Source organism: Oryctolagus cuniculus, chromosome 10 (assembly GCF_051225735.1).
Source record: "Oryctolagus cuniculus isolate XC-2025 breed Fujian yellow rabbit chromosome 10, ASM5122573v1, whole genome shotgun sequence".
Taxonomy (NCBI): domain Eukaryota; kingdom Metazoa; phylum Chordata; class Mammalia; order Lagomorpha; family Leporidae; genus Oryctolagus; species Oryctolagus cuniculus.
The window spans coordinates 58,133,994-58,278,172 of record NC_142876.1 but is presented as its reverse complement, the minus strand read 5'-3'; the positions used below and the strand labels follow the sequence as shown (position 1 = coordinate 58,278,172).

The 144,179-nt window shown below is 37.7% G+C and overlaps 1 long non-coding RNA gene and 1 pseudogene across 6 annotated transcripts; both read left to right on the top strand.

Annotated features, from left to right (window-relative positions):
- Positions 1–33,407: 33,407 nt before the first annotated feature.
- LOC149123779 (uncharacterized) lies at positions 33,408–140,804 on the top strand. Of its 6 annotated transcripts, none has more exons than XR_016214123.1 (3): positions 33,408–33,620; positions 75,525–75,563; positions 118,827–118,847. It is a non-coding gene; the product is annotated as an uncharacterized LOC149123779 (long non-coding RNA). The 6 variants fall into 6 exon arrangements; XR_016214120.1 differs by lacking the exon at positions 118,827–118,847 and adding an exon at positions 82,954–84,166; XR_016214122.1 differs by lacking the exon at positions 118,827–118,847 and adding an exon at positions 76,066–77,029.
- LOC103349367 (suppressor of cytokine signaling 6-like) lies at positions 134,678–137,888 on the top strand (annotated as a pseudogene).
- Positions 140,805–144,179: the final 3,375 nt, after the last annotated feature.

The window sequence follows — 144,179 nt, the reverse complement described above, 5'->3', positions numbered from 1 at the left end:
TTGTAAATAACATCATGCAATGTTATAGTTAGTCTGCTTTTTGTTAAAGATTTATTTTATTTATTTGAAAGACAGAGTTACAGAGAGAAGTAGAGACAGAGAAAGAGGTCTTCCATCCGCTGGTTCACTTCCCAGATGGCTGCAATGGCCAGAGCTGTGCCAATCCAACGCCAGGAGCCAGGAGCTTCCTCCAGATCTCCCACGTGGGTGCAGGGGCCTAAGCACTTGGACCATCTTCTACTGTTATCCCAGGCCATAGCAGAGAGCTGGATCAGAAGAGAAATAGCCAGGACTAGAACCGGTGCCCATATGGGATGCTGGCGCTTCAGGCCAGGGATTTAACCCACTGTGCCACAGTGCCGGCCCCTATAGTTAGTCTTCAATATGTGTTTAACTTCTCCCTCTGATTCCTACCAGGTCACCATATGAGCAAGCTTCAGGTAGCCTGCTTGATTATGAAAGACAAATGTTCCTAGAACACCAGCTGCCCTAATTAAACTCAGAGATCTGCCCAGTATAAATATAATTTATTCTGGACAAATCAAACTCCAGTTGTGCACCAGACAACCATAGAGGCATGTGTGAAACCAGTTTTTACTGAGTGTGACCTACATCAGCAGAACTTTCCATATGACTGACAGACTCATGAGCAATGATAAATTGTTGCTAGTTTGTCACTAATGTGGGAGAAGTTTATTACATATAAACTTGTCACAACACAAAATGAAATGACCTATAAACTTTCTTCAGTCAGCAGATCATGCAATTTTATATCTAACCTCATTGATTTCCTTTATATCAGGGACTTACAGATCACTCAATTTTATTTAGGTAATATATTTTAGTCACAAATAAGACTGTGACTTAAAGATGAGGATATAATAAAACTGAGAAATTAATACAGTTATTGATGGAACTCTGTGATCCTTTCACTTTGTGTTCATTATGGACATTATTTTTTCAATAAGTAGAATGTTTACAACTAATATGCAGAGAAGAGCATGTTTGCATGCTATATAATCAAGGGCAAATTTTGCCAGATACTTCCTGTTAGTACTTAGGACCATTCTGTTCCCCATCTTTCATGTGCCAGAAGACTAAAAACTTAGCAAATTTCCAATGTAGGATATGCCAATGAGGCATTTGCAAAATTAGAAGGGAGATAGATGCTATAAATCACTTTTTAAAAATCTAGCAAGAATCTAATGTGCGCTTTTGTCAGACATGTGGTAATAAGCCAAAAGTGTGAGCCAACTGTTGCTAAAAGATAAACATGGGCTGGTTTGCACTGTGTAGCAATAGAGGGACTATGAAAACTGGCTCCTAAGAGCATAGGAAACAGCTTCATATCAGTACTTGAGCTTCCAGTAATACTATCTTCCTCCCATACATCCCTCCAGAACTTCTAACAAGTTTTTGCCCTCATCATCTATATTAAATATATTGTGGCAAAATATCTACAATATTTGTTTGATTCCTGTTTGCTTACTGAATCCTGACTGCTATGGTATATTCTCAATGCATGAAGAATTACTAAATAAATGAATTAATTAGCAGTGAAAGAATGGGATATAAGAGTTCGGAAGAATAGGAAGTATTATAAAGAAGGTTGAGGAAAAGAAGGAAGAACAAATTTGTCTCATATCATTGATTTTTTAGGATTTTTTGCAAAATATCTAATAATGCCTATTTTTGTATTGATTGGCACAGCAAGGCTTTCAAAATTTTATAATTATTTGAATTTTTCTCTTATATTTTAAAATTATTGGTTTCTTAATATTTGTTTTCTTATTACTGAATTCAAGTTAGTTCTCTGTTGTTTCAAAGTTATCTCCAGTAACTTACACAAAATATCACATGTATCAAAAATTACATCAAAAACATTTTTATTTCTATTTAAATTTGCTATTTTTTTTTTTTGACAGGCAGAGTTAGACAGTGAGACACAGAGAGAGACAGAGAGAAAGGTCTTCCTTCCTTTGGTTTACCCCCCAAATGGCTACTACGGCCAGTACGCTGCGCTGATCCAAAGCCAGCAGCCAGGTGCTTCCTCCTGGTCTCCCATGCGGGTGCAGGGCCCAAGCACTTGGGCCATCCTCCACTGCATTCCTGGGCCAGAGCAGAGAGCTGGACTGGAAGAGGAGTAACCGGGACAGAATCTAGCGCTCCGACCGGGACTAGAACCCAGGATGCCGGCGCCACAAGCAAAAGATTAGCCAAGTGAGCTGCAGCACTGGCCCTAAATTTGCTATTTATTCACGTAAATGCAAAGATTATCTGTGATGATCATAAATGTTAAATACAGCCAGAGGATTCTACATTCTTTCCTGCTGGTATATGATATTCTACGCTTACACCATTGGCCTTTACATGTCACAGATTTCATGTAATTACAAAGGGTTGTGATTTTTACACTTTTTCTCTCATGATTGAATGAGCTAATAATCAAGAATGTACATGTACAGATGTAATTAAAGGTAAGGTTTCAGTACTATCTACCACCTCTTTACCCAGCATGGCCTGGCCTCTTTGCCAAGGACACTTATAATTTAAAACTGAGATTGTCATTTGAGATAAAAAAAATGATCTGCTCCTCTGCTCACTTCCCCTCCCCAATGTCCCCCTTAAATTACTTTGCTTTACAATCTTGAAGATAAATAGAAATATGCACATTGCCTCTCTACCCTTATTTGCCTCTCTCCTGCTAGTGGAGACTGTATTGTGCAACAAAGTCCTATTTCAAGACTGATACACTTGGCCGGCGCCATGGCTCACTAGGCTAATCCTCCACCTTGCGGCGCTGGCACACCCGGTTCTAGTCCTGGTCAGGGCACCGGATTCTGTCCCAGTTGCCCCTCTTCCAGGCCAGCTCTCTGCTATGGCCCGGGAGTGCAGTGGAGGATGGCCCAAGTGCTTGGGCCCTGCACCGGCATGGGAGACCAGGAGAGCTCCTGGCTCCTGGCTTCGGATCAGTGTGGTGCACCAGCTGCAGCGCGCCGGCCATGGCGGCCATTGGAGGGTGAACCAACGGCAAAAAGGAAGACCTTTCTCTCTCTCTCTCTCTCTCTCTCTCTCTCACTGTCCACTCTGCCTGTCAAAAAATTTTAAAAAAAGAATATATTTCTTTAAAAAAAAAGACTGATACACTCATTTCCCCCAGCTTCTGGGAATGTTGAGCATCACAACTCAGAACCCAATAAATCAGCAGCAAGCAAATTTTCATTTGTTCCTTAATGAACTGAAATTATAAGGTTAGTGAAACAAAAGTGGTGTACAGGAGCATCTCTTAATTTTGGAATTTTGGAACTAGATCGTTCATTAGCTGGCAATGAGTACACCATCACTCATGGAAGATAGAGTCCTAATACTACCTGGCTTCCTGGAACAGATCACTGAACAGGAATAGCCTCTAGCAGGACCTCTAAACCAGTGGTGAACTGAGTGGTGTTGCCATTACAATGACGTGCATCTGGAGGAGGGCACAGTAACTACAGGTTCTATGAAATTGGAAGCCTGCCTCTGGGAGATTTTGAAACATTGGACTAATCATAAATTTAAACAAAGTGTGAGAGCCAAAGGATCTCCTAGGCAGCATCTAAAGTCTCTCAGATTCTGTAAACTAAGGGTAGAAAAAGATGAGAATCAAAAATTACTTATTCAGAAGGTTGGAAGAAAAGATTGAATTTTCAACTGCTATAAATCTGCTACTCCAAATAGGAGCCCTGATGTGGATCAGGATGGTGTGGATATTCTGCAGAACATCTAATTGGTCTATTACACCAATGACATCATGTTAATTACAACAGTTGAGTAAAAACAGGCAAGTAAGAAATAGCAGGAGATAAACCATCTGTGGTGCCCAATATCTCCCTCCATGAAGTTTTCAGGAGTCCTGGAGCATGCAAAGATGTTCCCTATAACAAAAAGGACACAAAGTACCTTGCACATCTCACCACTAAAATGGAGGCACAAGTACCAGTAGGCTTTTTTAGATGCAGTAAACAACATATTCCACACTTGGGAACACTTTTTGACCCATTCAATAGTGATAAGGAAAGTGGTCATATTTGAGTGGAACCTAACACAGGAAAGGCCCCAGATGTGATACAAGCAATCTTGTCACTTAGGCCACATAATCTGACAGACTGGAAAAGATGCCATGTAAAAATTGTGGCCAAGTACCAGTCAGTGCAGCATAATATGCAACTTAAGCATAGATTCACTGCAATAAACTCTACATTTTTATATACTTAACAATACAAGAAAATATTGACTTGAAGGCTGGACCCTATTACTTGAACCGTCACCTGCTGCTTCCGAGGTATGCAGCAGTGGAGACAGAATTTGAACCCAAGCACCCTAATATAGTATCCAGGCATTCTATGGCATGTCTTAACTGCCATGCCAAACATCCACCCCTCCAACCCCTTTTTAAATTATCACTTAGCTGAGTATGAGATTCTAGGCTGTTATTTTTTCTCAAGACTTTGAAGAGATTGCTCCACTCTTGGGACTCCTATCGTTGTTTTTTGAATTTCATTAATTTTTAAGATTTATTTATTTATTTATTTGCATGCATTGCCTTGTTTAGAGGTCATGGATTTTCCTAGTTGTTTCTTCTCTAGCTTCTGTACATCCTCTCTTTTGCTTCGGCATTCCAAAGTTTTACTGCAATGCATTTAAATGTATTTTTTTTTTTATTTTTCTGCTTGGGTTTCATCAGGTTTAGATTTGCCTTTCGTCAGCTTCCAAGAATTCTCTGCTATTACTTTGTCAAATATTCCTCTTCCCTTATTCTTTAAACCCTTTGCTTCTGAAACACTGGTAGAGGGAACGTTAGATCTTCTCATTCTAGTCTCTTTGTTGCTTAGACTCTCATATCATATATTCCCTTTTCTCTCCTGTCCTTTGTGTAATTATTCTTAAATCTATGCTTCAGTTTATAAATCTGTTTAATATTGTTGAATCTGTTATTAAGAATTTTGGGGGGCCGGCGCCGCGGCTCAGTAGGCTAATCCTCCGCCTTGCGGCGCCGACACACTGGGTTCTAATCCTGGTCAGGGTGCCGGATTCTGTCCCGGTTGCCCCTCTTCCAGGCCAGCTCTCTGCTGTGGCCAGGGAGTGCAGTGGAGGTTGGCTCAAGTCCTTGGGCCCTGCACCCCATGGGAGACCAGGATAAGTACCTGGCTCCTGCCATCGGATCAGCGCGGTGCGCCGGCTGCAGCGCGCCGGCCGCGGCGGCCATTGGAGGGTGAACCAACGGCAAAAGGAAGACCTTTCTCTCTGTTTCTCTCTCTCACTGTCCACTCTGCCTGTCAAAAAAAAAAAAAAAAAAGAATCTTGGGCATTTATAGCAATGCATTTGTTGTTTTTATCTAGAAACTAAAAATTCATTTTCAAGTTTTCCTACAAAAACAACTATATCATTTTGTATTCACGTTTTTGCTTCTTTCTTCTGTCTTTAAATATATTAAAACCTACTCAGTTGTCTTTATTTGTAAGTCCTATATCGGTATGCTTTGGGGTCTAATTCTGCCTTTTTAAATTTCTGCTATCACATGTCGTAGCTTATCTTGTCATTCTAGATTACAAGGTCAAGTATACATGGACTTTATATGGGGAAAATGTTTTGTTGTCTTATATGAGAGAGATTTTCCTCTACTACAGCCATGCATCCTAAGACACTACAAGCAGAGGTCACTTGAAGTTAAATTCTTAGATTGAGATTTTTCTGGATAACATGAGTACTGCAAACTTAGATTCCAAAACTGTGTCACAGTAGACTTGTCAACACAAGATCTTGGAGGCATTTTGCTGTTTTGTTTAGTTTTCTTTAAAAGTCCAGGACAAGATTGCCAAGGCTCCTTGCCTTCTCTTTTTGCTATTATGTGGAATTTTTCAAGTCCACCCTTTCATCAACTCCATAGATTGTCTAGGGCCCCAGTTTATACAGGAGTCTCACGCCCTCTCCCCTCCTGACAAAGACACAAAGCCCAGCTATGGTTCTTCTCATGATCATTGAGACCCAAGTTCTAGGACATTGTGACTAGAAGACTCATTGGAAACATGTAGATTGGAGCATTCTTTCTGCTCCCTCTTCATCTTCGGTGCCTGAGCATTTGCATTTCAGTCTTTTCATGCAAGCTTTTCATTTTCAAGAATATTTGTTAGAGTTTTCCCCAGAATTTAGAAAACTAAAATGTTTTCAGGAGTCATAATGTACCCTATTCATGAATAGATCTATGAGTATAAATTTTAAATTTGAGGAAATGAGAATTTGTTTTCCATGTGATTGCACCTAGTTATGATCTTCTACCAAAATGTGAGTTTGCTTTGCTTGGCATCATTAAGTTTTTTGTTTCAGTGAATCTATAGGGAAAACAATGCACCCTGAGATATCATTGTGTATTCCTTTAATTATAAGGAAGTTAAGGACATTTTCACAGGTTTATTAGAAATTTAAGGGTATTTTTCCTATTAATTACCTATTCAGAATCCTTTGCTGAGTTATTTATAGGCATGAATTTTCCTTTGGTTTAATACAAGAGGAGATTAGGTTTTTGAACATTCTGTGTTATGTTTAACAGTTTTATTGAGGGAAATTGGCATATCAGACACTTTTCAAGTTTGAAATGTATAATAGTGCATTTTGGCACTTAAACTATTGGTGCACTCAAGATCATGAACATTCTAATTACCTTCATAATTTAAATTTTTTGCAAATATTTTCTGTTTGTATCCTTTAGTATTACTTATTTTTTTTACTTACATCATCATCATGTTTACTACACAAATTTCCAATTTCTCAGTAGCAAAATTTGCCAATCATTTACTGTAGGGCATTTTCTATTTCTTTTGTCATAGCCTTCTCAGATGACTGTGCTTCAAGTTTATGTGTAATGTCTCCTAACTTTCTTCTTCCTTTCTTAGTTTTTTCATTTTTGTATATTTACATTTTTGAAATTACTTCTTTTTTGGCAGGAGCCCAGAACATTCTATACAAAGACAGCCAGAATCGTTATTGTTTTATTTGAAAGGCAGACAAAGGGAGAGGCATAGAGATAGACAGGAAGAGTTCCTTTCCACTGCTTCACTCTCCAAATACCAACAATGACCCAGGCCAAGCTGGAGCTGTAGCCAACAGCCAGGAACTCAATCCAGGTCTCCCATGTGTGGGTGGCAGAAAATCAATTGCCTGAGACATTAGCATTGCCTCCCAGGCTCTACTTCGGCAGGAAGTTGGAATCAGGCTCTATACAAAAAAAAGAATTCAAGCATTCCAATGTGGGACACAGGTGTCATAACTCCCAGGCCAACTAATCCCTTGATAACCCGGATTTTTAAGTCAGTCAGACAACAGAGTGAACAGTGTAATTTATTAAAAATAGCTGAATTAATTCCAAATGGAATGAGTTGCCATTTCCATGGTGTTGGCTGCCAAACTGATGGAGGGCCCCCTTTCTCTTAGCAACTCTGTGAGAAACATATTACTTCAGACATGACTTGAGATCTGTGTTTGCAAACCTTTCTTTTTAGTATAACCATTCAAATAGCTTGATATGACATTTTATTAATTACCTAGTTAATTGCTATTTTATTTCTTAACTGACAGCTAAGTTCATTCAAGACAACAGAAAAACGCAAGCAAGTGATAAAAGAATTGAAGTCCTTTTTATTAAAAAAAATAAAGCTCATTACTATTTAAAGTATATCAACTTCCAGATCCCTGCCAATGTGCCTGGGAAAGCAGTAAAAGATGGCCCAAGTGCTTGAGCCCCTGCACCAATATGGAAGACCAGGAGGAAGCTCCTGGCTCCTAGAATTGGCCTGGCTCAGCTCCAGCTGTTGCAGCCATTTGGGCAGTGAACCAGTAGATGGAAAATCTCTCTCTCTTTCTCAATCCCCACCCCCACCCCACACCTCTGCCTCTCTCTCTCTGTAAATTAATAAATAAATGTTTGGGGAAAAAAGTACAGCAACTAATCTGTCATGTATAGGAAAATAAGCTTCTTGTTTTTTAGCTTCTGACTTAAAAGTTATACTTCCAAAATTACTTCTTTAAAGCATTTCCTTTACATTTCTTCTAAGCCCTGAGTTTTACCTTCAATTGCATAAACATGGACTTTGCCCCCTGAGTATGTCTCATTTTCACAGAAGTAGTCATTTTAAGCACATGTTAGGTCTATCCAGTTAAATGTTCCCATCTTTAGTTCAATGAGACTGTTGGTAAATCCAAATTACTTACTACACTTAGACACATTCATGAGTTTTATGGGGAGATACCAGGGTGTTCGTATAAAGCAAATTTTGAGGGCTCCTGAAAGTTATAATTTGGGAAAAGATAGCATGTGAACAGCTGCCAGCCTCAACTGCACTAGAGCAGAGGGTTCAAGTCAATTAAATCATGAACACAGATACCTCTCCTCTACCTAGTTGGACCAGAAGGCAAGAGCATCATGTGAAGGCAAGTAGCAAAGGGAGAACTGTAGATAATAGATAAGTATGAATTCAAATACAAATGAAATTTAAGGTGATATTTTAATACAAGAATAAATAATAATAGTTAATGTGTGGGAGATGAAAAGGAATGAGGAATTAAAAGGACTTGGAAAGCATGAAGATCAACCAGTAGAGATAGAAAAACAACAGGAATCAGGAAAGAAAAGAAAAAGAAATGTAAGAGACATAAATATTGAGGAAACACATGTGTGGGTAAGAGAATTGGAAGCTGAAAATAGGGAAAGAGAATGTGTGTGTTTAAGGACAAGTGTCATTAATATTTGCACATATGTATAGCTTAGTTAGGTGACTCAAGTCTACAAATTTCACCTGCATTCACAAGTAAATATAAACATAGAAGTGGCTAAGTTAATAGAACATCTATTTCCAGCATCTTTTAAAAATTTTATAAGATAATCCTCATAGAGCATCTTTTTAATTATAGCAAATAAATATGTATTCTTTTGGTTCCTCCCTGGCCTTAAAAACTCTATTTTATATTAAAAGGAATAATTCATTGCCTCTATATTATATAGCTGTTTGCTTTACAAAATAGGTGCATACTATCAAAATAACTATAAATTAAAATCACTAAAATAAGCAATATTCCTTCATAGAGTTCATAAAAGATACCAGAAATGTGTTCTTTTCCAGGAGGGATTAAAAATCTAGCTTCTAATTTTAAGTAGCACATAGACATAGGGATATTTTGTCTCATTGCCTGCATTACTGAGTTTTAAGCCATATGCCTCTGACTTTAGTTCTCAATATTTACACCACTGGTGAGATGATAAAATTTGAGCACAGTGTGTCCTATTCAGACTTTATCCAGTAACTCATTTTTATTTCAGAATGTATTCATCACACTAAGTCCTGTGATTTAAGGAAACTTTTTTTTAAAACCAGGCACAGATACCATCCCGAGCTAAGATTGCCAAAACAAGGTTTCCTCTGCTATTTGTGTGGAAAAATGAATTAAAATGGTAGTATCAAGAATAGAAGCAACATTTATGTATTAGTATAATTTTATCTTTCCTAAAGTGTAGGATTTGAATACATTTTCTATTCTAGGTTCTTGCATCTGAATTTTTCCTCTCCTACATGTTTCCATATCCCACACACATCCTCTCACCCTCATGTTCCACTTATTTGAAGAGGAGATTGCATGGAAACCAGACAACATTCTTGTATCGGCATACTCCTCTGCTACCAACTTGAGAAAGAGACACAGATGCCCCAACAGTAGCTTGGCTTAGAATCTTCTCCATTCATCCACTGCAATGTGGTAGATGAGCAATTGCTCTGTTTTCGATCATAGACACTGAATGGTCTTTGAAATTAACAAGTAGCATTGCCTCTCCACCACTACTTTATCACTTATCTCCTACCTTGAAAATTTCTGAAGATGTAAACCTACAGATCAAGTTAATAACAGTTTGAATTCTACCATTTCAATCTCTTCATTATACAGTCTGCCTTTTAGTAACCTAAATTCATGTCATGCATACTCAAAAAGATTCTCTGCTTGTCCAAACTTTAGCCAGCCTCCTCAGTCTTCTCTGAGACACATTTGTGTACTTTGTAAACCCCAGATTTAACAATTATCTTGCTAAACTAGTTTAACAAGAACTATCCAGTTTTTGATACCTGCTCACTCTCAGTATCTCACATCTTCCACCATCCCCTGAGGTGATGCCTGATCATTGTAGCCTGTCTTCAGTAAGAATCCTACTAAGTTGGCTTAGCTACAATCCCCCATACCCCTGATATGTCCTCAGTAGCTTTCCTTCCACTGACCCCACCACCACGTCTGCTCCTTGGTCATAAATTCCCATGTGCTCAGAGTAAAGCCCAGTCTCTCTCTCTCTGCAAAATCCCACGTGATGATCTTGAATAAAATCTTCCTTACTGTGCTTTCACAAGTATCATTAAATAGTTCTTTCCTTAACAATAGCTTTAATTTGATGTTTTAAATATTATCATAAACTCTATATGAAATCACACTGGCTTATATGGGAAGCTCTAAATGAACTTTCAGTACTCTCAAGTCCAGGAATTTTAGAGTGGAGAAAGAAGAGGCCTCACTACCTTTAAAAATCAAGTTTCAAGAGACAAACTTGCTTGTCTGATTGGGTGGCAGCTCAGATGAATTAAAATACAAGACTCCTGATTCTTCTTCCAATGTCCTTTCTGTTCAACCACATGGCCTTTTTTAAGAACACCTAGAAGGCAAACTGCTTTGAATATGAATGATTATTTCCTGTTGATGTTATTTGATTCAGTATTAGTGAGATAAAATTTTATTTTAATGATTTAATAAATCATTATAACTCATGAATTAGCTGGTAACTGTATAATCTATGTCATTTTAGAGCCATCAATTAATTCACCAGAGCTCTGACCAAGAAGTTCTCATCATTATTCTAGTATTTGCAAATAAATTACATGAACAGAAAAGAAAAAGAAAGCAGTAAGAATAAAAGATGGAAAGTTGAGAGTAATTGAGGAGACCACGTAACAGAGTTAATTATCAAAACACAACATGAGACATATGGAATCTGTGATCTACTCCCGGGTCCCCTACTTGTGGTAGCATTAATTTAGCCATATTATCAAAATCTCTGAAACTCAAGTTCTCCTCTGTGGCTGGGGAAATAATAGCACTTATCTCGTAAAGTTCCTGTTAGAAAAATATACAATATTTTATAAAGTACCTGGCACATAAGAATGTTCAAGAAAAGCTGGCCAAATCTCAATATATCTATGGGACATTTAAAAAATTGATCACATCTGGGAACTATTATGCATTCCCCTCACCTAGGAATATTATAAAAACAAGTCTTTTGCAGAACAGCCAGAAGGAGACTGATAGGGAGTCTCCATCAGTCACCCATCCCAGGGCCATAAGCTCCAAGTGAGTGAATCACCTCACTGCTGGGTTCACAGGAGAAGAACCTTGGAAAAAAGAATTGTCTTCACCACTGCAAGTCTGGGAGCAGATTGAGATATATCCCACAGCTAGAGAAAGAAGCCAAGATGGGAAAGTGCTCAATTTAGTTAAGCTTATTTACTGACTCATCCCTGAACAGTTGTGCTTATATTAAAATTATAATATATACGAAATGCACATATAAATACACTCAGATGGGATGAACATATGCACACACGTGCACACACACACATACACAATAGCAACCATTTTTCAATGACAATGGGGAAAATTTATTGAAGCCTGGAGGAAACCAAAGTGCCCTTTTCTCTTTGGAATTCACTTTCAGATTTTGGAGAGAAATATTTACTTTCCAAATTATGATTTGCTTTGGCAAATATTAGCTTTGCTCAGGCACACATCGAATAGCAACACAGTAAAATCATGCTGGACAACAGACAGAAGACAATTTGTATTGAACATTTAGGACTGGCTCTCAGTCCTAGGAAGGCAGAAACAACTGCTGTCCCTGTTCTGTCTCTCCCCTACACTAGAAGAGCACATGCACAAAGCAGGACATCAGTAAACATTTGCTTTGCAAATTATTAAAGAAAAGTCCCTATGTGTGCAATGCCATATATATATATGCACACACACACATACATATATATATATGCACATTTTGAAGAAGAAAAGAAGAAAATGGTTTCCAAAGTTTTATAAACTTTGAGAAAACAGCTCAATTCATCTAACAAGCCCTTATGAAGTCATTACTAAATTTCAGTTCTGTGCTGGTCGCTAGATACATAGAAACCTAGAAGACATCATTTTTCCTCCCAAGCATTCACAAACTATGATAAGAATGAAAGCTGTTCAGATTAATGAAGCACAGTATGGATATAATGATAAGACAGAGTAGACATGAGATTCAATCAGGAACAAGGCTGTCCTTGCAATCCCTCTCTACTCTCAGGTCATCTAATCCCATTTCCCCAGCTGCCATGTTCCAGAGGCTGGAGGGACTGCATCACAATCTCCATCGATCTTGGATTCCCAGTTTCATCTCATGAATAGTTGGCACCAGTAGGAGATCAGAGGGCAGGAGGTTAGTGAAGCTGGAGTATTTACTAGCATGATTTCTTCCCTTTGGTGTTTGTGCAGGTTGCCTGCAGGCCTCTGCTAAATTCTACTGCTCCTCTCAGGTGGCCCCTCCCACATCTACCCTCCCTATGCTCCTGTCCCTTGTTTCATTCCTAGGGATGGTAATTACCTGCCCACACCTATGTAAATTTTGTCTTAATAGCTCTCCTCTAGGCCAGATACTGAGACTAGCGGTTCAGACACCAGTAAGGATCCCCACATCCCATGTTGAAATGCCTGGATTTGATACCCTAGATCTGTCCCCTGGCTTGGGATTCTGCTAGTGCTGACTCTGGTGGAAAGCAAAGATTGGGTCCCTGTCACCCATGTGGGAGACCTGGATTCTGTTCTCCGCCTTTGACTATGGCCCAGCCTTGTACCCAACTGTTACAGGCATTTGGAAAGTGATCTGGCATGTGGGAGCTCTCTGCCCCTCTGTTTGCCTTTCTTTCTCTGTCTCTCTGCCTCTTGAATAAATAATTACCTTCCTCTGATTATCCATTTTGAATGTACCATCTGTTTCTTCTCAGGAACCTAGTATAGTGTCTGAAATAGATAAAGGTCATAAAAAAGTAAACTTGGGTAGTATGGCGGCAAGTTGATGAAGAAACGCCATGATGTCATCAGATCTCAGAACTTTCCCACTTTCTCCTCTACTGCTCTTATCACATAATCCTTAATGTTGGTTCTCTTACTCACATTTAGAAGATTCATCTCCTGCTAGGAAGAGAATACATTTAAGATAAAGAGAATACATTTAGAAATAAAGAAATACTAGCAAGGTATTGCCCTCTCCTTCAGGAAAAGAATGTTGAATAAAGGTAGTTTTGCCAGAATTTTATCTTATAGATACTCCTACAATTTCTTGAGAGTCGTGAGATGGTGAGGGAGAAGGGAGAAGACATTGCTACAAAGATTTGGATCCTCCCATCCATAACACTTGTCACAATATTCTTCTTAAAAATCTTTTTCTCCAATCACTCTAAAGTTCAACTCAAGTTCAGACCAATCCATTACTGAGATATCATGTTTAGTTTTTAAAATCACTGTATTCCTGGGTTAAGCCTACCATTTCTTGCATCTTTTTGTTTATAGTTTTTGTATTCCTTTATTATTTTGTTGCAATACATATTCAAGAACCTTATTGAGGAAGGTGGATTGGAGATAAACTTTCGGAGTTCTGTAGTGTTTAATAATATTTGATTATTACTCTCACACTTGATTAACATTTTACTTATTTAACATTTTCTAGAATATTTTATCTATTTAGCATTTTGAGAAAGAAATGTTTGCCTCATAGAAAATTAAAGTTATTATTTCATGTCTTCTAGCATAGAGTTTTCCTTTTTTTGTTTGTGTTTGCATTTTTATGTATATGAAGAGAACAAATTTCATGTATTTCATGTATAAAATTTAAGCATATAATGATACTTCTCACCTTCTCTCCTTTTCATTTTTGATAACATACTTTCAATTTACTTTATAATCATAGGCTTGATTCTCCACCAAATAAAAAATTGAATAAATAGAAAGACCACTATTCTTCAGGAGTAGATACAAGGGCCATCAGCAATAATTGCATCTCAATATGTCAATTTCACTCATATACATTATATTTTTGGTGCTCTATTTGTTAGCTTTCTAAATGAAAAATCTGAAGCCAATCAAATTCTCATTCTTTTTTTTTCTTAAAGTCTCATTCCCCCCTCTCTTCTAGAAATATTAAGAAACTTTCCTTATGCTTCTCATTCTTACACTTCAATAGGTTACATCCAGATATAATTATTCAACAATTACCTATCAAGCACTCTGAAGATTAACTGGAGATTTGGGAGAAAATAATATAGAACTAGTCCATGTTGTCATTGTTTTTGAGCTACAGAAAGGAAGTTTGTACTAATCATTAATAATCATGGAAAAAAATCAGTTCATTTCAAATAGTGATAATGCTATGAAGATTCTAAACAATATTAACAGAGACAGACAAGGTTCACGTGAAGGAACTATTGTGACTAAAGTGACCAGGGAAGGCTTTCCTGGGGATGGATATTTGATTAATATTTGGTTGATAATTAATATTTGATAAAGAATATCAAAGTCAGGACAAGGCCAGTACTGTGAAGGCTAGCGTATGGTGAATAAGGGGAAAATGATAAAAGAATTATGGAACATGATAGTGCCTTTGGGATTTACTCAAGTTATGTGAGGAAATTATTAAAGGATTTAAGGGGGAGTTCAATAATTTGAATTATGTCCCTTAAGACTTTTCAAATCCACTTCTGAAATGCAAAAACACAAGATCATACTAGTATGTTCATTTAAAATTCATGTCCATAAACTCTAAATTAAAGTGAGCCTGAATTCTGCCAACTAATTATATAATATTCCCCTGATCCATTCTCCCACTCCTCCCCTGTGTCCTTCCTCTTTTCTTCTCAAGTCTGCTATTCCACCTCATTTTCACTCTCAGGTGATGACCTTTCTACTTCACCCAGAAACTTCAACATCAGAAGAAAACATCCACAGGTTTTTTTTTGAAGTATTTTTATTATATTTTTATTATCAAACAATGTATGCATTTATGGGCTATACTATTACATTTCAAATGTATGCATGTTCACTCAGTGTAATCAACATTTCCCCTTTGATACTTCTCTATAATTGGAGGCTTGGAGCCCCTTTATTCTGTGTGTTCGTAAAATATATGCCAGGTAAACTATAGTCACCCAAAAAAGCTGTATAACAGCAGGAACTTTCTCCTTCTATCTAACTTCTATCTAACTCTAATTAGGTACTTGACATGCAAATGCTACCCCCTTCCACTATTACCAATAATTACTACTCTGCATTCAGGTGGACAGTTTTGGCTTTCACAAGAGGGAGAATGTGACATATTCATTTTTCTGTGCCTGATTTATTTCTTCTAACATGATGTCCCCCAGTTTCATGAGTTTCACTGCATAGGCTAATTTTTTTCTTATTTTTTATGGCTGAATAATATTCCATTGTGCATATACACCACATTTTCTTTATCCATTCACCTATTTATTAACATCTTGGTTGATTACATATTTTGAGTAGTATGAATAGTGCTGCTGTTAATGTGATGGAGCAGGTATTTGACTCAGTGTGCTCATGTCTTTTGGATGTACACCCATTAGTAGAATTACTGGATCAGATGGCAGGTCTATTCCTAGTTTTCTATGGAATTTCCTACTGTTTTCCATAATAGATATACTAATTTACATTCCCACAAACACTGTATAAGAGTCTCCTTTCTCTAAATCTCAGCAAAGATTTATTATATTCTGTCTTTTTGATAATAGCCATTGTAACAGGGCAAATAGTTCTCAAAATAAGAAATGCAAATGGCCAACATATACATTTAAAAAAGCTCAATATCACTAGCATGGATATGCAAATCAAATCCACAATGAATTATTACTCCACAGATTTTCTTTTTAAAAAAATTTATTTATTTATTTGAAAGGCAGAGTTACAGAGAGGCAGAGGCAGAGAGAGAAACAGAGAGAGGTTTTCTATCCAATGGTTCACTCCCCAGATGGCCGCAACAGCCAGAGCTAGACTGATCTGAAGCCAGGAGCTGGGAGCTTCCTCCAGGTCTATCCCCTGGGTGCAAGAGTCCAAGGACTTGGGTCATCTTCCATTGCTTTCCCAGGCCATAGCAGAGAGCTGGATTGGAAGTGGAACAGCTAGGACATAAATCAACACCCATATGGGATGCTGGCACTACAGGCAGCAGCTTTACCAGCGACACCACCGCTCTGGCCCCTCCACAGATTTTCTTATTCAGCTTACTACTCTGAAAACATTATCTATACCTTACATATAGTCTTCTTTCCCACTTTCTTAGAGTCATTACTTATATACTTTCCTGAAACTAATTCTTCACTTGAATGCTAGATTTCATTTCTGCTCATCTGTGCATGGATATCACTTAAGGAAATCTGCTTTTTTATATTTTCAATTATTTCTCACTCTTCTTGAACATTACTATCAGTATACAATGTGCTGTTAACTTTCCCACCTTAAAAAGCTCACTCTTGTCTTCACATCCCCCACTATTTGCCACATCATTTCTCTGTGTCTCTTTGCTGCAAAGGAGCAAAAGAGTTATCTTATATAGACTTTCTCCATCATACCCTTTTCAGTCACTCCTAAATCCATTCTAATTAGGTCCTCACCTCCCCACACCACTACTTTGGATCCACCCCATTTAAAATAATATGTAATGTCTAAATTACTAAGTACAATGCCAGTTCTCATTTTTATCTCAATTTTATTTTATCTCAATTTTATCTCATTCTTATCAACTTTATCTCATTTGGCCAATTAGTTGCTGCCAATACACTTAATTATTTTCTCCTTCTTAGTACCCTTTCTTTCCTCAGCTAAAAAACACTCTTGTTTTTCTTCCTAACTCAATGGTCTATCCCTGTTCCCCTTTGTAGTTTCTTTACTTCCTTCTGAACTCTTAACACTGGACTACCCCATGGTTCAGTATTTGGCTACCATTTTTTTCTCTTCATGGTAATATCACCCAGTCTCATAATCTTAGATACCACATTTATCTATGTCTATTTACACAAATTAGCATCTTCAAGTGAGACCTCTCTCCTAAATTCCAGATTGCAATATCATTTCCAGCTTTTCAATGAGATTTCCACTTGGCTATCTAAGGGACATCTCAAATTTAAATGTCCAAAATGGATTTCCAATTTCCCTGGTGCGCCACAAAAATCCACAGCCTTCTCAATTATCCCCATCTCAGCTGTTAACTCTGTCCTCCAAGTTGCTCAGGCCAAAATCGTTTACTTCATCTTTAACTTCTCTCTCACCTAGTGTTCAGTCTGTTACTAAAATAAACACATGCTTATCTTTTCTTTTTTTTTATTTTTTTTTATTTTTTGACAGGCAGAGTGGACAGTGAGAGAGAGAGACAGAGCGAAAGGTCTTCCTTTTGCCGTTGGTTCACCCTCCAATGGCCGCCGCGGCCGGCGCGCTGCGGCCGGCGCACCGCGCTGATCCGATGGCAGGAGCCAGGAGCCAGGTGCTTTTCCTGGTCTCCCATGGGGTGCAGGGCCCAAGCACCTGGGCCATCCTCCACTGCACTCCCGGGCCACAGCAGAGAGCTGGCCTGGAAGAGGGGCAACCGGGACAGAATCCGGCGCCCCAACCGGGACTAGAACCTGGTGTGCCGGCGCCGCTAGGCGGAGGATTAGCCTAGTGAGCCGCGGCGCCGGCCCTATCTTTTCTTACCATCTCCAGTTATCACCCTACACTGGCCAACATTACTTTGGGGAAATTTAGCTGTAATACTTTCCAAACTAGATTTTTGTGATGTTTGGGTTGTGTTTCTTTGCTTGTTTATTTCCACACTTGCCTGACTGAGGCAGTAAAGCAAACAAATTGATGATTTTTAAGTGGTAAATCAAATCGCATCTCTCCTTTGAGCATCACATTAGAATGGTTCCCAACGGCCCTTCGAAAATAAAAGTTGCATACCTTACACTTGTCTAGAAGACTCACTTATCTGTCCTCATTGCCTTTCTGACTTCATCTTTTACTATCTTCCACCTTCTACTTCTCTTTTATTACATTGGCTTCCTTTCTGCTCTTCAAACATACCAAACGTGAGAACATCAAGGCTTTTGTACCAGCTGTTCTCTTTCAGATGATATTCCCAAGTTATTCTTGTCCCCTATTCTGTCATCTATGTATATATCAATTCTTGACTTGCAAAATTACCTATCTATATACTTATTTATTATAGTCTCCTACTTTAATGTAAGTTCAATGAGGATTAGTGTTTTTGTCAGTTTATTCACTGTCAATTCTCACCATCTGCAAACAAGTATGACATATAGTACATTCCATAAGTATTTTTGAGTGATTGTATAAAAATGAAACTGAATCCATCAACATATCCTAAAACCTGAGTAGTGTATTCTAAAAACAAATTAAAAGAATACCTACACCATGATTGTATTTATGCAAGGATTGAAACATAAAAATTTAAAATATGTATAGAAAATACTTGTGATCAAGGATCCAAAACCAATCACTGGAGTAAGGACAGTCTATTCAATAAATGGTGCTGGGAAAATTGAATTTCCACATGCAGAATCATGAAGCAAGACCCCTACCTTACACCTTACACAAAAATTCACTCAAAATGGATTAAAGACTTAAATCTACGACCTGAAACCATCAAATTATTAGAGAGCATTGGAAAAACCCTGCAAGATATAGGTACTGGCAATGACTTCTTGGAAAAGACCCCAGAAGCACAGGCAGTCAAAGCCAAAATTAACATTTGGGATTGCATCAAATTGAGAAGATTCTGTACTGCAAAAGAAACAGTCAGGAAAGAGAAGAGGCAACCAACAGAATGGGAAAATATATTTGCAAACCATGTAACTGATAAAGGGTTGATAACCAGAATATACGAAGAAATCAAGAAACTCCACAAGATCAAAACAAACAACCCACTTAAGAGATGGGCCAAGGACCTCAATAGACATTTTTCAAAAGAGGAAATCCAAATGGCCAACAGACACATGAAAAAATGTTCAAGATCACTAGCAATCAGGGAAATGCAAATCAAAACCACAATGAGGTTTCACCTCACCCCGGTTAGAATGGCTCACATTCAGAAATCTACCAACAATAGATGCTGGAGAGGATGTGGGGAAAAGGGACACTAACCCACTGTTGGTGGGAATGCAAATTGGTTAATCCACTATGGAAGTCAGTCTGGAGATTCCTCAGAAACCTGAAGATAACCCTACCATTCAACCCAGCCATCCCACTCCTTGGAATTTACCCAAAGGAAATGAAATTGGCAAACAAAAAAGCTGTGTGCACATTAATGTTTATTGCAGCTCAATTCACAATTGCTAAGACCTGGAACCAACCCAAATGCCCATCAACAGTAGACTGGATAAAGAAATTATGGGACCTGTACTCTATAGAATACTATACAGCAGTCAAAAACAATGAAACCCAGTCATTTGCAACAAGATGGAGGAATTTGGAAAACATCATGCTGAGTGAATTAAGCCAGTCCCAAAGGGACAAATATCATATGTTCTCCCTGATCAGCGACAACTAACTGAGCACCAAAGGAGAAACTTGTTGAAGTGAAATGGACACTGTGAGAAACAGTGACTTGATCAGCTCTTGTCCTGACCGTTGATGTACAATGTAATACTTTATCCATTTTAGTACTTTTTTTTTGTTCTAGTACCATTTGTTGAACTCTGTAATTAACAAACAATTATTCTTAGGTGTTTAAATTTTAACTGAAAAGTGATCCCTGTTAGGAATTTGGAAAACATTATGCTAAGTGAAATAAGCCAATCCCAAAGGGACAAATACCACTTGTTCTCCCTGATAGGTGATAACTAACTGAGCACCAAAAAGGAAACCTGTTAAAGTGAAATGAACACTATGAGAAACGGTGACTTGATCAGCCCTCACCCTGACTGTTGATGAGCAAATTAATATGTTATCCCTCTTAGTATTTTTTTTGTTTGTTCTACTTAATACTTTTGGTTGAATACTGTAATCAATACACAATTCTTCTTAAGTGCTGAAACTTAACTGAAAAGTGATCACTGTTAAATATAAGAGTGGGATTAAGAGAGGGAAGAGATGTGCAATTCGGGACATGCTCAGCTGACTTACCTCAAACGGTAGAGTTAGAAACATACCAGTGGTTTCGAATTCAATCCCATCGAGGTGGCATGTACCAATGCCATCTCACTAGTCCCAGTGATCAATTTCTGTTCACAATTGATCATAATGATAGGACTAAGAACCAAAGGGATCACACAAACAAGAATAGTGTCTGCAAATACTAGCTGATAGAATCAAAAAGGGAGAGAACAATCCAACATGGGAAGTGAGATACACAGCAGACCCATAGAATGGCAGATGTCCTAAACAGCACTCTGGCCTCAGAATCAGCCCTTAAGGCATGCGGATCCACTGAAAAGCCCATGAGAGTATTTCAGGCATGGAAAGCCAAGATACTCTGGCAAAAAAAAAAAAAAAAAAATCTAAATGAAAGATCTCCGTGAGTGAGATCCCAGGAGAAAGAACAGGTCATCAAAGAAGGAGGTACCTTTCTCTGAAGGGAGGAAAGAACTTCCACTTTGACTATGGCCTTGTCTAAATTTGATCAGAGTCAGTGAACTCAGGGGGCTTGCATAGCCTTGGCAGCTCATGACAAGAGCCTAGGGTGATTACTGATGCCATAAACAAGAGTGTCAATTTGTTAAGTCAACAACAGGAGTCACTGTGCACTTACTCTTCATGTAGGATCTCTGTCCTTAGTGTGCCGTACATTGAGATTTAATGCTATAACTAGTACTCAAACAGTATTTTTCACTTTATGTTTCTGTGTGGGAGCAAACTGTTGAAATCTTTACTTAATGTATGCTAAACTGATCTTCTGTATATAAAGAGAAACGAAAATGAATCTTGATGTGAATGGAAGTGGAGACGGAGTGGGAAAGGGGAGGGTTGCGTGTTGGAGGGACGTTTTGGGGGGAAATCATTGTAATCCATAAGCTGTACTTTGGAAATTTATATTCATTAAATAAAAGTTTAAAAAAAAAGAAAATACTTGTGATAAAGCTGATTTTATTTATTTTAAAGATTTATTCATTTATATGAATAGAGATCTGTTTCAGAGATAGAGATCTTCCATTTGCTGGTTCACTCTCCAAATAACCACAGTGACTGGGGCTAAACTAGGCTGAAGCCAAGAGCCAGGAGCCAGGAACCAGGAACTTCTTCCAGGTCTCCCACATGGGTATCAGGGGCCCAGGGATTTGGGCCATCTTCCACTGCTTTTCCCATGTGCATTAACAGAGAGCTGGATCAGAAGTAAAGCAGCTGGCACTCAAACTGGCACCCATAGGGGATGCCAGCACTGCGGGGAGCAACTTACCTTGCTGTACCACAACACGCACTCCAGCAAAACTGCTTTTTATCTGGAAGTGAGCAAGGAGAATCCATTTGGAGACCTAAAACTACCACTTCTTTAGACTGGTTCTGAGTACATGAGTGATTGCTTTATTAACATTCATTAAATAATGGATAACTATAATACATTCTTTTGGTATATACAAGATATATAAGAACAAGACATATCAAAAACAAATAAAACAAACTTTACTTGTTTTACCCTTGAATTTCTAGCATTAGCTTATGTCTATGTACTGTTTTTTTTTTTGACAAACAAATGCTGGTTTTGTAATTTCATTTGATCCTCAAAACCTCTTATTCTCACTTGATAGATGAGGAAGCTGAAACTCAAAAATGAAGTGACAATCAAGGTTTAAAACTAATCACAGGGACAGCCAAGAATAGAACTTAAATCTTCTGATTTCAGAGATTTGAACTGAAAAGCACAGAAAAATATGGTGATATTAATATTGAGTTTGCACAGAGTATAAAACTTATTTAGTAGTTTTGAGAATGTTCAGAGAAATGACATTAATTTATGTCATTAATAAATCATGTGGGTTTCTCATCCTCTTGCATAAAATACGGGCTTTCACGTTATACTGACCTAACTTTCAACTCAAGATTTCTGTCTTGGCATTTGAGGGCCTCCACATCTGACTACACGTTCCCTATGACATGTTTTACAGTTATCCTGAAGTATTTCCCAAGCATGAAATGGTCTTTAATATTACATTTCCTTTATTATGCTCAATCTTATCCTGATGCAATGCTTCTTTCTCTGCTTATTGACAATTCTTCTCCCTCAAAGACAGCTGGTATGTTTCCCTCTCCAAATAAGCCAGCTCCAAATTTCCCATTTGGAATGAATTGCCCCCTTCTCGGTACAACAAATATTGAATGTTGGGACTTTTCTTGGAACAACTTTTATTCTATCTGGTACTTTAATTCTATCAGGTATGCTCCATACTAAATTAGAAGATGCTTGATAAAATAGTTTATCCTATGTGTACTTTCATTTACCACCAAACAACAAACAATGTATTCTCTCAATCACTGTTGAAATGAATCTATTAATAGATTGAAAAAATAGCAAATATGTAATATTTTCCATGAAATTTTCCTAATCAGTTTTTTAAGTTATTTAAGTTAAATTTAAAATGATAATCTATTTGTGTGCTCTTTCCTATTTGAAGCTATAATCACATCAATGGCATGGCATTTGATTCTACCATAATAATAATAATAATAATAGTAATAATAATAATATTCATAAACAATGATGATCGTTAAGATTTATTTTTGAAGCTACAAGATACAAATAAGGATGTTGGCTAATGGTAGGAGAAATCAAAATCTCATCTACAAGCGTTTGTTGCTCTAGATTAGGCACAAATGAGAGTGTCACGTCCAGCCAATTGTACCCTCATTTAATTCTTCATTTTTTAGGCAGTCTTCCAGGTGTACTGCTGTTTCTGAGACAGTCAAGAGGTTGTGAATCAAGTCTGGTAATTTTATTCGTTGCATGTACAGGCACGATTCCAGTAGCAGAGCAAGAGACAGTGTAACTGAATCTATTGATCCTTTTCAAAATTCAACTATAAACCAATTGAGAATCAGATTTATTAGATGTCAAGTGCAACAGTTGTAGCAAGATCAGTGACATAATTAAGGGTTCTATTGAGTATTAGGAAGAAAATGAGAGAGTACTTATTTTCCTTTTAAGGAGTAAGAAACAATAGTTGAATACCAATAATTTTGTTGCCCATTAAAGCACAGATCACATTGATATTTAAGTCTCTTAATAGTCACTAAATTTTGCCTATTTGACACTGAGACTGGCAAGTTACATAATGAAGTACTACCAAAGAAGCCTTCCTTAAAAACTTTTGATTTAGAGATGGCATTCACACTCTCTTCGATAATATATCACACTGATTTTTCACTACTTTTCTAAATAAAGTCTCATGTTAACATTTCCTCTGGGAGAACATACAAGCTAGAAGAGAACTAAATCCTACCAAGTTGAAATCTATGAAACTACCTCATTAGGAAAAAAATATTTATATGAACAAATTATACAGAAATACATGGTACCTACTCTTGTTTTCCTTCTCTGTACTGTAGTTCAATTTTGCAATTATAAATAGATCTTTTGCCATTAATTCTACCTTAATAATTTCAACATCTAAAATATTTTCTTTAAATTTGATACACAAAAGTCAGAATGGATACTCAGTGATTCATTCACTATTTTAGCTTATTACAGCGCACTCCACATTACCATAAATTTCAAAAGACCTCCATAGAAACTGCATTCAAGTGTATTTGAATATCTCTGCTTTTACATAACAGTTTCTGTTTTTTCTAAACATTTTGCTCTTTCTGTATATATATTACAACAAAGACTGCCATCCCAGCACCTATAATAAAAATCCCTTAGTCTTATGTGTTATCCAAATTCCTAATTCACTTGTTAGCCAGACTTAAGGGTAGAATAATCCATGATTGCTGCCTTATCTATCTCCTCACTTCCCTTTAATCCCTTTCTTATTTCTTCTTTAAAACTGCTGTGAGATTAGTCAACATTTCATTTGAATTATTGCAAAGGATACTTAGAAGCTATGATGAACTGAATCTGCAGTGTAAATGCTGTTGAACTCTCCTTTCTTAAAGATTCCGCTTCCTGGATTATGGTAGGTCTCTATTCAGATTTCTGAGGTATCTCCATACTTTCTTCTACAGCAGTTGCATGAGTTTACATTCCCGCCAACAGTGAATCTGGTTACCTTTTCCCCAGCATCCTCGCCAGCATTTGTTTATTGATTACTGTATGGGAGCCATTTTTACCGGAGCGAGGTGAAACCTCCTTGTGATTTTGATTTGCATTTCCCTGATGACTAATGATCCTGAACATTTTCTCTTTTGACCAGTTGAATTTCCTCTCTTAAAAAATGCCTGTTTGGCCGGCGCCGCGGCTCACTAGGCTAATTCTCCGCCTTGCGGTCAGGGCGCTGGATTCTTTCCCGGTTGCCCCTCTTCCAGGCCAGCTCTCTGCTGTGGCCAGGGAGTGCAGTGGAGGATGGCCCAAGTACTTGGGCTCTGCACCCCATGGGAGCCCAGGAGAAGTACCTGGCTCCTGCCATCGGATCAGCGCGGTGCACCGGGCCACAACGTGCAGGCCGCGGCGGCCATTGGAGGGTGAACCAACGGCAAAAGGAAGACCTTTCTCTCTGTCTCTCTCTCTCTCACTGTCCACTCTGCCTGTCATAAAATAAAAAATAAAAAAATAAATGCCTGTTTAAGTCCTTTGCCCATTTCTTTACTGGATTGTTTGTTTTGTTGTTGTTGAATTTCTTGAACTCTTTATATATTCTGGATGCTAATCTTTTATCAGTTGTGCATTTTGCAAATATATTCTCCTATTCTGTCAGTTGCCTCTTCATTTTGCTGAATGTTTCGTTTGCAGTGAAGATGTTTCTCACCTTGATGTAATCCCATTTGTCAATTCTGGCATTGATTGCCCATGCTTTTGGGGTCTTTTCTAAGAATTCTTTGCTTGTGCCAATATCTTGTAGAGTTTCCCCCATGTTCTCTAATAATTTGATTGTACCAGGTCATATATTTAGGTCTTTGATCTGTCTTGAGTGGATCTTTGTGTAAGGTGTAAGGTAGGGGTCTAGTTTCATACTTCTGCACAGAAGATCCAGTTTTTCCTGAGAATTTACCCAAAGCAAAAGAAATCAGTATATGAAAGAGTTATCTGTAGCCCCATGTGTATTCCAGCACTATTCACAATAGCTACAATATGGAGTCAACCCAAATGTCCATCAAAAATTGGTTGAATACAGCAGACCCATAGAATGGCAGATGTCCTAAACAGTACTCTGGCCTCAGAATCAGCCCTTAAGGCATGCAGACCTGGCTGAAATGTCCATGAGAGTATTTCAGGTATGGAAAGCCAAGACACTCTGCGGGGAAAAAAAAAAAAACCTAAATGAAAGATCTCTGCGAGTGAGATCCCAGTGGAAAAAATGGGTCATCAAAGAAGGAGGTACCTTTCTCTGAAGGGAGGAGAGAACCTCCACTTTGACCATGGCCTTGTCTAAATATGATCAGAGTTGGTGAACTCAAAAGGCTTCCATAGCCTTGGCAGCTCATGACAAGAGCCTAGGGTGATTACTGAGGCCATAAACAAGAGTGTCAATTTGTTAAGTCAACAACAGGAGTCACTGTGCACTTACTCCTCATGTAGGATCTTTGTCCTTAGTGTGCTGTACATTGAGATTTAATGCTATAACTAGTACTCAAACAGTATTTTTCACTTTATGTTTCTGTGTGGGAGCAAACTGTTGAAATCTTTACTTAATATATGCTAAACTGATCTTCTGTATATAAAGAGAATCGAAAATGAATCTTGATGTGAATGGAAGGGGAGAGGGAGTGGGAAAGGGGAGGGTTGCGTGTTGGAGGGACGTTATGGAGAGGAAGCCATTGTAATCCATAAGCTGTACTTTGGAAATTTATATTCATTAAATAAAAGTTAAAAAAAAGAGAAAAAAAATTGTTTGGATAAAGAAATTATGGTATATATACTATGGAGTACTACTCAGTTGTAAAAAAAAAAAAAGATAAAAGAAAAGAAAAAAAGGAAAAGAAATCCTGTCTTTTGCAAAATATGATTTCAACTAGAAATCATTACACTCAGTGAAATAAGCCAATCCCAAAAAACAAATATCATGTTTTCCCTGATCTGATGTAATTAATAGAATACCTGAAATATATTGTAATGTATCTGAGAGGGAGGGTGGGGGAAGAGTTGAAATATGGATAGGAGGGAGGGGAAGTTCCACAATGTCCCTAAATTTGTATATATGAAATATATGAAATTTGTATAACTTAATGAAAATTTTTTAAAAAAGACAAAAAAGTTTATACTTCCTCACTCCCTTATCTTAGATCTTCTAAGTTAATTCTTCTTGCCTTTTTTGAAAGTCAGAATTACACAGAGAGGAGAGGCAGAGAGAGGAGGTGGGGGGAGAGAGAGAGAGAGAGAAAGAGATGTTTTCCATCCACTGGTTTACTCCCCAACTGGCTGCAATGACTGGAGCTGTGCCGATCCAAAGTCCAAAGCCAGGAACCAGGAGCTTCTTCTGGGTCTACCATCTTGGTGCAGGGGCCCAAGGACTTAGGCCATCTCCCACAGCTTTCCCAGGCCATGACACAGAGCTGAATCAGAAGTGGAGCAGCAGGGACTTGGACCGGCGCCCATATGGGATGTCAGCACTGCAGGCAGTTGCTTTACCTGCTATGCCATAGTGCCAGCCCCCTTCTTGCCTTATTTCACAAACTCTTTCTCAGACATCCAGTCATGGGATGTAAAGCTACTGCTTTATGATACTTCAGGTATATCCTTAAATGAAGAGGATGTGTTTGTCCCCACCTCGTCCCACGAAATAGGATATAAATTTGATATCTGAAAGTTAAGGGCTACCCTGGCCCTAGAGGTTGATTCAAGTGCCAATGATGAAAGATGAACACAATGAAAGTCACCATTGATAACAATGTAACTGTTCTACCAGTCTCTTTTTAGTCATATGTTTTATTACATCCAGGGGTTGAGGTGGGTGACTTGGTGACCAGGAAGAGACTGCTTTTGCCAGAGCCAGGTAATTCCTAGAGATAATAAATAACTTGCCTGTTAGCATGCCTATCATCTGCAAAGCAACCAATCCCAAATAAAACTCTTGAACACACCCTTTATCTCTTACATACTAAATCAAGATTTGCCTTCCAGTAAATCAACCCAGGACTCATTATGAGCAAACTGGAGGGACAGCCCTTAGTCCTGAAGACCAACTGGAATTATCCAAACTAGCCAATCCTAAACTGCCATGCCTTACCTTTACATGGAAACTCCAGCACAATTTCTCCTCCATCCTGCTTCTGCCTCCCCCCGGAGTCGGGTGCTTCCTGCCTGTCCCTGCAGGGCATGCCATGCCTCTCCTTCTTAGAAGAACCATAACAACAGTGACATTGACCTCTTCATGTTGTCACTCAGGAACCTTTATATATTAGGATCTGGGCACAAATCAGTCCTGGAATCTTTTATCTCTGAATTTCATTGAAATGGGAAAGACATAAACCACTCTCTTATGTAAATCATTGTTATTTTCATTTTATTATCATTTATAATCAAATACTTTAATAAAAATAAACATCACTGGGATATTCTACAACATTTAAAAACAGCATTTCAAATAGCCCTCAATATTTTATCCCTCCTCAAATATACCCTTACTCTTATTTATTTTTTTTCTTTTCAGATAATATTAACTTGATGTGCAGATAGTAACCCAAACCAGAAACACAAGGCTCATTGTAGAATCCATACCCATCTTCATGTTCCACATCCAGCAAACCTTTGGAATGTTTTCATTTTACTCTACCCCTTAAACATTGCTCATACATATCTTTCTACTTTTTGTATATTGGTTATCTCTGCCTTGGACTTATTTTCTGTATTAATAAATAGCACTTAAAATAAAATATAAATTATCAATTATACCCTGAGAGCCCATTATGCTATTGGGTCCCTACCTTTGTCTCCCAATCCTGCTCCATGAGGTTATCCTTTGAGGAGAGAAATTAGGCAAAAGAGTATGACTCAAATGGCTCCTTGATTGACGGTGCAGGAAATTTTTATACATTAGGTAGGAGAAAGCAGGTATACGGAAATGCCTTTGCAAAGCCAAATTTTCATTGGAGAAGTTTGGAATCAGATCAGCATAAGATGGACTTTTAATTTCCTCTTCCGTTTTTAAGGGACGTCTTTCTTCTGAAAGGGCTGTGGTGTACTCAGGTTCCGGTGTTCCCGTATTGCTCTGGTTTCTTTGGTACTGCCAGTTAGATTTTAGCATTTTGTGTTTGCCTAATTAGCAGGACATGTAGTTCTCTACCCTGAGTTCCCTCCATGCATTCACAGTCATTTCCTAAAATGCAGGAACATATATATATATATATATATATATATATATATATATATATAAAATCACACTCATTGTTGAAATGTAAAGTAGGAAAACTTTCAGAAAAAGAATAAGGAAGCATACTAAGGGTTATTTTGCTTGGGAAACCAAGGGGAACAGGGCATAAGCACAGTCTGGTGGCAATTACATGATCTTATCCTTCTGTTTTTGCAAGCATACTTTTTTTTGCATATTTCTTTGTTTCTCCACTTCCCATTCATTCATTGCCATTCATTTTGTATCATGAAGATACTGATTTTCCTCCCACTTGAGAGTCTTTACAGCAGCTGCTCACTCTGTTTGTAGGACTAATCCTTTCCCCAGGCCCTTCATGTGGCTGGTTAACCCTTCTGCAAGTCTGGTAAATGTCAGTTCCTCAAAGCGCATTTTCCTGAAGGGGCTATATAAATCACCACCAACTCACAGACACATACACCTATTCTTGATCATATTATACACTTATTTATTTGTAGCAATTATCAAATCCAGAATTCTCTTGTTTTCATATTGTTTACTTGTTTATTATCTAGCTCCCTCATGAGATGACAAAGAGATAAATATATTTGCAGAATAAATGAATGGATATTCTGTCTCTTTCTATTCTTCCCCATCTTTGGGCCTGTTCTATATTATGATGCCATAATGATCTAGACTCAATATAACTATAAAATAATGCTAATAAAATCTTCAAAGCTGAACTAGGGATTCCCAAGTTTTAGTGTCCAAAGAAACTCCTTTAGAATGTTCAAAAACATACATTTTCCTATCCACTTTGTGAGGTTGTGATTTAATACATCTGGTTTAGTATCTGAAAATTTATTAAACTTGTTTTTAGCAAACTCTCTAGGGAATTCTGAGGATGTTCACTTCAACATGCAGAATAAAATTTATGCTGTTTAACCTGGCCTCCAAAGTGAATCACACTAAGTATTTAACCAGCTTGTCTGGTTAAATCCCATCATGTCTCACATGAACTTTTCATTAAAATTATCAAAGATTCAGTAGTTGTTCAAACACACTTCATTACTCCTTTTTTTCAAAAAGATTTATTTATTAATTTGAAAGGCACAGTTTTCAGAGAAAGGGAGAGAATCATACAGAAAGAGAGAGAAATCTTCCATCCACTTGTCCACTCCCCAAATGTCCTCAATGGCCCGAGCTGAGCCAGTCCAAAGCCAGAAGCTTCCTCCAGGTCTTCCACATGGGTTCAGGACCCAAAAACTTGAACCATCTTCTGCTGCTCTCCCAGGTACATTAGCAGGGAAGTGGATTAGAAGTAGAACAGCCAGGTCTCAAACCAGCACCTATGTGGTTTGCAAGCATCACAGGCAGCGGCTTAATCCACTATGCCACAACACCAGCCCCTCCATTATTTCTTGCCTCTAACTTTTGTTCCTGTTATTACTAACCCAGCTGCCTCTACCAGTCTAGAACATCCACATTTTCCAGAAATATTCATTAAAATCCCAAGAGAGATTCGGTACTCCTAGATAGACAATGGTGTCTTCTTTGTTTTTTTTTTTTTTTTTCATTATACATAGTAATGTAGAATAAGATTTCAACATCAAGTATTTGTAGTTTTATCAACTGTAAGTTCCATTTTTCCCCCCAAATAATGGTAGAAACTCTCTATCATGCTGATTTGGAAGGTTGAGCTTGCGCATTAAAGACAATCACTAAATTAACTCAGGAGTGAAACTCTATCTTTTCCTGGGTTCCCCTGAAAACAGACTGAGATGAAAACTTATTTGCTAATACTTTATGGAAGGTGTACAGCACAGAGAAGCAGAAGTGAGGGATAGACAATGATCCAGAAAAGAATGAGAGAAAATGCAATGGGGTACTTTATGAGGTTTTATTACATATTCATAACTGATGTAATCAATTACTCAATCTCATGAGGCATCTTCAGTAACTATCAGATGTCTCAATCTTGGAATATTCCACCTGTGGAGAAGGAAGGAGTTTTCTTCTGTTATCACTATTCTGTACCAACTCCTATGAAGGGAAGGAATCTGCAGCTCACCTAGAATCAGGGTCTGTTAACTAAGATCTGAAAACAGAATGAAAGACCACAATTTCCATTACAATTACTGACATCAAACTTCTACTTGTTAGCCTCTTTAAAAATCATATAAGTAGCAGGGGGGAAAGCCACAACAATGCAAAAGTTGCACTTTGTAAATTCACATTTATTAAATAAAAAAAGAAAATAAAACATAATTAATGCTTGGGGTGTAGTTTATAAAATATCTTAAAATACCTTTCATGATTAAGCAATAATGACAAAGAAAACAACTGACTTCCAGTTTAACTGATCAAGAAAAAGGAAATGCACAAATAAAGTATAATAGTATGTCGGGCTGAAAGGCCTGCAAGAGCATCTCAGGCATGGAAAGACAAGACTCTGTGGAAAAAAAAATCCTACAGGGAGGATCTCTGCGAAACCTCAGAGGAAAGAAAGGGTCATCAATGAAGGAGACACTCTTCTCTGAAGGGAGGAGAGAACATCCACTTTGCTTATGGCCGTGTCCAAATACCGACAGAGTCTATGGTCACAAAAAGCCTCCATAGCCCTGGCAGCCCACGACAAGAGCCTTGGATGATCACTGACATCACAAAAAAGTGTTAATTGTTAAAAGAACAACAGTAGTCACTGTGCACTTGCTTCCCAGGTAGGACCTCTGTCCCTATTGAATTGCAATATGAGAATTGACTGCAAATTCTCTCCCCAAACTGTACTCTATATGTTGCCAATTCAAACTGTACTCTATATGTTGTGTGTGGCATTGTTGAAATCTATGATTAGCATAGAGTTGGTCCTCTATATATAAAGTCATACTAAAAATGATCCATAATGAAGAAGGAGATGGGAGAGGGAATGGGAGGTGGGATGGGAGTGGGGTGGGAGGCATAGGGGAAAGAACCACTGTATTCCTAAAGTTGTATCTATGTAAAAATGCATTCATTAAATAAAAAAGAATAATAGTATGAAAAAAATCATATAAGTAGATAAACATCTTAGTTTAGCTTCTCACATCTCACTGATCATAACAACATCATAATTCATTTGTTGTCATCATAGCTCTTTGTAGTTCAAAGCACTCTTATCCCAGCCTTGTTGCCTATTATAGCTGTTATGTTAACCTTTCCCCTGACAGCTAGATACCTTCACCCGGCTTCTGCAGTGACATGAACTGGAGGGAAAGGGATAGTGGTTAATGGGTACAGGGTTTCAGTCTGGGGTGAGAGAAATAGTTCTGGAGATGAATTGAGGAGATGGTTGCACTACAATGCGAATGTCCTTAATGTCACAGCACTGTAAACTTAAATAGCAAAAGTAATAAACTTTGCATCATGTGTATTTTGTTACAGTGAAAAACAGATATCCAAAATTATTATCTTTATAATTTTTATTATCCTCATACCAATTAAATACAGCAGCCACATACTTTCAAGTGTTCTTTGCTTTACTTCATGGAGCCTATTTATAAGAGCTGCTTTAAAATCACTTCCTGTGGGTGGATATTTGGTTCAGACTGAGACACTTATTAGGACACTTGCAGCCTGGACCCAAGTGCCTGGCTTTGAGTCTTTGCTCCTTGCCAATTCCTGCTCCAGAATATGAGCACCTGTGGAGACAATGGGTGAAGACTCAAGTAGTTGGATCCCTGCCACCAAGTGGGAGACCTAGACTGAGTTCTTGGTCCTGGCTTCACCCTGGCCCAGCTCCAATGGTCATGGGCACTTGGACTTGGAAAGTATACCAACAGATGAGAGATCCATTCTCTCCCTCCCTTTTCTCCCCACCCCATCTCTGTTTCAAGTAAATAAATAAATTCAATTTAAAACACACAAAATCACTGCCTAATAGTTGCCACATGGTGCTATTTCCTTGCTGGTGTGTGTGTGTGTGTGTGTGTGTGTTCTTATTTCCCCTTGAGAACTGGTCACATTGTCCTGATTCTTGCGTTTTCAGTAATTTTGGATTGTATTTTAGAAATTCTGAGCATTATGCTGGGTAGACTCTGGGTCCTGTTATAAGCCTATAGAGAATATTGTTTCTGTTTTAAGAGGCATACAACCTGATGTGATTCATACCATATGTTTGTCCTATTTCCTTTGGTAGGGGTGGTTTTCAATTTTTATTTAGTACCTTAAACCTCTGCCATATTGGTTTGAGTCTTACCCATGCATGTGTTATTCAGGAGACTTGCAAAAGTTGTCCTTGTGCAATTGCTTACTTGTTTGCTTAAAAATATCAACAAGGTCCAATCAGGAAGTAATGAAACCACTTTAGTTTTTTCAAGTGCAAGGACTTTAATCATAAATGAATTAGCTTCACAGGTGATGGAAGGTCTGAGAAGCTAAAAAGTGATGGCCAATCAACACAGAGATTGACAACAGCTGGAAGTTGCAATTAATTTATTGTTAAAAGAACAGGAAGATGTTATCAGAGGCCAGATGTTAGGGTTCTTTGGTGGAAGCCAGAACATCAGAAGTTGCCCTGAGGAAATCATTGTTGGATGAGCTCTAGAGAAGATCACCCATATCCAGAAACGGTACAAGAGGCAGAGCGATTTGGAGTGGGACATCCTGGCTCCTCTCATTGTTTCTGCCTTCCAATCTTTGCCTCATACCTTCTATTGACCAAACCTAGGAATGCAAACCTATTGACCAAACCTATGAACGCAAAGTGAAAGAGAGCCAGGGGAAAGCAGTTTCCTAACATAGAAAGTAAAGCAGAGAGGGTGGGTTCTGTGGTTCAGATGCGTGCCCCTCCCCAAATTCAGGTGTTGCCAATTCAGACGTCACCAATTTAAGAGGTAGGGCCTTTAACAGGTGAAGGGCCATGAAAACTCTTCCCCTTCCTTAATGGGCTTTAGACCCTTAAAAAGGGGGCTCCAAGGAACTTTCTGCACTTTTGGCCGTCCATCTTCTACCCGACAGGCTGTCTTCTAAGGATGCAGCCATCTTGGAAGCAGACCCTTAGTACTCTGATCTTGGACTTCCCCACTTCCAGAATGGTGAGGTATTTTTCTGTTTTTCAATAAATTACCCAATCTGTGGTACTCTGTTACAGCATCAGTTAAAAGCCGAGGCAGTTAGGTAACTGGGATTAAATCAGACAAGCATTTTACAGGCACACTGGAATTTTTACATTTATTTAAGGTGTACAAATGCCATGCATTTCATGTATACAGATTCAGGAATATAATGATACTTCCACCCTACCCTCCCTCCCTCCTGCCCATGCTCCCACCCTTTTTCCTCCACCCTCTCCTATTCTCATTCTAATTTTTTACAAAGATCTATTTTCAGTTAACTTTATACTCAAAAGATTAACCCTATAGTAAGTAAAGAGTTCAACAAATAGTATGAAGAGAGGAAAAAAAAAAAAAAAAAAAACTGTTCCTCAACACCAAACCCATATGTTTGTTATTTTGCCGATAAATACTAGTTCTTCAAATTTTTAAGGTGAGCTTATAAGAACAAAACTGAAGTAAAAGGCCAGGTATTTAGGTATATCAGTGGGCCTCTGGCCTTATAGTTATGTCATTTGAGATACCTGAATCCTGTGAATGCCTGGGTTCCAGTCCCAGGTACTACCCCCAATTCCAACTTTCTACTAATGTGTACTCCAGAAGGCATTAAATGACTGCTTAAGCATTTGTATCACTGCTATCCATGTAGGACATGGATTAGGTTCCTAGCCCTGCTTTAGTCTGTCCCAGCCTCACTGCTGCCAACATTTGGGGCCTGAACCAGTAGATGGGAGCTTTTTTCCCTTCCTGCCCTAGCTCACCCCCTACTCCCTTCACCTTCTACCCACCATCTCCCTCCTCACCCCATGTCTAGCTCTCCCTTCCTCCCTCCCTTTCCCCTCTACCTGCCTCCCTATCTCTCTCTGAAGTAAATTTAAAAATAAAAATAACCTAAGGAAAACAACAAATCACACCGTTTTCCTAGAAATTTGATATCTGCCGGAAACTTAAGAATGAATGATTGGCCTTTGGGATGATTTTGTAAGACATCACAATTCATGCCCTATATTTCCCATTCTTGATATGAGAAAGTAAACGCCCAGCCATTGTTCTGTCCATGTCTTGATTGCTAATTGAGATTAAGAAAAAAAAAGACACAGATGAGAGCCAGAAACCAGGAGTCAAGAGTGAAGGAAACCCAATTCAGACACAGAAGTAACAGATAAACGCCGGTGCCATGGCTCAATAGGCTAATCCTCCGCCTTGCAGCGCCGGCACACCGGGTTCTAGTCCCAGTTGGGGCACCAGTTTCTGTCCCGGTTGCCCCTCTTCCAGGCCAGCTCTCTGCTGTGGCCCGGGAGTGCAGTGGAGGATGGCCCAAGTCCTTGGGCTCTGCACCCCATGGGAGACCAGGATAAGCACCTGGCTCCTGCCTTTGGATCAGCGCAGTGTGCCAGCTGCAGCACGCCGGCCACGGCAGCCATTGGAGGGTGAACCAACAGCAAAGGAAGACCTTTCTCTTTCTCTCTCTCTCTCTCTCTCACTGTCCACTCTGCCTGTTTAAAAAAAAAAAAGTAACAGATAAGATGGAAATAAGGGGTTCATATTCCTAACAGAAAATTTCTGAAAATCTAGGAGTTGTGGCTCACAGGGAAATGAACTGTATGTGTCCCATATTTTTGCAGGTTCTGGCAGATGGATTTTCAACCTCTAGAGAGATTTAAAAGAGAAACAGTTTAGGAGAGCTCTCCCTGTGTTCCCTCTAGCACGTCTCAGATCTCTCCAAGGGAGAATATACCTGAGTTCCTAGAAACAAAGATTTATACTGGAATTTTTGATATAAAAAAAGCTTTGATACTTTCTTTAATGTCATACTCAAAATATTTTGTGGTTCTATTTTCATAAGATGATGAAATTCTATTCAAAGTTTATAATGCAACCAGTCTGCATATAAGCAATAATGGAAATCATATTTTAAATATCAGTTTTTGTATACTCCTAATTTGAACTAAAACTCAATTTTTCTCAAAGAAATGAAAATGGAAAAATGTCATGAGTTTCTGTTTTCTTTGCATCTCTTCATATCTTTCAATGTAAGTTTTATAAATCAGCCTATAAACAAGAGCCAATTTCCAAGCTAGTATTTCTTAGAGCTAAGACAAGTACTTGAACTCATTTACCCATAGAAGTGTTTTAAACACATAGTAAAATAAACACAAGGGGAGATACAAAGAAGAGCTTGACTCAGTGAAGAATGTATTTCTCTTGAAATAGAATTAATCTCTGCAATATTTAGGCAGGTTAACTGCTGCATAATTAGTTTCCAAATATGCCAGTAGTTCTCAAATCTCCAGCAAAGGTGACATAGCTTTACCTATAGGACAACTCTATGGTGAGTCACTGAGTAGGAGGCAGGACTGCAACATAATGACAACTAGTTCTCCAATAACTAGCTCTGACTTGGATCTTGATCACAGCTGAGCTCACCAGGATCTGCAGAACCACCTTGGTGAGAACTATTTGATAGTTTCTCCTTAAAGGATGTAGTTTCCCTATGTACAAAAATAGTCATAATGGTCAAACTGAAAACAACACATGCATCCCCTCTCACAACTTTTTGTGACAGAGATACTTGGGTAAGCATAAATTGTGTAGAAAACACAGCTGACATTTTAACCTTTTTAAGAAAATGTGAACTCACCTTGATGCCTTGACAGAAATAGTGTGGCCAATACAGTGCTTTGCACTGGAGCCATTTGTCAGTTTTATAACATACAGGAATGCCATTGTCTACTGAACAATAAAATTAACTGAAAACAAGTTAAACACAGTAAAGTGTCAGCTCAATAGATAAATCAGTCCAACAGATTTTCACGAAGAGAGAGAGAGAGTGTCTTACTTTGATGCTTCCCACAGTTAATAATTTCTCCTTGATTTCATGCAGACAATGTGAAAGGAGGAAACGGGATGAGTTGATGAAGGAATCATGAAGTATGGTGGTTCAGTATCCAGTGAGGGGATTGGTTCCTGAAGCCCCACGGATGCCAAAATCTGTAGGTGCTCAAGCCCTTACTTAAAATAGCATAGTATTAGGCATAAAACATGTGCATCTTTTTTTTTTTTTTTTTTTTTTTTTTGGACAGGCAGAGTGGACAGTGAGAAGAGAAAGGTCTTCCTTTTTCTGTAGGTTCACCTCCCAATGTATGCTGCGGCCAGCGCACTGCACTGATCTGAAGCCAGGAGCCAGGTGCTTCTCCTGGTCTCCCATGAGGTTGCAGGGCCCAAGGACCTGGGCCACCCTCCACTGCACTCCCGGGCCAAAGCAGAGAGCTGGCCTGGAATTGGGGCAACCGGGACAGAATCCGGTGCCCCGACCGGGACTAGAACCCAGTGTGCCGGCGCCACAGGTGGAGGATTAGCCTACTGAGCCCTGGCGTTGGCAATGTGCATCCTTTCAAATGCATCAAAACATATCCACACGGGCTGGCCTTGTGGCTTAGCGGATTAAGCTAATGCCTGCAAAGCTGGCATTCCATATGGGCACCGGTTCATGACCTGGCTGCTCTAATTCCAATCCAGCTCCCTGCTAATGTTCCTGGTAAAGCAGAAGAGGATGGCCCAAGTGTTTATGTCTGTGACACCCATATGGGAGACCTGGAAGAAACTCCTGGCTTATGCCTGGCCCAACCCTGGCTGTTTCGGCCATTTGGAGACTGAACCAGCAGATGGAAGATCGATCTCTGTCTCTCTCATCACTCTGCCTTTCAAATAAATAAATAAATCCATAGAAATAATCTAGATTACCTATAATTCCCAATACATTGCAAATGATATGTAAATATTTGTTAGGCTGTATTGTTTAGGGGATAATGACAAGAAAATCCTCCACATAATAAGACATTTTTTTTCTGAGTATTTTTGATCCATGATTGGATACAGAACTCGGAGATTGATAAGTGACTGTATGCTTTGTAATGGCTACAGTAGGTAAATGTGACTTTATAAAAAATAGTATCTAATCATCTCCATAACATCTCCATAACAATTTAAATTTAAGTATCTTTTATCAGCAACAGTAAAATTTTATAAGCTCCTACTTGAATGACAGTAGTTCATACTTATGTTGGATTTATGTCACTTTTTTTCCAGATGAAATTTGCTTTTAATGATTTGATGTTGATATAGTATTGCTTTAAAAGTAATATAAATCGGCCAGCACCGCGGCTCAATAGGCTAATCCTCCACCTGCAGTGCCGGTTGGGGCGCCAGATTCTGTCCCGGTTGCTCCTCTTCCAGGCCAGCTCTCTGCTATGGCCCAGGAGTGCAGATGAGGATGGCCCAAGTGCTTGGGCCCTGCACCCACATGGGAGACCAGGAGAAGCACCTGGCTCCTGGTTTCGGATCTGCGCAGCGCTAGCCATAGTGGCCATTGAGGGGTGAACCAATGGTAAAGGAAGACCTTTCTCTCTGTCTCTCTCTCTCACTGTCCACTCTGCCTGCCAAAAAAAAAGTAATACAAATCCTTTTATGCCCTCTGAGGCATCATTTTAAGCCACAGGCCTGTATTTCCCATTTAAAGAATAATTTTAAAAAATGCACAAGTAAGGACAAGCCAAAAAGCTTAGGTCCTTTTCCCCAAGGGCAGCCCATTGTTGGTTCTTATTTGTCACTCTTTAGAGAAGCTCACTGCCATATTGAAAGAATACAAAAGACTGCTTAAATGTAGGCAAATCAAGCCAAACCTTGCTCATCCCATTGTTTGTTATCCACTAAATATTCGAGTGGATATTTCTCAAAAGATAGGGGTGGCTAATAATCATGTGAAGAATATACTCAGCATCATTAGTCATTGGGGAAATAAAATTAATAACATAATGAGATTCTACTCCATATTCACTAGAATAGCAGAAACTGACAAGACTGGCAGGCGTGAGAAGCACAGGGACCTCCCTTACACGGACGGTAGCAGTGCAATGTGATAGAAACACTGTGCAAGAAACAGTTGGGTCATTTCTTACAAAGTAAAATACACATTTACTACATTACCTAGAAATTCTATTCCTTGGTCTTTGAAAAAGGAAAACATGCTTACAAAAAAAAGAGAAATAGCTAGTTTGCTCATCAACATTTAATTGGGTCAAAGGGGATAGAGGAAATATACTACTCTGCACTAAAGGCTAACAAGCAAGTGATACACAACATAGTTGAACTATAAAAATATTGTGCAGAGTAAAATAAGCCAGACACTGGAGAGTAAATAGTATATAAGTATTGTACATGAAACTCTGAAAGGGGCAAATATAAACCACAGTGTCAGAAAATCAGCAGTTGCCAAGAGCAGGGAGGGATTACAAAAGATAAGAGGGAAATTTGAGGGTGGATGGAAATCTGTATCTTGATTGGATTAGTTTGTCAAAATTCATGGAAGCTATGGGTTTATCTTATTGCATAGAAACTATGCTAGCCTCAAAATATTGTATCTTTAGAATCATTAGTAATTTACTTATTTGCTGTCCTTATTATCTCCCTAAATATAAAATTATTCCACATAAGTCTCATTAAAGACACCAGAATCAGTATGATTATTACTATCAATTCAAAGAAGAGACAATGGGGCTTAGAAATGTTAAGTGATAAATTAGAATGAGAAGGCATAGCCAGAGTTGCTGCACTATGATTACACTGAATTCTCTTACAAATACCATTCTACATTCTTTCCACAACCCCTTAGGCTTCATTTTAACTAAGATGTACAACGTAGCACTAGTATATATCTTCAGTACTCTGTTGATATTTTACTTGATAAATTGAAAGGGTTCCCATCTGTCACTTCCTTTTGAAATAGAAAAAAAAAATTAGTCCAATTATCTTTGCTCTGGTTTTTTACTTCTGTGTAATCTGCTAATCATTGTCTATAGACTAAGTATTTTTAACCAATAACTTTACAGGATAGGTAAAATTACATTAATTCTCAATCAACTATCTAAAGATAAAATGCTTTGAACTTCATGCAACCTTAATTACCTGTGTTCTCCAAATAACATTTGGCCCCACTGGTCACATCATTTAGTGACTAGTCAGAAATTTCTTCTAGTCTCTCTGTGACTCTTATTTATACTCCTACCACTGAGGATGGCTTTTCACAGACACAAAGACTCATTTGTTTCGGACTAGACTCTATTGTCAGCTCTGCACAAAGATCCTATTTAACCTTATGTTTAGATCCTGCTCTGGCTTATCTGAAACTTTTTAGCTCACTCTACTTAGTGGCAGATAATTGCTGATATCCTTGAACTTCTCAAGGTACTAAAAGATAGCCATGTTCTATTACCTTTTCTTTTGTAAGTACAATGTACATATTTACTTTTTTTGAAATCCTATCAAGAAATCCTTTGAAATATCATATTATTCCAGTAAGTTTTATTACCTTTAAAGGGGTACACAGTCATATGTCACATAATGACATTTTGGTTTAGGATTGACTACAAACATACGATGTCCCCTTATGATTATAATGGAACTGAAACAGGAATGTATAGCTGAAAAAAAGACACTAAGGAAAGTGCAGGAGAAGGGAGAGTTTAAAAAAAAAAAAGAAAATTGACACTGAAGGGTTTAGCAGAAGCTTTGTCAGACCTCATCAAGTTCTTTAGAACGTTTGAGACATGGACTCCAAACCAAAAATTTTCATTAATGTAGAGGAATATTCGGGGTGTATTACCTGCTTATAAGCAAATCAATGATGAAAAAGAAACCAAGCAAATTCTCATGAACACATTGCTGAAACGAGTGATGGGTCCTCAAGAGGCTCAGGTAGATCCTTCAAGGGTTGCTCCCGAAGATAGTGTTATTACAATGGGATATGACAGCTCCACATATGTCATTGTCTTAATGGACTTACAGTGGGACAAGATGTTGTAGGGAGTGATATTGATAACCCTGATCCCGTGTGGGACTGGGCTAGTGTGTGTGTGTGTGTGTGTGTGTGTACGCGTGCATCATTTTTAACTTGTGCTTCTGTCTTGTCATAAATCAGAGGTTCCCACAATTCACATCTCAGGCTTGATAATTTGCTAGACTGTCTTGTAGAACTCAGGACAACAGTTTACTTGGTTACACGTTTTTTACATGTTGCGGATGAAAAGGGTGCATAGGGTAAGGTATGAGATTGGGGGAGGGAGGATGATAGAGCTGGTATGCTACCCATCAGCCCCTCACATGTGCACCATCCTGGAACCTCTCTGAACCCTGTCCTTTCAGTGTTTCTTTCATAATTGGCAGATAAAAACTATATTGTTGACCTGTGAATGATGCAGGTGTTGGCACAACAATATCCCTCACATGAAAAAATGTGTGTATGACTTTTCTTGAAGACCTTTACTTAAAGCTTCTTGTATTTTGTTGACTTTTGAGAAAAAAAACAACTTGGAAAATTCTATTACAAGCTAAGAATGAATTTCCTGAGAATATCAACTTGACCATATATGAAACCACTTTAAAATCTCAAAAAGTATATTGAAGCAAAACAATGCAGACTTAAAATACACACACACACACACACACTGTTGACATTTCTACAGAAAGACATCTTCAGGTAAAAATAATATCCCCATCCTGCATAGATCATACAGATAACTCTAATCATCTGGCCAAGAAGCCAAATGCAAATACTTCAGTTCTTCAGCTCCAATCTTTCATTCTTAGCGCTGGAATCTCCTGTCCAAGTCATCTTGTTAGATGACACAAGAGATGGTAAGTTGACATTTACTCAGCTCTGCCCTGTTAAGCCTCAGCAGTGATGAATTAGCTTAGTGGATCTGCTGCTTTGGTTTCTTTTCCATCTTCTGCTTAGTGTTTTCTGGGCATAGGCATCAGTTGCTGTAATTATGATGGTACTCCTGTTGAGATAGCTGCTGATACTGGTCTCATCTCCTCGATATTCCTTATCCTCCTCACTGCCATCCCCTCAAGGGTGTTTCTTTGGCAAGCAGGGCCCTGAAGAACCATGTTCTGTAACCCTGCTATGTATTCTGTCTCACTGATACACCTTGCTTTCTTGCACCCTGGTATTAGCACCCTCCATCACTTCTCCCAGCAAATGAGGCTTGGTCCTCTTTGGAAATACCCCAGGAGGTCTCCGCATGTGGCCTGGACTTCAAGAACAGTCTCTCATGAATCCATCTGTCCACTCTCACTATTCTGGTAATTGTTTGGAGGAATCCTATGATTTGTATAGTGTCTCCAGTTGTTGTGTTTTGCTGCATATTTATAGCCTTGAACAGTAACTCTACCAGGTCTTGCAACATTTGCTGCTTGCTTATCCTTTTCCCTTTCAATAACATCAAATCCCACCACCCCTCCATTTCCTAGACTATGAAGGTCCTTGCTTGAGTGACTTTTCTTTATGGAAAACTGGTGTATAAATACTTCTATGCTGTTTCATTCCTATTGATGATGTAATTTCCATTTCCTGTATTAAGTTATCTTAAAGACCTCAAATATTTTGTTGCTCATCTGTAGGTGCCAATGATGTGAGACCACCCCAAACATAACTCCCTGTGTCATTGTCTATGGTTCTGGGTATGGTGTTCTCAGTGCAGACGGCAAGAGAGCCTCAGTGCTCAGGGTTGGTGGTGGGGGCTAGGGCCTGCTGCTCTCTGTGTAGGAGTGTGTAGGCTGGAGAGGGTAGGGCTGCTCAGGGTTCTCTGGGGTCTTACTCTGCTCTACTACCACCAACTCAGTATAATATTTAACTTCACAAAAACAGTCTTCTGTTGACTTGAAGTCTTATTGATGTTAAAAGTAAACACATGTTCTGTTACCTGCATTATACATGATGCAAAGCATTCAGGAACCACTAAAGATCATCTTATAGCCATACACAATTTACTTGGAGAAGAGCTGCTCACCTTGAGGTGGTCAGAATCACACAGCTTTTAAGAGGATCCCCACAACACTATGTTCATCTTGATAGTGACAGGAAGTGACTACAAAATTTTTACAGTAGCATAGCTTATACAAGTCAGTTTTATAGTTTTAAGTTGAAACTGACACTTTCTTTACATTTCTCACCACTGCAAATAGTGTCATGCATGTTTTGTGCTTGCAATGAATTTTGATAAATTTTAACTTTTAAACTAGTGTTTTCACTGAGAATTATTGACATAAATTACCACATGGTATCCCATAAATATAATTTTTAATACATGTATATGGTGTCTCATGTACAGTCAGGGTAAATACATCTATTTCATCAACCATCATAGTTCCTGATATTGAAAATATTCAAAATCCTATCTAGGTTTTTTCTTTTGTATAGAAATATACATTAACATCAGCTTTAGTCACCCTACTGTGCAATAGAAAAACAGAGCTTCTTACTCCTGTGTGGTTATGTTAGTACTCTTCTCAACCCTTCCTTCCCCATTCCTTTCTCAGTATCTGGTAACCACTATTATACTTTTAAATAAGATGTCTTTTATTTATAACATTTTAATTTTTAAATAGTTTTTAACATATAATGTGATTTGTTGATACAGTTCCAAAAACATAATGATATTCTCTTTCTTCATCGCTCCTTGCACTCTCTCCCTCTCATTTGTTTCTCCCATTGTTCCTATCTTTTTTAAAAAATTTTTGTGATAACATGTTTTAAAACTACACTACAGTAAAAAGGTTTAATTCTTCACTGAACAAGAAGTTTAACAAGAAAAAAGCAAAAAGACCCTAGTTTAGTGGGAATATAGACAATGGCTATAAGCAATCATTGAATGGAAAAATGACCATTTAACTCATATGCAGTAAATTTTAAAGTAATCACAGATCATTAACACTATAGTAATATAACATTCTTAACCACTGGTTTCACAAAAGAATAAAACAGTTTTGCAAAACTATATTTGCATCAATACTGACACATACACACTTTACATTTAATATTAGCTGCTGCATATTAGGGAGAACATTTATCTTTCCAGTTCTGGCTTATTTCAATCAACATGGTGTCCTCCTGCATACATTTTGCTACAAATGGTACAATTTCATTCTTTTTTATAGCTGAATAATATTCCATTGTGTATATGTACCACATTTTATTTATTCATCTGATGATGGACACCTTGGTTGATGACAAATTTGACTATCGTGAACAGTGCTGCTATATACATGGTGGTGCAGGAGCCTCTTTGATACAGTATGTTCATCTCTTTTTGGGTACATATGCAGTACTGGGATTGCTGGATCATATGGCAAGTCTATTTTCTAATTTTTTTAAGAAATCTCCACACTTGGCAGGTGCCGCAGCTCAATAGACTAATCCTCTGCCTGCGGCGCCAACACACCAGTTTCTAGTCCCGGTCGGGGAGCCGGATTCTGTCCTGGTTGCTCCTTTTCCAGTGTAGCTCTCTGCTGTGGCCCGGGAAGGCAGTGGAGGATGGCCTAGGTGCTTGGGCCCTGCACCCCATGGGAGACCAGGAGAAACACCTGGCTCCTGGCTTCAGATCAGTGTGGTGTGCTGGCTACAGCGGCCATTTGAGGGTGAACCAACAGCAAAGGGAGACCTTTCTCTCTCTCTCTCTCTCTCTCTCTCTCTCTCTGTCCACTCTGCCTGTCAATAAATAAATAAATAAATAAATAAATAAAAATTAAAAAGAAATCTCCACACTGTTTCCCACAATGGGTGCACTAATTTACATTCCGCTTTGTCCACATCCTCACCAGTATCTGTTACTCTGTTTTGGATTTTAGCCATTCTGACAGGAGTGAGGTGATCTCATTGTACTTTTGGCTTGCACTTTCCTGATGGCAGTTTTTCATATATTTGTTGGCCACTGGTATTTCTTTTGATAACTGTTTCTCAACTGGACTAGTTTTTTTGTTGTTGTTGAGTTTTTTAAATTTATGTTCGGGATATAAATCCTTTGTTGGATAGGTGGTTAACAAATATTTGCCCATCCTGTCAAATGTCTCTTAATTCTAGTCATCATTTCCTTTGCTAGGCAAAAGCTTCTGAGATTGATATAGTCCCATTTGTTTAGTTTTGCTTTTGTTACCTATACTTTAGAGGTCTTGTCCAAGAAGTCCCCTCCATCAGCAACGTCATAGTCTTGGGTCCTAAATTTAGATGTTTGATACATCTTGAGTTGATTTTTGTGTATGGTGAGATGTTCAGATCCAATTTCATTCTTCTACATACATGCATCCTGTTTTGCCATCATCATTTGTGATGGCACTCCACTATCTGGTATGAATATTTCTGTCAAATCAGTTTGCTGATGTAAATTAATTTTTGGTCTCTATATTCTGTTTTGATATATGTATCAGTTTTTATGCCAGTACCAAAATGTGTTGCTGACTATTGCTTCATATTATGATTTGAAGTCAGGTATTGTGATGCCTCTAGCTTGGTTTTTCTTGCTCAGGATCCCTTTGGCTATTCAGGTTTTAGATTTTAGAATTTTTTTTCTAATTTTGTAAAGAACACCATTGGTATTTTGATAGGGATTGAATTGAATCTGTAAATGCTTTAGGTAATATAGACATTGCAGTGATATTCATTCTTCCAATCCATGAGAAAGGGATTCCTTTCCATTTTTTTTTCTGTTCCTTTTGATTTCTTTCACCAATACTTAATAATTTTCAATGTAGAGATCTTTCAGTTCCTTGGTTAAGTTTATTCCTAAATTTTTTTTATGGCTATTGTGAGTTGGATTTCTTTCTTGGTTTCCTTCAGTTGAGTTCATTAACATTCAAAATTTACTCTTTTTGTATGCTAATTTTGTAACCTGAAACTTTACTGAATTGGTTTGCAATTCTAACAGCTTCTTGGTGGAATGTTAGGTTTTTCCATGTCCAACATCATGTCATTGATAAACATGAGTAATTTGACTTCCTCTTTTCCAATTTTGATGACTTTTATTTCTTTCTCTTCCCTTAATAAAACTTCTAGTACTATACTGAATACAAGATGAAAGTAGACATTCTTGTCTTTTTCCAGATATGAGAGGGAATTCTTTGAGGTTTTCCCCTGTTCAGTATGATTTTGGCTGTTGATTTGTGATATACAGCCTTTGAGATTCCATATTTGAATGCTATCATGTGATACTTCATGCTTAACTTATTTCACTTAACATATGGGACTGAAGATCATTATGTTATCAATTCAAAACTTAATTCTGTTTAAAACTGAGTGTTCCATCATGTGTGTGACATTTTCTTCATTCCTTCAACAGTAGGTGGCCACTTACGTTGTTTCCATTTCTGACTTACTGTGAACAGTGCTTCAGTAAGCATGAGGACACAGATGTCTCTTCAGTCTGATTTCATTATCCTTAGATATATGTACAAGAATGTAATAGGTGGATTTTGTGGAAGTCAACTTCTAGGTTATTTTTTTTTTTTTGAAGAACCTCTATGCTGTTTTCCAAAATGGCTGTACTAATACACATTCATACCAACAAGGTGCCTATCCTCATCAACACTTCATATCTCTTGTCCATTTGAAATAAGCAATTGAATGTAGTGAGGAGATATCTCATTGTAGCTGTGATTTTCACTTCCCTGATGTTAAGCATTTTTATGTACCTATTGGCCATTTGTATGTCATCTTTGAGGAATATCTATATCTACTGCCTACTTAAAAATGTTTTAACTATTTAATTTCCTTGTCAATGCTATAGAGACAAAATAATTACAATATGGGTCCCCAGAAAATAGAAAGAGATGGCCTTTTAAAAATCACAACTTGGTTCTGTTCCTGAACAATGTGGTAGGAGGAGAGGGTGTGGAATTAGTATTCTTGAGGCTTCCTAGCAGATTCCAACATGCAGCAAGGATTGAGGATCGACATGTTTAAGAAAGTCTACCTGAAATGATTTGAGTGTTTAAAGAGCTGGTCTTAAGTTTTACACATTTCCTCCCAGTTTCAATTTTCCCCTAACACTTAAATTTTAACCCACCACACTTATAATTTAAGTAATTAAGCCAACATATTATGCTCAATGAAGAATCTGCTCGTTTTTTTTCTGCTACTGAGTTGGGTTCCTATATATCCTGGGTATTAACCTCTTGCCAGTAATACAGATTTCAAATATTTTCTCCCATTCTCTAGGTAGGTTCTCTTCACTCTATTGTTTCCTTTGCTGTATAGAAACGAAACACTTTAGTTTGGTGAAATCCCATTGTATGTGTTTTGTTTTTGTTTTTTGTTTTGTTTTTGTTTTTGTTTTGTTTTATTTTTGCTGTACTTTTGCAATTTAATAAAGAAAAAACCTTACCCATTCCAATGTCCTGAAATGTCCCACTGTTTTCTTGTAGTTCAAAGTTTTAGGTCTTACTTTAAGTTACATAATCCAGTTTGAGTTAACTTTTATACATGGTGAGAGATAGAGGTCTAGTGTAACTTTTCTACATGTGGGTATTCAATTTTTCCAGCCCAATTTGCTAAAAAGTCTACTTTTTTCCAGTGAATGTTTCTAGAACCTTTGTCAAAGTTCATTTGGATGTAGAGTTGTGAGTCTACTTCTAGACTAATCTGTTGCATTGCAGTATCCTTTCTTAAGTAAATGTCATGCTATATTAATTACAGCTTTGTTACGTTTTTTAAAGTCAAGTATTAAAATGCCTTCTGCTTTGACTATTAAAGGTCTTTCATTGTTCCATACAAATCTAGTAGTGTCTTTTCTAGTTCTTTGGAAAATGTCACTGGAGTTTTGTTAGGTATTGCATTGAAGCAATAAAATGCTTTTGGCAGGATGTCAGTTTTAATAATCCTGATTCATCTAATCCATGAACATGGATGCATAGTCATTTCTTTGTATCTTCAGTTTCTTTCATCACTGATTTGTAGTTTTCATCATAGTCCTTTCTCCTTTTCATGAAGTTTATTCCTAGAATTTTTTTTTTTTTATTTTTTAGTTAGAAATGGTTTTGCTTGATTTATTTTGCAGATAATTTTGTATTGGTATAAAACAACACTGCTGATTGTTGTACATTAAGTTTGCTGTAATTTTTCTGAAACTTGTTCTAATATTTTTGGAGAATTCTGGGGTTTTCTATATTTAAGATCATATCATCTGCAAACAATCTTTTAACTTCTTTCTTTCCAAGTTTGATATCCTTTATTTCTCTTTTGCAATTGCACTGGCTAGGAATTCCAGTGATGCCATGAATACAAGTAGTTAAGTAGGCATCCTTGACTTGTTCCAGGTCTTAGGGAGAAGGCCTTCAGCTTTTCCAAATTCAGGTCATGTTAGCTGTTGGCTTGTCATTATGGCCTTTATTAAGTTGAGGTATACTTCTTCTATACATACTTGGTTCAGCGTCTTTATCAGGAAGGAATATTGAATGTTACCACGTGCCTTTTCTGAATCTATTGAGGTAGAATTTTTGCCCATTTGTTGATGTGTATCCAGTTAATTTGTACTAATTACTTTAATCCATTATGTTGATCCATCCTTGCAACTCTGGCATGAATTCCACTTGATTATGGTGAAAATCTTTTAAAGTGCTGTTAGATATGATTTACTGAGAACTTTGACATCTATGCGTATCAAGGATATTAACCTTTAGCTTTCTTTTGCAGTTTCTGTTTTTGTTGGGTTTTGGTATCAAGGTAATACTGGTTTCATATATTGAGTTCTAAAACATTCTTCTATTTATTGAAGTAATTTAAGAAGTATTAGTCTTGAGCTTTTATTTGATAGTTTTTTTTCTTTCTTTTTTTTTTTTTTTTTTTTTTTTTTACAGGCAGAGTGGACAGTGGCCGCTGCGGCCGGTGCGCTGCGGCCAGTGCACCACGCTGATCCGAAGGCAGGAGCCAGGTGCTTCCCCTGGTCTCCCATGGGGTGCAGGGCCCAAGCACTTGGGCCATCCTCCACTGCATTCCCAGGCCACAGCAGAGAGCTGGCCTGGAAGAGGAGCAACCGGGACAGAATCCGGCGCCCCAACCGGGACTAGAACCAGGTGTGCCGGTGCCACAGGCGGAGGATTAGCATATTGAGTCACGGCGCCAGCCATTGATAGTTTTTAAATACTGCTTGAACATTGTTGCTGATTATTGGTCTGTTTAGTCATTCTATTGTTTCATGATTCACTTTGGTAAGGCAAACATGTCCACTAATCTGTCCATTGTTTACAGATTCTCAAATCTGTTGCTATAATTTTCAGAATAATCTTTATCCTTTGTATTTCTGTGGTGTCAGTCATAATGCCTCCATTTTTATCTTATTTTATGTATTTAGATCTTTTTTAAGGATTTATCAAATTTGCCCATCTTTTCAAAGGACCAGCTTTTCACTTCATTGATGCTGTTGTTGTTCATGTTGTTTGGTGGCAGTGGCAGTGGTATTGTCTTTTCATTCTGTCATTTATTTGTGCTTGGAGTTTCATTTCTTACCCCTACTAATTTTGTACTTTCTCATTTTTCTGGTTCCTCGAAGTGCAGAGGTAGTTTTTCTATGTGATATTTTTCTGCTTTTTTGATGTAAGCACTGAATGCTATAAACTTGCCTTTCAGTACTGCCTTTGTTGTATCAGATTTCTCACTTGTTTTTAAGAATTTTTAAATTTCCTCAATTTATTTTTGATCCATTGGTACACAATTATTTAAATTCCATATATTTCGGAAATTTATTGTCTTCTAGTTTTATTGCACTGTTAAAAGATTCTTGATATTTTATTTTTTAAATGCTGTGAGATTTGGTTTCTGCTTTCCATATAATACTTTCTACATAGTGTTTAATGTGCTGTTGAAGAATATGTACCATGCAGCTACTGGATGGAATGTCCTATCAATGCCTGTTTCATCCAGTTGGTATAGTGTATGATATAAGTCCGCTATTTTTTTGTTGCTTTTCTGTCTGGATACACTTTCCATTTATGCAAGTAGATTTTAAAGTCCCCTACTATTATTTTGGCATTATATCCACATTTAGACCTGATATTGAGTGCATCTTTATTTACAACTGTTTCTTCTTGCTAGATTGGAACATTTATCATTATATAATGACCTTTCTTGTCTTTTTTTTTTTTTTTAAACTATATCCGGATGAAAAGCCCATGAGAGTATTTCAGGCATGGAAAGCCAAGACACTCTTTTTTTTTTTTTTTTTAAACACCTAAATGAAAGATCTCTGCGAGTGAGATCCCAGTGGAAAGAACGGGTCATCAAAGGAGGTACCTTTCTCTGAAGGGAGGAAAGAACTTCCACTTTGACCATATCCTTGTCTAAAAATTATCAGAGTCGGTGAACTCAGGGGGCTTCCATAGCCTTGGCAGCTCATGACAAGAGCCTAGGGTGATTACTGATGCCATAAACAAGAGTGTCAATTTGTTAAGTCAACAACACGAGTCACTGTGCACTTACTCCTCATGTAGGATTTCTGTCCTTACTGTGCTGTACATTGAGATTTAACGCTATAACTAGTACTCACAGTATTTTTCACTTTATGTTTCTGTGTGGGAGCAAACTGTTAATCTTTACTTAATGTATGCTAAACTGATCTTCTGTATATAAAGAGAAACGAAAATGAATCTTGATGTGAATGGAAGGGGAGAGGGAGTGGATAAGGGGAGGGTTGCGGGTGGGAGGGATGTTATGGGGGGGAAGCCATTGTAACCTATAAGCTGTACTTTGGAAATTTATATTCATTAAATAAAAGTTTAAAAAAAATAAAATAAAATAAAACTATTTTCAGTTTAAAATCTATTTCATTTAATGTAAGTATAGATATTCCATTGTTCTTTCAGGTTCCATTGCATGGAATACCTTCTTCTGTTATTTAAGTCTTTTTGTGTCCTCAGATGCAAAGTGAGTTTCTTGTAGGTAGCATGTAGTTGGGTCTTGTTTTTGTTTTATCTACTAGATGACTCTATGTGTCTTCACCAGATGATTTAATCAATTCACGCTTAAGAATTATTGACTAGTAAGATCTTATGTGATTTTGATACTTGTTGAATAGTTTGATTATAATTATTTCTTTCCTTCTCGCGCTGACATAATCTTCAACAGTGACTAAGTCATTTTTTTCAAGTAGTATACTGATTCCTTGCTTAATTTTTCAATAAGTCTATTACAAATTGTTTTTGGTTTGAAATGAACACTATGAGAAACAGTGACTTGATCAGCGCTTGTCCTGACCGTTGATGTACAATGTAATACTTTATCCATTTTAGTATTTTTTTGTTCTGTATCATTGGTTGAACTCTGTAATTAACACACAATTATTCTTAGGTGTTTAAATTTTAACTGAAAAGTGATCCCTGTTAGGAATTTGGAAAACATTATGCTGAGTGAAATAAGCCAATCCCAAAGGGACAAATACCACTTGTTCTCCCTGATAGGTGACAACTAACTGAGCACCAAAAAGGAAACCTGTTAAAGTGAAATGAACACTATGAGAAATGGTGACTTGATCAACCCTCACCCTGACTGTTGATGAACAACTTAATATGTTGTCCCTCTTAGTATTTTTTTTGTTTTGTTTTTGGTTTTGATTACAATGACATTTACAGAAAACTGTTTCAATTTATAGCATGCTATTTTAAAATGATCATAACTTAACACTGATTATAAAATAAGGAAAAATCAAACGAATAAGACATACTATTTTTGGCCGGTGCCACGGCTCAATAGGCTAATCCTCCACCTGCGGTGCCGGTACTCCGGATTCTGTCCCGGTTGCTCCTCTTCAAGTTCAGCTCTCTGCTGTGGCCCGGGAAGGCAGTGGAGGATGGCCCAAGTACTTGGGTCCTGCACCCACATGGGAGACCAGGAAGAAGCACCTGGCTCCTGGCTTTGGATTGACGCAGCACTGGCCATAGCGGCCAGTTGGGGGTGAACCAACGGAAGGAAGACCTTTTTCTCTTTCTCTCACGTCTAACTCTGCCTGTCAAAAAAAATACAAGACATACTGTTTTTGTTTTGTTTTTTTTTAAGATTTTATTTATTTGACAAGCAGAGTTATAGACAGAGAGAGAGAAAAGTCTTCCTTCCATTGGTTCACCCTCCAAATGGGCACAACGGCTAGTCCTGTGCTGATCCAAGGCCAGGAGCCAGGTGCTTCTTCCTGGTCTCCCATGCAAGTGCAGGGGCTCAAGCACTTGGGCCATTCTCCACTGCTATCCCAGGCCACAACAGAGGAGCTGGACTGGAAGAGGAGCAACTGGGACTAGAACCAGCACCCATATGGGATGCTGGTGCCTCAGGCTGAGGATTAACCTACTGTGCCATGGCACCAGTTCCAAGACACTATTAAAGAACTCTATACCTATACTCAGTTACTTTTCATATTTCAATGCTTGTTTTCACCAACTTGAAAAGCAGAGCAAGTGTGAAAATGAGAGAGGTAGTCTGTCTTCCCATTCACTTTTCAAATGTTCAATACAATTGGGCATATTTTGAATTTACAATGTCTATTTTACTTTCTATATTGCCTATCTCTTGAAGATTTAGTGTTATTGTTTAGTCTTCATTTTAAAGACATGAATGGTTTATGTACCATGTTTACAGTATTGGCCTGAATTCATTTCTAAATTTATACTTTACAAATGAGTTAATTTTCTACCTTCTGATAGAAAGTGCTGTACCTTGTGATAGAAAATCTGTGAGTTTCCTGCCTTCTGTTATTCTTACTCACTGTCTCTGTTTCAGTGTAAAAAACTCCATTTAGTATTTCTTGGAAAACAAGTCTGGTGGTGACAAATTCCCTCAGCTTTTGTTGCCTAGGAATGTCCTTCTCTGTCCCCCATATCTGTAGGGTAGCTTTGCTGGGTAGAGTATTCTGGGCTGGTAATTTTTTTTTCATTTAGTACTGTGAAGGTTTTATCCCACTCCCTCTTGACCTGTAAGATACCTGGTGAGAACTCTGATCAAGTGAGTTGGAGCTATTTTTTTTTCCTTTCTGTTGCAGTTCTGAGACTCCCTTTATCTTTTTCAAATAAATAAAATAAATCTTTACCTATCACTGTAGCTGTCCTTTTTTTTTTTTTTTTTTTTTTTTTTTTTGAGACAGAGAGAGAGTCTTCCATCCAATGGTTCACTCCCCTGATGGTCACAAAGGCTGGAGCTGCACCAATCCAAAGCCAGGAGACAGGAGCCTCCTCCAGGTCTCCCACGTGGGTATAGGGGCCCAAGGAATTGGGCCATCCTCCACTGCTTTCCCAGGCCATAGCAGAGAGCTGGATCAGAAGAGGAGCAGCCAGGACTAGAACCAGCACCCATATGGAATGCCAACACCTCAGGCTAGGGCTTTAACTTGCTGTGCCATAGCGCCGGCCCCTCCCTTTATCTTTAAATTAGAGATATTCATTATATCTTTTAACTTTCATCAGATTCAATATGATTTATACATAAGTCTAAGAATCTTCTGCCCTTCTCACATCCTTTTTTTTGAGATAACAATTTTTAAATTTGCATTACAGTAAAAAAGCTTAATACTTTACCGAATAAATAACAAGTAAAAGGAAAAAGCCCCAAGTTTGGTGGGAATATAGACAATGGGTGCAAACCATAATTGAATGGAAAAATGACCATTTTACCTACAGTTTTTTGTCAATTAGTCATTCATAATTTCTTGTGATGAAATAAAACCAATGATAGTGCAACATCTAAATATTTCCTGTGTGTTCATAATAATTAAGTTCACTTAGACAATAAGCCATTTCCTCAACAGTTTATGAACAGGAATAATTTTATGCAATGAAAACATTACACATTATATTTTGTGCTCTATTAGTTACCACAGATCAGGGAAAATATATGGTATTTGTCTTTTGGGGACTGGCTTATTTCACTAAGTATAATGGCTTACAGTTGCATCCATTTTGTTGCAAAAGATGGGATTTCATTAATTTTCGCAGCTGAGTAATATTACATAGTATATAGTTAACATAGTTTCTTTACCAAATCATCAGTTGAATGTCATCTCTGTGGATTCCATATCTTAGCTATTGTGAATTTAAGATAAGTATAGATATTCCATATCTTAGCTAGGGGGTACATATAATCCTTTTATATACTAATTTCATTTCCTTTGGGTAAATTCGCAAGAGTGGGATGGCTGGATCATATGGCAGATCTCTTTTCAGATTTCTGAGGAATCTCCAGGCTGTCTTCCACAATGATGGTGCTAATTTACATTACCATCAACTGTGTATTAAGGTACCCTTTTCTCCACATCCTCACCAGCAATTGTTGCTTTTTGGATTTTTGGATGATAGCGATTCTAACCAGGGGGAGGGAGGACATCATTGTGGTTTTTATTTGCATTTCCCTGATGGCTAGTGACCCTGAGCATTTTTCATGTGTCTGTTGGCCATTTGGATTTCCTCTTCTGAAAAATGCCTGTCCAAGTTCTTTGCATATTTCTTAACTGGATGTTGCTGAGTTTCTTGAAGTTGTTATAGATTCTGGATATTAATCCTTTATCAGTTGCTTTGTTTGCAAATACTTTCTCCAATTCTTTTGGTTGTCTCTTAACTTTGCCGAGTATTTTCCAGTGCAGAGCTTGTATATAATCACCTTTGTCTATTTAGGTTTTGATTGCCTGTGCCTCTGGGGTTCTTTCCAAAAAGTCTTTGCCTATGACAATGCCTTGCAGAGTTTCTTTAATGTTCTCCAGTAATTTGATGGTATCATGTCATAGATTTAGATCCTTTTTTATTTATTTTTTTTAATCTTTTTTTAAAATTTTATTTAATGAATATAAATTTCCAAAGTACAAAATATTGATTACAATGGCTTCATCCCATAACGTCCCTCCAACCCGCAACCCTCCCCCTTATCCACTCCCTCTCCCCTTCCATTCATATCAAGATTCATTTTCGATTCTCTTTATATACAGAAGATCAGTTTAGCATACATTAAATATTTCAACAGTTTGCTCCCACACAGAAACATAAAGTGAAAAATACTGTTTGAGTACTAGTTATAGCATTAGATCTCAATGTACAGCACACTAAGGACAAAGATCCTTGATCCACCTTGAGTTGATTTTTGTATAAAGTGTAAGGTAGGGGTCTTGTTTCATGCTTCTTCACATGGAGATCCAACTTTACCAGCACCATTTGTTGAAGAGACTGTCCTTGCTCCAGGGATTGGTTTTAGCTCCTTTATCAAAACTGATTTGCTTGTAGTTGCATGGGTTGATTTTTTTTTTTTTTTAACACTTATGTCTTTGAGAGGCAACGTTACAGGCAGAGAAGGAAAGGCAGAGAGAAGTCTTCTATCTGCTGGTTTGTTCCCCAAATGGCAGTATCTGCTGGAGCTGGGCCAATCCAAAGCCAGGAGTCAGGAGCTGTTTCTGGGTCTCCCATGAGGGTGCAGGGGTCCAAGCCCTGCTCTGTTTCCCCAGGCTATCAGCAGGGAGCTCTATAGGAAGTGGAGCAGCTGGGACTCAAACTGGCACCCATATGGGAGGCTGGGACCACAGGCAGATGCTTAACCTACTACCCAACAGAGATGGCCCCTTAGGTTGATTTCTGAAGGTTCTATTCTGTTTCATTGTTCTACATGTCTCTTTTTCTTTTTTTTTTTTAGTGTACTTTTTGTATTGGAGGTACAATAATGAATAAGAAACATTTATTGCCATTTCACATTTTCACACAGTGAATGTTGGAAAAAAGAGCTTCAAAAAATGTTTGCTCGTTAGTTACTTAAACCCAGGTGTAAATTATTGTTTTATATTCCATTCTTTTTTATATCCCATATCTTTCTTTTTTCTTGGGTAACTTTTTAATAAAGACTTTGAATTTTATTTGAATTTCAGACAGGGAGAGAAAGGAGGGAGAGAGAGAGATAGAAAGAGAGATCTTCCATCAGCTTGTTCACTCCCCAAATGGCCACAATGGCCGGAGCTGGATTAGATTCAAGCTAGGAGCCAGGAACTCTATCCCTCTGTCTGAGTCTCTCTCTCATAGGTGCAGGGACCTAAGCATTTCAGCCATCTTCGACTGCCTTCCCAGGCACATTACCGGCAGCTGGATCAGAAGCACAAATGAGCACTCTAATATGGGATGGCAATGTCACAAGAGGTAGCTTAAACTGCTGCACCCAACACCAAGCCCAGATAGCTTTTTTATTGTCTTTTAATAAGATTATTATTTTTTCACAGACATTCTGTGTGTCTGATATTTTCTTTTTTTTTTAACTTTTATTTAATGAATATAAATTTCCAAAGTACGATTTATGGATTACAATGGCTTCCCCCACATACCGTCCCTCCCACCCACAACCCTCCCCTTTCCCACTCCCTCTCCCCTTCCATTCACATCAAGATTCATTTTCGATTATCTTAATATACAGAAGATCAGCTTAGTATACATTAAGGATTTCAACAGTTTGCTCCCACACAGAAACATAAAGTGAAAAATAATAGATTTTTTTAAATGATGATGAAATCAGATCAGACCTATTGTCATGTTTAATCCCAGTGAGAGTCAAGTTGGGAGTTGATAATTTCTTTTCTTTTTTTTTTTTTTTTTTTTTTTTTTTTTTTTTTACAGAGGATCAGTTTAGTATACATTAAGTAAAGATTTCAACAGTTTGCACCCCCATAGAAACACAAAGTGAAATATATTGTTTGAGTACTCGTTATAGCATTAAATCTCAATGCACAGCACATTAAGGACAGAGATCCTACATGAGGAGTAAGTGCACAGTGACTCCTGTTGTTGACTTTACAGATTGACACTCCTGTTTATGGCATCAGTAATCTCCCTATGCTCCAGTCATGAGTTTCCAAGGCTATGGAAGCCCTCTGAGTTCTCCGATTCTTATCTTGTTTAGACAAGGTCATAGTCAAAGTGGAGGTTCTCTCCTCCCTTCAGAGAAAGGTAACTCCTTCTTTGAAGACCTGTTCTTTCCACTGGGATCTCACTCGCAGAGATCTTTTGCCAGAGGGTCTTGGCTTTCCATGCCTGAAATACTCTCATGGGCTTTTCAGCCAGATCCGAATGACTTTAGGGCTGATTCTGAGGCCAGGGTGCTATTTAGGACATCTGCCATTCTATGAGTCTGCTGAGAATCTCACTTCCCATGTTGGATCACTCTCCCCTTTATTTATTCCATCGGTTAGTGTTAGCAGGTACTAAACTTGTTTATGTGCTCCCTTTGATTCTTAGTCCTTTCATTATGATCACTTGTGAACTGAAATTGATCACTTGGAATAGTGAGATGGCATTGGTACATGCCACCTTGATGGGATTGAATTGGAATCCCCTGGTATGTTTCTAACTCTACCATTTGGGGCAAGTCAGCTTGAGCATGTCCCAAATTATACATCTCTTCCCTCTCTGTCGCTCCCCCTCTTCGTGGAGGAGCAACACAGGACCCTGCGCTGTTCTTTCTGTCTGCTCGGCCCTCCCCGGGTTTGCTGCTGGTTCTTCCCGGGTTGGCTACTATCCCTTCCACCTCCGTGGAAGGGCAGTTCCCCCTGGCCGCATTCCCCACTTCCGCAGGGGAGCGGCACACCGCCGGCCAGCTTTCTCGGGGGCTGCACGGGTTCCCTTAGATGTTCCCCATAGATGTTCCTGGTGCATGCCGTCTCTCTCCTCCTTTATAGTCCTCCTCCGCCAATCCCAACTCGGCTGAGTACGCTGCTCTCCAATCAGGAGCAAGTCCTACAGTTAATTGGTTGAACTGGAGGCAGCTGTGCGGAAGCTGTTTACTTCTCTCCCAGCGCCATATTGTGGGAGAGCAGATGCATAGAATAAGTCCTAATTCGAGTAACTTAGTCTAGTCCGGATTGCTCCCCACAGATCCCCCTTTCTTTTTATTTTTTAGCGTTGATACGCGCCTGTCTTCGGTGTCCCGCGGCACACACTCTGCTCTCCTTGCTAGAGTTGCCACAGGCTCTTACAAGTCCTATCAATCAGGAAAACCGAATCCGGGTCCTCTCTTCGCCATTGTGAGGAGGTTTTTAGGCGCTGATGCATGCCTGTGTTCGGTGCCCTGCAGCGCATGCTCTGCTGTGCCCGCAGGGGCTTACAAAACCTATCAGGCAAACCGAATCCAAGCCTTCTCATTGCCTTATTGTGGGGGAGACTTATTAGTGTTGGTTCGTGCCTATCTTCGGTGACCTGCAGCTCATACTCTGGTCGAGCTTTGCTGGCGCTTACCGCCTTAAATCAGGCAGACCGAATCCAAGCCTCCTAATTGTTGCATTGTGGGGAAGCTTTACTGATGTTAATTCGTGCCTGTCTTCGGTGACCTGCGGCTAGCCGCCCAGGTGCTCAATGTTGAGGGGAGGCCTTATTTTTCTCTATTTCTCTATCTCCGGGCATTCCTACCTCTCCCATTTCACTTCTATCTTCCAGCATTCCCATTTCTCTTTTACTTCACTTCCAAACTTCTGTTTCTCTTATCCCCGCAGCTTCCCGGCACCTCGCCCCGCCGGCGGGTTCCCGGCTCTGCGCCGCTTCAGCCCGCGCGCCTCTCTCATCTGCGCAGCTTCCCGGCTTTGTGCGGCTCGGCTTCGCGCGCTCCGCGGTCTCCACGCTTAACCCTTTCGCGTCTGAACCACGGCCTACGCCAGCCCCGGCGTTCCCCATCTATTCACGCCCGTGCTCTCTCTGCACGCGGCGGCTTCCGCGAATGTTTCCGCCACCACCGGCATTCAGTCCAAGTTCCCCGGACTAACCTGGCGAATTCCAACCTGGCGGCCCACGTCTCTGGTTCCAGATCTTCGCCTCTTGCTCCCCGGGGTGACTTGAAGAATTCCAAGGTGGCTTATATCTCCGCCTCGGCCTGCACTCGCGGCTTCATCCTCCCTAACATTTTTCTCTACCCGGTATGTTTCCCTAAGTTTTCTTCCAACAATATTCCTCCCTCATTTCTCCTGGCCTCTCCCCACAGTCCGTATCCAAGTCTAAGTTTCTTATAGGTTTCACTTTCACTTTCAACCTGCAGTCCGTATCTGAGTCTAAGTTTCTTCTTGCTTTCACTTTAAATCCTAACTTCTTTCCCACAGTCCATATCCAAGTCTATGCCTAGGCTTTCAATAGCTTCTTCCGGCACCTTTCTCGTCCGGCTTTCCCCTAGGCTCTTCGCTAGTCTCTCTCTCCGGTATTTTCCCATTTCTTCCCGTTTCTTCCCTCCTAAGTTTGCTATCCGTCCTAAGTTTCCTATCCGAGTCAGGTTTCCTATCCGAGTCACGGCACCATTATGTCGCTCCCCGTCTTCGTGGAGGAACGACACTAAACCCTGCCTAGGCTTCATATCCGAGTCACGGCACCATTATGTCGCTCCCCCTCTTCGTGGAGGAGCAACACAGGACCCTGCGCTGTTCTTTCTGTCTGCTCGGCCCTCCCCGGGTTTGCTGCTGGTTCTTCCCGGGTTGGCTACTATCCCTTCCACCTCCGTGGAAGGGCAGTTCCCCCTGGCCGCATTCCCCACTTCCGCAGGGGAGCGGCACACCGCCGGCCAGCTTTCTCGGGGGCTGCACGGGTTCCCTTAGATGTTCCCCATAGATGTTCCTGGTGCATGCCGTCTCTCTCCTCCTTTATAGTCCTCCTCCGCCAATCCCAACTCGGCTGAGTACGCTGCTCTCCAATCAGGAGCAAGTCCTACAGTTAATTGGTTGAACTGGAGGCAGCTGTGCGGAAGCTGTTTACTTCTCTCCCAGCGCCATATTGTGGGAGAGCAGATGCATAGAATAAGTCCTAATTCGAGTAACTTAGTCTAGTCCGGATTGCTCCCCACACCTCTCTTATTCCCACTCTTATGTTTAACAGGGATCACATTTCAGTTAATTTTCAACACTTAAGAATAACTGTGTATTAATTACAGAATTAAACCAGTCATATTATGTAAAACAGACAAAAAACTACTAAGAGGGATAATGTATTAAGTTGTTCATTAACAGTCAGGGCTATGCTGATCAAGTCACCGTTTCCCATAGTGTCCATTTCACTTCAACAGGTTTCCTTTTTGGTGTTCAGTCAGTTGTCACCAATCAGGGAGAACATATGGTATTTGTCCCTTTGGGATTGGCTTATTTCACTCAGCATGATGTGTTCCAGATTCCTCCATTTTGTTGCAAATGACTGGATTTCATTGTTTCTTACTGCGGTATAGTATTCTAAAGAGTACATATCCCATAATTTCAATATCCAGTCTACCGTTGATGGGCATTTAGGTCGGTTCCAGGTCTTAGCTATTGTGAATTGAGCTGCAATAAACATTAGGCTGCAGACCGCTTTTTTGTTTGGAATTTACCCAAAGGAATTTAAATTGACAAGGAGTGGGATGGCTGGGTCGAACGGTAGGGTTATCTTCAGGTTTCTGAGGGATCTCCAGACTGACTTCCATAGTGGCTTGACCAGTTTGTATTCCCACCAACAGTGGGTTAGTGTCCCTTTTTCCCCACATCCTCGCCAGCATCTGTTGTTGGTAGATTTCTGCATGTGAGCCATTCTAACCGGGGTGAGGTGGAACCTCATTGTGGTTTTGATTTGCATTTCCCTGATTGCTAATGACCTTGAACATTTTTTCATGTGCCTGTTGGCCATTTGGATTTCCTCTTTTGAAAAGTGTCTATTGAGGTCCTTGGCCCATCTCTTAAGTGGGTTGTTGGTTTTGTTTTTGTGGAGTTTCTTGATCTCTTTGTAGATTCTGGTAATTAACCCTTTATCTGTTGCATAGTTTGCAAATATTTTTTCCCATTCTGTCGGTTGTCTCTTCACTCTCCTGACTGTTTCTTTTGCAGTACAGAAACTTCTCAATTTCATGCAATCCCAATAGTTGATTTTGGCTTTGACTGCCTGTGCCTCCCTGGTCTTTTCCAGAAACGCTTTGCCTGTGCCAATATCTTGAAGGGTTTCTCCAATGTTCTCTAGTAACTTGATGGTGTCAAGTCATAGATTTAGGTCTTTAATCCATGTTGAGTGGATTTTTGTGTAAGGTGTAAGGTAGGGGTCTTGCTTCATGATTCTGCACGTGGAAATCCAATTTTCCCAGCACCATTTATTGAATAGACTGTCCTTGCTCCAGGAATTAGTTTTAGATCCTTGATCAAATATAAGTTGGCTGTAGATGTTTGGGTTGATTTCTGGTATTTCAATTCTGTTCCATTGGTCTATCCATCTGTTTCTGTACCAGTACCATGCTGTTTTGATTACAACTGCCCTGTAGTATGTCCTGAAATCTGGTATTGTGATGCCTCCGGCTTTGTTTTTGTTGTACAAGATTGCTTTAGCTATTCGAGGTCTCTTGTGCCTCCATATAAATTTCAGCACCATTTTTTCCAGATCTGAGAAGAAGGTCTTCGGTATCTTGATTGGTATTGCATTGAATTTATAAATTGCATTTGGGAGAATGGACATTTTGATGATATTGATTCTTCCAATCCATGAGCATGGAAGATTTTTCCATTTCTTGATATCTTCTTCTATTTCTTTCTTTAAGGTTTTGTAATTTTCATCGTAGAGATCTTTAACGTCCTTGGTTAAGTTTATTCCAAGGTATTTGATTGTTTTTGTAGCTATTGTGAATGGGATTGATCTTAGAAGTTCTTCCTCAGCCATGGCATTGTCTGTGTATACAAAGGCTGTTGATTTTTGTGCATTGATTTTATACCCTGCTACTTTGCCAAAATCTTCTATGAGTTCTAATAGTCTCTTAGTAGAGTTCTTTGGGTCCCCTAAATACAGAATCATGTCATCTGCAAAGAGGGATAGTTTGAGTTCTTCCTTCCCAATTTGTATCCCTTTCATTTCTTTTTCTTGCCTAATAGCTCTGGCTAGAACCTCCAGAACTATATTGAATAGCAGTGGTGAGAGTGGACATCCCTGTCTGGTACCAGATCTCAGTGGAAATGCTTCCAACTTTTCCCCATTCAATAGGATGTTGGCTGTGGGTTTTTCATAGATTGCTTTGATTGTATTGAGGAATGTTCCTTCCATACCCAGTTTGCTTAGAGTTTTCATCATGAAAGGGTGTTGTATTTTATCAAATGCTTTCTTGGCATCTATTGAGATAATCATATGGTTTTTCTTCTGCAGTCTGTTAATGTGGTGTATCACATTGATTGTCTTGTGCACATTAAACCCTCCCTGCATACCAGGGATAAATCCCACTTGGTCTGGGTGGATGATCTTTCTGATGTGTTGTTGCATTCTATTGGCGAGAATTTTATTGAGGATTTTTGCATCTATGTTCATCAGGGATATTGGTCTGTAATTCTTTCAGTGCTGCATCTTTTTCCGGCTTAGGAATTAAGGTGATGCTGGCTTCATAGAAAGAATTTGGGAGGATTCCCTCTTCTTCGAGTGTTCTGAATAGTTTGAGAAGAATTGGAGTTAGTTCTTCTTTAAATGTCTGGTAGAATTCAGCAGTGAATCCATCTGGTCCTGGGCTTTTCTTTGTTGGGAGGGCCTTTATTACTGTTTCAATTTCTGTCTCAGTTTTGGGTCTGTTTAGGTTTTCGATGTCTTCCTGGTTCAATTTAGGTAGGTTGCATGTGTCCAGGAATCTATCCATTTCTGATAGGTTTCCCTGTTTGCTGGCATACAAGTCCTTGTAGTAATTTCTGATGATTCTTTTTATTTCTGTGGTGTCTGTTGTTACGTTTCCTTTTTCATCTCTGATTTTATTGATTTGGGTCTTTTCTCTTCTTTTTTTAGTTAGTTGGGCCAATGGGGTGTCAATTTTGTTTATTTTTTCAAAAAACCAGCTCCTCGTTTGGCTGATTTTTTGTAATGTTTTTCTTGATTCAATCCTGTTGATTTCTTCTCTGATTTTAATTATTTCTCTTCTCCTACTAGATTTGGGTCTGGTTTGCTGCAGATTTTCTAGATCCTTGAAATGCAGTGAAAGCTCATTTATTTGGTGCCTTTCCAATTTCTTGATATAGGCACCTATTGATATAAACTTTCCTCTTAACACTGCTTTTGCTGTGTCCCATAAGTTTTGGTATGTTGTGCTGTTATCCTCATTTACTTCCAGAAAGTTTTTGATTTCTCTTTTGATTTCTTCTATGACCCATTGTTCATTCAGGAGCATGTTGTTCAATCTCCATGTGTTTGCATATGCTCTAGGGAATTCCTGAATTGCTAATTTCCAACTTCATTCCTTTATGGTCTGAGAAGCTGCATGGTATGATTCTAATTATTTTGAATTTGCTGAGACTTGCTTTATGGCCTAGTATGTGGTCAATCCTAGAGAAGGTTCCATGTACTGCTGAGAAGAATGTAAAATCTTTAGCTGTAGGATTGAAAGTTCTGTATATATCTGTTAGATCCATTTGGGCTATAGTGTCGTTTAAATCTACTGTATCCTTGTTGATCTTCTGTCCTATTGATCTGTCTATTTCTGAGAGTGGAGTATTGAAGTCCCCCAGTACTATTGTATTGGGGTCTAAGTCTCCCTTTAAGTCCATTAACAAATCTTTTAGATAAACCGGTGCCCTGTAGTTCAGTGCATATACATTGATAATTGTTATATCTTCCTGTTGAATTGATCCCTTAATCATTATGTAGTGTCCCTCTTTGTCTCTCTTAACCTTTTTTGTGGTAAAGTTTATGTTGTCTGATATTAAGATGGCTACGCCCGCTCTTTTTTCATTTCTGTTGGCATGGTATATCTTTTTCCAGCCTTTCACTTTCAGTCTGTATGGATCTTTGTTGGAAAGATGTGTTTCTTGTAAGCAGCAAATAGATGGGTTTTGTTCCTTAACCGAATCAGCCAATCGGTGTCTTTTAACTGGACAGTTCAGGCCATTCACGTTCAATGTGACTAATGATAAGTGGTAACTTTGCCCTGCCATTTGCCAAAGATAACTTCTAATATATGCTTTGAATTCCCTGTGATCTTTTGCTGTCAGATTTCCTTCCTTGGTTTCCTTCCTTTACCTTCTTTCATATTGATGACCGTGTTTCTGTGTTTCTGTGTGTAACACGTCTTTAAGCATCTTTTGCAGGGCTGGACGAGTGGCAACAAATTCTTTCAATTTCTGTTTGCTATGAAAAGTCTTTATTTCACCTTCATTCACAAATGATAGCTTTGCAGGATATAATATTCTGGGCTGGCAGTTGTTCTCTCTCAGTACCTGGGCTATATCTCGCCATTCCCTCCTAGCTTGTAGAGTTTCTGATGAGAAGTCAGCTGTGAGTCTGATTGGAGATCCTCTGAGAGTAATCTGATGTTTCTCTCTTGCACATTTGAGGATCTTTTCTTTACGTTTCACTGTGGAGAGTTTAATTACAACGTGTCGTGGTGAGGATCTCTTTTGGTCGTGTTTGTTAGGGGTTCTGTGAGCTTCCTGTACTAGGATTTCTCTGTCCTTCTCCAAACCTGGGAAATTTTCTGCTAATATCTCACTAAAAAGGCCTTCTAATCCTTTCTCCCTCTCCATGCCTTCAGGAACTCCTAGAACCCGAATGTTGGGTTTTTTAATAGTATCCTGAAGATTCCTGACAATATGTTTTAGATTTCTAATTTCCTCTTCTTTTCTTTGGTCTGACTGTATCCTTTCCTGTTCTCTGTCTTCTAAGTCCGATATTCTCTCTTCTGCTTCACCCATTCTGTTTGTAAGGCTCTCTATTGTGTTTTTCATTTGATGTATTGAATTCTTCACTTCAGTCACTATCACAGTTTCCTGTTGTACTAGTTGTTTCGTTTCATTTTGATTCCTCCTTAATATTTCATTTTCACGAGAGAGATTTTCTATCTTGTCCATTAAGGATTTCTGTAGTTCAAGAATTTGTTTTTGAGAACTTCTTAAAGTTCTTATCAATTTTTTGAGATCTGCTTCTTGCATTTCTTCTATGTCATCATCTTCATAATCTTGAATTAGGGTGTCTTTTTCATTTGAGGGCATCATGGTGACTTCCTTGTTTTTATTACCTCAGTTTTTGCGTTTGTTATTTGGCATATTGGAGATATTTGGTTTCTTCACTGTGGTGCTTTTTCTTGTTATACTATGACTCTAGATTAAGTGGACTATCTGTTTTTGATGGAGCCTTAGGGCTTGATATGGGTGTGGCCTGAGAGCTCTGTTTGGTGTGCCTAAGGTGACACTCCCAGGTTAGGCGTGGTAAACCTCTCTCTCTCTTTCTTTTTTTTTTTTTTTTTTTTTTTTTTTTTTTTGATTCAAAAGGGAAGTTATTCTGCACAGCTGAACAAAGTTGGAGGTAGTTAGCAGGCAAATGATATGCCCACAGGAACCAGAGATCGGAAGCTCTTTCCCAAGGACCACACAGGGAATCTGTTCGGCCCTCAGAGTGGGCTCAAATTCTCCTTCAGTCTCCCACTGGGTTGCCAAAGTTACGGAATTGTAGCGTCTCTGGAGAGTGCTCACGTGAATTCCGTGAGTTCTCTCTCCCACCGTCTTTTTTCACAGTCTCAGTTCAGTAGCACCACAAATTTACTAGGTCCTAATCTCCTGTTAATTCGCCCCGCCCAGAGTCAGGTTTTTCTGCTAGGCTCAGGGCCGGTGCAGACCTGAGGTCGCTCTGCTTATGACGTATGTCCAAGATGGCGCCTGCTCTTTGTCTTGCTCGCCCTTGAGAGGTGAGCGGAGAGAGAGAAACCCGTGTCCGTACCAGTCACCTTTTTTTTTTTTCTCTCTCTTCCAGCTAGCCTGGTGAACTCCCCCCCCCCCCAGGGGTCGTTCCCTCTCTTCTCCTCTCTCCACTTGCCTGCCGGTGTCTCGGGCTATTGAGTTTCGGCTCACCTCGCGTTCCAGCGCTGGTGTGTTGAGTCTGCCGCTGGTGTCCCGAACTGTGGGCTCCCACGCTCTCCACGCAGGTCCGCTCCCCTTCCAGCGCCGATGTGTGGACTCGGAGCCCTGGACTTCCCAAGCCTCCCCGCTGTTGTCTGTGTGGCATGCACTCCCCTTCAAGCACTGGCGCACAGACCCTGCGGCTTCCGGCTTCCGCGGCTCGGTCCCGCGGCCTTTTTTTTTTTTTTTTTTTTTTTTTTTTTTTTTTTTTTACAGGCAGAGTGGACAGTGAGAAAGAGAGACAGAGAGAAAGGTCTTTCTTTTGCCGTTTGGTTCACCCTCCAATGGCCACCGCGGCCGGCGCACCGCGCTGATCCGATGGCAGGAGCCAGGTACTTATCCTGGTCTTCCATGGGGTGCAGGGCCCAAGGACTTGGGCCATCCTCCACTGCCTTCCCAGGCCACAGCAGAGAGCTGGCCTGGAAGAGGGGCAACCAGGACAGAATCCGGTGCCCCGACCGGGATTAGAACCTGGTGTGCCGTCGCCGCAAGGTGGAGGATTAGCCTAGTGAGCCGCAGCGCCGGCTCTACATGTCTATTTCTATGACAGTGACTAGCTGTTTTGATGATTAAAACTGCCCTGTTATATGTCTTAAAATCTAGAGTTATGATGCCTCCAGCTTTGCTTTGATTGTTTGATTGCCCTAGCCATTCTGGGTGTTTCCATATGAATTTTGGCATCATTTTTTCTAGATCTGAAAAGAATGTCATTGGTGTTTTCATTGATATTGCATTGAATCAATAAATTGCTTTCAGGTTACACATTTTTATATTCTTCAGTCCACGAACATGGAAATTTTTTAACCATTTTGTCTTTTATTTCCCTCTTGGATGTTTTGTAATTTTCATCATAGAGATCTTTGACATCTTTGGTTAAATTTATTCTAAGATATTTAAATCTTTTGTAGCTATGTGAATGGGACTGATCTTAGAAGTTTTTTTCTCAGCCATAGAATTGTCTGTGCACGCAAATGCAATTGATTTTTGTGTTAATTTTTTATCCTGCCATTTTTTCCAAACTGTTTCATGAGTTATATATAGAATCATGTCATCTACAAACAGGCATAATTCGACTTCATCCTTTCTAATTTGTATCCCTTTGATTTCCTTTTCTTGCCTATTGGTTCTGGCTAAAATGTCCAGGACTATATTGAATACCAATGGTGAAAGTGGATATCGTTGTCTGGTTCTATATCTTCATGCAAATGCTTCCAACTTTTCTTCATTCAACATTATGCTTGCTGTGGCTCTGTCATATATATCATATTGAGGTAGACATAGTTGAATTGAACCTAACTGGTGATCTTCTAAAACATAGTCGTATCTTTCTTGACTTTGAGAAAGCTTTCTGTTACATCTTTGAATATGCTTTGCAGTCTACTGGTGCATTCTGAAGTACCCGCTGAACTCCAATATATCAGATATGTGCTCTTTTCCTGTTAGCCCATAGTTACTTTAAGCTTTCTCCAATCTGATTTTTTTCCTTTTTCTCTGGTTTTATGTTCTCAAATAGCCTGTCTTTATCTACATGATTCTTTCCTCTATCAGCTTATTCTGCTATTTTAATTTCATTTAGTGATCTCATTAGGTTAAGTATTTATTTTTGTTAGTGTTTAGTTATTTCTCTCTACCAACTTTCTCAGAATATTAAGTCATTTCTCTAGCTTCTCTTGAAGTTCATTTTTTCCTTAAAAGAGCCATTTTAAAATCTTCATCTGATCATTTGAAAATTTCAACTCCTAGATAGTTGGTTTCTGGTACTTTACTATTTCCATGAGGTCACGATTTACTGCATGTTCTTTTTTTATTGTATTATAGGAAGGGCCAGAGTGAGCAAGACAGATTTTTTCTATCCACTCATTTTCCCAAAATGCATGCAATAGTCATGGTTGGTCCAGGCCAAAGTGAGGAGCCACTCTATTTGGGTCTCCCACAGTGGTAACAGGAACACAAGTATTTGAACCATTGTCTGATGCCTCCCAGTATGCGCTTTAGTAAGAAGCTAGATTGAAAGCAGAGGTGGATCTCAATCCCAGGCATTTTGATATGGGATACAAGCATTAGAAGTGGCAGTTTAACACACTATGACACAACACCTTTTCCCTTCCCCTGGAGGTTCTTGATGCTCATTTGTATATAATGTGTTCTATACATTGAATGATTAGTTATTATAATGTAGCTTCTCTTGTGCCTATACTTCTAGAAATTCTAAGTCGTCTGTTTCCTTTTAGCTTATGAACACTGCTGCTATTTAGCCCTTCTGGGTTAGATTCAGGCTTTTTTCCCGGTGTCTACCAATGCCATAGTTATAGATCATATCCAGAGCCCACAGTCCACCAAGAGGCGTGCCATTTGGGTTTGGTTCTGAACACTCTGCTTTGGTGTTATCTGTTGATGAAGTGGACTTGCTGCCTAATGCCACACCTGCCATCCACTGGTGATGCTGGATCGGGTATAAGACTCATCATCTAGGGCCATAGAACTCCACATGGCTCTGGAGATGACCTAAAATCTCTATAAACAGAATCTGGGAGCTGTAACCTCTGGGATCTGCTTAATGTTGGGTTTTACCAGCCTGGTACTGAGTGCCAAATCAGTTCTTCAGTTCTTTACTCTCTGCCCAAGATAGTAAAATGGGTTATAGGATGCACTCAGCGAGGCACTAGGTGGGTCACACATTCATTTCACAGGCATGAGGTCCTATGAAATTATGGAGTTGTATAACAGTCCCGGAGAGGTGAGAAGTGATACACACCAAAATAAGTTCTTCCCACCAGGGTGCAGGTCTCTGCATGATACTGGGGCAGGCCTACAGATTATCTTCAGGCACTGGCCTTGGGACAGGGATAATTAGGATCTGTCTACCAGCCCAGCACTGAGTCACAAGATAGTAATATGCGTCCTTGATGTCTGCCCAAGTTTGGAGGAGGGTGATAGTGACAAGCTTGTGGATTCCTATTTTGGTAGTAGGCGGTGTCACACCTAGGTCTTATAGCCACGGGGTCCTATAAGTTTCAGGGGTGCCTTACAGGCCTGTGTGAATCTAGCAGTGATCCAGCAGGAATAAATTCATCCTACCAGATTTTCAGTCTCTGCCTGATGCTGGGAAAGTCTAGATGCTCATCTCCACTGGAACTGCACAGTTGAAATATGTGCTATAGGCTCCTTAGTTGCTGGGTCTCAGGGCAGGTCTGGCAATAAGCTTCAAGGCCAAGTTCTAATCCACCTTCTCCCACCACCTTCTCCCCAACAGTGGGGGAGAGGTGGCAGAGTCCATCTGACTATGGAGGATCCAAATCTCAATGGGCCTGGCACTGGAATCCAATTTCCTCTCCCTCTCCCCGAGCAGAAGACATCTCTTTGCCTGCTATATTCATTGGGGTTGGGGGAGGTATGATGCAGGCAACTCTTTCCTCCTTTGTTCTATGTCACTAATTATACTCTAGCCAGCAACTTTGGTTGCTCACTTGACTTCTTTAGCATTTATGGTGATGACTTTGGTACATGAATACCTGTTAAAATTGGTGTCTCCATGGGGAGGGGGATACTGAAGTGTTTACTCAATCACCATCTTACCTCTATTTTTATAAAATATACTTGTTTACAAAACTAGACTGTTTTAGGATTCATGACATAACGTTTGAATTTTTTTTTTGCTATTTCTAGGCTTTGCATTTTGTCAGTTTTTCAAAGCATTGAAATCTCCAAAAAGTAATCAAAGTATAAGTGGGCCCATATATTTCAATCCTATGCTGTTCAAGGGTCAATTGTATGTTTATCATGAATGACATATTTAAGAACTAGACAGCTTGATTGTGCCATTCAACAATATAATCAAGGCAGATGTTGGTCAAAGGTTACAAGATTTCAGTTAAATAGAATGTTCAACAGACCTATTGTTCATGGTGACCATAATTAGTAGCAATGTATTGTTTTTGAACAATGCTAAAAGAATAGATTGAGTCCTATTTGGGCTTTTATGGAAGCTTCAAGCAGGCAAGATTAATTCATTAGCTATTGGTAATTAAGTCGATCTTCAGTCCTTTCTGCCCTTGAGGTTGGAGAATAGATCTGAAATTTCCAACCCTCTAATCATATGGTTTGTTCCCCTGGTAACCAGCCTGCCCTCCTTAAGGGCTTCCCAAAAGTCACCTCATTAACTAAACTCTGGTGTGGTTGAAATGGGGCTTGCTATGATCACAAAAGATGTCCCTTTCACCTTTATGGTATTTATTACTTCAAAAATTACAAGACATTTAAGAGATCTGCTGGAAACTGGGAATAAAAACTAAATATATATCTTTTATATCAATTTCCTACTAGCTCTAAATAAATATCAAAACATAGATGAATCACTGGAGTTAGCTTTTTTCAGCAGATAAATTTGAAGCCTGCATTTCAAGCACTGGTAATACCAATTATTATGTCAGGTATAGAATGTTTCCTGCGTTGTTGAATTTGTGAATGTTACTTTTGTGCTTTTCCTGACATTGGTCAGCAATCAGCATTGTAACACATTCTCCTGGCATTATGTTCTCAGGGAAAGCAGGTTCCTTCTACAGAGGGTTTCGTCTCTGGTGTCAAAATACAAGGAAGCTGGAGGAGACCTTCTGGAGTCCTAGCTAAGCCACTGCAGCTCAGTTATAATTGTGATGATACACAAACAGCCCTATTGATTCATACCTTTCTATCCAATTTTCTGGAGCATTTGAGTGGCCCTGCCTTTTAAAAACTTTTTTTAAATTTATGTAAGGTGAATAAATCTCATGTATCTCATACATACAGATTTAGGGGCATAGTGAGTTCCCACCCACTTCTTCCTTCCTGGCCATGCTCCCACCCCCCCTTTTAATTTTTACAGTCAGACACTTTCAGTTTATTTTATAATCGTAAGATTTAACCTCCACTAATCAAAGAATTTAACAAATAAGAAGAAGAAAAAACTGTTTCTCAACAATGGAGACAAGGACACAATACACTACAGAATTACTAGGATGGTGACAACCGCAGCCCAGATAAACCTGTTAGAATACTTCAAACATCTGTTCTGTACTTGCACACTCATTTCCAAGCTGGAGAATCCACAAATGTGTTCAGTAATCAGCAGCATATCTGGATCAATCAACATTATGGTGTATCTCTCTCATCCTTTACACTTTTTGGAAGCAGCATCCCGCAGAACATTGGCACACCCTACTTGGTTTGAAATCCCATTTTAGAAGCTTCTATTGGAACCAGGGAAGAATTGGAAAAAATATCCATCATTGACAGAGGAAGCAAAATAAAGTTGTATGCACCTGAGACACATGTTGTCAGTGAACATGCTGCTGTAAAAGTGTTCAAATACTTTGAAAACCTAAACTTACAAAGTCCCTGTATGGATGGGCAAGTGAAAATGGGAACCTCCTCATAGTCAAATTAATTACAATGTCTTCTTAACCCAATGGAGAATCTATTAAATATAGTTTCAACAGTGGATGATTGACCTGCACGTAGCATTCCACTAAACCCAGATATACAACAGCAAGTTGTGTCATGGAGCAATCTGAAACTTGCCACACTAATTGGAACTTCCTGAAGTTATATTGACAACTACAAAAGATCCTCAAGAAGTTGATAATGATGTATATTATGCACAGATTTTCTTTAAAAAAATTGCACCAGGGAGCCGGTGCTGTGGCTCAGTGGGTTAATGGCCTGGCCTGAAGCACAGGCATCCCAAGTGGGCACGAGTTCTAGTCCCGGCTGCTCCACTTCTGATCCAGCTGCTATGGCCTGGGAAAGCAGTAGAGGATGGCCCAAGTCCTTGGGCCCCTGCACCTGAATGGGAGAACCAGAAGAAGCTCATGGTTCCTGGCTTCGGGTCAGCACAGCTCCAGCTGTTGCAGCCAATTGGGGAGTGAACCAGCAGATGGAAGACCTCTCTCACCCTCTGCCTCTCCTCTCTCTGTAACTCTGACTTTCAAATAAATAAAAATATATCTTAAAAAAACTGCACCAGACCAAATTTTCATTTTCCATGAACTTTTTATTGTCTCTTCATACATTCTTCCAGAGTGTCAGAGGTCAGCTTGAAGGAGCAGTGGAGCAAGCTCCGGGGCCCTGAAAGTGATAGTTGAGTGGGCCACAGGGCACCCCTTCACTGGCTGCAGGTGCTATGTATCAAGGCAGCCCAGGAAGAAGCTTATTTTTTATATATTTGACAGGTAGATTTATAGACAGAGACAGAAGTCTATTTTTCCAAAGATACGCACTGCCAGGTACTTTCTTCTGTCAAAACTATGATCACTTTTATTTTGCTTATGGTAGCATTTTCACTGTAGAGTGGTTGCTTACATTTGGTTTGTGCTGAGTACATGGAAATTGGTACATCAGCCTTAAGCTACCAGAATTCACTCCTCTCTGCAACCTAACCCTGTGCTTCCAGCCCTGGTTCCTCTCTTCTGTTGCCCATGAGTAATCAGTGTCTAACCCTAACCTCATCATAGAATCTTTCCCACATTACTGCTTCTCTGCTTCTTGATCTTTCTCACTGGAGTCCAGATGCACAAGTCCTCCTATCACTGTCTTATCTCTGTTAACCCCTAATTTCACCCTGCTTTTCCCTGTCCCACAACCATTTCCTTTGTATGTACCCCCTCTCTGTACCCCAACTGCAAGCTGCTTGAGAGCAAGGGCCTTGCCCTCGTGCTGATACCAAGGAAACTGATAAATTAATACGTGAAGATGAGCTATGAGGGAACTGACTATCTATGATCTTTAAACAAAATCATGTAAACAAACTTTAAAATAAGAAAGAATTCATTGTTGTATAATAACTAGATATTTTGGTTGTCCCCTTTCTACTAACTGAGTCTGAAACCAAGCATAATCCTGACCTGTGAGAATTGATAGCATAGACAAGAACACAGCATATATTTCATCATTACACTGATGTTCTTACCTCCTTTACATGCCAGTTTAAATATTTAAGACCACCACTGAATGAAGTCCCTCTTCATCCATAGTCATCCTATTCAGCCCAGCTCCTTGCTGTAAGTTTTGCAGCAAAATGGATGCAACTGAAAACTATTATACTTAATGAAATAAGCCAGTCCAAAAAAGACAAATATGATACGTTCTCCCTGATCAGTGATAACTAATACAGTACCTAAAAGGTAATCTGAGAAAGTGAAATTGACACCTGGAGATGCAATGATTTTCAGTAGCCCTTGTCTCAACTCTTGAGGAATGGTGTTTTGTTTTGTTTATACTATTTGTTGAACTCTTTACTTAGTTATGGGTTAATCTTAGGAGTATAAAGTTGGCTGAAAATAGATCTTTGCAAAAAATAAGAATGGGAATAGTAGAGGGGAGAGAGGGAAGAAGGTGGGATTGTTGGTGGGAGGGAGGATACATGGGAAAAATCGCTGTGTTCCTAAATTTGTATTTATGGAATGCATGAAGTTTGCATACCTTAAATAAAAGATTTCTGGGTTTAAAAATTAAAAAACACAATTTTCTAATGTCCCCACCCATCTACTGAAGCTCTTCTAAACCTTTGTGATAGTCTATCCAGCTACATCTCCCCAAATTGGTTTTTCTCCTTTCAGTCTGTTAATCCCAGAATTTTCTGATTGTGTCAGTAATATGTAGATGTATAGAAAATATAGTCAGGAGCTTAAAACAACATGGTTTTGTGATTTGATTGGGCTCAGGATGTTTTTCTACTGGTCTCACCTGAGTAACTTGCAAATCTTTAATCTGTCTTGTCTGTGACCACAGGGTTTTCTTTTTTATTTTTACTTTTTGGACAGGCAGAGTAGACAGACAGAAAGGTCTTCCTTTTCCACTGGTTCACCCCCAGTGGCTGCTGCAGCCAGCGCACTGTGCTGATCCAAAACCAGGAGCCAGGTGCTTCTCCTGGTCCCCCATGCGGCTGCAGGGCCCAAGGACCTGAGCCATCCTCCACTGCACTCCCAGGCCACAGCAGACAGCTGGACTGGAAGAGGAGCAACCTGGACAGAATCCAGCGCCCCAATTGGGACTAGAACCTGGTGTGCTGGCACCGCAGGCGGAGGATTAGCCTATTGAGCTGTGGCACAGACCCCACAAGGTTTTCAATACCCTCACTTGCATGCCCTTCTTCTACGTATGAAAAGGAAAGGACATAGAGATAATAGATGTCATCTTAAAACTGCCCTATACCATTTCTCATATGTTCATTTCACTTTAACAGGTTTCCTTTTTGGTGCTCAGTTAGTTGTCACCGATCAGGGAGAACAAATGGTATTTGTCCCTTTGGGACTGGCTTATTTCACTCAGCATAATGCTTTCCAAATTCCTACCAGGGATCACTTTTCAGTTAAAATTTAATGGTGACTTGATCAGCCCTCGCACTGACTGTTGATGAGCAACTTAATATGTTATCCCTCTTAGTATTTTTTTTGTTTGTTCTACTTAATACTCTTGGTTGAATACTGTAATCAATACACAATTCTTCTTAAGTGCTGAAACTTAACTGAAAAGTGATCCCTGTTAAATATAAGAGTGGGAATAAGAGAGGGAAGAGATGTGCAATTCGGGACATGTTCAAGCTGACTTACCTCAAACGGTAGAGTTAGAAACATACCAGGGGATTCCAATTCAATCCCATCAAGGTGGCATGTACCAATGCCATCTCACTAGTCCCAGTGATCAATTTCTGTTCACAATTGATCATAATGATAGGACTAAGAACCAAAGGGATCACACAAACAAGAATAGTGTCTGCAAATACTAGCTGATAGAATCAAAAAGGGAGAGAATGATCCAACATGGGAAGTGAGATACACAGCAGACCCATAGAATGGCAGATGTCCTAAACAGCACTCTGGCCTCAGAATCAGCCCTTAAGGCATGCAGATCCAGCTGAAAAGCCCATGAGAGTATTACAGGCATGGAAAGCCAAAACACTCTGGGAAAAAAAAAAGACCTCAATGAAAGATCTCTGTGAGTGAGATCCCAGTGAAAAGAACAGGTCATCAAAGAAGGAGGTACCTTACTCTGAAGGGAGGAGAGAACTTCAACTTTGACTATGACCTTGTCTAAATATGATCAGAGTTGGTGAACTCAAAAGGCTTCCATAGCCTTGGCAACTCATGACTAGAGCCTAGGGTGATTACTGAGGCCATAAACAAGAGTGTCAATTTGTTAAGTCAACAACAGGAGTCACTGTGCACTTACTCCTCATGTAGGATCTTTGTCCTTAGTGTGCCGTACATTGAGATTTAATGCTATAACTAGTACTCAAACAGTATTTTTCACTTTGTGTTTCTATGTGGGTACAAACTGTTGAAATCTTTACTTAATGTATGCTAAACTGATCTTCTGTATATAAAGAGAATCGAAAATGAATCTTGATGTGAATGGAAGGGGCGAGGGAGAGGGAAAGAGGAGGGTTGCAGGTGGGAGGGGAGTTATGGGGGGGGGCATTGTAATCCATAAGCTGTACTTTGGAAATTTATATTCATTAAATAAAAGTTAAAAAAATTTAAAAAAACTGCCCTATACCAAACAGCATTATTTTATGATCACATTTTGTTATCCCCATTTATTTAGGTCTTTCCCCTCTCAAGGTTTAGTGAATTGCCACCGTCTGGTTCATTATGTTTGATTAGTGTGGGTCACCAGGGCCAAAAAGACAACTGGAGTTTGGAAATAAGTCCTGTCATTGAAATAATATGTGGCCAGTAAACCCCATAACTGGAATCTTTCAGGAAAGTGGCATGGTAGGCAAGGTGCACCAGGTCAGTCAGGAAACTACAAAATATGGCTTATTCAAGAGAACTGATCACAATTAAAGGTCAGAGAACTCTTATTTTTCAGGTTTGTGCATTCATACATGTAAAATGTTCTGTAGTATATCATGAAACTCATTCTAGCTAGCCCCTTTCCCGTTTCTATGATCTAATTATTAACATATTAAACTCCCTCTCGTGACCTCTGCACTTATAACTAATACCTTTTTATGCAGTCCATAACTCTCCCTAGATATTAGCTATTTTAAAGAGAAATTTAGTCATCCTAATAGCATAGTTTCCAAAGTTTATGATTTGCTAAAGCAAGGGAATCATTATAAATGAGTCCATTTTCCTTCTCTAATATCTCTCCAGGGTTTGAATGAGTTTACATACTAATGTGTATTAAAAGTATATTTTCAGAAACATTTTCAGGTCTGGTGTCTGACTCACAAATTGACATTTTCTTTCAGGAAGGAAGACTGCAAAGATGTAAAATACACTCTTCTAAGGTAAGTCTCAGCAAATTAGTACATTAAACATGAATGCTGCTCAAGTAGTCTATATAACCATATTTACATTAGCTGGAACATACAGGAAACAAACAAGATTGCTTTACTGTCATCTTTATGTTGAGCTTCATGAGAACACAGAATCTGAGGAGATTGAGTACATGAATAGCAAACATAAAAGTATAATTTCAGAAAAATTGAAGTGTAATACATTCTACATGGATTAAGAAAATGGAGCTATCTTTAGAACTTTGCTTTGGGAATGGTAGACATACATATTTAGTAAAACTTTCTCAAACTTGACAATTGGAATAAAATGAAACAGAGGATACTGAAGATATAATCACTTGTATTTCATTTTTCCCCTTTAGGCAAAAGTGGTGGTGGGAGGAATGGTCTAATAGTTGTCCAAGGCTTGTTTCCTTCAAGTTTTAAAACATACCTGTGCTGTGAGTGAGTGCATTACTGCATAAATGTCTGGGCCTTTATGCAAGTTCTACAGGTAATTCCAGCTTCACGTGGACCTTGGACTGAATGATGCAGATTGTGCACAGTCACTGTCATGAATTCAAGAAAGGCCTGGATAAAAAATCAGAGCCCTCTCAAGAATGTTCTCAACAGTCAAAAAACAATTTTATTCACATTTGCTGTAAAATCTAAATATCTACAGTCTTTAGAGCAAATTTCAGGATTTCAAAGCCAACTGTTATATACAGACAAATATCCCATTATCTTGGTATCCTTGATTATTATAGTCTTTTTCCTTTAAATTCTTGATTAATATAATACATATACATTTTGTGGAATACTATACAATATTTCAAAAACCATATTGAGCATAAACTGATCAAGTTGGACAATAAGAATTGCCATTCTCTTGTCTTTTATGTTGGGAGCCATACTAGCTCATTTCTTCCACTTTGCTGTATGTAACACATTATTTTTGTAAACTATACCTGCTCCTTTGTGCTGCAGAACACTAGAGTCAGTTACTTCTATTTTACTGTATTTTTGCATCCATTATTCAACTTTCCTCTATTCTCTGCCCCCACCATTCCCAGGCTCTAGTAATCACTATTCAAATTCTTATTTACTCTTTAAACTTACATACATTAGACAGGACATGTGGAATTTTCTTCTGTATCTGGCTTATTTCACATGAAATAATGGCTTTTAGTTCTATCGATTTTGCTGCAAATGTGAGAATTTCATTCAATTTTGTAGCTAAATAATATTCCATTCTGTTATATACCACCTTTTATTTATCCATTCATCCATCAAGAGATGCTTAGATGAATTCTGTATCCTGGCTATTGTGGATGATGTTGCAATGAACATAGGAGTTCGGTTGTCTCTTTGATAGGTTGATTTCATTTCCTCCAGATAGTTAATGAGAAGTAAATTAACTGGTTATATTGCAGGTCTACTTCTAGGTTTTTGAGGGATCTCCATGCTGTTCTACATAGCAGCTAAACTAATACACATTTTTCGTGGGAATGCAAGTCTTTTTGCTGTTTTTTTATATTAGTTTCTTTATTTTAACTTTTATTTAATGAATATAAATTTCCAAAGTACAGCTTATGGATTACAATGGCTTCCCCCCCATAACGTCCCTCCAACACGCAACCCTCCCCTTTCCCACTCCCTCTCCCCTTCCATTCACATCAAGATTCATTTTCGATTCTCTTTATATACAGAAGATCACTTTAGCATACATTAAGTAAAGATTTCAACAGTTTGCTCCCACACAGAAACATAAAGTGAAAAATACTGTTTGAGTACTAGTTATAGCATTAAATCTCAATGTACAGCACAGTAAGGACAGAGATCCTACATGAAGAGTAAGTGCACAGTGACTCCTGTTGTTGACTTAACAAATTGACACTCTTGTTTATGGCATCAGTAATCACCCTAGGCTCTTGTCATGAGCTGCCAAGGCTATGAAAGCCCCCTGAGTTCACTGACTCTGATCATATTTAGACAAGGCCATGGTCAAAGTGGAAGTTCTCTCCTCCCTTCAGAGAAAGGTACCTCCTTCTTTGATGACCCGTTCTTTCCACTGGGATCTCACTCACAGAGATCTTTCATTTAGGGTTTGTTTTGTTTTGTTTTGTTTTGTTTTCCCCATGCCTGGCTTTCCATGCCTGAAATACTTTGATGGGCTTTTCAGCCAGATCCACATGCCTTAAGGGCTGATTCTGAGGCCAGAGTGCTGTTTAGGACATCTGCCATTCTATGGGTCTGCTGTGTATCTCACTTCCCATGTTGGATCATTCTCTCCCTTTTTGATTCTATCAGCTAGTATTTGCAGACACTATTCTTGTTTGTGTGATCCCTTTGGTTCTTAGTCCTATCATTATGATCAATTGTGAACAGAAATTGATCACTGGGACTAGTGAGATGGCATTGGTACATGCCACCTTGATGGGATTGAATTGGAATCCCCTGGTATGTTTCTAACTCTACCGTTTGAGGTAAGTCAGCTTGAACATGTCCCGAATTGCACATCTCTTCCCTCTCTTATTCCCACTCTTATATTTAACAGGGATCACTTTTCAGTTAAGTTTCAGCACTTAAGAAGAATTGTGTATTGATTACAGTATTCAACCAAAAGTATTAAGGAGAACAAACAAAAAAAATACTAAGAGGGATAACATATTAAGTTGCTCATCAACAGTCAGGGTGAGGGCTGATCAAGTCACCGTTTCTCATAGTGTTCATTTCACTTTAATAGGTTTCCTTTTTGATGCTCAGTTGTCACCTATCAGGGATATCATATGGTATTTGTCCCTTTGGGATTGGCTTATTTCACTCAGCATAATGCTTTCCAAATTCCTAACAGGGATCACTTTTCAGTTAAAATTTAAACACCTAAGAATAATTGTGTGTTAATTACAGAGTTCAACCAATGGTACTAGAACAAAAAAAATACTAAAATGGATAAAGTATTTGCATCCTTACCCTCTGCTGCTTCCTAGGTATATTAGTAAGGGGTTGGATCAGAAACAGAATGGCCAGGACTTGAATTGGGACTCCAATTTGGGATGCTGGCATCCTGATGGATGGCTTAACCCACTGTGCCACAACACTAGCCCTTGCTTGGCTTTTTGCTCTTGGTTGTTTATTTTACTTACTAATGGAATACATCACTAGGTTATTTGAAATGTTTAATGTGTACATTTATTTCTATAAGCTTCCCTCTTAATACTATTTATATGTATCCCATACATTTTAGTCTTTTTTGTTTATATTTTCATTTGTTTCAAGGAATTTTGCTTTATTTTTAATAAAAGTAAATATTAAATGGTCTTCAGAATGGGTGATTCAGAAAACTCAATTATAAGCTATATTTAAGATAGAAATTCAAGCAAAAAGATTTTGAAAGTTTGAGAATTATATACCACAGAAAAAAAAAGCAGCAATGAATATATTAACATAAAGTATGAAAAGATATTTTATGTAGGGGTATAATTCAGTGGAGACAACGTTTATAAATACATATAAAGTAATATGGCATCTATGTTTTCCTATTGTGTAGTGTGTATGTGTGTTCAAATTCCATGTATGTGTGACAGAGAACATTTGTCTTTAGGTGTCTGGCTTATTTCCTTTAGCATACTGATCTCTCTCTGTCCATTTGTTTGCAAATTCCATGACTTCATTCTTTATGGCTAAGTGATACTTCATTTTATATATATATATATATATATATATACACAACCATATTCTCTATATCTAGTCATTTATGATAGATATCAAGTATATGCCATATATTTGCTATTGTGAATAGTGTTAAAGATGGGAGTACAGGTTCTCTTTTGTATGCCGACTTCTTTTCCTTTGAATATATTCTTAGAAGTGGGCTATCAGTGTCATATGTTAGATCTACTTTTAAATTTTCTGAGGAAACTGCACATTGTTTACCATAATGGCTATACTGACTTGTAATTTGTAAATTTCCCTTTTGATATCTTCAATGACCAGTTCACTCAGAAGCATGTTGTTGTTTCAGCATATATTCATAAAATTCTCAATTTCTTTGATTTTTATTTCTGATTTTATTCCATCATTCTTATAAAAGATGCAGTTTTGACACTTTGAATTTTTGAGAATTGTTTTTTTGCATAATACATTGGTATAGGATTTAGGGAATATTCCATGTACTGATTAAAATAATGTAATTTTTGAAACTCGCATGAAAAAATCATTTTTAGTATGATTTAAATGTGTTTTGACTTAAAATCTTTGGAATTTTTATGCTTCTGGCCAACAATAGTCATTCTGAGAATTTGTAGAATCATGGCACATGAAGATCCTAAGGTATATACATGTCCTTAAATATACCATTGAGAAGCTGCTATGAATACTTTGCTCAGACTGGCTGCATTGATAATGGCAGTTTTGTTAGTCTAGAAAGCCCAAGATGTTACTTGGTGATCCCTTTTTTAGGCTACATTTTTAAAGATAAGTGATTTTAGGAGGTACAAACCAGATAACAGCTTAAAAAAATATGTATGTATGTATTTACCTATTTGAAAGGCAGAGATAGAAGGAGAGATGTTGAGGTGGATTCGTTCTGAGAGGAGGAGCGTGGTGGGGGCAAAAGATGCGGAGTCACCACACAGAACCTGGGAGTCAGGTGAAAGCAGGCCAGAAGCGAGAAGCCTGCAGACTCATTTATTTCAGTTGCTACAGCAGCTTATCTACCCAAGGCAACCAATCCAGTCAAGGGGTGGTCTATGCCCTAACCAATCACACCCTGTTGCCAGCAGTTGCCAGGCAGTTTCTGAAGCCATCCAATCATAGCCCATTGCCAGTCAGGCTCTGTTGCCAGGCAATTTCCAAAACCATCCAATTACAGCCTGTTGCCAGGCAGGCTCCATTGTCACGTGATTTCTGAAGCCATCCAATCACAGCCTGTTGCCAGGCAGTTTCTGTTGCCAGCGGCCATCTTGGCATGGCCTTTTCATTCCACCACAGGAAAGACATCTTCCATCAGCTGGTTCACTCTTAAGATGGCCATAGCAGCCAAGTCTGGGCCTGGCTAAAAGCAGGAACCTATCCTGGTATCCTACATCTGTGAAAGATGTCCAGGCTTCTGGGTCATTTTCTGATGCCTCCCCAGGAGCATTAGCAGGAAGCTAGATTGGAAGAAGAATATACAGGAATCGAACAGGCATTCCAATGTGGGATGGTGGTATTGCCAGCAACTTAACTATCTGTGCCGTAACATTGGTCGCAGACTACACTTTTGACTGGTAATGGGTAATTTAAGGTCTTATAAGCTTATAAATTTATTTCCAGAGTTACTAGGCATAGAAATTCACCTGAAAAATTCAGGTGTTCATGTATCTGAGGGATAGAAATGGGATCCTCAATCAAGAATAAAGGAATTCTTCTGAGAGAATTAGGATAGGTAAAATGTAGGCATATGACAAATAGAAGAATTCTGCTACATTTTGGAAGTAAATTGACAGAGATTTTCTGTCTATGTCTCTCTTCTCTTTCAAACTAATTAATTTAAACTATTTTTAGCTTTTTAAAATATAAGGTAAACAAATTTCATGTATTTAATATATGCAGATTTAGGAACATAGTGATACTTTCCACCCTACCCTACCTCCCATTCATGCTCCTACTCTTCCTCCTCCTTCTCCTATTCCCACTCTTAACTGAAAACTGATCTTTATAAATACTAACTTTATACTCTTAAGATTAATCCTACACTAAGTATTCAACAAATAGTATGAAGAAACAAACGAAAACAAAACAAGACAAAACAAATCCACTGTTCCTCAACAGTGAAGACAAGGGCTAAAGCTATCATCAAATCTCAAAATGTCCATTTCATTCCAATACTTTATATCTTAGGTTATCTATTAGCTACCACAGATCAAGTAAAACATAAGGTATTTGTCTTTTGGAGACTGGCTCATTTCACTAAGTATAATGATTTCCAGTTGCATCCATTTTATTGCAAAAGACAGAAATTCAGTTTTTATTACCACTGAATAGTATTCCATAGAATAAATCTGTCATGATTTCTTTATCTAGTTATCAGTTGATGGACATCTGGGTCGACTCCCTATCTTAGCTATTTTTGACTTGAGATGCAATGAATGTGGGGGTACAGATAACACTTTCACATACTTGTTTTGTTTCCTTTGGGTAAATTCTCAGGAGTGGGATTTCTGGGTCGTGTGTGTCTGTATGTGTGTGTGTGTGTATATATATCTTTTTTTTCAGCTGTTGAGGTATCTCTGTGCTGTCTTCCACAATGGCTGTTCTAGTTTACATTCCAATCAAAGTGGATTAGGATACCTTTTTCCCCACATCCTCCCCTACATTAAGTGACTGTTGATTTCTGTATGACCGCCATTTTTTAAAACTTTTATTAAATAAATATTAATTTCCAAAGTACAACTTTTGGATTATAGTGGCTTTTTCCCCCCATAACCTCCCTCCCACCTGCAACCATCCCCTCTCCTACTCCCTCTCCCATCCCATTCATATCAAGATTCATTTTCAATTATCTTTATATACAGAAGATCAACTTAGTATTTACTAAGTAAAGATTTTAACAGACTGCACCCACACAGACACACAAAGTACAGAGTACTGTTTGAGTACTAGTTATACCATTAATTCACATAGTACAACACGTTAAGCCATTTAAATGAGGTTGAGATGAAACGTCATTGTAGTTTGATTTTTTTTTTCATTTCCCTGATGGCTAATGATCCTGAGCATTTTTTCACTTGTCTGATGGCCATTTGAATTTCATCTTTTCAAAAATGCTTATTCAACTCTTTGCCCATTTCTTATTTTTAATCTATATTTTATTATATAATCTCATTTGTCAATTTTGGCTTTTGTCTGCTCTGGGGCCTTTCTCAAGAAGTTTTTGCCTATGAAAATGTCTTGCAGAATTTCACCAGTGTTCTGCTCTTGTAATTTGATATCTGCTCATAGATTTAGATTCTTGATCCATTTTGAGTTTTTGTATAAGGTGTAAGGTAGGGGTCTTGATTTATATTTCTGAATGCAGAAATCCATTTTTCCCAGCACCATTTGTTGAGACTTTGCTTTCTCCAGTGATTGATTTTAGCTCCTTTGTCAAATCAGTTGGCTGTAGATTTGTGGATTGATTTCTGGAGTTTTCCATTATGTTTCATTGGTCTATATAACTATTTCTGTGCCAGTACCAGGATTTTTTAATTACAACTGTCCTGTAGTATATCTGGAAATATGTTGTTGTGATTCCTCTGCCTTTGTTGTTTAAGCTTATTTCAGCTATTCAACATGTTTCCATATGAATATTAGTATTTTTTTTAGATTTGAGAAGAATGCAGTGGATATTTTTTTAAAAGATCTATTTTTTGAAATGCAGAGTTACAGAGAAGCAGAGGCAGAGAGAGAGAAGAAGAGAGAGGTCTTCCATCCACTGGTTCAAAACCCAGTCCCCATGACTGCAATGGGTGAAGTTGTGCTGATCTGAATCCAGGAACCAGGAGATTCAGGTCTCCCACATCGGTGCAGGGGTCCAAGGACTTGGGCCATCTTGAATTGCTTTCCCAGGCCATAGCAGAGAGCTGAATTGGAAATGGAGCAACCAGGTCTCAAACTGGCAACCAAATGTGATGCCGGCACTGCAGATGTCAGCTTTACCCACTATGCCTCAGTGCTGGGCCCTGTCATTGATATTTTCATTGGAATCACAGTGAATCTGTAAATTGCTATTGATAGTACAGACATTTTGATAATTCCTCCAAGAACATGTAAGTTTGTTCCATATTTTTATGCCCCCTTCTATTTTTTTCTTTAATGTTTTGTTACTTTTATCGTAGAAATCTTTCACCTCCTTGGTTAAATATGTTCCAAGGTATTTAAGGGTTTTTTTTTTTTGGTTTTTATTTTTGTTTGTTTTTTTCATTGCTATTAAAAATACGACTGATCTTAAAAGTTCTTTCTCAGCCATAAAATTGTCTGTGAATACAAAGGCTAATGATTTTGGTGATTTAATTTTATATCCTGCCACTTTACCAAACTGAGTTCCAATAATCTTTCAGTGGAGTCCTTTGTATCCCTTATATATAGAATCATATCATCTGCAAATAGGCATAGTTTGACTTCCTCTTTCCCAGTTTGTATCCCTTTGATTTCTTTTTCTTGCCTAATGGCTCTGCCTAAAACTTCCAGGACTATATTAAACAGCAATGGTGAAAGTGGACATCCTTATCAGATTCTGGATCTTGGTGGGAATGCTCTCAGCTTTTCCCCATTCATAGGATGCTGGCCACGGGTTTGTCATAAATTGCCTTGGTTGTGTTGAGGAATGTTCTTTCTATACCAAATTTGCTTAAGGTTTTCATCATGAACAGATTTTATATTTTTCAAATGCTTTTCTCTGCATCTATTGAGATAACCATATGGATTTTGTTCTTCAGTTTGTTAATGTGATGTATCATGCTTAATGATTTGTAAATATTGAACCATCCCTGCATACCAGGTATAAGTCCCACTTGGTCCAGGTGAATGTTCTGATGTGTTGGATTTGATTAGAGTTTTTGTTAAGGACTTTTGCATTTATGTTCATTAAAGATATTGGTTTATAGGTATCTTTCTCTATCTTTTTCTGGTTTAGGACTTAAGGTGATTCTGGCTTCATAGAAGGAGTTTGGGAGGATTATCTCTTTAAATTGTTTTACATAGCTTCAGAAGAATCAGAATTCATTCTTTAAATGTCTAGAATTCAGCAATGAAGCTATCCAGCCCTAGACTTTTTTGTGGGGGAGGGAAGGTTATTGCTGATTTAATCCCCGTCTTGGTTATTAGTCTGTTTAGGTTTTCCATATTTTCACGACTCAGATTGATTCTTGGGGCTCTGGATGGACACAGAGATAGGGTCAACAGAGCTACCACTCTGACAGATTGAAACCAGTCACATTGCTAGGGTCAGAGTGCCTTTCTCTAGCTCCTCATATCCCTGAAACTAGCAGGGATATTCATATTGAAATGATAATATTTTAGACATATTGGGTTTAATAAAACAGGCTATTAAATTTTTAAAAGAATTCTAGAGAAACAGCATTGTCATGCAGGAAGTTAAGCTGATGTTTGAGACACCAGCATCCAGTACAAGTGCTTTGTAGTTGTCCTGACTGCCCCACTTCAATCCAGCTCTCTGCTAATGCACCTGGGAATACAGCAGAAAACAGTCCAAGTACGTGGACCCTGCCACCCATATGGGAGACTTGGATGGAGTTCCAGGCACCTGGGTGTGGCCTGGCCCAGCCCCAGCTATTGAAGCCATCTGGGAAGTGAACCAGTGAATGGTTCTCTCTCTCTCTCTCTCTCTCTCTATCTCTGTGTGTGTGTGTGTGAGAGAGAGAGAGAGAGAGAGAGAGATCTGTAATTCTGCCTTTCAAATAAATCTATAAAAGATCCAAGTTAGTGATTACCACAAATTCAAAAAATTTCACAATGTTAACTGCTGTATTAGAAAAAAGGAACACAAAAAGAATCATGCTGTCCACACAATTCAAAAATGTTTACTTTACAGTGCAAACATAAATCAGATATTCTTATAAAGGAAGGGTTATTGAATCCAAGCTCAAAGATTTGATAGTGAAAGACTGAGACATGCAGGACATTTACTACAACTGCATCAAGAAATGGTAAACCATCAAGAGATGACAAATTCTTTTTAGTGAATTTCAGTAACGCATCTCCATCTGTCTTGCAAAGCTGATGTAACAGAGAAGTCCTAGAATCATCCAGTAGCAAAAGGGGTCTACAGAAATTTCAAGAATAAGAGGAGTTTGGCTTTTATTTGACATGAACATATATCAAATATAAAAATGGAAACTTAAACATTGTTCATCTACAAGCTGTCAGGTCAGATGGAAATTTGCTCACAATAAGATCTTCCATATGCAAATGATAAATAATTTACTCAAGAGCATGGCTCAAGCTTAAAGATATTACCAGGCAGGCTTCTGTATACATTTTTACCCACCAAGTCTGATAGCTCATCTGTCTATGATTCCCTTTCTTACATCAATGAAATTCTATAAACCTCTTCAATATTAAGAAAGAAAAATGACACAGGCAGAGCCAAATTTTAAGAGACTTACCTCTTGCTCACACAGTAGCAGCAATTTATAACCAACCAAAAAGTTAGTAGCCAAACAGGACAGAGTATGTTTCTTCCCACAGGGCAGTCATAGCAAGGTCTGGAACACAAGGACCAGCTCTAGAGCCAATGTAATTGTTTGCCATGATAAACACTTGAGTGGCTTGGTCTTAGAGTTGACTATTCTGTCCATTTGCTTCAGCCTGTGGGTTCACTGAGTTCATGAAATGTACAAACCTGCCCTAAGTGGCCCAGAGACAATTAACACTGTCTTGAGCACCTCTGATCTCACATCTTTTTCAACTCATGAGGTAATTCACTAAAGTACAGTGTTATCCAGTAATCATTTTTAAGTGTATATGAAATCAATATTTCCTTAAAAAATCAGTATAGCTTCTGATGCTCTGACATTTACTAGAAATAGGAAATTTAAAGCATGAGCAAAACAAGGAGGCAATTGAACCCTTTTATATTAAGGATTTTATATAATAATGCATGTTTCTCAGTGTTTTCACATAGGTTATATCGCATTAGTTGTCAAAAACTGGGTAAATACTAAAATCCTGAACTGTTTTCCACATGGAAATGGTGAAGAACATCAAGAGTTAAGTAACTACCTAGGGTTACAGAAACAGGAAAAGCATAAACTTGGGGTTCAAAGATCTCAGTACTCTGTACTTCTCTATTTATGCCATAACTTTCATATTAAATAATATGTGATTATCATTTTAGATATTCAGCATCTATACGTGACACTATTCAAATGTGTCAACCAGCATATAATCTCGCTTAGGCAGATAATTATCAAATCACACCTTAATCCCATCTCATGTCAAAAATATAAATTCCCTCAATAATATACTTGATATGTAAACTGTTTGAAACCTGCTTTCCTGAAGTCTCAATACCTGTCTGGCTAGATTATAAAATTCATAAGGTAGAGTTTGGTACTTGCCACATCCTGAAAGTTTCTCTAACAAGTACTCCCCATCAAAATGCAAATATTTTCTTTTGTCTACAAATTCATTTTCTTAAAAGGAAATTTATTTAAGAATTAGAGATCTTCCTCCTGCAGGTTCATTCCCCAAATGGCCACAACAGCCAGGCCATAGCTAGGAGCCCCATATGGATCTTTGACATTTGACATTAGTGCAGGGGCCCACATAGTTGAGCAGTCTTCCACTGCTTTACCAGGCACACAGGCAGGAAGCTGGATTGGAAGTGAAGCAGCCTGGACGCAGTCCAGTGCCCATATGCAATGCCAGTGTCACAGATGGCGGCTTAACCTGCTATGCCATAATACCAACCTGTACAAATTCTTACTATTTTCTACATGAAATCTCTCTAAACAGTAATTCCCAGAACACAAATTTGGATCCTACATATTCGCATAACACATATACTTGTGCAAGGACCATGTTTCTTCTACATTATAGTTCTCTGCCAACACACATTTTCCACTTCAAACAATGAATAGCTATTGTAAAAATAGGACCATATCAGTTTAGTCTCAGTAAAGCCTTTTATTAGATATGCTTTGTCTCCTTTTCTTACTGACCACAGAAAGGAAAACTATTTAGTCAACTACATGATATAGAAAAACATGTTATTCCAAATTAGTTTTGACCAAAACCAGACTAATTTTGCTAAAGTAAAGGGCTGAATCTATAATCACAAATCTCAATTATGAATGATTCTTATAACATCAGTGAACAGATGCTTTCCAGAATTACAGGCAGGGAACATTGTATTAACTATGTATACAGTTAGGCTGCTGCCTAGAAAAGTTTTTTTAATTTTCTAAGTTACTTTTGTCCTACCTAAAAGGCAAAGACACTAAAAGATCTTCATCTACTTGTTGACTTCCTGAAATACCCACAACAACCAGGGCTAGGCACAGCTGAATCCAGGAGCCCAGAACTCAGCCAGATCTCTCACCTTGATGCCTGAGACCCAAGTACTTGAGCCACCACATGATGCCTCCCAGAGGATACATTCTCGGGGAGCTGATTTGGAAACAGACTAGCAGGGATTTGAACCAGGCACTGCAGTATGGACATCCCAACCACTGTGCCAGATGCCCACCAACAAAACAACTTCATAGGCTCCTATAAGTAAGATTCAACCCATCCCAACGTTCCAAGATCTTACAGCAAAGTAATTCTATCTAAAAGCTAAGTAAAATCAAATTTTCATAGAACATTAGTATGTCCCAACAGTTAGAGAAATGTTTTGGTGATAATTTATATTGAAGGCATTGAGACTTCTAGTTTTGGGTTCCTGAGTGTCCCTCCTCCACGAGCGGAGGAGCGGCACTGGACCGGACGCTATTATTCCCTTTCAGTCGGTTTTTTCTACAGTAAAGCAAGAACAAGCAAAGAGAAAGAAGGAAAGAAAGGAAAGGAAGGAAAGGAAGGAAAGGAAGGAAGGAAAGGAAGGAAGGAAGGAAAGGAAGGAAGGAAAGGAAGGAAGGGAAGGAAGGAAAGGAAGGAAGGAAAGGAAGGAAGGAAAGGAAGGAAGGAAAGGAAGGAAGGAAAGGAAGGAAGGAAAGGAAGGAAGGAAAGGAAGGAAGGAAAGGAAGGAAGGAAAGAAAGAAAGAAAGAAAGGAAAGAAGGAAAGGAAGAAAGGAAGAAAGGAAAGAAAGAAAAGAAAGAAAAGAAAGAAAAGAAAGAAAAGAAAGAAAGGAAAGAAAGAAAGGAAAGAAAGGAAGGAAAGAAAGGAAGGAAAGAAAGGAAAGAAAGAAAGGAAAGAAAGAAAGGAAAGAAAGAAAGGAAAGAAAGGAAAGAAAGAAAGGAAAGAAAGAAAGGAAAGAAAGAAAGGAAAGAAAGAAAGGAAAGAAAGAAAGGAAAGAAAGAAAGGAAAGAAAGAAAGGAAAGAAAGAAAGGAAAGAAAGAAAGGAAAGAAAGAAAGGAAAGAAAGGAAAGGAAAGAAAGGAAAGGAAAGGAAGGAAAGGAAAGGGAGGGAGGAAAGGGAGGGAGGAAAGGGAGGGAGGAAAGGAAGGGAGGAAAGGAAGGGAGGAAAGGAAGGGAGGAAAGGAAGGGAGGAAAGAAAGAGATAACGAACTCCCCAGCGAGCTCTCCAACCAACCCCCCGCCGTGCCATCTCTCTCCCCCTTTACAGTCCTCTCCCACCAATCCGTGCTCCACTGTCCACGTGCTGAGCACGCCATTCTCTTCCAATCAGAGGTAGGATCAGCTCCTGCAGCTTCTTAGTCAAATTGATGAAGCAGCTGTGTAAAATTTGTTTACTCCCTCTCAGTGCTATGTTGTGGGAGCCTGCCTCCCACACTGAGATGTAGAAATAGGCTTTATTTACAGAATTGTTACAGAACTAAAATACCAAAGTTTTGATCTGGATACAGTTTGACTAAAGGAACCAGCCCAGCTCCAGTACTTACTAATTTAAACCAGTAAGATTCTCATTTGGTACTTACATATAAAAACAGTAGGAAACAGTTCCAAAAGACAATAAAAATGAACAAGTAACATTTTGATAACTTGTTAATGTTTTAACAAGTGTTTTATACTCATACTATTCCTCAGAACGAATCCAACCTATGTAATGACTATCCACACCTTTCAGAAAATGAAAGTTATAAAAATAAGTGACTTGATAAAAGCTTACCAACCTAATTTTCTAGCTTCAAAGACAAATTATAGCACTTATTCTTATAATAGTATTGTTTTACTGTAATTGTGACCATTGTAGCAAACTTGGAACAACAGAACAATATAAAATAAAATTCAATTCAAAGTCCCATCACTGAAGACAAACATGAGTAAAATCTGGTATATTTCGGCCGACATTGTGGCTCACTAGGCTAATCCTCTGCCTTGCGGCGCTGGCACACTGGGTTCTAGTCCTGGTCGGGGTGCCGGATTCTGTCCCGGTTGCCCCTCTTCCAGGCCAGCTCTCTGCTGTGGCCAGGGAGTGCAGTGGAGGATGGCCCAAGTCCTTGGGCCCTGCACCCTATGGGAGACCAGGATAAGCACCTGGCTCCTGCCATCAGATCAGCACAGTGTGCCGGCCGCGGTGGCCATTGGAGGGTGAACCAACGGAAAAGGAAGACCTTTCTCTCTGTCTCTCTCTCTCACTGTCCACTCTGCCTGTCCAAAAAAAAAAAAAAAATCTGGTATATTTCTACAGATGTATAATGTGTTTACACACAGTGAAACAGACAATGTTGAAGATTTGCATACAGGAAACTTGGTGGTCCAGTCCAGCTCTCTGCAGCGGCCCAGGAGGGCAGTGGAGGATGGCTCAAGTGCTTGGGCTCCTGCACCAGCATGGGAGACCAGGAGGAAGCACCTGGCTCCTGGCTTTGGATTGGCGCAACACCAGCCATAGTGGCCATTTGGGGGAAGAACCAACAGAAGGAAGACCTTTCTCTCTGTCCTCTCTCTCTCTCTTATAACTCTACCTTTCTAATAATAAAAAAGGTTTGGTCTCTGAAAGAGTACCTGTAAGAGAGTGAGGGAAACAGAACTGTGCAGGGAGTAGAAGAATTATGTAGTTGCAACAGAGATCATGGTGGAGGGAATCGGGGAGATAAAGATTTTGGATGATCCTTCTCACTGCTACTGAATTAAGATCAGGATCTCCTTTGTGCCCCCAAAATTGAGTAGTCAGTTGCTATAAATTGCCCCTGGGGAGATGGTAGGACATCAAACAAGACCGCTCCATGCGGAGTTTCCAAGTCAGGGTTTCAAATGTGGGATTTCAGTAGCATCTTTCCAGACAGTGAATTGTCACTCTCCAGAATGGAAGACTGTAGTCTGTGCTCCTGTGTTACATAAGTGCATTGCAGAATAGGTGCACCCTCAATAAGATCAGTTTCTCTGGTATTCTGATTAATCTCCATCCCTGATAAAGTTTCAAGAGGAAGCTTAGTGAAATGAATTATAGCCACTGTGGCAATTGACTTCAAAGCCACAATAACATTATCTCACTCATTTTTAGTTGCCCCTCACTTTTGGCTATCTAGACCCTCGGTCGTGAGAAACTGGGCTCATCTATTCATGATACTGTTTTCTGGCCTTCCATGGGAAACTGCCCATTTACCATCCAAATTGGCCAAGGGAGCATCAAGAGACATGTCAGTGGCAGCTTCCAGTATGTACAATGGTCCTAATCCCTTTAATGATAAAGGTTAATTACCCTTCTACATAAGTCCTTTCCTTAGTAACAGGTTATTTGGCAAGAGATGCCCAAAATTGTCAAGCAATTATTAGTGGTAATTAATGTTTCATTAAATTGAACTCATTCAGGACAGAAGGCTTACATCTCTGGGAATCAATACTTGAAGACACAGAACCAAGAGTTGGGGTGTTAGTAAGCCAAATTCCCCAAGAAGGTCACTGAGTGATGTTAAGTGGGCTCTTGATTTTGTTCCTAGCACCATTTCTCAACACTTCAAAGTGATCATTTATTTAAGGTGTAAAAAATGTGTCCTGGAGGGTGGCATGCCTTTCTCACATCATAGTAACATCTATAAACCAGTGTTCTACTTTACTTGGAACATGTAATTCCATTGTTCTATCAGATCAGCAACTTCGAGGAGGTGTGCTTTATGACAGAGCCAAGGGAACACATGGTGTCATACCTATAAAAACTTTTTATAATGGGAGTCTGTTGGTTTGAGTCATTGCTGCACAGAATTGACATTGCATCAAAACCTTTCTAAGAATTTAAGTAATGTAGTTAGCTGAATTCAGCAGTCAGGAAAGGAAAACCCATAATCAAAACATGTTACACCTAATCATTACAAATTATTGACAACCCCAGCATGAGAAGGAATCAAAGTAATCAGATAGCCATGTAATGAGTCATTCTCCTTCAAGAATGAGGTTGTTTCAGAAATCAGCAGTGGTATCTTATTGTCAGTGTGGTCCTGTGACTGTGGAGTACCCAGCTCAGCCTCAGTGAGTAGGAACTCAAGCCTTTGGGCTCATTCAAACATCAACATGCATTCAGACTCTGAATACTCCATTTCTGAATGCAGTGTTTAACTACTGGTGTGGTCAAAGAAAAAAAACGGCTTTTGTTAACATAAATCTATTTTGTGGACTTAGTTGTTCAGTGTTTCTTCCATGGAGATAATCTTTGGTCTGTATCGATACTTAAAGTTCACTGTTCAGACCCATTCCCATAGAGTACAATTTTTATCTTTTGTCCACAATATTTCAATTTTCTCTTGCCAAGCTGCTGTCCAAACTCAAGCCTTTGCCACTCCCAATGAAAATGTGTATATTTTTGTCTTGACCTACTAATTTCCCTTAGGTGACCAGTTATGATACTCAAAGCTAAGACCATTGGGAGCGTGAATCCTCATCACTTTCGTTTTTTTGAGTTGAAGAGAAGGGCTGCAGTATAGCAGTTTTCACTTTCAATTGTACATACACATCAAACTGATCATTCCAAAAATGAACTTGATGTTTTCCCTTCTGTATCAGCTCATCATTTGAGAACCTTCATGTTATAAATATGAATGAGAGGGAAGCCTAGTACAACAGTGGTAAATGATGATATCTGTATTTATTTTACCATGTAGCTTTCTTGTGCCCAATCCTTCATATACTGTACAATTCTTTTTTTTTAACTTTTATTTAATGAATATAAATTTCCAAAGTACAGAATATGGATTACAATGGCTTCCCCCCCATAACGTCCCTCCCACCTGCAACCCTCCCCTTATCCACTCCCTCTCCCCTTCCATTCACATCAAGATTCATTTTCGATTCTCTTTATATACAGAAGATCACTTTAGCATACATTAAGATTTCAACAGTTTGCTCCCACACAGAAACATAAAGTGAAAAATACTGTTTGAGTACTAGTTATAGCATTAAATCTCAATGTACAGCACACTAAGGACAAAGATCCTACATGAGGAGTAAGTACACAGTGACTCCTGTTGTTGACTTAACAAATTGACACTCTTGTTTATGGCATCAGTAATCACCCTAGGCTCTTGTCATGAGCTGCCAAGGCTATGAAAGCCCCCTGAGTTCACTGACTCTGATCATATTTAGACAAGGCCATGGTCAAAGTGGAAGTTCTCTCCTCCCTTCAGAGAAAGGTACCTCCTTCTTTGATGACCCGTTCTTTCCACTGGGATCTCACCCGTGGAGATCTTTCATTTAGGTTTTTTTTTTTCCCCCAGATTGTCTTGGCTTTCCATGCCTAAAATACTCTCATGGACATTTCAGCCGGATCCGCATGCCTTACAGGCTGATTATGAGGCCAGAGTGCTGTTAGGACATTTGCCATTCTATAGGTCTGCTGTGTATCTCACTTCCCATGTTGGATCATTCTCTCCCTTTTTGATTCTATCAGCTAGTATTTGCAGACACTATTCTTGTTTATGTGATCCCTTTGGTTCTTAGTCCTATCATTATGATCAATTGTGAACAGAAATTGATCACTGGGACTAGTGAGATGGCATTGGTACATGCCACCTCGATGGGATTGAATTCGAAACCACTGGTATGTTTCTAACTCTACCGTTTGAGGTAAGTCAGCTGAGCATGTCCCGAATTGCACATCTCTTCCCTCTCTTATTCCCACTCTTATATTTAACAGGGATCACTTTTCAGTTAAGTTTCAGCACTTAAGAAGAATTGTGTATTGATTACAGTATTCAACCAAAAGTATTAAGGAGAACAAACAAAAAAAATACTAAGAGGGATAACATATTATGCTGCTCATCAACAGTCAGGGTGAGGGCTGATCAAGTCACTGTTTCTCATAGTGTTCATTTCACTTTAACAGGTTTCCTTTTTGGTGCTCAGTTAGTTGTCACCTATCAGGGATATCATATGGTATTTGTCCCTTTGGGATTGGCTTATTTCACTCAGTATAATGTTTTCCGAATTCCTAACAGGGATCACTTTTCAGTTAAAATTTAAACACCTAAGAACAATTGTGTGTTAATCACAGAGTCAATCACAGAGTTAATCACAGAGTTCACTAGAACAAAAAAAAAATACTAAAATGGATAAAGTATTAGATTGTACATCAACGGTCAGGACAAGAGCTGATCAAGTCATTGTTTCTCACAGTGTCCATTTCACTTCTACAAGTTTCCCCTTTGGTGCTCAGTTAGTTGTTGCCGATCAGGGAGAACATATGATATTTGTCCCTTTGGGACTGGCTTAATTCACTCAGCATTATGTTTTCCAAAATCCTCCATCTTGTTGCAAATGACTGGGTTTCATTGTTTTTGACTGCTGTATAGTATTCTATAGAGTACAGGTCCCATAATTTCTTTATCCAGTCTACTGTTGATGGGCATTTGGGTTGGTTCCAGGTCTTAGCTATTGTGAATTGAGCTGCCATAAACATTAATGTGCAGACAGCTTTTTTGTTTGCCAATTTCATTTCCTTTGGGTAAATTCCAAGGAGTGGTATGGCTGGGTTGAATGGTAGGGTTATATTCAGGTTTCTGGAGAATCTCCAGACTGACTTCCATAGTGGCTTTACCAGTTTGCATTCCCACCAACAGTGGGTTAGTGTCCCTTTTCCCCACATCCTCTCCAGCATCTATTGTTGGTAGATTTCTGAATGTGAGCCATTCTAACTGGGGTGAGGTGGAACCTCATTGTGGTTTTGATTTGCATTTCCCTGATTGCTAGTGATCTTGAACATGTTTTCATGTGTCTGTTGGCCATTTGGATTTCCTCTTTTGAAAAATGTCTATTGAGGTCCTTGGCCTATCTCTTAAGTGGGTTGTTTGTTTTGATCTTGTGGAGTTTCTTGATTTCTTTGTATATTCTGGTTATCTTTATCTGTTGCATAGTTTGCAAATATATTTTCCCATTCTGTCGGTTGTCTCTTCACTTTCCTGACTGTTTCATATGCAGTACAGAAACTTCTCAATTTGATGCAATCCCAAATGTTAATTTTGGCTTTGACTGCCTGTGCTTCTGGGCTGTTTTCCAAGAAGTCATTGCCGGTACCTATATCTTGCAGGGTTTTTCCAATGCTCTCTAATAATTTGATGGTGTCAGGTCATAGATTAAATCTTTAATCCATGTTGAGTGGATTTTTGTGTAAGGTGAATGGTAGAGGTCTTGTTTCATGATTCTGCACATGGAAATCCAATTTTCCCAGCACCCTTTATTGAATAGACTGTCCTTACTCCAGGGATTGGTTTTGGATCCTTGATCAAATATGAGTTGGTTGTAGATGTTTGAATTGATTTCTGGTGTTTCAATTCTGTTCCATTGGTCTATCCATCTGTTTCTGTACCAGTACCATGCTGTTTTTATTACAACTGCCCTATAGTATGTCCTGAAATCTGGTATTGTGATGCCTCCGGCTTTGTTTTAGTTGTACAAGATTGCTTTAGCTATTTGAGGTCTCCTGTGTCTCCATATAAATTTCAGCACCATTTTTTTCCAGATCTGAGATTCTTAGAAGTTTGCTAGGCCTATTCCACTTGATTGCTTGGTGAGTCTAAAAGAACCTATTTTCATGATGATTATCTCTGATTACAAAAGTAGTGCATAATTTAAAAACCAAATTGGGGGGTGGAGGTTGTGGCAGAGCAGGTTAAGTCCTAACTTGGAATTTCTACATTTCATATCATGAGTGCTAGTTCAAGTCCCAGCTGCTCCATTTCCAATTCATCTTTCTTCTAACGTGTACACTGGGAGGCAGCAGATAATGACTCAGATACTCAGGCTCCTACCATCCACGTGGGAGATCTGGGCAGAGCGGCTCCTTGCTTAGGCCTGGCTTGGCCCTGGCTGTTTCAGGCATTGGAGGAGTAAAGCACCAGATGGAGATGGAAAATGCCTGTCTCCTTCCCTCCCTCCCTCTTCTTTCTCTGTCACTCAGCTTTTCAAATAAATGCCTTTTTTAAAAGTGAAAGTTCAACTTCTGTACAGGGATATTTAATTTTTTATGAACAGTGTCCATTTTGCATTGAAATATCTTGACATTTTGTCAAATTGATCAGTGTGGGTTTTTTTAACCTCTCTAATCAGTTCCATTGAGCTCTGTTTATCCTTATGAAAACATCACGAATTTTTTTTACTATGACTTTTTTGAAAGTTTTCAATTCATATCATGTGATTCTTTCAATTCATATCATGTGATTCTTCCAATTACTTTTCAAAATTGTGCCTATTTTATTTGCAAATAAATAATCAGTTTCTCATTTCAAAAAACTGGCTGGAATTTGATAAGTATTCCATTGAATCAGATCATCTTAGACACAATGGTTAATATTAAATCTTCCAAGCTATGCTATTTCGTCTCATTTAAGTCACCTTTAATTTGTCTCAGCACTATTTTATACTTTTCACTTTAATTACTAAGAATTGAAAATTTTGTTATTGTGAATTTGTTTTATGTTTTTACATCTATTTTTAAATTTTTTAAAGATTTATTTATTTGAGAGGTAGAGTAACACACAGAGAGGGAGAGACCAAGAGAAAGGTTTTCCACCTGTTGGTTCACTCCCCAGATGGCTTCAATTGCTAGAGCCTAGCCAATCCAAATCCAAGAGTCAGGAGGTTCTTCTAGACCCACGTGGGCACATGGGCCCAAGCATTTAGGCCATCTTCCTCTGCTTTCCCAGACCATAAGTAGAGAGCTGGATTGGGAGAGGAGCAGCAGTGACACAAACTGGTGCCCATATAAGATGCTGGTGCCATATTCAGAAGCTTAGCCTACTATGCCAGAAGTGCCAACCCCTATTTTTAAAATTTTTAAGCTAAACATTTCATGCACTTTATATATACAGATTTAGGAACATAGTGAAACTTCCCACCCTGCCCTTGCTCCTGCCTTCCTCTTCTTTCCTCTCTTACTTGTTCTCTTAATTTTTACAATGATCTACTTTCAGTTTATTTTATACTCATAAGATTAATCTTATGTAAAGAGTTCAACAAATACTAAGAAGAAAAAAAACACTGTTTCTCAACAGTAGAGACAAGGGCTGTAAAAAACAATCATCAAACCTCAAAATGTCAATTTCACTCCTATAGATTACAGTTTTTGGTAGTTTTGGTAGCAAACTATGCAACTGATAAAGTTACCAAAGATCAGGGGAAACATGCTCTCTTTTTGGGACTGGCTTATTATACTTGGTATAATGATTTACAGTCATATGCATTTTGTTCTAACAATCAGTTAGTTATAAGAATTCTAGCCTATAGTGTTTCAGCAGCCCTGCCAGATGGCAGATCCTTGAAGCCTCTTTGCAAACCCAGGAAATCTTTTTCCAGGAAGAGAAAGCTCTCAATTTCCCCAAGCTTTCTCACCCAGGCCACAGGAGATCAGAAATACTACAAATGGGGCCTCATTTCCATTCACATAGCTAAGTAGAAACCCACAGAAATAGAAAACTTAGTGGGAGCTGTTGATGTTGTATAGGGAGTTAAACCTCTGACTGCAATGCTGGCATCCCATATGAAGGCCAGTTCCAGTGCCTGCTGCTGTACTTCCAGTCCTTCTCCCTGCTAATGTGCCTGGGAAGGCAGCAGAAGATGGTCCAACTGCATGGGCTCCTGCCACCCGCATTGGAGACCAGGATGTAGTTCCTGGCTCCTGCCTTTGCCCTTTGCAACCATTTGGGGAATGAACAAGCAAGTAGAAGATACTCGCTCACTGCAGCTCTGCCTTTCATATAAATAAAACCTTAAAAAACACTTAATGGAGTACTAAGATGCTCCTTTTTTTCCATTTATTCTTTCATTCCACAAATACTGAGTATTTATATGTAAAACATGGTACTAACAACTGGAATTGTAACTAATAAACAAGGAAAGGACCATTAAAGAACAATTGTAAAATTTATTGAATTTCAAATATAATAAACTGTCAGAAGAGGTAGACATTAAGAACACAAATCCAGTTTTGGATGATTTTATAATTTCAGTTCACTCTCTTCTAACATACGACCTTGAGTAAATTTACTGAAACATCTCATGGTGTCCTCATCTCTAAATCAAGACTAATAGTACCTAACAATCAAATAAAAATGCCTACAATATAAATTTTTTCTGAGGACTATGTAAGATAAAATATGTAAAATGCTTTGTGTGTGCCTATCAAAGGTAACGCTTAAAAAATCTTAACTATTATCATGGTTGTCGATCTTGTTTATTTTAAAGGTAAAGCATTGGCAGGTATAGCATCAGAAATCTAATGAAGTGCCATTACAAACAATTTCATAAATGATAAAACAAATATATGCTTAGATTTAAACTTTTTTGTTTATTTCAAAATATTCAGCTTTTAATTTCACTTTTCATAAACTTTAAGTACCATCACACAATTAGCCCTCCATCTCCTTTGGGTTACATATCCCTGAATTCAACCAACCATATGTTGAAAATAATCAATTTATTTTGTTTGTGCTAAATATGTAAAGACTTTTCCTTCTGCAACCCCCTAAATAATATATAATATTATACAGCAACTATTTCCAAATAGCTCTTACATTGTATTTGATATTTTAAGCAATATAGAAATGATTTAATGTATATGGGATAATGTGCATGTATTACACACAAATGATAGGCACACTGTGTGTTTTTGTATGAGAGACTTGAGGATCTGCAGATTTGGGTATCCACCATGGGAGTCCTGAAACCATACCTCACATATAGAGATGACTCTACTTCCAAGGACGTAGCCAGGTGCAGATAAGTCTTTGTATATAGTAATTTGTTTTCTTTTTAAAACCTTGAGTAGGACAGGTCATGGTAGCCCCTATTTTTCTGGAGAGGAAACTGATGCTGTTAAAATATAAGTTAGTTAATTAAGGCCAACTTTGGATGACAAATTCTGGTTCAATCCAAAGCCCTGTTATCAAAACAATCAATATTCATTTGTGCCTTGAAACGCATATGCATTATTCAGGAAACCATAGACCTTTGGGCAAGGACTAGAACTAGAGACACAACTACAAGGATGCAGGGGACATTATTAAGAAGGGCTTTAACTTTGCCAACTCTGATTTAAGTATCTGTTGAGCTAAAGGCTTTTTTGAATAGACCTGATATTGCAGCATATTAACATTGTTTTACCATTTTCATATGATCAGAATAGTTGAATTAATGTACCTACAAAGACAGACTACTTTAGAGTGCACACCTCATGGTGTATACCAAAAACAGTCCAAATTTGATGCAATGCAGTACAAACCCACATCACCATTTGTCTCACCAGCTGGCACTGGTTGACAGGATGCTGCCAGATGGGTCTTCATGAGCCTCCTAAAATCAACAGTGAAATTGAGAATGGAGTCATCAAATATGACATTACTGCTAAAAGCAAGAAAATGACATTGCATACCTAGTTGATACACTGAAACAGGCTTGAATCACAAAGAATGTCTCTTATGAAACCTGGAATGAAAAGCGAAAATAAGTAGTGTAGACTACAAATCTGTCTCCCACACTTGTGATAAAACTTTTTAGCACAGAACACTTCTGAAGACAGCAATAACCTTTTATTTTCAATTTATAAGGACTCTCGGGTTTTTATAAAAAGGAGAGGGAGATAATGAGGTACTACATAGAGAGACCTCCAAAAGGAATAATGTGACAGATGCAAAGAACTGATAAATAGAGGAAAGTGTATCAGGTATACACGCATTTGCCAAAAATGCCACCCTCTTCAATCCATAATCTTAATGCAGAGAGTGGCACTCAGCACAGCACATAGAACCTTGTAACTGTTGCCGAATACATTATCGTCACAGAACCATATAATGAAAGGACCCTCCTGTTAGAACCACATCTTTCTGATTTGAATTCTAGGCAATTATATGCATGGCCGTGAGCAATTGACTAATTTCTCAAGACCTTGTTTCTGCAGATTAAATAAGGCTAATACTTACATTTAATATTTTAACAATCTTTAAATATATCTATGAAATAATTGAAATCTTTCTATAAATGTTTCTTTACATTAGTATCTTATAAAAATGTAAATTGATTTAAATTTAATTCCTGGCACATAATAGAACATAATAGAAATAATAAAAATGATAGCTGTCACTTTTTATATCAGCCAGTCTGACACTTAACAAAAGGCCAGCCATTTTACAGAAAAGATAATAGATTTTTTTCTTGGAACACGGATAAATGAAGACATAAAAATGCAGAAGTTACACAAAGCAGCAAGCATTGGCCTCATGCTCTACTCACTCAGTGAGATGGCAATATCACCTAAAATATGAAAAGGTCAGATGCCGAAGCTGTGCTTTGTTAATGAAGTAATGCTGATTTTTGTTTAAAGTTTCTAAATAGCTCTAAGAGAAGTTTATGAATATTCAGATTTTTAAATATTTTTCACCAGATACAAGCAAATATACATATAGCAAGGTCATATTCACTGAATATGAAAGTATAGTTTATATTACTTGGCTCTTCATAGTATTTTCCTTCATAGTATTTTTCAATTTACCACTACCTACTTATTTGGGTGAGTATCTACTTATTGATGATTTATTCTACTAGTCTTAATGCTCTATGAAGATGAGGACTTGGGTCTCTGACATTTTGTAGCCTCTGTTTCCATCACAGTGGCTTGTTCAAAATAATTGAAGAAAGGAAATTCTCCTCTCCTAGAAACATGCCAAGAGGAACCACATTGCATATTTTAATTTACTTTTCACTTAAACAAGTTTTAAAAGAATTGTGAAGAGTTGCTGATGGGTTCTTTCAAACACTCAGGCACTCTATTTACATCCACATGTTGCTGTGCTTTCAAAACCAAATGTCAGAAAGGGAAGGCTGCAATGGCATTCTGCTTGCAGCTGGGGGTCCTGCAGAGCCTGAGCTCTGACTTCAACATCAGATAGATTGATCTCTAGAATGGTCTGGATTGTGCCAGGGTGTCCTCAGAAAATACACCAGTGCCCATGGAAACTAGAACAGAGTTAGTGACAATCTCTGCTCTGGGCCATAAAGCACTGTTCTAAACACAGAAGAAAATTCCAAAAGTAAAAATTCCATTTCAGAATCACTGAACTCAACTACACTTATAGTATCTGACATTAGGATTGAGAACCATATGTAAACGGAAAAGAAATACTTGAAAAAGAAAGCAAACATTTGGCTTTTAAGTAGAACACTAATTACAGATGGGATTCAACAGCAAACTGATGCTAGTAAACACATGAATACAAGTTATTTTATCTGATGTCAAGCAACCCTGAATACCCATGACACAGAATAATTGTAATAGGATTAGAGATGACTACTTTGTATGGTTACTCTTAAGAAGTAAATGAAATCCTGTATGTGACTTTCCAAGGCCAAATTGAAATCCAAATGCCAGGTGGAATGCAAAAGTCAGTCTTCTGCAACAAGAAGTGAAAGAGTTGAACAGATCACTTGAGAGCCACCTGTCGACCATTGGTATTCAAGAATTGAATGATGGTTTTCAGTTTAATCCTCTTCTATGTGTAGTAAAATCTTGTCACCTTCCATCACTCTCCCACATGGTGCCAGCCACCAATGTCTCCTATGAACTTCTTTCATTTGGTCTTCTTACTTCCCCTCATGGGAATGTTCCAGTCAGCTACCTCCCAGTTTGGTCTGTTCTTGCAATAAGAATCTGATCTGGTGACATCACTCCTCAAAACCCTCCACTTTTCTCCCCATAAAATCTAGATCGCATACCAAAGCCACAAGTATCTAGCATATCTTCTCCAGTGATGCTTCCTTAGATTTCACAATAGCTAATGTTACACTTGATATTTACCTGATTCTATATCATGTAAGTCTGTGTCATGACCCTGTTCTACCTACCAAAATGCAAGCACCACGAGGACAAAGACAGCATCTGTTTCATTATTCTATGGCCAGGATGTTGAAATGCCTACACATATAGTAGGCATTTAATAAGTACTCATTAAATGTTTGCTATTATTACTATAACTTATGATGAAAGATTATGGTTTGCATTTTTATAATTACTGGCACCAATATGATGAGCCTCATGCATTAAAATTAAGGAAGTTCATAATTACTGAAATAATGAAGATGATGTGTGAGAAAATCCGGGTTTAAATGCATGTTTTAGCAAATAGTATCTTGTAAGATTGCATCTCTAAATAATAAACCAATTGTTAGGCAGCTATATCTGTTTGTAAACATAACTGCCAGAATCCACAGGAATATATTTAGCTTTTATGTATCACCCAAAACAGTTTCTGCAGGAAAAAAAAAGAGTGGGTGGAAAATATGGCAGGAAACACTCATTTTTAAGATTAAGTGTGAAATGTGATGGAAATAACCATGGAGATTTTTATAAACAGCCAAATAACCCCAAATCAAGCAAAAGTTTGAAATTTGAATTCCTCTAGATTTTGTAAACCAGGGTAATATAATGCCTCAATGACTGATGGTGTCCTGAGGGATAATTCTTTTTTCCTCAGATGGTGAAATTAAAATGCCATAGCATGTCAAACTTATTAAATCAGCTTTTGGATAAAAGTTTTAGAGGACAAGGTTCCTTTTTTTTTTTTTTTTTTTTTTTGCTATTCTCATAAAAATTTTAAAACCTAATTACCCTGGAGCCAGGAGCTTCTTCCAGGTCTCCCACACGGTTGCAGGGGCCCAAGGACTTGGGCCATCTTCTACTGCTTTCCTAGGCCATAGCAGAGGATTGGAAGTTGAGCAGCCAGGACTTGAACCGGTGCTCATATGGGATGCTGGCACTGCAGGTGGTAACCTCACCCATTATGTCACAGTGCTGGCCCCAGCAAATTCCTCTTGAATTTGTCAATTCTTCTGTCTGTATCTGTAATCCCAGGACACCCACAGTTATGGAGCCCTTCACAAGCAGATTGAAGAGTCTTGCAGGTTCCGTTTTTGGCATCACCACCAGTATCATGCTTCTCTATAGCCCCCATAACTGAAGGGGATGAGGGCAAGGCAGGGGTCACAAGATAGGGAAGAATAAGAAATATAGAGATAAATCTTTAAATACCTTTTCCACCTAGTAGCACAAGATGAGACAAAAATTGAAAATTTTATTCCTTTCACTAAATGACTAGACAATAGTAACCATAGGAATCAAGCCAGGAAACACAGATCCAAATCCTTTAATGGCTTCAAAAACTTTTGAGTAGTTGGGAGGGCTCTGACATCCAGTTTGTTTTTATTTTTGCAACAGTACAGGAACTAATTTCAAAGTAGGAAGTAGCTACCTGGTATAATTTTAATGGAGGTGCTAGGTATGTTACCTTCCCTAAAATAGGACCACTGCAAGACATTTCAGTATTCTAGATTGTAGACAATCTTTACTTTTTCAGGAGAACTTCTTTAAAGTACAAATAACTTGAAAGCAGACAGTGTTTTACATAAAGGAGACATCCCATTTGTCTTAATGCCCAAATAATAATCATGCAAACCTGTGGTGGTGTTCTTGACCTCAGAAATTTCAGTGTCTCTGGATATCCCTAAGGATTGTATGTTCTGCAGATCTGTTTCATCTCTTGTCCCCTCAGCAGATCATCTCTTAGCTGCTTCCTTAACCTTCTAGAATCAAAATGCAGACCCAAAGCCCTCCCCGAGGTACAGTTAATTAGAACCTTTAACACTTAGCATGATATTACCAAAAGCTATGGATAATAGAATAGCAGAAAACTTGACCTATGAATGATTTATAGTGAGAACTAGATATTACTGCCCTGGGTCACCTCCAACTACCAAGAGTTCCCTGATAAGAATCCATCCTCTCAGCTGTGAAGGAGTTTGATGGACAAACTTAGCAGGTCACAGTGGGAAGCCCTTCAACCCACACTTTTCTTCAATCATGCTTCTTACAAATGAGTATGGAAGTTTTGCAAGGAAGGGGGGTTCTTTCTCCCACAGCCACAATAGGTACAATGGGTCAGCTAAAATACTGAGTAGAAAAAGGGGCAATGCCACAGAGAAGTCTAACTCTCAAATTGTTAAGTAGAGCAGTTTAACTCCTTAAATGCCAAAGGTTTCCACTGCAGTTTAAATTGTTGCCTTTTCAACCTGCATAAGCAAAAAGTATATAGAGACTTTGTGTAAATAAAGCAACAATTTGTTGACTCCTTGCTATGATCTGAATATAATTTCTTACTCATTGTGAGGCTTAGTCCTCAATGTAATGGTACTGAGAGATGGTGGGACCTTTTAGGAGCAATTCAGTCATGGAGAGTCCACCCTCCTAAAGGGATTATTGCAGTGGGAGTGGGTTATATAAAAGGAGCCTGACACCTCCCTGCACTGTCTTGCACGTGTGGTTCCCTCCCATCTGTGCTCATTTGCCCTTGTGCTTTCCACCATGATTTGAAGCTGTTTGAGGCCCTCGTCAGATGTCAGGCAGATGCTGAATGCCTTCCCAGCTTCCAGAACCAAGAGCCAAAATGAACCTTTTTTTCTTTATAGATTGTCTATTCTAGCGACAGAAGAAAGATCGACAGTCCTCAAGCAACAACAGTCAAACTATTGGCAATTTTAACAGTGTCCTCTTTGTACATACTCCTACTCGCCAGCATAAGAATTTTGGTAAAATTCTTAGCTGGAGCTGCCTGCAATGCAAATAACAAGAAATTTAATTCTAACAAGAAACTTAAGAAGTGGGTATCATTTCCCCATTTTTACAGAATAGAAAACTTGTCTGCAGAAAGTTGAGTAATCTTGCCAACAGTCACTGAAATCCATCTGTTCTTTGGCAGAGAGCAGACAGCAAGAATGTGACCATGATAGTGATGTAGGTATGAGGTCAAACTATAAGGAAAGGAAAAGACCCAGAGAAGGGCCACAGGAAGATTCCAAAGGTAAAGGCTAATCATAGATGGACCTGCATGCTGCCTCTTCAGACCTGCAGCTGTGGAGAGAAAAATAGTTCTGTTAGTTAATTTTTAAGATGCAGGCATTGTGGCACTGCAGGGAAAGCCACCACTTGGGATTCCTGCTTCCCATATCAAAGTACCCATTTGAGTCCAGGCTTCCTTGCTTCTAATCCAGCTTCCTGCTAATGCATCCTGGAAGGCAGCAGATAATGGCCCCAATGTTTGTACCCCTGCCACCCGTATGAGAGACCCAGATGGAGTTCCAGGCTCCTGGCTTTTGGCCTTGCCTAATTTGGGCTGCTGTAAGCATTTAAGGGTCAAACCAGAAGATGGAAGGGGTGTGTGTGTATATGTCTTTCAAATAGATTAAAACAAATGTATTTTTTTTAATCACGTTTACTAAAATTACAAGTACATGCTTCTAATACTTAAAATTCACATTAGAAAAGCTTTTTCTCCAGACACATTTAATAATGTGTTGTATGGTGCCTAGTTCCAATAGGGAACAAATCATTGAAGAGAAATGCAAAGCACACAGAGCTACAAGAGGGCAATTTATTTTGTAAATCTTTGAGAATAAAATATAAATATTTAAAATTCTGGTTGTGAGATAATATGATCAAGATTTGACCAATGAATATGGGGATTATAATATATTACACAATTATAAAATTCTATTTTTCAAACCAATTATTAAGATGATTATAAATGGTTCAAGCATAGTGCTTTTACAAACTGTAAACAAATGCACAAAATGATGTATTTTAGAGGAATATTTCAAAGACTATAATTCCCTCCAAAACAAACTAATTAGTTACAAAATTTGTTATAGGGCTCTTCATGTCTGAGATCTGACGATTGCTTTGTCCATTCCACACAAAGGAGAGTACTATTCATGTTCTAAATCTTGTGGTGTTTCAATTTATTTTTAATAAATGAGTATTAATACTGAGAAAACTGCCCAGGCCAATTTTAGCCCAAACTCAAAGCAAGTAGAAAAGGTGACACATTTTGTTCAAAAGAATAAAGGAGAACAGTTTACAAGATCCATAAAAACTTTTACAGTACCAAGTTGTACTTGTTATATTAAGTATAACAAGTAAAAAGATATGTAACCCAGTCTTGCTTTCTGTGACTGGATTAACTAATCCATTGTGCACTACTAAAGAAGATGCAGTTCCTTTAGACCTGTACCTAAAATCTGCCCTTGATGTAGTAGCCACAATGTATCTTGTATTTTGTGTAACAGTATTAAAGCTAAAATAGTAGAAACATCAAAAGGACAAAAGCTTTCCTGTACAAAGAAAGATTTCTTGGAAATTTAGTACAGGTTAACTCTGTGTGGGGAGAAATTAGTACATTTCTCAAAGATTCTCATCCTAATTGTTCAGTTAAAGCACAGACTAGTACATTGGTACTTGGGTAGGAAAATGCTGTAGAAAATATAGATGTCTAAATCCCTTGACACATAATCTTTTCTAAAATTAATACAATCACTATAGAAAAATAAAAAATAAATAACCTGCTAGGTAGAAAAATGCTATCCCCAAACAACCATTGTTAACATTACATATATTAAAATATATTTCCTACCAGTATAGCTCAATTTGGGTGCTCTAGAATTTTATTTAACTGGATTCTATGTATTCCTCACTGCTGGTTTCTTGCATGTAAAATGTTTCAGATTCTTTGTTGTTTTATATTGCTTGTTTGTCCCTTTGAATTCTGAGTAGCCTATTGTATGAATATACCACAATTTGTCCATTTTCCTAATGAATACCAAAATGGCTTCCAGCTTGGAGCTATTATGAGTGAAATATTATGAACAAGTATTTGCATTGATATGTTTTCATTACTCTTGGATACCTAGGGGTAAAATTATTGTGTCATATGGTAAGAATACATCCACCTTATTAGAAAATGCCAAACTATTTCCAAAATGGTGGTACCATTTTATACTCTTAGCAAGACATGGAGACCCTGATCTTTAAAATTATTCATGTTTTCTAGATTTTTAATTTTAGTCCGTCTGTTGCATAAATATTACTTTGCAGTTTTCAATTTCTATTTTCTGTGACCTTTAATGTTGAGCACTTTTCATGTTGCTATGCTTCATTTTTGTGTAGTTTTACTATAGTTTTAATGCTCATTTTTGCCAATTTTTTGAACTATTATATTTTTATCATTTAAATGTGAAAAGTCTTATATCTTTAATCCATCTTATCCAGCTAATGTCACAAATATTTGTGACTTTTGCATTTTCATTTTAATGGCATTTTTAGATTTTACAAGTATATGCTTTTAACATGTTAAGGAAGAACATATGCATTCCTGTTTTCAGAAGAGTTTTATTAGAAACAGATGGCTTTTTGCCATCTGTTTTATATATATTTATACATATAAAAGTATATTGTTTTTCTTCCTAAAGCAATTAAAATAGCAATATATATTCCTGGATTTCTTGATATTAAGTATACTTCCATTGTGATGATAACTTCTACTCAATCATAGTTTTAGGTTCTTAATATGATATTGGAGTTACTTTGCTTGTATTTGACATAAGACTTTTTCAATAATATTTATAAGTAATATTTATAATTGTATTATAATTGTGTTACAATTAACAAATTCATCCTGGTTGATAAATTTGCTTTGCAAAAATAATGCATATGTTTTATACCTTGATCTTAAATAATTTACATAGCATTGACACTAATAGTTCTGCATAGTTTATAGTATTTTCTTTAAAACCATATGGCAGTGTTGTTATTTATGTAATAATTTTTGAAAACTTTCATTTCTTTTTACCACATAATTTTACCTGTAATTTATACATAATAAGGATAAATTTACAGACTCCAAAGGAGGTAGAGGGACATTTACAATTTCTTTTTTAATTTTATTTAAGGTATGCAAGTTTCATGTATTTCATATATACAAATTTAGGAAAATAGTGATTCTTAATTTTTACAAAGATCTACTTTCAGTTTACCTTATACTCATAAAATTAACTCTACACTAAATAATATGCTCAACAAATATTACAAAAAAACCTGTTCATCAATAGTAGGAATAAGGACTGTAAACGTTCATCAGACTTTTCTATTTTATGCAAATGGATTTACTTAAAACTTATATTTCACTGAAATTAATCTTTTATAAAGATTTATATTTTTTTATTTGAAAGTCAAAGTTACACAAAGAGAGGAGAGGCAGAGAGAGAGAGGTCTTCCATCCAGTGGTTCACTTTCCAACTGGCCACAACAGCCAGAGCTGCGCAGATCTGAAGCCAGTAGCCAGGAGCTTCTTCTGGGTCTCCCACGTGGATGCAGAGGCCCAAGAATTTGGGCCATCTTCCATTGCTTTTCCAGGCCATTGCAGAGAGCTGGATCGGAAGTGGAACAGCCAGGTCTCGAACTGGTGCCCATATGGGATACTGGTGCTTCAGGCCAGGGCGTTAACCCGCTACTCCACAGCACCGGCCCCTGAAATTAATCTTCATAAATTGTTCCTAAGAACATATCCATTTCATCTAAGTTTTCAATTCTATTTGCATAATGTATAAAGAATAGTACCTTCTTTTTTTTTAATTTCCACTGCATCAATAAACATTTTGTACTTGTCATTTTATTCATATATTTCTTCTTCCTTCTTAATAAGATTTCATAGTAATATTACTTGATTTTTTTATAGATGCAGGATTTTGGCTTATCAATTGAATCTATTTTCTCAATCTCCAACTCATTTTATTTTTATATTTAGGATGGGTCTCCTTGTGTTTTCTTTGGATTTCCTTTGTTCTTTTCCTAGCTCTTTGAGATAGGAACTTTATTTTTATTCTTCAGTTTATAAAGGACTTACTGTGGGTTTTTGGATTTTTTTTGGTGCCTAAATATTTAAAAATTGCATCTTTCTAGTGAATAGAGTGATTTAGTATGAGAAAGTGTCCTAGGTCACTTTTAATGTTTATTGGTGTGTATTCTACCTTTTATAATAATCAGAAAATTTGCTTTATTATTTCCATGAGTTTGCTGTATCTTTGTCCATTCCTTGTTTTTTTGTATTTTAAATAACTGTATTTTAGCTGTTTTTCTTGTATAGAGCTTAGGATTGATTTTTGCTTCATAAGGCAGTTTTCGTTGTTTTGTATTTTCAGGCCCTGGAAACTTCTTTTATTAACAAATAAAATTTTAAAACATTATAATTAAATATCTGTACACCATGTATTAGCACTTACATCTCTTTATAACTATTTATGTTTGAAGGCTTTGTGTTGCTCTCTCCTAACTATTTATAAAAATATATAACAGGTTATTTTGAACTGTAGTCACCCACTCTACTATAGAACACTAGAATTTATTCTTTAAATCTGTGTTTTGATACCCACTATCCAGCTTCCCTCTATATTCCCACACTTCCCTTCCATGAGAAACCTCTATTCTGCATTCAAATGGACATTTTTAGTTTCTACATGTTACAGAGGACAAACAATATTTGTCTTTCCGTGTCTGATTTATTTCACTTAACATAATGACCTCCAGTTCCATTCATTTTAATGCGAATGTCAAGATTACATTCTTTCCTGGCCATGCTTTTGTGGATTGTTTTGTTGTTGATTTTCTTGAGCTTTATAGATGCTGGATATTTATCCTTTATCAGTTGCTATAATTTGCAAAGAATTTCTCCCATTCTATTGATTGCCTCTTTACTTTGCTGAATGTTTTCTTTTTCAGTGCAGAAGCTTCTCAACTTCATGTAATTCCATGTGTCAATTTTGGCTTTGATTGCCTGTGCTTCTGAGGTCTTTTTCCAAGAAGTCCTTGCATGTGTCAATATCTGGCACAACTTCCCAATGTTCTCCAGTAATTTGATCAGATGGGGTCATAGATTTAGGTCTTTGATCAGTTTTGAGTGGATTTTTATGTAAGGGGTAAGATAGGGGTATTGGTTCATACTTCTGCACATGGAGATCCAGTTTTCCAGCAGCATTTGTTGAAAAGACTGTCTTTGCTCCAGGAATTGATTTTAGCTCCTTGTCAAAGGTGGTTGTACATATATGGATTGATTTCTGGAGTTTCTAATTCTGTTCCATTGGTCTACACATCTGTTTCCAGATTCCAGTTCCAGATTGTTTTGATTATAACTGTCGTGAAGTAAGTTTTGAAATCTGGTGTTGTGCTTTCTCCAGTTTTGCTTTATTGTTTAAGATATCTTTATCTATTTTGGGTCTCTTGTGTTTTCAATATGAATTTTAGCATCTTTTTTATATCTGAAAAAATGTCATTGGTGTTTTGAGATCCCATTGAATCTGTAAATTGCTTTCAGTTGTATAGACATTATGATGATATTGATTCTTCAAATCCATGAACATGGAAATTTTTTTGATTTTTTTAATGTCTTCTATTTCTTTAATGCTTTTTAATTTTCATAGGGATTGTTGACATCTTTGGTTAAATTTATTCCAATGTATTCAATTCTTTTTGTAGCCATTGTGAATAGGATTATCCTTAGAAGTTCTTTCTCAGCATGCGAATTGTCTTTGTATACAAAGGCTATTTTGATTTTTGTGTGTTGATTTTACATCCTGCCACTTTACTGAACTCTTATATGAATTCAAATTATTTCTTGGAGTCTTTTGGATCCCCTGTAATAAGAATTATGTCATGTGCAATAGGGATAGTTTGACTTCCTCCTTCCCAATTTGTATCCCTTTTATTTCTTTTTCTTTCCTAATGGTCTACCTGGAGAAAGTTACATGCACTGATAAGAAGAATCTGTATTCTACAACTGTGTGGTGAAAAGGTCTGTAGATGCCAGTTAGGTCCATTTGGTCCATAGTGTTGATTAGCTCTATTGTTTGTTGATTATCTAGTTGATCTGACCTTTGATGAAACTGGGGTATTGAAGTCTTTCATTACTATTGTATTGGAGTCTATGTCTCCCTTTAGGTCCGTTAAAATTTGTTTTAAATAGCTAGGTACCCTGGCCAGCACTGTGGCTCACTTGGCTAATCCTCTGCCTGCAGCGCCAGCACCCTGGGTTCTAGTCCCAGTTGGGGTGCCAGGTACTAGTCCCGGTTGCTCCTCATCTAGTCCAGCTCTCTGTTGTGGCCCGGGATGGCAGCAGAGGATGGCCCAAGTGTTTGAGTCCCTGCACCCACATGGGAGACTGGGAGGAAGCACCCGGCTGCTGGCTCCAGATTGGCGCAGCACTGGCCGTAGTGGCCATTAGGAGAGTGAACGGACAGAAGGAAGACCTTTCTCTCTGTCTCTCTCACTGTCTATAACACAACCTGTCAAACTGAAAAAAAATAGCTAAGTACCCTGTAATTGAATGCATATACATTTATTATCATCACCTCTTCCTGTTGATCCCTTATTTATTACACAGTGCCATTTAACAGGTTTTCTGTTAAAGTCTTTATGTCTGATATTAAGATGGCTACACCTGTCCTTTTTTGCTTTCCATCAGCATATCTTTTTCCATCAGAATATCTTTTTCTGACCTTTCACTTTCAGTCTACATGTATTTTTGTTGGTGAGATGTGTTTCGTGTAGGCAGCAAATAGGTGGGTTTTATTTCTTAATTCATTGTGCCAATCTGTATCCTCTAACTGGAGAGTTGAGGTCATTCACATTCAATGTGACTGTTGATTAGTAACAACTTGGCTGTCATTTTTCCATAAATATTCCTATTGTTTATCTTGGATTTCTTTTATACTTTAGGAGATATTCTGCCTTCACATTCTTTCATAATGGCAGCTATCTGTGTTTTTGTATGTAGCATATCCTTAAGCATCTTTTGTAAGGCTGATGATTGTTGACAAATTCTTTCAGTTTCTGTTTGTTATGCAAATTCTTTTTTTTTTATTTCACCTTCATTCATGAGAACTTTGTAGGGTACAATATTCTAGACTGGCAGGTTTTTTTTTTTTTTTTTAATACTTGGACTATTTCTCACTAGTCTCACCTAGCCTGTAGAGTTTCCAATGAGAAGTCAGCTGGGAGTCTAATTGGAGTCTCTGAAAGTAACCTGGCATTTCTCTCATACACATTTTAATCTTTTCTTTATGTTTTACGTGGAAAGTTTGACTGCAATGTGTTGTGGTGAAGATCTTTTCTGTTCATATCTGTTAGGAGTTCTATGAGCTTCCTGTACTTGGACGTCCCTTTCTTTCTCCAAATTGGGGAAGTCATCTGTAATTATTTCACTAAATAGGCCTTCTAGTTCGTTCTCTCCTTCTACACCCTTCAGGAACTCCTAAGACCTGTATCTTGGATGAATTGATAGCAATCCATAAATCTCCAACATTGTTTTAAGTTTTCTAATTTGTGGGTTGTTTTTTTTTTTTTTTTTTTTTGTCTGAAAGATTTCTAAAGTATTTTCTTCTAGCTTGGATATACTTTCTTCTGCCTCATCAAGTCTATTCTCATGGCTTTCCATCACATTTTTATTTGACCTATTGAATTCTTCATTTCTAATATTTCATTTGCTTTCTCTTTAATATCTCTCAATGTCATGGGAAAAAATTTCATGTCACGTATGGTTTTCTTTAGTTCATGTCTTTCCTTCTGAATGCTTTTCAGTAATCCTAGGATTAGTCTTTAAATTCTGTTTATAGCACTTCATCAAGCTCTTCTTCTTCACATTCTAATATTGAAATGTTGTGTTCCTTTGGGGTGTGGGAGTCATGGTGTATTCCTTGTTTCTGGAATTTCTGCATTTACTTAAGCATTTGTGTAGTTACTTGTTGGTTTTTTCTTCTGATGGCTGTTATCTTTGAACTATTCCTCTGTGGCTTAGTAGAATATCTTCACTTTCAGTGAATACCAAGAAGTTTGTGCTGGATATAGTCAGGGAGCTCTGGTCAGAACTGCAGTGTGAAGTGAGTAGGGTAACACCCAGGTTGGACATGGTAGATCCCGTATTGCTAACAGAACAGGGGGGAAATTGTCACTTCTGTTGGTATGATCATCCCTCACCTCCTCTGCTACAAGCTGAATAATGCCCAGTTGTCAGCCCACAGTGGGTTCAACACTCATATGCACTACTGTATGAACTGCACAAATGATCTTCAGAGTCCTCATTCTAAGCACAGTTCCCATTGCAGTAACTCACTCCAGGTAACCAAGGAGTTCTGAGCATGTGGGCCCACACCCAGTGATTTCCCAAAGATCCAGCTATACCCTGCATCTTCTCATATAGCCACCAAGTCCCCACAGTCTCTGCACACAAGGCTCCCACAGTCGCTGGGTGCAGGTGTTTTACTCTGCCCTGAAAGCCTGTACAGTCAACAGAAAGGAAGATGTTCCTGAAGCCAGCTTTGCCTAGGTGGCTTGAACTCTGGAGCCTGTGGTATGTTGGGAGACTAGGGGTAGCTCACTGTTTTATGTGGGTGCCCAGCCACCCCTATCAATCCTCCAAGCTAGGCTCAAAGTTAGTGGGGACTACGGATTTTTCCCTCCACTAGAATCTCTGTATTACATATGTGTACAAGAGCTACTGGTTACATGTTGCCCTCTCCCTTCCACTGCCACCAATACTGACGAGAAGATGGTGTCCTGTCTTATCCAGTTGCTGTGTACTCCCACAAAGGCTTCTATAACTGCTGCCTAAGCCCAAAATAGCTCCTACCCTTTCTCAGCTTGGCAGTGGGTACCATTATGGGAATAATGGCATGAGATAAATGTGCCCCTTTTACTTCACTGGGTTGGCAGCTAACCACTAGCCCTGAGAGCTTCAGTCTAAACTGACACCATGCTCTCCCACTGGCTATATCACCAAGGGTTGCAGCAGTCTGATCTCACCTCAACTCCAAGCTCCTACCCATTCCAGATCTCAGCTGCTGCAGTCATGTGTTGTGTCTGTGCTCATGTTATGCTTTGACAGAGGGTCTATGGTGATGCTCTTCCTTTTGTAGAATTTCCAGTTCAGTTTTCTCTCTTGTTCTCCCCTTAGAGTATACTTCCTACACTGTTTTTTTCTATTTATCCCCAGGCTAGCATAGTACCTCCTTCCCTATTCCACCATCTTGGAATCTCCAAGATTTTTTATTTGTTTATTTTAAAAGCAGAGTTACAGACAGAGAGAGGCAGTGACAGAGAGAAAGGTCTTCCATCACTGGTTCACTCCCCAAATGCCATAATCTAATTTTTAATTCTTTTTTTTCTTTTAATAAATACAATAAGCTTTTTACTTTTATTGACAGAACTAATATACTTGGTTTTAACTCAATCATATCATGTTACTTGTTATGTAATACCTATACCATGCTGCTTACTTTCTTTAGTGCATCTTCTTAAATTTTTTTCTTGCATTAAGAATACTTAGATATCCTATTGTACACCTTCATGCATATATATAGTTTATTGTGTTTTTCGGACATTTGTTTTCTTTTATACTGTATAGGCAGTAAGTAAATGCTATTCTTTGACTCCCACTCACTATGTATTCAGAATACAGTGATAGTCTAATTCCCCTTAATTCTTGGGATTTTTTTCCAAATGTTGCACGATATCATTTCTACTTTGCCAGAACAATCTTTGCATGTTATTTTTCAAGCCCTGTCCTTATTCTTTGCTTTTGTCTTATCTCTACAATTAAATATGGTAAATGCTCACTATATCATCTTTCTTATGTTTTCCGGGTTATCTGTTGGTTAAAGGACAATCATTTGTTAGATTCCTCAAGAGAATCTCATATGGACAGTTTGTCTTAATTCCTCCCTCTTATTTCCTTCTTTTTTTGACACATATTTAAGTGGCACTTTTCTATTTATCTAGTTAACCCCCAGAAACAACATTTTTCTCAGGCTGCAATCTCCAATCGTCTTTTAGCCCTTTCCCTATGCCTGGCTCTATGAATTACCAGGTCTCAGATCTTGGTTGCCTATTTATCCCTCTGTATTTGACTGTTTCATTGCAAGGCTAGTATTTGCTGTGCCTTATTCATGTCCCCTGACCCTCTCTTCTCTTTACTTACAAATACCTATGCCTTCTTTTCTCAGTCAACATATTCGTAAGTTTATAGCAATAATGTAAACTCTGGAAATTATTGTTTATTTTTCCACTTACGGAATATATAAAGTCAATGGTAGTCTTTGCCTCGAGGTAATAATGAAAATTTTGGCTTATGTGATATTTTATTTGCACTCATTGATCTTATGATATTGGAAGAAATATGAGGACATATTGATTTGCAAATGTTGAACCATCCCTGCATGCCAGAGCTAAATCTCACTTGGTACAGGTCTTTTTGATGTGTTGTTGGATTTGATTAGCTAGCATTTTGTTGAGGATTTTTACATCTGTGTTCATCAGGAAAATTGGTTATTTTTCTCTTTCTTTGGTTTGTAGTTCTCTTTATTTGTTGTATAAGGGATCTGCTATCATTTAAAGTTTATTCATGTATGAAATTAGAATTCAATAACTTCTTGGCTTTTTGGCTAAGATCAATTGTAAAATTGAAATTCAGCAGTTGTTTTTTCATTGTTTCTTTTGAGAAAGTAGCTTCAATTTTCTTGTCATCCTCTGGATGATAATATGCCCTTTTCGATTATCCACTTTTGATATTTTCCTTCAGAAACTTTTTTTTTTACATTTTACTATGATATCTTTAGATTCAATAGTTTTTTTGTTTGTTTGTTTTGCCAGTGTTTGTTGTACTTGTTTAACCTACAGTTGGTTATTCTTGGTTATGTTTGAAAATTACATCAGTATTTACAGTATCAGATAAACTATTGTCTAGGGTTCTAGATAATGTATTTTCTGTATGTTATAATTTTTCCATATTTTTCATAATTTGTCTCTCCATGTTTCTGACTAACAAGTTCTTAATTTCTCTTGATCTATCATTTAATTTACTAATTCTCTTTAGCAACATATAATTAGCTCTTGAACTCATTAATTTAATTCTGAATTTCAAATATTTACTTTTATAATTACGGAGATTCCTTTTTGCCCATTCTCACTATTTACAATGCTTCTAGAGTTCTTGGATTTTTTTTTAATTTCAATTAATATACTCGAAATAGTTGTATTAATGTCTGTGCATAATAAGGCATAATATCTCCTTCAATAGAGAATTTATACTTCATTTCCATAGGTGGCAACCCTAGACATCTTCTTAATGCAATAATTATTGTTGAAACCAGGTGATTTGAATTTAAACTTAAGTTCCTATAAGAGCTAGTCTGTCTAGGGCTAGTCTTTTTTTTTTAAAGAAAAGATTTATTTTATTTATTTGAAAGGAATAGTTTTATAGACACAGAGAGAGAGAAGTAGAGACAGAACAAAGAAATTTCCATCCACTGGTTCACTCTCCAAATAGCTGTAAAAAACAGGCCTGAGCCAGGCCAGAGCCAGGAGCTTCTTCCAGATCTCCCACATGGGTGGCAGAGGCCCAAGAACTTGGGCCATGTTCTGCTGCTTTCCCAGGAACGTTAGCAGGGAGATTTATTGGAAATGGAGCAGTCAGGACTTGAACTGGCATCCATACTGTACGACAGCTTGCAGGCAGCAGCTTAACCCATTATGCCACAATGGCAGCCCAAGGTTAGTCTTTCTAGTGTGTAGGCTTTTTTTTATTAATTTTATTTTATTTTATTTTTTTTTTTTTGGGTTTGTGAAAATATTTTAATGTCATACTAAGGTCAAATGCTTATGACTCAGGGGTCAAGCAAGTACCATGAATAAATAAAGATGTTTTGGTATAGGAAATTTTTTGACACTGGAAATTAGTTTTATGTACATCCCACTTTTTCTTTGTCAGTATGAAACAATGATATAACTGTAATTATAAATGACAGCCACCATTCATCCATTGTTTTACAAAAGAAATGATCAAATTTATTATAGTGATATTTTGATTCCCAGTGTACACACTCACATGCACACACAAATGCCTGCGGCTTAGAAAGGTCTGATTGATTTCCTTTAGTGTTTCTGTTTTCTATTGCATTGATTTCTGCTCTAATCCTTATTATTTACTTTCTTCCACATATTTTGAGCATAATCTGTTCCTCCTTAACTGACTTATTAGAGGTAGAATTGAGTTCAATTATTTGTTACCTGTTTTGTTTAATAAGTCTTTTAATGTTACAAATTTCTTTCTAAAAACTATTTTAGCTACATGTCTAAACTTTTGATATGTTGCATTTTCATTTCTAGTCTATTGAAAGTACTTTCCTTTGTTGCAACTGCTTTTTTCTTTGACCTTTCAATAATTTAGAAGTGTATTTTTCTGTTTCTAAATATTTAGAAAACTTCCAGCTGTCTTTGTGTTATTGATTTCTAATTTATTTTCCATAATTGTCAAACACTACATTTTGGATGATTTGTATTTTTTAAAATCACACAAATTTATTTTTGGCCCATACTGTGGTCTACCTTGATAGTTGGTCCATATAAGTTATATTTTAATGTTTAGGATTAGAGCTATAAATTTCAGTTTAGTCAAGTTGATTGGTGGTGTGTTATTCGTGTATTCTAAGTTCTGATTATCTTTCCACTTGTTCTACCCATTATTGAGAATGAGATTTTGCAATCTCCAACTAAAATTTTAGAGTGACCTTTTTTTCTTTTTGGTTTTATTCAGTTTTTATTTTACAGCTTTGTCACTATGTGCATGAATAATACTGTAATCTCCTCTCAAATTTTATTTAATTTATACAAGTTTGATGCATTTTATAAACAGCTTTAGGAGCATAGAGTCCCACCCCAAACAGCAGATTAGGCAAGAAGTTCAGATAAAAGAACTCCTGTTCCATATTCCTCTCTAGTACCATGAGGTTTCCACAAAACTGTTCATTGTTTGAGCCTGCTCTTTGCCTAATCTTTTGCAATTAGAAGACACCACATGTGAAAAACCTGCCCAAGTCCAGGTACAGAAGTCTCTCATCATTTGCAGATTACAATACCATAATTTTTCACTGCCTTGTGTGCTTGAAAAAAAATGTACATGAAGAACTTCAGCTTACAGCAATGGAAGACCAAATTGGTGGATATCTTATCAAAATCTTCCTACTGTGAATAACTAGAAAAACAAGAAAACATTTTTAATTCATTTGCATGTATCTAAAAGTTGATAATTTGCTTCAGTAACCACATCTACCACATTTAATAACTTACCAGGATCTGTGCTAATATGCTGTGCTATTTTATCATGTTTTTTAGAATAATTGTCTCTCAGCTCCTATGAAAAATCCTCCTTTGGATCACTGAATTCTGTTCCATTTCACATGCTCAAGAATCTATCTCCAGAAATTATTGCTTCTTTCCCTTGGAGTACACTATATTACTTTGTGCTCATTTTACCCCCTTCACAATGTATACTCATTTCTGTCCACCTCCTTTCATCCCATTGTCTCTTGAATCCATGAAAATCAGTCAGCTTTCTTAATACTCCACCAAACTTCTTATTCTGATGTGGCCATAATTTTATTTAAAAAATTTTAATAATAGAACAAATTTAATGTAGTCCATAGATACAGTTCTAAGAATATGATATATACCTTGTTCCTTCCATCTTTTTCTTCCTTCCTTTTTCGTTTTCTTTTACAATACAATTGTAATTTACATGATAATAAAAGGCTTAGTATTCCACTAAATAAAGAGTTCAATATGTAATAAGTAAAAAGACAATAGTCCAAAATAGTATAGGCAAGAGATATTAACAATAATCAAGTGAAAAGATGCCAATTTCACTCATACACTAAATTTTGAATTAGTCATATTAAAACTGGAGCAGTATAGTATTCTTAACCATTTGTTTGATGAATATAAAACAAAGTTTGACAAAACTATATTTGTAGCAGTACTAGTATACACCGACATCTCCATTTTTGTCTTTGTTTTTTGATTTTTTTCTTTTTTAATGCAAAAGGAATAACATGTAGTATTTGTCTTTCTATGTCTGGATTATTTTACTCAACATTTTGTCCTCCAGTTGTATCCATTTTGATGCATTCTAATTTGTTTTTGTAGCTGAATAGCCCATTAAATATGTATATATACATATATATGTGTATATGTATACATATGTACATATTTGTATACCACATTTTCATTATCCATTCATCTGATGATGGACAACTTGTTTGCTTCCGTATTTTGGTTTTTATGAACAGTGCTGCCATAAACATGGTGGTGCAGGTATCTCTGATACAGTAGCTTCATGTCTCTTAGAAAATTACTCAGTAGTGGGATCACTGGATCATGTGGCAAATCTATATTTATAGATTTTCAGAGCACTAATCTGATATGAGAGGACTGTAAAGAGGGATGCAACTTACCCCACTGTGCTATAACTCTGGCTCCCCCCAAACATTTTTCAGATGACACAGTGACCTCAAATTCAAAAGCCAACAATCTGAGCTCACTTGAGCAAACAAGGTAACATCTAAATTTATATTATGACTACATTATTGGACTTGCTCTCTCTCCATATCCATTCCTCCTTATCTGATGCATTACACTTATCCTTCTTAAATCCACTACACTAATCTCTTTGCTGCCTCTTCCCTGGGACCATCACACCACCCATCAATTTCCACTTGCTGTTCCTGCTGTTAGAAGAATTTCCCCCAGATGTTTCTGTGCCTCTTCTCTTCACTTAGGTTTTGACTCAAATGACAAGTCATCAAAGAGACCTTCCAATGTGACATTATTCAAAATAGCACACACCACATCATTTTGCACTCCTGTGCTTCTGTGCTTAGCATTTATGACCTCCCAAAATTATGTATTTGTTTATAGTTTCCCCTTCTTAAAATGTACCTCCAGTAGAATAAGGACCTGTTCTTGCTCAGATTTGAATCCCAAACAGCTAGAAAAGCACGTGATACATGGTAAACCACAGTAAATATTTCTTGAATTAATTTGAAATATAATTTAAGCTAGTAATAAGGACCTAGCTGGAAAATTTGCTAATCTCTACTATTAACAAAATTTTGTTACACTAACTAGATGAAAGCAATAGGGTTTATATTAATTAGTTCTCCACTCCTCAACTAAATCATTTTTAAAATGTTTGCTTATTTTTATTCATTTGAAAGGCAGAGTGACAGAAAAACAAATACATCTTTATCCTCTGGATCACTCTTTAGTACTCACAACGGGTTGAAGCCAGGAGCCAGGAATTCCATATGGTCACTCATGTGGGAGGCAGGGATGCAAGCACTTGAGCTATCATCTCTTGCCTCCTAGGTGCATTAGCAGGAACCTGGATCAGAAGCTAGAGGCAGCACCTGATCTCAGGCACTCCTGTGTTGCAGGTGTCCAAGGGGAATGCCTTAATCTGCACTATACTGCTGTCCCCACCTCAACTAAATATTTGTAATAATCTGATTTGATGAAAAAGCAACCAATTCTTATATAGCAGATTTGGACAAATGGAACAAAGAAAGTAAGACCTACTATTGGTGGAATTGAGTGTGTGGGAAGAACTCTATTAACATATTTTAGCTTTTGAAAGGGTGGGCTGCAGTGATCCCACCAACTTGATCAATCAACATAGGGAGCTCCAACTTGAACCCCCATAATTTAGGCAGAAATAAACTACAGAAGATAAGCAGTGGTGGTGTGGCATAACAGCAATGAGGTCCTATTCCAAGAAAGGGCAGTCACACCTGTCACCAAAAAAACCCCGAGACCATGAAAGCATTGTATCTTACATGCCAAAGTAGAAAATAGAACAAAAAAGTAAGTGATGCAGTTTACTTTCTTTTTTCCTTTTCTGCTTATAAAACCCAAACCAAAAGGCCTTTCTTTAAAAAAGGAAATGTTTGAGCTTATGGCAGTTCTGTAATCGGCATTTATTTCCTTAAAAATGATGATAGGAGGATCCACAGTAGCACACTCAGAGCTGTGCTCCATGCTTACAGATACACGAGGACTCTAGGACAAGAAATACATGGTGATTTGATGACCACCCACGTTCATCTTTGCAAAAATACAATTTCCTTACCCTGAAATGCGCAGCACTACTTTATTAACTCAATCTTATCCAACAAAGAGTATATCCATCATAATTAAGAAAACCCAAAAGTCTCTCAGTACAAAATAAAGAATTAATAGCAGCTACCAAAGATAGTGGGGGAAGGTAAGGGTGTGAGAGTCTAGTAGTAAAAGAAATTACTGTCCTCTACCTTCATTTTAAGTTTTAAGGAAATTTACACCTCAATACCTCAATTAAAGCTTTATGTGTATTTGTAGGTGTGTATATAATTCATCACAAAATGTTAGAAATATGGTTAAGCTAGAAATATTCCAAGTACAATAAGTATTTGGATTTTAGATTCCTCCTTTAGATTCTACTGCTAATGCAGGTCTAATGGAGACAAAGGAATACATATCAATGTAACAACCTCCTAAGGTAAAATATAAAGATATCACTCTACAGCTGGCGCCGCGGCTCACTAGGCTATTCCTCCACCTGCGGCACCGGTACCCCGGGTTCTAGTCCCAGTTGGGGCACTGGATTCTGTCCCAGTTGCTCCTCTTCCAGTCCAGCTCTCTGCTGTGGCCCAGGAAGGCACTGGAGGATGGCCCAAGTGCTTGGACCCTACACCCACATGGGAGACCAGGTGGAAGCACCTGGCTCCTGGCTTCAGATTGGCACAGTACACTGGCCGAGGCAGCCATTTGGGGGGTGAACCAATGGAAGGAAGACTTTTCTCTCTGTCTCTCTCTCTCTCTCTCTCTAACTCTGCCTGTCCAAAAAAAAAAAAAAATCACTCTACAAAATTTTCTCTGATAATTGGGAAAATAGTCAATCATAGAGTCTTTTCCCTCTGATTCACCTTAACTATAATAAAAGGTAACATTATTCATAATCATCATTTGTGGAATACTCATAAATAACTAGAGTAATCTAAATAATAGCTTCTGTATATACATATGCATGCATACATACATACAATAACTTCTATGTATATAAAATATATCTACTGCCCCAAGAACAAACTCTGTTCTTTACACTGCCATTCAAATATGCTCTTAAAAGGCTCCCAAGAGGCTTATATCCTTTCATTGGAAAAAGATTGAAGAGATCCCCAGAGGGATTCTCAAAACAGAGAAAAAGAGCAATAAAAGTTGGAAAGATTTCTGAAGCCCAGGGAAAAGTCAGTCAGTGTCATAAAGTCAGTGATCTGACAAGACTAAAATTTTTATTTCTCTCTATTGAGTCCCAATGCTAAATTATTTTTATATTGCATTTCTTGAGCTACATGGAAAGTCTCCTGTAAATGCTAAAATAAAATTAAGTAAAACTGCAGAATACCATATAGAGTCTCCAAACTGAATCTTCCACCTGTAAATTTAAGGTTAGTTTTTCTAGTGTAACATAAAAATAATCCTAAATTCCTAGAAATATTTTTAAAACATTGTCAAATTTAATTCCACAGAATTATGCACTCTTTATAACATCCCCTTGTAACTATTACAGATTGAAAACCCAAAGACTTAGAAGGTTTCACAATTGGTGGCACTTTTTCAATCTCAATTAAGTGAAACTCAATTGATCAGTGAAGATCAGGTGTCAGGATATAAACATAAATGGCATATTTGTGTTTCTTTCCTGAAACCCTTTTAAATAATTGTGTTTTGAGAAAACCCAGCATATAAGAACCAACCACTAAAGACAGAAGGGCTGGAGAAACACAAGAAAGGGATTGACAAATCAGGTAAAATACAAGTGTAGTCTTTTGGGAGGATTTACATACAGAAGTAGCTGGCAGACAATGGATCCTGCATCCCAGTTGATATTATGATACTTGTATGTTAGGCTAGACAAAGGCAGCCTGTGCCTAACCTAAGTGCAACTATACTTTTTCAAGAAACATTTACTTTCTAGGAATTGGACATGGACTTTCCAGGGTCCAACCCAGCAAGAGCTGCCCAGCAGATAATCTGAGCATGTTTATTTACCCTAATACAGGGCTTGGAGAAGCTATCAGGGATACCTAAAGGGAGAGATGGCAGTTATGTCCAAAATGGCTGCCATCTGGTCAGGCTCATTTCCTGCAAATGATAAACAATATTTTTAGGAAAAAAGATACTCAAAGACAATAAAAGTGATAAAAAATAGCACTGAAGATGTCACATTGTTGTTAGACATATCCATACTAATAGAAAACTCTAGCCCATGAAGTTATGTGAACACATTCTCGGCAGAATGAAGGCAGCTAGTAGAGCAGTTGCTGACACAGAAGAGGGAAGAAGTATTTAAAGAGCTGAAGGTGATTGTCCCTTGGGACGAAGCTGGAGAGTATACTGGGAAAGACTCCCGCTTATTTTAAAAAGCCTTTTAGCATCATTGACTTCAGAAGTATTTACTACTTCATGAATATAAAAGGTTAAATTGTAAATTAAAATTAAAGGGACAATTTGTAGGAAAGATAATATCACACTTCTTGGAATGTGAAGGATTAGAAAATTTAATTTTTCCATTGACTTTTTTTAATTTATTAATTTTTCCCCAGAAACCTTTTTTTTTAAGGAATACAAATTTCATGCTCTTTATGAATACAACTTTAGGAATATGTTATCTTTCCCACCGTACCCACCCTCCCACCCACACTCTCAACATTCTTCCTTCTCCTGACCCTATTCACGTTCTTATTTTTTATTAAGATCTATTTTCAATTAACTTTATACATATATGATTAACTCTATACTAAGTAAGGAGTTGAACAAATTGAAGAAAAAATCTTTCTCAACAGTCAAGACAAGGGTTGTTCAAAAACATTGCATCTTTTTTAAAAAAAAAAAGATTTATTTATTTATTTATTCAAAAGGTAGATTTACAGAGAGACAGAGAGAGAAAGGGAGATAGGACTTCCATCCACTGGTTTACTCCCCAATGGCCAGAGTTGGGCTGATCCGAATTCAAGAGCCAGGAGATTCTTCCGGGTCTCCCACACAGGTGCAGGGGCCCAAGGACTTAGTCCATCTTCTGCTTTCCAAGTTCATGCAGGTAGCTGGGTCAGAAATGGAGCAGCCAGGGCCAGTGCTATGGCACAGTGGGTTAAAACTCCAACCTGCAGCGCCAGCATCCCATATGGGTGCCGGTTCAAGTCCTAGTTGTTCCACTTCCAATCCAGCTCTCTGCTATGGCCTGGAAAGGCAGTAGAAGATGGCCCAAGTCCTTAGACCCCTGCACCTGCATGAAAGACCCAGAAGAAGCTCCTGGCTCCTGGCTCCTGGCTCCAGATTGGCGCAGCTCCAGCCATTGCGGACAATTGGCGGGTGAACCAGCGGATGGAAGACCTCTCTCTCTGTCTCTGTCTCTACCTCTCTCTGTAACTCTGTCTTTCAAATAAATATAATAAATCTTAAAAAGAAAGAAAGAAAGAAATGGAGCAGCCAGGATGCGAACTGGTGCCTATATAGGATGCCGGCACTACAGGTGGCAGATTTACTTGCTATGCCACAGTGCCAGACCCAGTCATTGCATCTTGAAGTGTTAATTTCACTTCTACAGATTACTTTGTAGGTGCTCTATTAGTTATCACAGATCAGGGAGAACATATGGTATTTGACTTTTGGGGACTTGCTTATTTCACTAAGCATGATGTTTTCAGTTTCATCCATTTAGTTGCAAATGACAGGATTTCTTTTTTTTTTTTTACTACTGTGTAGTATTCCATAGTGTAAATACCCCATAATTTATTTACCAGTCTTTAGTTGATGGACATTTGGGTTCATTCCATATCTTAGCTATTGTGAATTGAGCTGCAATAAACATGGGAGTACAGATAATCTCTTTCATATACTGATTTCACTCCCATGTGGTGAATTCCCAGGAGTGACATGGCCAGGTCAGATGGTAGGTCTATATTCAAGTTTCTGAGGTAATTCCATACTGTCTTCCACAATGGCTGTACCAGTTGACATTCCCACTAAGAGTGGATTAGGGTATCCACTCTAAGTCACTGTCAATTTATATCTCCTTCACATTTTGATGTTTCAATTTAATCCTCTTGCTTGCACAGTTTTCATTCACCAAATGTCATATTGAGCCCTCTGAGTAGCCACATGTAACCATTAGCAATGTCCAAACAGCCATTCTCCTTCAGGCCTCTATGATACATCATGGAAAGCCCTTATCTCATAGCTGAGTACATAGGTTTGTCCATCCATAAAGATTCAACTCAAGTATTACTACCTGTGAAAAGTCTTCCCAGAGACAGTATACTGTAGTAAAGAAAGTCCAAGTTTTAGACTCAGAAATGCACAGATTGAACATCCATACTGCCATTTACTAGCAAGTGATCTTGGCCAAATTATTAATCTCTTCTAAATTAAATCGCACCATTTATAAAATGTTAATAATGACAAATTAACAGGGTTTAGGGCTAAGAGAATACATGTATTTATAGTTCCCAGGACACAGTATACAACAACTTGAAAATGCAAATTCTATATCACATATACTGTAATTGTCCAGAAATATATTTTTCTTCCATGCTACACTCAAAATTACTAGGAGACACACTTTACTCATCTTCTGTGAGCATAGCAGTTTCTGGCACATGTGAATTACTTGGAGAGTGAAAAACAACACAATTGCTCCATCCTTACCCATGGGATACTAGTTTTGTGGATCTGGAATGCAACTAGGGTACTGGTGGGTTTTATTTTTTTAATTTTTTTTTATAAATCTTCTCTGGTAGTATTAATGTATATGCAGCATTAAGAAACACTGTTTTTAGTTCCAATAATTTATTGAATAAGTGGTGTTTGTCCTACAAGGCATTTCAAGGGCTCCATTAAATGTTTCATTTATATCAAACTTTCAATTTTAACTTTATTAAAAGTTTACAACCTTTGTAAATAAAGGTGGCCATTTAATAAGATATGATGAGACTCTCCTGCACCCCGGAAGAGGAAAAGGAAAACAAACAGGGATTTGTAGGCTGAACAAACTTGGGCGTTGCTGATCATTCTTTTCCTCTCATGTATAAGTACCATTGTCTTTGAAATGAAGGGGGGAAATACCTTCCAATACTGAAGGGAAAGGATACTAAGGACATACTCCTATTGTCTTTTCTAAAACCCTGATTATAGGTTTGAAATGTATAGCACACTTGCTGATTATACATTACCCCCACTATAAAAATATGCTGAATAATGGATATCTATTCTGGTTAACAGAGCAGATAATATTTGTTCTTTTGTCCAGATATTTCCCTAAAATGTAATATAGGGATTGGAAGAAGTATACATATTTTTTCTTCTAGCATTGGGGGAGAATATATATAAACTTCTAACATTGGATAATAACATATATTGAATTTGCATTTCTTTTAAAGATGAGATTTATGTTCTTAGTTTGTAATTAAGTGTGCAATGAATAGAGAAGATTTTCAGCATCTCCAAATGTTTCCCATTAAATAACATTTATTTGCCAAGGGATATTTTTTCCCATGGTTAGTAAACAAAATGGATTTTTAAAAACTCTAAACTCATTAATGGCTTTCTATTTTCTTTCTTTTCTTTCATTTTTGCCTTTGATGTTCTTGAAGCAAGTGACTAATGTGCCACAATGTCACCATGACTTAAAAGCATCTGATATTATAATCCAAGAATGAATGCTTAATCCCTTCTAGACTCTGTACCTTATCTCTGAGCAGCTGCCACTGAATGATTAGTAGTGTGTGAGCACTAGAGTGTGATGAAAGTTAGAAATGTTTCAGAATGGACAGTTTATCAAATCTGGATGCTAAATTATAGTATTTGAAATACTCAGTTTTTATACCCATTGTGAATAACTTTTGCAACAATTTAGTTCATTTCCATTTTCTATTTTTAAAAATGTGGTTATTCCTAACATTCAGATCACAGGTAGTAATTTTTTAGACATCAGTTTCCAGGGCTGCATGGGACTAGTTGGAATATTTGAATTCCAGATTCCTTTAAATTTTTCCAACTCTATATTTTTCAGAAAAAGGAAAAACCTAAATAAGACAAAATTTGTGTAAATTATCAACTAATACTTTTTTTCTATTCTAAACTGTTGGTAAATTTTGCTTTCCTATGCAATTCCCATAGGCTATTTTTATAGATAATGGCTACATTTATTTCACTTTTTAATTGCTATTATGGAAAGTAACCCTTTACAAAAAAACCAGAAACCACTGGGACCACCAAACCATTTGAGAGATACACAAGATCACAGTTAATTTTATAATAACAGCAAACTGCTTTTTTTTCTCATTTGCTCTTGTTGTCTGGTAGCCATGGAGTCTGACTCTAGCATTTACTGAAGATATAGTTGAAGCCATGCAAAGCACAGTGAAATTCACTACTTCAGAGTTTTCTTTAGATAACAACCTTAAATGTAAAACAATACAATATATTTAAAAACCCCAACCTGGCTAAAATCAACTGATTTCTCTGATACAGCTCTCCACTCACCCACAAAGAGCTGATAAGACTGAAGAAAGACACACAAGTATGATGAGAAGTGTCACTTGAAATGTCTGAGTATTAATTTGAAATGGATTCATAGGGAATCTTGGCAATCATAATCTATTTCTTTAGATAATAAGTATAAACTCTCTCCTGTGTCCTCAAATATGCAACATCTCTTCAATCCTGAATCTCAACTGATGATTTAATTTCCTGTTTTGCAACAACTGTTATCTGCACGTCCCATCTTTTTTTCTTACTACATGTTCATGGATAAACAGTCTACTATGAAGGCCAACACTTCCTCTGAAGCCCGTCCTCTTTCACCTACTCAAAGACAGGCTCCAAAAAGTCCCCTTTAATCAATTGCACTCCTACAAGCACAAAAATATGCTATTTCTCCATCTTAAATTTTCTCTTCCTTTAAATCCACGTCCAGGCATACACCTTTCTTCTCTCTCTGCTATAACTTCCTCCAAGGCTGTTAGACTACTTCCAATTCTTTCCTCCCATTTTCTCTTAACCTCACTCTATTCATGCTTTCCCAAACTATCTTTGGCAAAGTTTCCTATGACCTCCACTTTGCTAACACTAATGGCTAATTCTCAGCATTCCTCCATCTTTCAGATATATTTGACTCTACTGATCACTTATCCCTCCCTGAAGCACCTTCAACATTTGGTTTCCAAGACACCTGACTTTTCCAGAATTGCTTTTACATCATTTTGCATTTCTCACTCCTGTTTGCTAATGGTCCTCATTTCTCCAACCTCCTAAAAGTGAAAGACTGAACTCAGGTGTTAAGTCACTTCTCTCCTTTATATCACACTCATTTGCTTATTTAGTCTATATTTTAAACACCATTTGTACCTTAAGACTCAGATTTCTAACTCATGACCTGACTACTACTGTGAACTACACACTATACCCTGAAGGACACTCAGGTCCAAAAGGCTCCTCAAACGTTCCACTCTGATGTCTCACGGACATAGAAGTTGTCTTCAAATAGTTCAAGGAAAATGCATATTGTAAAAAAACACATGGATTTCAAAAAATGGCTCCAGTCATAAAGCAATGTTGAAGAACAGGAAATGTTGAATAACTGGTTTTGATCAAAATATACTGTGTATATGGATTGAAAGGTCACACAGTATCCCATAAATATGTACAAGTATTGTTAACAAAATATAATGTTAGATTTTCACAAACTCTTGAAGCCCCCTCATATTAAACTTACCCATAACTCTATCATCCTCCAAATCTCCCCATCTGCTTTCCCTACTGTCTTCCATATTACCATTTATGATGACTCCAACTTGTTCACTGCTGGAGTCAAAATCTTTGAATCACCCTGAATTACTTTATTTTCCCCCCAACATAATACTTAGTATGTCAAGAAATCACATCAGAATATCTTTTGATCAATTTTAAATATAATGCCAACTGAAACTTAGAAACAGTTTTGAGTAAGGCAGGGTTTTTTTTTACACCTTTGCATCACTTACTACAAATAACAAGAACTTAGATATTAGCTTTTTAGTATACATTGGTAAAGATGTCACACAAGCAGACCAGAGGGTTTCTAGAAGGCCATGCCAAGATGGCCACTAGCAAGCGAGTGTCAGTTACTCAGGAATGGCTTCAGAAACCACCTGGCAACAGAGCCTGCCTGGAAACAGGCTGTTATTGGTTAGGGCATAAACCACCCCTTGATTGGATTGGCGGCCTCAGCTATATAAGCTGCTGTTCCATCTGAAATAAACGAGTCTGCCGGCTGCTAGCCTCTAGCCCGCTTTCTTTCACCTGACTCCTGGGGTCTGTGTGGTGACTCTGTACCTCTTGTCCCCATCGTGCTCCTCCTCTCAGAACGAATCCACAGCAACACATATGGACATGACTCTGTTTCATGGTTACCTAGGTTTTTATATCTTTTATATAAGAAAGGATAAACTCTGTTATCATATGAGTCAGAGGAGCCCAAAAATGATTTGACATCTAAAAGACAAATATGAATGATACAACTTTCCTACGTAAGTTTAATTGTTTAGTATCAGTTGTTTTGGTGACTAATTTTGTCCTGTTATGCAAAAAAAAAAAAAAAAAAAAAAAATCATACTGAATGTTTCCCAGGCTGCTTGTGTGTTTTCTGAGGCTCTAGGACAAATGAGCACATAGGGAGAAAAACAAAGAGTGAAACCTCCCTGCCATGTTTGAGGGCAGTAACAAATAATCTCTATCAGAACTTGAAAACAGAGTTAGTTTCTCTGTATATAGTTAACCATTCTTCAAATCCATAATTAGTTGTAGATGGATTTTTGGCATTTCATCCCAAGGTCCCAGTTTAGAAAACAATGATTCATATGCATAATGGGTAACTAGACACAATAATTCATTTAAAAACAAATAAGTTTAGTCTCTACTTTCTAGTATGCAGTATATGTCATACTAGACTAAAACAAAGGCACTATATACCTCCTAAAGTGGGTATTAAATGACATCAAAGTAATAAAATGTATTCCTGTATGTTTAATGTTTCAGAAATCCTTATGTGAAGTTTACCTCTAAAAAGTGTCAGTTTTGGAATTTATACATGACTCCAATACTCATCATGCATCTTCATCATTTAAATGAAAATCCCATGGAAACAATTCACTGGGATGGGTTTTGTGTTTCCTTCCAGGAATTACCAGAAGAAAAATACTTTATTAGCATAGAGTCCACAAGCATTTGATGGCCTAGATAAAAAGCAAAACCATTTTCAAAAAGCAGCTGATAAATGGATAGACTCATTAAAGTAAATTCAGAGGCTCTTAGCTAAGTGGTAAAACATTTCAAAGGATCAAATCTCATAAACTAATAAGAAAGAAAAATGCTGTATCTACTGTACAATGCTAAACCTCTTAGCCCAACACTTGACAAAATAATTACCTCATTAAAGGAAGAGTATAAATGCAATTTAGAAATCTTCATGGACTAGGGATTTTCCAAGGAAAATAAAGAGACATATCTATTTTCTTGATAAGAAAATACAAGCTAAATTTTAATTAAGTGTTTTTAAGGGGAAAGGGTGTTGAAAAGGGACTATTTTCATTTTTTTGAAATAAAAGCACATATGTGGAATTAGAAAATACAGTAAAATTTGTTTGACTTGTTCATTATTGTATTTCTTACAGTAGCAGAGATCCAGGCTTTGCTTCCCCAATGGAATATAACATAGATTATCATAAGATAGAATATAGAATACATGTATCATTAGAATGGAATGAAAAACCCTCTAGGCAAGAGATTTTCACTCCCTGTTACACATTGGAATCAAATAGGAAACTTTAAGTATTTCTGATGATTGCCTCTCATTCCTAAGATTGATTTTTATATGATATATGGACAATATCCAGGTATTAGTACTTTTTAAAGATTCTTTTCAGGATACTATGGCATTTAATCAGGGGTAATAAATCACTATTTTAAGTGGCAAAATAAAGTACTGGAGTATTTTTAAATTGAAAGGGGCCACATCAATAATTGAACCTGAACTAAAGAGCAAACACTACTTTCATGGGCAAAATACTAGGTATGGTTGCTCTACCACATATCCATACATTTTCTACTAACAGGTATTTCATATGCTTTTTTTTTCCTGAAAAATGAGCAAATCCTTTTCTTATAAAATACATTGCATCTTTTGACAACTAGAATATATTCTCAGTTTCACCCAGTATTTCCTGAGTTTACACATGAGTTTAATCCTTCTTCCACAGCCTGTTTAGATATTTGAGGATATACACCATGTTCACTAACACGAATATGGAATATTTTTTCCATTTGTGTGTGTGTTCTTCTATTTCTTTCATTTATGTGTTTGCAATTTTCATTGTAGAACTTATATATCATTGGTTAAATTTATCCCAAGATATTAAATTTGTGTTGCCATTGTAGATGGGATTCTTCTTATAAGTTCTTTCTCAGTAAAATCATTTTTGGTATATAAGAATACTCTTGATTATTATGTATTTATTTTGGATCCTGCAACTTTGCTGAATTCTCTTATCAGTTCTAATAGTCTCTTGGTGGAGTCCTTGGTTACCCTATAAAGAATAATGCCATCAGCAAATAGAAATAATTTGAATTAGTCTATTCTTATTTCTATGTCCCTTGATTTGCTTTTCTTGCCTAATGGCTATAAGCTAAAACTTTTAGATCTGTATTGAATAAAAGTGGTATACATCCATGTCTGGTTCCAGATCTTTCCCCAATCAATATGATGTTGGGTGTGGACTTGTCATATATTACTTTTATTGAGGTGTATTCTTCCTATGCCCAACATTTTAAGGATTTTGTCATGAATATGTTGTATTTTATGAAATGCTTTCTCTGCATCTCTTGAGATAATCATATGGTTTCTATTCTTCATTTTGTTGATGTTATATATCACATTTATTTATTTGCATATGTTGAACCATCCATGCATGCCTGGGATAAATCCCACTTGGTCACAGAGGATTATATTTTTGATGTGTTGTTACATTTGATTTGCTAGTATTTTGTTGAGGATTTTTACATCTACATTCATCAGGAATATTGATCAACAGTTCTCTTTGTATGTGTGTGGTATTCTTATCTGGTTTTAGAATTAAGGTAATGCTGGCCTTATATAATGAGTTTGAAATTATTCCATTCCCTTTGAATTGTTTTTGAAAAATTAATTTAGTTATTAAAAGTTTGGTAGAATTGAGCAGGACTTTTCCTTATTGGGAGACTTTATTAGTAATTCAATCCCAACCTTAGTTTCTGGTTTTTTTTTGAGTTTTCTATGTCTTTGTGCTTCAATGTTGGTGTATCTCATTAGTTTTGATATGATGTGTTTTGATTTTCATTAGTTTCAAGGAATTTATTTTCTCTCTGGAATTTGATTTCTTCTATGACATACTGTACTTTCAAGAGCATATTGTTCCCTGTCTATATTTGTATGATTTCTAGAGGTTTTTTGTTCCATTCCATTGTGATCAGAAAAGATATCTAATTGATTAGTTACGTAAGGTGAACAAATTTCATGTATTTCATATATACAGATTTAGGAACATAGTGATAATCTCTTTTCATTTAATCTTGGTAGTCATGTCTCCTACTCGATATTGATTTTAGAAATGTAGAGTCTTTTTTTCTTGTTAGGTTTTGCTGAAGATTTTTCAATTTTGTTGATCAACTTCTGGTTTTACTGACTTTCCTCTGTTTTACCTTTTTTCAATATACTAATTACCATTTTAACCTTTAGTATTTTCCTTTCTTCTATGTGCTATAGGTTTAGTTTGTTCTTTTCTCAGTGTCTTAAGTTGGATGTTTTTATTAATTTTTTAATGTTAACATTAATAGCTAAAAATTTTGCATCTAAGAACCACTTTGGAGACATTCCATATGTTTTGATGTGTTTTTAGTTTCATTAATCTTAAAATATTTTCTAGTTTCACTTGTGATTTCTTATTTAGCCTACTGCTTATTTAAGAGTGGTTTGTTCAATTCCAGGTATTTGTTAATTTCCCAAATGTCTTTAATTACTGATTCCTAATTCGTTTAATTGTGGAAGATAACACTTTGATATCATCTCTGTCCTTTCAAATTGATGTTTCTTTTATTATCTAGGAAATGGATAATTCTGGAGGATTTTCTTGTGAGCTTAAGAGGAATGTGTAGTCTTCCTTGTTGGGTATAGCATCTATAGATTTGGTAGGTCTTACTGTTTTATAGCATTTTTTTTTTTTTGACAGGCAGAGTGGACAGTGAGAGAGAGAGACAGAGAGAAAGGTCTTCCTTTTGCCGTTGGTTCACCCTCCAATGGCCACCGCGGCCGGCGCGCTGCGGCCGGTGCACCGCACTGATCCGATGGCAGGAGCCAGGAGCCAGGTGCTTTTCCTGGTCTCCCATGGGGTGCAGGGCCCAAGCACCTGGGCCATCCTCCACTGCACTCCCTGGCCACAGCAGAGGGCTGGCCTGGAAGAGGGGCAACCGGGACAGAATCCGGCACCCCGACCGGGACTAGAACCCGGTGTGCCGGCGCCGCTAGGCAGAGGATTAGCCTAGTGAGCCACGGCGCCGGCCTGTTTTATAGCATTTTAAAAATTTTGCATTTTCATGTTTTCTGCCTTGATATGTCATTTAAAGTAAAATCATTGATTTTTCCAAGTATTGTTATTGATTTATCTATTTCTATTTTCTATTTTACGAGTTTTTGCTTGGGGTATTTGGGAATGTGTTATCTGAGTATATTTTCTTACATTGCTGTATCATTCTGGTAGTTTGAATTTTGTAGTAGGATGTTGAAAATGATACATCTCTAGTAACATTTCTTGTTCTGAAGTCCCTTGTGTTCTAGCCACATAGCCAACACAGCTTTGTCATTTACACATGTACACCTCTTTTTACTTTCAATTTATTTGTATGTTTGAACCTAAAGTAACCACTTGAGGACAGTGTATAGTAGGAGCTTTTCTAAATCCAATCTAACAATAGATTGTTAGAATGAGCTGTTTTGGAATGAACAGTTTCACCCATACAGATTTATTGTTATTTATATATTTGGATTGAAGTATGCTATTTTATCTTTAGTTTGTTGTATGTACAGATCATTTTGGGTCATCTTTCATCAAACATTACTGCTTTCTTTTGCATTAATTGAATATTTCCTAGTCCAATATTTTAATTTAATTATTTATAGCATTTTTAAATTATTTTGTTACAGGATGGTATAGGATTTAAAATATACACTGGAACTTAGACTGTTTGAAAATCGCATTAACCTACTTTCAATGGCATACAGAAATACTGATCCTATATAATTCTATTCTTTTTTTATGTTTTGTACACTTAGTGTTTTTATTATTTTTAGATTTTATTATTTTATAGATAAAATATCTATATATGTAACAAACCAAACAATATATTGTTGTATTTTTTGTTGCTACATTTTTATTTATTAATATATAAAGAATAGATTCCATGAATTTCATAGATACCAAGAAAATATAGATCTCAATTTCAGTATGCAATTTCATACATTCCAAGAATACAATTATACATCCTTCTCTCCCTCTCTCCTTCATTTTTGTCCTTTTTTTACTTTTAATCTTTGTAGCAATACACTTTTAATTTAATTTACAATTACAGGCTCAATACCCCATAAAACAAGGGACTCTACAAATAAAAAGCAGATAGATCACTGTTGTACAGGTACAGAAAACAGTCAAATCATAAGATGTTAGTTTAGCATGATGTACTTAAAGTTTTTTTAATACTACTAATCAGAGAAAACATGATTTTTGAGGAATAGTGTTTTTTTCTTAATACTATTTATTTAATTTTTTACTTAGTGTAGGGTTAATCTTATGAGTATAAAATAAATGGAAAATAGATCTTTGTAAAAATTAAGAGCAGGAATAAGAGAGGGAGGAGGAAGAAGGGTGGGAGTATGGGCAGGAGGCAGGGTAGGGTTTGAAATATCACTATGTTCCTAATCTGTACATAGGAAATACATGCTTTTGTGTATCTTAAATAAAAAGTAAAAAAAAAAAAATTCAAAAACAAAGATGGAATTTCAGACTTTTTATGACTGAGAAGTATTCCATCATATATATGTACCACATTTTCTTTATCCAGTCATCAGTTGATGGACATCTGGATTAATTTCATATATTAGCTATTGTGAATTGAGCTGCTATAAATGTAGGGTAACAAATAATTCTTACATATGCTGATTTCATTGTCTTTGGGTATTTTCCCAGGAATGGGCTACCTGAGTCTTATGGTATGTCTATTTTCAGATTTCTGAGGAAACTGAAGACTGTTTTTCCCATAGTTGTGCTAGTTTACATTTCCACCAACACTGTATTCAGGTACCATTTTTTCCACATCCCCACCAGCAGTTGCTATTGTTTTGATTTTTGGATGACAGCCCTTCTAACTGGGATGAGGTAAAATCTCATTGTGGTTTTTATTTGCATTTCCTTGATGGCTAGTGATCCTGAATATTTTTGCATGTGTGTGTTGGCCATTTGTATTTCATCCTTTCTATAATACCTGTTCATATCTTTAGCACATTTCTTAACTGGACTCTTTTTGTTGTTGTTGAGTCTTGTTGTCCTCCCAGATATTAATCCATTATGAGTCACATAGTTTGAAACTGTTTTCTCTCATTTTGTTGGTTGTCTTTGTACTTTGTTGAGTGTTTCCTAGGCTGTGCAGAACATTCTTACCTTGATATAACTTCATTTGTCGATTTTGTTTCATTGCCTGTGCTTCTGGAGCCTTATCCTAGCTTATTCCTAGGCTAATGTCTTGCATGTTTCTATCATGTTTTCCTCTAGCATTTTGAGGGTTTCAGGTCTTAGGCTTAGATCTTTTTTGTGTAGGATGTAAGGAAGGAATCTTGCATCATATTTCTGCAAGTAGAGATCAAGTTTTCCCACAACATTCATTGAAGATACTGTCCTTTCTCCAGGGAGCTATACTAGCTTCTTTGTCAAAGACTAGTTAGTTTTAGATTCATGGATTAGTCTCTGGAGCTTCTATTCCATTCCCTTCATCAACATGTCTATTTTTGTGCCAGTATAAACTTGTTTTGATTATAGCTACCTTGTAGTATGTCTTGGAATCTGGTGTTGTAATGCTTTTGCTTTGTTTTTATTGCTAAAATAATATTTTACCTCCTTCCTCAATGCCCTGCATGCATATAGGCCCTGCCTGCCCAGGTCTCCATTCAGGCAGAGGGGCTGGGGTGAGTCACTTCTGGAAGAGGAGGAGAACAGGTAAAGGAGGAAGAGGAAATGGAAGTAGGTGGGAGGAGGAGCTGCTGGAGGATGATGCTGGGCAAGGTGATGCTGGACAAGGAGTTGAAGCCAAGCTATAGGAAAATCGCTCAGCTTTAATGAAGCTGGAAACATACACCAATGCACATTGCAAGCTCTCCAGATGCTTGGGAAAAATATTCCAGGGAGAAATTCATCCCCTTGGATTAGTTAACTAGTCATAACATAGAAGGTTAGTCTCATAAGCTTTCAGAAATCATTTACCTTGAGTAAAAGTAAAGAAGAATCCAATTTTATGGTAGTAAAACAACCATCCCTTTAACCAGTGACCTTAGAAAAGATAATCACTTATTTGATACCTGCTCTGGTAAAAGGATAGCCAGCTATGATATCAGCAATGAAGATGGAAAAGGTCGAAAAAACAGATCAAAAAATGAATTCCTGATAGGTATGTTAAAAAGGCAACTTTCTGCCAAAAAGAAGCCCAAAGGCAAGGGCACATGTCCATGGGATCTCTGCAGATGAGGAGACCTTCTCCTCCCACACACATATTTAAAGACATGAGAGCTCAGAGGCCCAACAGGTCTGCTTCTGCCTGCAGTAACCACTATAGTCCTGTGCTTTGGCCTCTTTGGCCTACAAACTGAGGAGAAATCCATCAAAAGGGAGGTGAAAGTCAAAGCCCTGGTACACTCTTTCAGCCCAAGTCTAGTACTGAATGGTGTTCAAAAGAATTTTCAGGACCTTGAGTCTGATGCTGTGTGCCAAGCACTGAATAACTCATTGGAGAGTTCGGATACTCTCAAAGGGGACTTGCATCTTCACCTGGATGAACACGAGCCTGTAGTTACTGGACATAGCCTCAGGACTATAGTCAACACTCTGAGCCTTCAGACGAGGGGATATATCCTATGAAATGATCAGGCAGCTGTTGCCTGGACAAATCTCCCACGGAAGTCTCTGCGGTTCCTCCTCAAGTGGGAGAGTTTTCTTTTCCTGAAGAATAGGGTAGACCAGTCTCTAGTGGCTGCCCCTGAGATCTTTGTGGATCAGTCAGTAAATGGCTTGTTGATCACGACCACAGAAGTCATGCTGCAGAGCCCATGTAGAGGTCATGATGATGTCCTTCAAGTCTTAGCATTTGTACCTTTAATGCAGAAAAATCAAATGCAAAGGAACTTCAGTGGACTCATTGGCACAAACACCCATGTGGCTGAAAACATATGCAATCATTTGAATTTTTTTTTAAAGATTTTATTTTAGAGGTAGAGTTATAGATAGTAGGAGGCGGGGGGGGGGGGTCTTCCATCACTGGTTCATTCGCCAAACGGCAGCAACTGCCAGAGCTACACCAATCCAGAGCCAGGAGCCAGGAGCTTCTTCCGAGTCTCCCACATGGGTGCAGGGGCCCAAGCACTTGGGCCATCTTCTACAGCTTTCCCAGTCCATAGCAGAGAGCTGGATTGAAAGTGGAGCAGCTGGGACTAGAACCGTTGCCCACATAGGATGCTGGCACTGCAGGTGAAGGATTAACCTCAATCATTTGAAATTTGGTCCTTACTCTGCTCCTTATGTTGCAAGAGGTTATGACTCGCTACAAAGTAGTGAGCCCATGGTTGTGACAAGCTTTACACAGGAACCAAAAATACAACAATACAACAATGGTACTGAGAACTAATCACACTCTAGGAGGCCAAGTGGAAGCTGGCAAATGTGCCCAATGGTTCGTTTCTTGTTTGGAGACTTTTTATAACTTATCTTTTAAGCTTGAACTTTTGCTCCCAAGGTAAACCACTTCACACTAGAATTGAGCACTCAAATGGTAGGTTTAGCTTTTATGAACAACCTGATGTAGAAAGACACATGTCTACACTTGATCTAGTTGAGCATTCAGAGACTCTCATAATATCTTTGTTACTCAAAGTCTTGGTTGCCTGAATCAGTGACATACATGTCAGACTGATAATTCCAGTGTCAAAGTTCGTGCAGGTACGTTGTTTACAGTACCTGTGTCATTTTGTCTTCCATCAGTAGACCAGAATAGACTTAAGTCAGAAAAGGATTATTTTCAGAAGAAACACCACTGAGAGAATGAGAACCATGCATCTTGCACTTGGGAATAAGAAAAAAGAGACTGAAATACAGTTTACAAATGCATTGATCGCCATCAGAAACTTCTGCAGCCATTAACTCTTTTCATTTTATATGTAAAATGGTAATCAGTTTATTTAGGGGTGGGAAATGCCTCTGCAAGGCATTCTGGGTTTATTTTGGTTCTTTACAAAAGGAGGTGTTGAGGTTGTTGAGTGTAAAATACCTTTCATCGTGTGCAGACTGATCACAACGTGAATTATCAGATTCTCCATAACAACCACCGCAAGTACTTTGCTGCTATCCACTGTGATTTGTATGTATTAAAAGAAATTTCATCTGTATTCAACTGTAAATAAAGTAGAATGAAACTTACAGAATAAAAATTGCTATGTCTTAGTAAGTGATCCATCTTCAAAAGATGAGTTGAATTAACATACTTGTGTGAAGAAACACAGAATTTACATACATTCTGATGGTGATTTTTTTAAATCTCATACTTCAAAAGGATTTATTTGGAATTATGATTTGACATAATCTTGGGTAACAGAATGCAGATCTGCAACATATCATTTATAACATTTTTCTAATTTATTTTAGGGTTGTGCTAATCTTTGTTGGTGAAAGTTTGAATTATTCTAATGTCCTCTTTTTCATCTTGTAATTTGTCTGTTCTAAGAAATGTCCTTACACTAAAAAATTGTAAAGAAACATATCCCTCCACTTTAGAGATTGTTTCCTTTTCTATCATTATACTTGGTTACAAATTCACATCATATATAAAAACCTACAGATCCAGAACCATTATTAATGAAACCCTAATAATCATGAGAAAATAGCAACAACAAAGATTTCTTTAGTTGTTCAGGGTCTCTTGTGATTCTATATGAATTTTTGGCTCATTTTTTCTTATCTGAGAAGAACATCCTTGCTATTTGGATTGAGATCAGAATGAATTTATAAATAGCTACAGGTGGTATTGACATTTTGATATTAATTCTTCCAACCCATGAAAATGGAAGATTTTTTTATTTTTTGTGTCCTCTTATTTTGTAATTTTCATTGTAGAGATTTTTCATGTCCTTGGTTAAATTTACCACAAGATATTTAATTTTTTGTAGCTATTGTGAATGAGACTGATCTTGGGAGGTCTTTCTCAGCCATGTTGTGTTTGTGTATACAAATGCTATCGATTTCTCTGTGTTGACTTAATATCCTGCAACTTTGACACCCTTTTGAGTTTAATAGTCTCTTAGTAGAGTCTTTTGGTTCCCCTATATATATATATATAATCATGTTATCTGTAACCAGGGATAATTTGACTTCCTCCTTTCCAATTTGTAACTTTTTGATGTCTTCTTGCCTCATTGGTTCTGACTAAAACTTCCAGAATGATATTGACAAGTAATGTTGAAAGTGGTCATTCTAGTTTGGTTCTGGATCTTGGTGCAAATGTTCCCAGATTTTCCCTCATTCAATATGCTACTGGCTGTGGGTTTGTCATACATTGCCTTGATTGTGTTGAGATGTATTCCTTAAATACCCAGTTTGCTTAAGAATTTTTTTTAAATCATGTAAAGATGTTATATTTTTTAAATGTTTTATCTGCATCTGAGATAATCAAATGTTATTCTTCAATTTGTTAATGTGATGTATCACATTTATTGATTTTCATATGTTGAACCAACCCTGTATCCTTGGAATAAGTCCCACTTGATCCAGGTGGATATTCTTTTTATGTGTTTTTGGATTTGATCGGCTAATATTTTGTTAAGGATTTTTACACCTGTGTTCACCAGAGATGCTTTTCTATAGTTCTTTTTCTTGTATCTTTTTTCTGGTTTTGGAATGAAGGTCATGCTGGAATCATGGAACTTAATGGAAGAAATTTGGGAAGATTCCTTCCTTTTCAATTGTTTTAAGTAGCTTAAGAAGAATTGAGAAAAGTTATTCTTTAAATGTTTGACAGAATTTATCAGTGAAGTCATCCAATCCTGGGCTTTTATTTATTGGGAGTGTCTTTATTACTGATGTAATATGTGTTTTGATTATTGGTCTATTTAGATTTTCTATGGCCTCATGCCTCAATTTTATTAAATTGCATATGTCCATAAATATATTTCTTCTATAATTTCTAATTTAATTTTATTTCTGTATTATCAGTGTAACATCTCCTTCATCGCTTATTTTATTCTTTGGATGCCTCACTCTTTTCTTTTGGTTAGTTGGGTTAATGGTTTACCATTTTTTTTTTCAAAACATCATTTAATCTTTACATTTTTTAAATTTCAATTTTGTTTATTCTCTAATTTTTGTTATTTCTTTCCTCTTTCTAATTTGGGTTTTGGTTTGTTCTTGTTTTTCTTGGTCCTTGAGATGCATTGTAAGGTCATCTATTTGAGACCTTTCCATTTTCTTGATGTAGGCACTAATTGCTATAAACTTTTCTCTTAACCCTATATCCCATAGGTTCTCATAGCTTCTATTGTCATCTTCACTTGGAGTTCTCCCTCAGACACGTCTGCCAGTGATGTGTGGGCTGCTGCATCCTCCAGTCCTCTTGCCTTGAGAAGATGGCATTTCTCCCACTGGCTGCCGGGTGGGGTAGGGGAGGGAAACAGCATAGTCTCCATTCCTGGAAGTGGGTGGGTGCCCTGCCCCCTGCCAGCTCTCCAAGCCAGACTCACAGTCAGCAGGGACCATGAACTGATCCCTGGACCTCATCACCAGCACTGCATGGGCTGATGGATGCAGCTTCCTCTTACCTTGCTCTCATAAGATGGTGTCTCCCCTCCAGCTGCTGATCACAGGATTTGCTCTGTAACTATTTCTTTACATAATTGTATGTCATTTAGAGAGGCTTGAAGAAAAAAAGAGCATTATAGATTTATGCCTTGTCATATTCTTTTTTCCTTTTACAGTTTTAAAATAAATGCTAGATTCAAAAAAATAATACGGGACTAAATGAGGCCCATGTCTTTATCACAAAATAAGATTTCCTAAGAACCCTAATACTATTAAAGACATTCTTCTCACATTATAAAATAGGCCATATAAAAGAATGTCAAGTCAGTCTGTGAAATATCAAGTGAAATGAGACAGGAATAAATTACAAAATGGAAGAAGGAAACAAGTGTCCTAATTGTAATTCATTGGTCTTCCCTTTGTCCATCAAATCTCATTTCAGTCCCTGAATGAAAGTAAGAAGTCACAACAATTGCCCATTTTCTTTCCCACCATTTCTTCTGTTCTTCATTCCTAAATCGTCAACGTGTGTTTGATTGCCTCTTCAGATTCAACAAATCACAGATAGAACATATTTAAGGGTTAAAGCTTATGTCTTCCTGGAACATGTACAGAAAAAAAGTCTCATTCTCTAAACAGTAATCTAGAACAATTTCTATCACATTTATATTAGGTTTTTTTTTTTTTTTTTTTTTTTTTTTTTTTTTTTTTTTGACAGGCAAAGTGGACAAGGAGACAGAGAGAAAGGTCTTCCTTTTGCCATTGGTTCACCTCCCAGTGGCCGCTGCGGCCGGCACACTGCGGCTGGCACACTGCACTGATCCGAAGCCAGGAGCCAGGTGCTTCTCCTGGTCTCCATTGCGGGTGCAGGGCCCAGGAACTTGGGCCATCCTCCACTGCGCTCCCGGGCCACAGCAGAGAGTTGGACTGGAAGAGGAGCAATCGGGACAGAATCCAGTGCCCCAGCTGGGACTAGATCCTGGTGCGCCAGTGCCACAGGTGGAGGATTAGCCTATTGAAGCCACGGTGACGGCCTATATTATGTATTTTAAGTAATTAGTAGATGAAGTATATTGGAGGATTTATGTATGCTATATAAATATACAACTCCAAAGTATATAAGAGACATGAGCAGCTTTAGATTTTCCTGTCCATGGGAAGAGGATCCTAGAATCTCATGGACTCTGAGGTACAAATGTGTAGACACTGAGCAGGTGCTGTGTCTATTAGCTTGAAAAATTCAGTGCAGCATCCAAGACCCAGATTCATCCTTACTAATAAATGTCTTATTTCCTATGGATCCATATGATTGTGTTTAGGACTGGTCATTAGCTGAGCTCCTGATTTATGTCTATCATTATATAATACAGTGTTTAGGAGATGATGAGGGCATGCTCTGAGGTCTCTAATCCTAGTAAACAAGAATTAAATTACCCAGAGTATATTCTAAGTATACCACAAAGTTGGTGATGAAGATCACTGTGTGCCAATATGGCTAGGAAATCAGGTCTTAAATAATCCTATAAAAGACATTATTTTAAATGTGGCAGCCATATCTTCCCATTGATGTGGTTTTTAGGAAAACCATTTCATCTCTGTTAGCCTCCTCATTTTAGAAAGGAAAATGATAGTATTTACACGAGAAGCTTCCATGGAAGATAAAATTAGATAGAGCACCTGAGATCACAAACATAACGGCTGACTTTAGAGGCCAATGATCAGCAGTCAAGTAAGATGACAAGGATCTGAACAAAAACAACACAGGAGATTTTTGGAGTGCTATGGTTTGAGTGTCACTGGAAGCTTTGTGTGTCGAAAGCTAATCCCTATTGAAAGGTACTGAAATGCCTGAATTCTTGTGGTTGTATAAAAACAAGGAAGGTCGGGATAGACAGACACATCTGTGCCATCTGTATCTTGCCATGTGATGCTTGTACCACCCTGAGACTCTTCTATCAGGAATGCTATCACCAGATGGGACTCTATTCCATGCACCTCCAAAACACACCTTTTCTCTTTATACAGTAGCCTGCTTCCAGTACTTTGTTACAGTAATTTAAACTGGAATAAATTAGGGGAAATAAAAAATGAAGTATTGAACTTTAAGATATAAATACATACTTTCTATTCTCCATTTTTAGATTAAGGTGTATTAAATACTGGTAGTTTTTTTTTAATCAATTCAAATCACTAACATTAATTCCTCAGTTGTATCAGAAATATTTTCTCTGGAAATATTTGCTAAATCTTTGCCAGTTCAGAGTATTTTTTTGGCAAGAAAGGTGGAGACTATTTGGATCATTCTATCTATTTCAAGTCCTAATTTAGAATCCTGTGAAATGTTACATATTCAAAGTGAAATTGAAAGAATGTTGTTACTTATCATCTTATAAGTGATTTTCTGAATTGATTGTCACCTTTTTCTAATTTTGGATTGTGTTTTCTATTTCAAAATGAAATGTTGGCATGCCCACTAGTTTTTCTTTTTCTTCAAATCTGGATGCCCAACTGTCAAATTCTAAAATTTTACTTCCTACATCAGGATGAACATGTTTTTAGATAAACTTTTAATTTTTCTTCTGACTTATTTTGCCAAAGCAACAGAGTCTATGACAGAAGAGAGATGCTTACAACAAACAGAAGGAAGAATGAAATCTTTTCAAACAGACACTTTAAAAATTACCTAACACATGGAAGGATTTGCTGAAACTGAGTTTCCAAGAGCTTACGATTTGTCTAATGCTTTTTTTATGTTTCATATTTGAAATTTTGGTTGTTGTAAGCTGTGTTTAGAGTTATGCTATTAAAGTACAGTCACCAAAAAAGGGCAGATTTTAGTTAAAACTCAAATCTATATCATTTTTGGATAATAAACATTTCCAATAGTGGTGTGTAATTGAAATACTAAAATTCTGGCACCATTTAGACTTCAATTAAAAATGAGGTCTTCTACTCATTAGCTATGTGGTTTTGAATAAGACACTTCTCATCTCAGTGACTACCTCATAATCTGAATGGTGGAGGTAAAAATAATGATCATTCAGGTTTAAAAGGCACATTAGATAGTAAATGAAATATGACAGGAAACTTAAAGGAACAAATTAATTATATATAATCACTCAAAATCTTAAAAATTTAATCAACATATAAAAATTATATATTTGTGGGATACTTTGTGCTGCTGCTATACATGTAAACATGATGTAAGGAATGTCCAATCAGAGCAGACATACCTATCTCAGTAAACGTTTATCATTTTTATGTAAAAAACTTTCAGAATCTTTTACCTTTTTAAAGAAACTGCTTAACATATAATCCTTATTCATACTCACCCTGCTGTGCAATAGAACACTAAAACTTCCTACTCCTATCTATCTACAACTTAGTACCCATTAAGTAAACTTTCCTCCTTTTTCCCAATTCCCCTGAGCCTCTAGTAACCACCACTCTGCTCTCAACTTCTGTAAAGTCACCTTTTTGGTTTTAAAGATTCTGCCTTTAATGAGCTCATGCAGTATTTATGTTTCTCTGTGTGGTCTATTTCACTTAAAGAGTGACTTCCAATTCTATCCATGTTACAAATGACAATATTTTATGTTTTTGTGGCTAACTAGCATTCCATTGTGTATTTGCACCATATTTTCA